Source organism: Kogia breviceps, chromosome 19 (assembly GCF_026419965.1).
Source record: "Kogia breviceps isolate mKogBre1 chromosome 19, mKogBre1 haplotype 1, whole genome shotgun sequence".
NCBI classification, from domain to species: domain Eukaryota; kingdom Metazoa; phylum Chordata; class Mammalia; order Artiodactyla; family Physeteridae; genus Kogia; species Kogia breviceps.
This window is the reverse complement of record NC_081328.1, coordinates 34,221,292-34,343,187: the sequence shown is the minus strand read 5'-3', so window position 1 is coordinate 34,343,187 and position 121,896 is coordinate 34,221,292. Positions and strand designations below refer to the sequence as shown.

Genomic DNA, 121,896 nt, shown 5'->3' with positions numbered 1-121,896 from the left:
ACTTCACTCCTTGGGACTTTTTAAAAATTAATTAATTTTTGGCCACATTGGGTCTTTGTTGCTGCGTGCGGGCTTTCTCTAGTTGTGGCAAGTGGGGGCTACTCTTCGTTACAGTGCACGGGTTTCTCATCACGGTGGCTACTCTCGTTGCGGAGCACAGGCTCTAGGCGCGCAGGCATCAGTAGTTGTAACACGCGGGCTTAGTTGCTCCGCAGCATGTGGGAACCTCCTGGACCAGGGCTCGAATCCGTGTGCCCTGCATTGGCAGTCGGATTCTCAACCACTGTGCCACCAGGGAAGTCCTCCTTGGGACTTCTTGGCCAGGTTGCCTGAGCAGGGCCCAAGTCACCTGTAACTCTGGAGATATGACCTGTGACCTTGTGGTTTGGTGGTTTCTGATCCTGGGATTCAGCCACCTGGATTTGTCTTCTCAGCAGTGTTCCAAGGAAGATCCACGTGTAAGAGAAAATGCCTAGAGAGGCATGGCCACCATCTCCAGGTTGCCAGGTGATTCTTAGGTGGGTGGCAGAACTGGACTGGTTACATACGGCCCTGAGGTGTAGAACTAGGGTTTTTGGAATGAAGCTATGGGAAGCCAGAATTTGGCTTGACATGAAGGAGACTGTGTGACAGAGCCACCCAGAGGGAAGTGGCCACCACAGGAGCTGACTGCCACTGGGAGTTCTGGTGGAGGCCACTCATCTCGGGTTTGTCAGGGACCCACCAAGGTGACTTTGAAGGGCCCTAATGTTGGGACTTCCATTCTTTAGGGCAAAGGGGACTGTGAGAATCCTCTTGGTGGCCGGGCCACTGAACACAAGTGTCTTGTACGTTTTTCTCACACACAGCACACAGCTCCCAGAGCGAGGAGAGGCCCTGCTGCCCCCTGCTCTCATCTCTGCCTGGGATTTCACTAAAGTTTGTCCCTGGAACCCTGGCATCTGGACTCCCAGACCCATTGGTATTAGAACTGGTGAGTTAGCAACCAAACCTGCTGGCACAGAGCAGAGGTCTAGGACGACTTAAGGCCTCTCTGGCTACTGCCAGAGGGAGTCTCTAAAACCCTGGGGACAAAATTGCTCTGACATATCATCTCCCACCCCCAGCTGCACCTCCAGAAAACTAGGGGCTGGGTATCCCCATCAGGTTAGACTTCTCAGGGGAGGGACTCAGGGTTCACCTTACTATATCTAACCCATCCTTTGAATTCCATCAGAGACCTTGAAAAAGAGGAAAGCGATGAGCCTAAGGAAAGCTCTAGAAACCCCAGCCCTGCCCCGAAGGGATGGGGTGGGGGGATGGCAGACGGAGTTTGCGGGAACAAGGGTTCTCAGTATAAAGATCCTCGGGGTCAGAGGTAGCACTAGCAGGAGACCACTGGGCTCAGACTGGCATCTCTGCCCCCCACCCCCTCCTGTGAATCAAGAAACCAGGCAGCAAGGCTCTGGGGGCTGCTTTTATGGGGACGACCTGACAGAGGGCATGGTCCGTACAAAACCGGGAACAATACATACATATATATATTATATACAGAGACGCAGTCCTGTGGAAGGCGGGACAGAGGTGGCCCCGCAGGAGAAACCAGAAGCACCCCCCACGGCCCCGCCCACCCAGCCCCGCCCCCTCCATCTGCTGAGGCCGAGGAGGTGAAGTGCATGGGCCCAGGCACTGAGACAGCCAGCTCCTTCGGGGGTAGGCGCACGTCTGGGGGCAGGAAGTGGGTGCTGAGAAATACTGATCGATGGCATGGTCTATTTACAGGGGACGAGGAAAAGCCAAAATGGATGGTACAAGGGTTGTTTTTTAAAAAAAGAACAAAATCCCAGGCTGAGGCAAGGGCATGAGGAGGAGGCAAAATGAGAGATGTAATCTGAAAGGGGAGGGGACCTGGGGTGGGGGGGGGGTCTCACCTCCCTTGGTCCAAGCCCCAATTTGGGGTTAAAGTGGGGAAACGGAGTCGATTTCACTTAGAAAGCAGGCTGCCAGCAGGGCAGCCCTGGTCTCCAAAAAGATGAAAAGTAGTAAAATTTTGCCCTCCAGTCAAAACATCGGAAAACTGTGGGTGTGGGTGGGGTTAGGCTGAAATCTCTGCAATGTTAGTACAAGGCTTCCAGGTGTGGCCCTGCGTAGGGCAGGACAGGGCCTGGCTCTCCAGTGACAAATGTTCCCCTTGCCTAAAACCAGGCCCCCTAAGCTGACCTCCTCTCCTCCCTCTCATTCCCAGGGTTGGCCAGGAAACCTGGTCCCCAAAGAGGCCGCAGAACAGTTCCAGGAAGAGGTTATGGCTATTTGGCACCTGGGGGAGGAGAGGCACAAAGAGAAATTGAGGGCTGCTGCCCCAAGAAAAGGGGGAGCTGGACATCAGGTGTCCTGGACTCTCCCCTTTTCACGAAGGATACATGAGAAATCAGTGCAGGGCCAGGCCCAGCCTCCAGGCTCTGGGTAGACTCTACCCCTCCTGGGAGGGCAGACAGGGATGGGAGGAGAGGTGTAGAGGCAACCCCTCCCAGCAGGAGGGTCAGAATGCAACAGAACAGCACAATGACAGGGGAGCGGGGAAGGGTCAAGAAGGTAGACTCTCAAGTCAAGAGGCCCAGGGGCCACATAGGAGCCCCGTGAGCAGGGAGCAGCCTCCAGGTGGTGAGATGCTGGGAGAGCCCCCAGCCCCTTTCCAGTCCAGAGACAAAGGCTGGAGGTTGTAAAGTCTGGCAGTTTGGTCTGCAGGTCCTCGTGTCCATCCACCACCCAGGCCAGCCCTTGGCATCCCATGGCCTCTGTGCCTCAGCCCCAAAGGCTAGAAGGAGGCCATCCTTCCAGCCACCTGTCTGCCTGGGCCACCTTAAGGGGGCCTGTAATATGGGCCCTCTGGTCCCTGAAGCTGGGGGAGGTGGGGTGGAGGGGTGGGGGAGTCGGGGCACCTGTCCCCAGGCTGGTAGGGGGCGGGGTGAAGTATTGAGGACAGGGGAGGGAGGACAATGGGAGGGGATTAATTATTGTCCAGTCAAGGAATGATTCCTGTTAAGTAGAATTGGAATTCCTCAGTGTTTGCAAGTTTCCTTCCAGTTCCGAGATCTGAAAAACAAAGGGGAGAGGGAGTCAGGCCTGGGCACTGGGCATGGTCCCTGCCCTTTGAGCCCCCCTGAAGGAGACATGACCCTGAGCTCCCAGCCAGCAGCATGACTCCTCTCTCTCCCTCCAGGATCCACAGGGTGGGTGCCAGAGGGGGGCTGACCTGCTGCTCCTGCCTGCCCCTAGGGCACCCCTGGGCCTACCTTGTCCAGGAGCTTGTCCATCTCTTCCTTCCTTGCCAGCTCTGACTCCTCTAGAACCCGGCGCTGTGCCGTCTCCTTTTTCAGGAACTCAATCTCCCTGGGTACCAGTGGGAGACAGACAGTGGGTAAGGGGTCTGGTCTAGCTTCCATCCAGAGAGTCTCAGGGTCCTCAGCCCCGTCCTTGGCTCCACCTGGGCAGCTTCTGCCTGCTCCTTGGGTCGGAAGGTCCCAGTTCCTCCCAAAGCCTCTGGGGCCTGGCTCGTTGGCTCTGGTGCCCAGTCATTACAAACCCAGGCATCCCCACCACAGGGCCCTCCAACTTCTGTGCTCCTTGCCTCCCTACTTGGCTGGGGTGGGGAGGGAGCACCACCACAGGCCTCTCAGTCCTCCCTAGGCCCGGGAATCCCAGCCCCCAGCCACGTACTTCTGCTGGTAGTCCTTGATGAGGCGCTTAGCCTTGCTGTACTTGCGCTCCAGGGCCTGGTACTGGGCCTGGGTCTCCCGCAGGTGCTCGTCCACAGCCTGGCACAAGCTCTGGGCCTCGCCCCAGTAGCCCTCCAGTTTTTCCATGCGCTCCTTGTTCTCCTCCACACTCTGCTCCAGCTGGGCCTTCTCCAGCCGCCACCTGCCCTTCTCCTGCTCCAGGCTCTGCAGCTGAGAGGAAGAAACAGCCCTGGGTTGGTGGGGGCCAGAGTCTTTGGATGATTCCTGCAGATATGGAGCCCACTGCCCCCCAACTACTGACTCTCCTTGGCTGAGCCTGAAAACCGAAAGCTGGAGAGGGAGGAGGTGGGACCACAACCTCAGCCTTCCCAGCCAGGGGCCCTGACACGTGCCACACTCCTAGAAGGCTGGAGGCCCAAGGTCGTCGCTGATTAGCTCGGTGACTTGGGGTAAGGCCACTTCTGTCTTAAGCCTTAGTCCTCCCATCTGTAAAGCAGGAGTGATTCCTTCCTTGCCAAGCTCACAGAGGCTGCAGTGAGATGGCAGAGGTAAAGGAACAGGGCAGGTGAGGGTCACCATTGCTTTCTATCCCCTCTCTGCAGTCCTGGCTTCTGTGGCTTCCTAAAAAATCCTGGCTCCTCTCCCAGCTCCCTGGCCACCCCAGTGCAGACCTCCCAGCGCCCACAGCCCAGTCCTGGGGACTCTGTTCTCTCTCTACTCACCTCCTTCACCACCTCTGTGTACTGAGCCCCGCATCTCCAGCCCAAATTCACTCCCAGCTCCTCAGAGGCACCCTGCCCCCACCCACACAAGCCTATTCCTCCTTTTCTGACTAGCCCACCTCCATCCAAAGGTGCCATCATCTCACTGCCACCCCAGCGCTCAGCTTCAAGCCCCACTGCCTGCCCCTCAAACCTCGTTGGCTGCAAACACCCCTTGCCCTCTGTGTCCCAGCCACACGGGCCTTCCTGCACATCCTTAGACCTGCCACATTCCCTCTTGCTGCAGGGCCTTTGCCTCGCCGTTCCCTGTGCCTGGAATGCCCACACCTGCCCTCCCACTGCCTCGTCATTCCCCACTAGCTCACCCTTAGGCCCTCTGCTTAGTGCATCACTTCCCAAGAAGTCTCCCGTGATTCCCCTCTGACAGCACAGCCCACACACAGCCCGGCTGCATCAGGCTCTGCCAGCTCTAGGAGCTCAGCGACCCCGTCCTCTCCTCTAGAGCCCGTGTCAGCTTCCATGATACCAGTGTCGGTGCACAGACTCTAAGCCGCACAAGGGCCAGGATCAAATCTGCTTTTGCCCATCACAGGTACTAGATGGTGCTGAGCACTTAGAAGGCACCCAGTAGTTCCTCCCCTTCATGCTCTGCATCTAACCAGGAACATGGCCTGTCACCTCACCCTAGAAAATAATACGCAAATCCACCCTTCCTATCCATTCCCTCTGCCTGTGCCCTGGGCAGCCCTGCTCATCCCTGCCAGGACATCACCCAGGCTTCTAACTGGCTCGCCAGCCTTCAAGTCCTGCTCACCCTCATGCCTCCCACTTTGTCGGCAGTGACCTTCCCCCTCATGGCCAAAGAATCAAGGCTGGAGCCCTTAGCGGGGTGTCAGAACACTGCAAGCGTAGCCCACCCTGGCAGTCCAGCTGTCTCCCACTTCTCCCCAACAGGAACAGCTGCCACAGCCTGTGGGCCTCCTTCCAAAGCCAGCCTCCAAGCTCACGCTGGTCTCCCTGCCAGGAATGCCCTTCCTCTGCCTCGGTCGTCTAAACCCTGCCCTCCACCTGGGGCTCAGCCTCAAACTCTCCTCTCTCCAGGTGTGCTGGTCTAAGCCCACATATGGAAGTGCACGTGTGTACCTGGGTGCACCACGTCTGCACAGTCCCTATGTGCCCCTGCCTCTCTCTGCCACACTGGAAGCCCCAAGGGAACTGGGACTCCTAATGCCCAGGCCCAGCAGGGACCCAGTACAGACTGTGTATCAGAAGTCTGCGTATCTATGCCTGTGAGGGTGTTGGCACCCAGTGTGCTTGTGTGGGTGTCTGTACATAGCACATATGTGTGTTTGTAGATGTCACGTGTGTGCACCATCTGGCAGCATCAGCATCTCTGTGAGAATGCGCACGTCCTGTGACACTCTTCTTGTGTCTCACAGCGGATGGACACAGCAGACACAGAGATATTGCCATGTGAAGCATGGGTCCATTGTCCCCGTGTTATGTCTGAGCAGAGTGGGTGTCTCAGTGTCTGGGTGAGTCTGTGGGTACCATGTGCCTGGGTTCGGGGCTGGTGCACGGTTCTCTGGATGGTTTACGTTTACCGCTGGGGTTGTATGTAGAGGACATGTGCGGGACTGTGTGAACGTGAAGACATCCACGTTCAGCTGTTAGAGTGCTGACGGCTAATAGCGCAACTTTTAATTGAGCACCTATTATGTGTCAGACACTGTACTAAGGACTTTACGCGTATTACTCTATTTTATCCTCACAGTGGTCCTACGGTGTTGGCACTGTTATCAACCCATTTTACAGGTGAGGAGAATGAGACCCAGAGCAGCAAGTGAGTGGTGGAGAGATGGGTCCAGAGCTTGCGCTCTTAACACTACCCTCCCTCACCTCAGAGTGGCTGGTTCTGCACGCACCTGTGGGTGGGGGGCAAGGGCCGGCGTGTGCAGTGTGAGGGTGGAGGGGTCGTTCCCCCAGCACCCCGCCCCCACTCCCCGCCGCTCTTACCTTTCTTTTCAGCTGCTGGATCTCTGCCTCAGTCACAGCATGCTTGATCTGGAGCTGTGGGGGCAGGGGCGCAGACACTCAGGTCGGGCTGGGGTAGGCAGTACTGCAGGGCTGCATACCAGCCTGCCCTTGCCTTTCACCAGCCCAGGGACCCCTCTGCCCACCTCCTTGAACTTGTGCACCAGCTTCTCAGGCTCCATGTCCACAGGGGACAAGGCATCCTCATTCTCTGCCAGCTCGAACACCTCGATGGCCATCTCTCCACCCGGAAATGTGGGGCTCAGCTCCTCATCCTCGTCAGTGGCATATTCTCCTGTCTGCGAAGGGAGACAGGCAGCTGTGCACCCTGCCCACCACAACCTCCCTCAGCCCTGAGGACTGGGGCCTAGGCCAGCAGCAATCTGCCCATGTCAGACTGGGGGCCACCCAGGGGTGTGGTTCACGCCGCCCTCATCAGACTGGGGGCCACCCAGGGGCATGGTTTGTGTCTACCCCCAACAGCCTGGAGAGTCCCCAGAAGACAGGGGTAATTCCCCTGTAAGACTGAGAGCCCTGAAGAAACAGCCTCTGCTTTCCCCCTCACACAGTGGGTCGCCTGAGGTCTGGAACTGTCTCCTTCCTCAGACTAGGTCCCCTCAGAATGGGGGCTCTTAGAGGGAACTACGTTTTTCTTGTAGGACCAGGAAGGCTTTCTGAAGACAGAGGGTGTGACTCTTCCATCAGACTAGAGGTTCTTTAAGGGAAAGGTCTGCATCGCCTCCCTCAGATTGGGGGCTCCCCCAGGATAGGAGCGTTGCTCTGGGGTTCTTCACAAGGCCTGGAAAGTGGCAGAGGCAGAGGACGGCTATAATACTCCATCAAGCCACCAGGGGGCAATGACGCTGCCAGCCAGGCGGAGTCCCTACCTCCTCGTCATCCTCCCCGTACTGGGCGTATCTCTGCTCCATCATCTCCCGCTGCCATCGCTCCTGTTCCAGGGTCTGCTGAATTAGCTGGGCCACCTCACTCTGCTCACCCGGCCGCTCCCGGCCAATCATAAATCTGCAGAGGCACCAGCATCGTTCCCTTTGTCTCTGTCCTTGGCTGGAAGATGCCACCATCCTCCCCACTGGTATTCCCCTCTCCACATCCAGATGCTCCCAGGGAGGTGAAATGAAAGAACTGAGTCCCGAGACTGCAGAGTGTTAATAATGAATGGGGGAGCAGGGGGCCCTTATTGGGTTTCCTTCCCAGGAGAAGCAGAGGCCCACTAGCGCTTCTGGCCAGTTTGTGGGGAGGGGAGATGTCAGCCAAACTTCAGGCTAGGCTGCAGGGGACAGGAGTTCGGGAGGTGCCAGCGTAGGAGCTCTTCCCCCACCACATGGGAGAAAACGAGGCAGGGGATTGGCGAAGCTGACCCTGGGGCTGTAGACGGGTGTCTGGTGTGCACTCCAAGGCCCTGAGCTTCAGGAAGGGGCGGGATGATGGCAACTAGAGATTAGGATGGAGAGGAAATAGTGGAACTTCCAGGCACCAGCCCCTCCTCTCCGTGGCCACCCACATCCTGTTTCTCTACCACCCTTTCCTGGGGGCAGTGCCCCTCTTGGAGGGGGCAGGGAGCAGTCCTTGAATGTTATGCCAGAGAGGAACATAGGGAGCTTCTAACCCAACCCCTTTAATTGACAGACCCAGGGAAGAGAGTCTTCACAGGAATCACCAGGCTAGAGGGGAGGGAGGGATAAACTGCAATTTGGATGGCATTCTCCTTGCATGTCTTGGATCTTCAATGAATGAGTCAGGACAGGCAGGGAGAAAGGAGAATAAGCCCAAGAGGCCAGTTTGGAGGCATGGTGGACAACGGGCCTTGAAGCCTGCGTGCTGGTGGCTAGCAGCAGTCAGGGGCCAGAGATGTGAAGGCAGACAGGGCAGGGGATATGCACACAGCAGTTCCTTCTGGCAGGGAGGTGGTGAAAGCTTCTCTGTAAGTTGGGCCACCCAGAGTCTTAACTAGGCGTGGGCAGCTGGGCAAAGTGGCCAGATGAGGGATGAGCCTCTTGTCTGCTCCTGTTGCCCACTGCCCCCACCCTCCCGGGCCTCACCGCACACGGCCCTTGGTGTTCCGGAGCACGGAGGCTGCAAAGCTCTGGGTCACTCCCACCAGACTTGTTCCATCCACTTCCACCAGGAGATCATTCACCTGGATCCTAAGGGAGGTGACATTGGTTAGGAGGGGGGGTCACGAGGCGAACTGTGGAGCTGGGGTAGACATGGCCCCCCTCCCATCAGCACCTGGAGGCTCAGTCCCCACAGGGACCTGGTACTTTGTCTATCTGCGTAAGATGCATGAGGCCAGAGGACCAGGTATCAGCCAGGCCCATGGGCAGTGAGACCCAGGCAAGCACACCAGACACAGGCATCCAGGACCAGGAATGGTGGCAAGCACACTTGCCATGACAATCACAAGCTATTTCCCCTCCTCCACCACACTCGGCAGACCAGTGTGACATCCACAGAGCTCATCGCGGCCACGCACACCAGCAAGGGCCTGCAGCACACACGTAACACACAGCCCTCTTATACATCCACTTCCATGCAGACCTGAGCCCGCAGATTTCCTCCAAATGCCTGAGACCTGTGTTCACACAGTCCCACAGGGTCACCCCCTGCCCCCATACAGGTGCACAGTCCCCAACACGCTCCAGCTGTGGTGCTGGAAGCCCTTGTTCTCCACACAAGGAGAGAGATGGGGGTGGTCCAGACTGGCCGCCGAGGGGGATGAAAGCGTGGGAGGGACCCTCAGCCACCTCCTTCCTCCACTCCCACCTCCCCCCGGAGTGCCAGGCCTCCTCGCAGGGCTCCCACACAGAAATGGAGGAGACAGCCTACTGTGAACAGCTCACACCAACACGCCCCCTGTGGGGACACTCTCACATGCACACACACTCCCCACCCGGCCAACAAGAGACCATGGGAAAGGCTCTGGAAAGTTCAAACGAGGGGGTAAGTGAAAGAGCAGGGATGGCCTTCCTTCCTTTTCTCTGACCCCCCCAACCCCAGCCCGCCATGCCACCTGGGCTGCAGCAGACAGAAGCTCCCTGAATGAGGCAACCCCACCTCCAGCATCATGACCCCAGTCCTCACATGGACACCCACTCACCTCTGTCACGTGGAGGAGTCTGTGCTTAGAGGTACCACAAGGTACCCCTGATATCAACCTTTAATTTACAATAACCCAGGGGTGCCCTACAGCTGTTCCCACTCCCCCTCTGCAATCCACACACAGTAGGGAGGCTCCAGAGGGGTCACTGGGCTGCCCGTAACTCCAGGGGGTCTTCCTGAGCCCTCTGACCCACAGAACTCACACCCTCCAGCCTCAGAGGCCAAACATAGGCACACAGGCAAGAAGCAGCCTCCTCCCTGGCATGCCCCCACTGGCTCTTCCAACCTCACCACACACCTGACCCCTTATGGTCTCTAGCTCCAGCCATACCTGCCTGCTTCGGGTGCCCTGCCTGGAATGCCTTGCATGCCCCACTCCCTCAGCCTAGCTAACTCTTGCTCATGCTTTGGGTCTCAACTCCAACATCACTTCCTCCAGGAAGACTTCCCTGATACCCACAGAGGTCAAGCCCTCCAGTTTTAGGCTTTAGTGGCACCCTGTATTTTTCTGTTTCACCATTTTCTGTGTATCCACTCTTCATCCATATACCTCACTACACTACATGCTTCCTGAGGGCAAGGCCTCAACACTGACTCCCCAGCGCCTGGCACCAGCCCTACAACAGTGTCAGAGGCTCAGTGTTTGCTAAACAAAAAAAAAAAAGCTCATAGGTACCCGACTAGGACAGAGCCTCCACACCCACACTCTCCTCACCATGGCCCAACACACACTCAAAACCAGGACACACAACACCTACACGCAGCCTCCTAGCGTGCAAGTGCCATGAGGGCGAGCGCTCCGTCTGTTCTGTTCACTGTACCCCCAGGGCCTGGACCAGCACCCGGCACAGTAGTGCTCCACGAACATCTGAGCCCCACACAGGTAGTGGCCTGCCCCCCCGCCCCGCCCAGTGGCCCGCCCCATAGGTGATGGCTGCTCAGGGAAGGGGAGGCGGTACCTGCCGTCCCGATGGGCCGCACCGCCTTCAGTCACAGTCTTAACAAAGATGCCCAGCTTCTCCAGGCCCATGTCTGCCCCGGCCCCCATGCCAATGATGCTGATGCCCAGGCCCTCGGAATCTGTGAAGCAGAGGGTGATGAGAAGCAGGTAGGGGGGTGGGGTGAGGAGCTCCAGCCTGGGGCTTGCAGGGGACAGAGTGAGAGACACCCCATCCCCTACCCTCACACTGAGGTATGGCCTCACCTCAAGAAGCAGTCTCCATGTGGGGAGGTCCCACACCTGGGGAAGGGACATGGTTCTGTCCACCTCTTCTCTGCCAAGCCAACTAGGATGCTCTCGGGTCACTGCCTGCCCTCTGCCCCATCCAAAGAACAGACGGGCAGCAGGGCGTGCTGAGGAGCACTATCTGTATGCAGACGCAGGTGTGTGGTGGCCACAGACCAGTGAGGGAGCCAAGATGGGGATGATCTTCCCCCTGCCTAAGCAGTCTCACCCCTGCTCACAGCCTTTATAATTCAAGACCTCTGGCTTTTGTCTCCCCCTAGACCCACTCCTCTCTCCATAGCTGCCCCCGCCTGTCTAACGGGCTTCTGACATCCAACTCATGATCTTCCCCCACAAACAGGCTTTTCCTGTCTGCCACTCCTTCGTGGGGCCTGGGAGCCACCTGCATTCCTCCCACCCCCTCGTAGCCTCTGTGGAAGCCAAGTAACCACCGAATCTTGCCGATCCCACCTTCCAAGAATCTCTCAAGTATATCCACTTCCTGCATGGCCATCATCTTGTCCACACCACAGTGGCCCCTCTCCATCCACTTATAACCCTTCACCCCACAGCACAGCCTGGTGTGGTCTCTCTAGAATACCTTTCCCAAGTCTTGCAAGACTTCCGGTCCATCTTAGAAAAAACTGGTCTACAAGGCCTTGTTTGCACATCCTTCTTCCCCCACCCTCTGAATCCACCAGGTCTGCCTGGTGGATTCACACGCTCCCCTGATCTCCTCTTCAGAGCTCAACTCAAGCATCACTTCCTTGGGGATCCCCCCAAGTCTGGTCAGGTTTCCTGTTAAATGCTGTTATAGCGGCCCCTCCCTTCTTTGCCCGGACCCCTCACTGTACATAAGAACATAGTTAGATGTGACCATTCCACCCACGCCTGCCCCCCACCTCCACCGTCACTCTCCCATCAAGGCTTGGCCCACACAGCCCAGGACCCAGCCCACAGTGCTCCCGGGGGGCCTGATGACTTCAGGAGCACACAGTGCAGCATGACAGGGGTGGTGGTGGTAGGAGCTTGGGCTGGGCTGAGTCTGTGGGGCTGTGGGGCACTGACAGAGGCCCAGTTAGAGGTAGAAGCCGAACATCTCTGTGGAAGTGCCTAAGGGTCCAGGGCGGAAGCTGGCACAAGGGAGGAGGCCCAGGAGGCCTGGCTCACCCTTCTCCAGCTCCACAGGGAACAGCTCCAACCTCTCTACCCGCTTCTCCAGCTCGTACTCAGCAGAGGCTGCCATGGGATCCACGTCCTCGTTGCGACGATCATAGTCCTCGTTGGAGTAGGTGCTGAACACCTGGGGAGGAAGCCGCCTGTCAGAGGAGCCCACAGGAACGCCAGCGCTAAACTGGTGAGAGGAGGCCCAAAGGGCAGGCTGCGCCACCCACCGCGTTCCCCCCTGCCACAGGCCTCTCCCATCCCCAGACCTCTCCCCCGAGATGAGGCCTCCCCCAGCCCACAATGACCCCTGCTCAGAGTGGGGGCCCTTCTAGTTCTGGAACTGTGGGGCAAGAGAGAAAGGGACACAGCCTTGCCCCATCCACACCATTACTCCCCTGCAGCTCTGACCACATGAGCGTGGCCAACTGGAGTAGGAAAGGAAGGTCAATGCCGGAGAAACGGTCACACTCAGGAACCCAGGTCCCCAGGTCACAGAGAGATCGACAGACAGCCCCTGTCCCAGACAGAGGCGAGGATGGACATGGATGCAGACGGCAGGAGAGAGGACAGAACAGGTTGAGTAGAGAGGGGAAGAGGAGAAAGAGTGAAGGAGATGCTGGAGGATGTCAGATTTGGGAGGGGGCAGGAGTGGAGACGCAGGGAGGGGGAAGGGAGGAGAGAGAGGGGTAGAAAGGGGCAGAGGGGCACCCAGGACCCAGCTGACCTGAACCTGAAGTGGAGGCCAGGGTGGAGGAGGGAGGCAGGAAGGACCACCTCTACCCCCATGGAGAAAGGGCAGGCCAGAGGAGCCCCTGTGGCCTTGCCTGCACAGCCAGGCCTCAGTCTCCCTCTAGAACCTCAGCTCTCTGAGGTACGCTCCTTATCCCCAGGGCACTAGGAGGCCTGGGCCCAGTGCCCTGCAGAAAGCAAGGAGAGCAGGAAGGTGGCAGCCTCTGACACTGTCCACAGCGAACCCGGCCTTATTGTCCCCTGTGCCCCTCTGCTGTCTCTCAGCAGAAAGGGAAATTCTCCAGCCTGACCCTCCTCCAAAGAACAGAGAAGGTAGGACAAGGGCTCTGCAGGAGTACCTAATTCTGGGCCCAGGCAGGGTGCCCCTGGTGGGAGGTTAATGAGCACCATTTGGGGTACCATGACGTGTTCTTGCTTCACTGCCTGCAGCGACAGGCTGGCACCACTTGGAGCCAAGCGGGGGCGACGAAGGGTGGCAGCAGCTCTATCAGATGGCTGGGCCTGAGGCCTGAGCAGCTGGAGTGGGGCACCGTCTCCCCCAAGGCCCCTGCCAGGGCCCCACTCCTCCAGGAGCAGGCTCCACGGGCACCCAGGCCGGCAGCGGCACTCTTGTGTCCCAGCCTTGGTTTGGTGTCACCCCCCCGAAGCCCCACCACTCCCACAAGGGGGCTCCTAGCTGGAGGAGTCTATGTGGTCACTTAACTCACTGCCCTCAACTTCACAGCATCAGAGAAAGTTGAGCGCAAACCCTTAAAAGCTCCTTGTCGATTGTGCAGTAGTTGGACTGCCCCCGACATCTGGCCAGCAGCCCCAATCTCCTGGGAGGGACGGGCTACCTTATCCACACATAGTGCAAGATGCCAGGTCCGCTGCCCAAGGTCATGGGGGTTAGCCTGTGACAGGGCGGGATGAGACTGGCAGGTGGGTCACTGAGACTTTGTCCCCTTTGCACATATGCCCCAGGCCCCGGGACAGGGGCTGGTGTGTGCCTAGACCCGGCAAACTGGCTTTGGTCCCCTTTTGTATCTGAGTGCCTTTGACCCTCACCCTCTACTCCAGCAGAGATGGTCCCTTCATCCCTCAGTCTATGTGGTGGCCTGGGTCAACAAACCCCACCCACCCACATTGTGTAAGCACATGCAATGTCACACACACACACAGTGACCTCCATAACACCCTCAAAGCCTGTCCTGGGCTTTGCCCTCCCCTCTTTTCTCAGCCTATCAAATCCTGCCCCCTGCAGGAAACCCAGGCCTCAGGCTCAGAGGTCCCAGACCACCACTCACCACTGCCCACCACCATATGCCCAGCCTATCTCAGGGCCCTGGACCCAGTCCCCCCTCTCCAGGTGACAATCTGAAATTGAGCTATCTGTCCTCAGCAGAAGCCTCCATAAAGGCAACAATTGGGTCATCCAAGGGGCACAAGACCTGGACTTAGTATCAATGCAGGGGGCGCGGCAAAGAGAGGGAGAAACTGGGTGGGGGGAGGAGGAAATTCCCAGTAAGGTCAAAAGTCAGACACACAAAGGCGGCACCACACACCACAGGCGAGCAACAGTCACCAGGGAGTCAGAGAGCACTGTTCCAAATCATGTGCTATTTTTTACCCAAAAATCAGGGTAAGGTGTCAAATATAGACAGTCAGAGGCCCAGGACTGAAAGACCAAACTCCACCTGAGGGGATCAGACAGCTCAGAGAACTACCGGTGGTGGTGGGGGCGGGGAGGTCCTGACCGCCTCAGAGGTCCCCACCTCTGTTCTCAGTGTCCCAAGAAACACCCCATAACCTTCAATTCTCTCCCTCCAGGATGCCAGCACCTTCAGAAGAGGAGAGGGTAGGGGAAAGGGCTTGTGAGGTCACAGCCTGGGGAAAGGGGCTGCCCCAGGCGGGGAGTAGCACTTTTCAGGCCCCCTGTGGTGGAGGTGGGAGAGGAACAGAGGTTCAGATGCTGGGGCAGGTGAGGGGAAACTTGGGCAGCTTCAGTGTCCAGGAGTAGTTATGGAAACTTCAGTCAAACAGATGAGGGTTTGACTGGTGAGGGGTAAAGGCTGGACTTTCCTTGGCCTGGACACCCCCATGAAGCAGACTTGGAGTTGGGCACAGCTGAGCCTGGCGTGGTGAGAAAGAGCCTTTAGGCTGAATGTGCCAGCCGAGAATGGAGGGTAGTAGGAAAGGCTGTGGTAGTAGGAGAGCTGTGGTTCTTAATTCTCCCAGGGATCTCACCATCCACATTCTCCTGAGGATCTCAGGGCACTGGCACAACCCACAAACCAATCACCAATAGTGGGGGTGTGTGTACGCACAGCTGAGTCCCCAAAAAAGAGGCAGCTCCCATCGCTCTTTCAGGGCACCCAGAGAATGAGGCAAGAGCGCTTGAGTCCTGCCAAGGCCAAGAGCAAAAGCAGGAGGCTGCTGCCAGGCACCTGGGGGTTTCCCAGCCTCACCCCCTCCCTTCTTCTCCGTACCCTTCGGAAAGCCTAGCCTCCTCAAAAAACACCGAAAGTGTCTGCTCCCTGTGGAACCCTGTACCCCCATCTTGGGAGCTGGCCCAGCACAGACCCCAGGGAACAGGGCCCGAGTCACATGGCCCCAGCTCAGCTCAACCTCACAGACCTGCTTCCCTCTTTCAGTTCTGTAAAGTTGGGGTGAGGGCTACAGACATTTTGGAGGAAGGGCTGCAGGCCACTGCACCTTCCTTTTGGGAACTTCCCCAGCTCCTCCACCCCCCCCTATGCAGCTCTGGTGCAGGGGGAAAGCAGGGGTGTTTCTAAGCTCCCCAGGCCCCTCCAGCCCAGAGTGGAGTAAGGACCAAAGTGGGGAGGCTCTCCTGAGGTCAGAGATACACAGGCACACACACATGCACAGACACACCTTCCCACCACCCAAGCCCACGCCTCTGGCAGCCTCTGGAGGACGAAGGTCTGGGAAAGGAAGGGAAAGCAGGTGTCCCAGGACCCGCGCAGGGCAGGGCAGGGCAGGGCAGGTAAGCCCCAGGGCTGGGCGGGGCGGCGGGCACAGGAACCTGAGGGCAGGTCAGAGCTGGCCACCACGGCTCAGGCCTAAAAATCTTCCCCCTCTGACAAACAGCTGGAAATCCCCCACGCCCCCCTTAGGGTGGTAACTTCTGGGAAGGGGGCTGGGTGACTCAGCCTGCCAAACCCGGCTGGCTGGCGAGGCGGGGGCGACTGCGTGCACGTGGCAGGGGCGGCGCGGGGGCGGGAAGCGGGGTTCACTTACTTGGATGGGCGCCGTGCTGAAATGTATCTTCCGGCTCGGGGCCGGGTCCTCTTCTTCCGAAAGCCCCGGGATCTCCACGCACCCCGACTCGGGCTCATAGGGGGGCTCACCCTCCTCCTCGTCTTCTTCGTCGTCCTCCTCCAGGGCACTGCCCCCAGAGTCCTCCCCCAGCCCACTGTAGGCGCTCACGTCCACCAAGTCCGCCTCCGAGAAATCCTCCTTCTTGGACTCGTCCACCTCCTCGGGGGCCACGTCCGGGGCCCGGCCATTGCCCACCCCTCTTTCAGGCGCCGCCACGGTCGCCGCCTCCTCCTCAGGGGCCGCCTGGGCCTTCTGCTCCTCGGGCGCGGGGCTGGCGGTGGTTGCCAAGGCGCTGCCATTCTCCAGGGCCGCGTGGACCGTCACCTCCGCCTGGATCACCTCCGCGGGCGCCGCCTCGGCCTCCGACTCCCCGCTCTCCTCCACCTCCACCGGCTTTATCTTGCGCACCTCCCGAGGCTTGGGGGGCGGCCGGGCGGGGGCCACTCGGTGCTGCGGGGGCTGCTGCCCTCCGGGGCCGCGCTCCTTCTCGGCTGGGGCATCCCCCGACGGGGCGGGCGGCGGCGGGGGCGGCTGAAACACCCGGGATCGCTTGCTGACCAGCTTCGAGTTGACCTGGGGCGCCCCGGCGGCCGCGGCCCTGGGCAGCCCCGGCCCGCGGTGGAGGCCGGTCCTCGAGTCGGCCTTCTCAAAGACGGCGCTGAGCTGACTGACCGTCGGCGACACGGCGTCGGCGTCCAGCTTGTCCAGCGCCTCAGTGCTGCCGTTGAAGCGCACCACGACGTCCAGCTTCCGGTCCTGCAGGCCGGCGCGCTCCTGCCTCAGCAGCCGCCGCGCAGCGGCCTCCTTGTCGCCGCCCGCGGCCGCCGGGACGCTCCGTTCGAACAGCTTCCGCGTCTCCTGCAGCCGGGACGGCGGGTGCGGCGGCGGCGCGGGCTGCGCGGAGGGCGCGGGCTTGGAGTCGAAGCGGCTCACGCGCTCCGACACGCTGGTGCCCAGCTTCAGCAGGGCACTATGGTCCACGTTCTCGTTTAGGCTGCTGGCCCGCGGCAGCGACAGGCGCACGCCGCGCTCGGGCGCCCGCAAGGCCTCAGTGGGGCCCGCGCCGCCGCCCGCCTCGCCCGGCGCGCCTGCCGTCGTGCCCATCTGCAGGAACATACTTTTGATGCGGTGGACGTTGGAGCCATATTTCTTGTGGTGGGCCGCCTTGGGTGCCTCGTCTGGCCCGGGCGCGTCGGGCGGCTTCAAAGCCTGGATGCCCGCCTCGTAGGCGCTGCGGTGCGGGGAAGCGCTCCGGAGGGGACCCCCAGGCCCCCGCGGCTCCGTCTTCATCATAGTGGGGGGAGCCGGGTTCTCATCCCCACGCTTCCCGCTCCCCCCTTCCAACAGGCGGCTGGCCAAGTCGGGACCACCGCCCCCTCCCCCAGAGAAAAGGGATCCCGAAAGGCCTTTTTTAGCCTCCCCCCAAAACCAAGCTGCCCAAAACAGTTAGCCTCGCTTTAAAAAAAAAAAAAAAAAAAGGAAAAAAAATCTCCGAGAGCCCTGTGTGGGTCGCCTCCCCCAATCAAGCTGCCAAAGACAGCCAGACCCTCTACCAAAGACCGAGCGGCCTGGAACGGTCGCCCCCACCCAAATTAGAAAAGCGGCGGCCGGGGCCGCTGGTACTGCGAGCCCTGCCCGCGAAGCAGAAGCGGAGGCGCCGGCTCACATCGTCCGAGGCGGTGTCAGCGGGGCTGGTAGCCCCGGCACCCCCAACCCCGGCCGGGGGCCTTGGCTCTTGGGGGGCCCGGCACCAGGGCGCCCATGGCTGCTCGGCCGGCCCGGGCCGCTCCGCTGCTGCACTACCCTCCCTCCCTCCCTCCCCCCCGCGCCCCGAGCCTCGGTCTTTCTCTGGCTCTGCCCGAGCGGCGGCTGCCGGAGACCAAGCGGCTGCCCTTCTCGCAGCCGCCGCTGGGGACTGGCACCTCTGGGTCCTAAAGAGATCGGATTTCCGGGGCCGGAGCCTGTGAGCCCTCCCCTTCCCCTCCACGCGATTGTATTCCCCTCCTCTGCCCGTGCCTCGCCACAGCCTTCCACTGACCCCAGACGCTGGCTTTTCCACTTCAACCCTTCCCTCCCAACCTCTGACTGTGGCTTTTCACAACCCACATAACCGCACTCCCACTAAATATTGGGAGTTGGCAATCCAACCACTGTGGTCTCAGTGTGGCCCTCCTCTACCCGAGGTGTGGAGGGAGAATAGTGAGGAGGGGCAAAGGATCATTTCCTTCAAGGTCCTTGGAGCTCCCTAGTATAGTTCACTTTGAAAATTTAAAAAATTCAGATTGCCCTGGAATCTGCATTTTAACAATTTCCCATAGGGAACATTTTGCACCCTTTAAGGCGTGAAACCTTGGCCCAGTGTTGCTGGCCTTATGGTGGAGGAGGAAGGGGAAGAGAGAAAGGAGATGGTCCTCATCACCCAGGTGGCAGTCCGAAGCTGGCTTTTGCCTTCTGGAATTCTGAAGAGGGTGTCCTGTCACCTGCCTGCCCTGCACCCAGGCTGGAAAAGAAGGGGTGGTATGCCTGTCTTCATGACCTTACTAGAGCACTCCTGCCTCTCAAACAGGAAGAAGGAGTTTTGGAGGAGGAATTCTGGAGGACTGGGGCCAGAGTTTCACCAGTGAGAGCTCTAGCTTGTATCTCTAACCTAAAGGATTCTGGCCACTGTGTGCAAGTGTGTGTAGGGAGGGAGGGGGAAGGATGGCAGTGACCTATACATTCCCTGTCCTGGCAGCTGTTTTGATGCTCCCCCCAACCCCCACATACACAACAAGGGGCCTGGGGTTACTCTCTACCCTTCCCCAGATGCCAGGGCCTGGGAGTGAAGGTCCGCCCCCTAGACCATGACAGATCCAGATGCACAGCTTCACTCCACAGTTCCCAGAAAATGATGAACATTGTGGACCCTAGGACCCAGAGAACAACTCAGGCACAAAGCCTCCCCCCACTCCCAGCTGCTTCCTGCATCTCAGGCCTTCCTGCAGCCTCTGCCTCCTCCCCCGCCCTCTACCCTTCCATCCTCTTCCTCTTCTCCCCAATCTCCCACTACCCGCTGCCCTTGCCTAGAAGGGCTGTCGAAAGGAATCCTCTCACCTCTCCACTGTTGGGATGTGTGTGGGTTTTGTGGGATATAAACTGGTTAGCACGTGCAAAAGAGCGTGGGGGATGGGGTGTGGGAAGCCGCCTGGGAACCCTGAATATTGGGACAGGGAGGGGCCAGGAACCACAGGACTGGATCTTGAGGCTGGCAATCCTGAGGCTAACGGAGAGGGAAGATTTGGGTTCTGAGCAGGAGCTTTGGGACTTGGGTTTCCAAGCTCAAGTCTGGGACTTGAACCACCCCACCCACAGCGCACCCCCCCCCCCCCCCCGCCCCGGCTCAACCTCACTATGGAAGTTGGGTGAGACAGAACTCTCACCTAGTTGGGGGGTTGGGTGGTGTCCTCAGAAGCTCTTGTGTGGATTGGGGGAGGGCCCAGGCCCCTGGGTGTTCCGCACAGAATCTCCCACACCCTTTGGTGAGTCATTGTAACTGGTCCCAGCCCAAGGGGTCTGTGCCCATGCTTCTGGCCAGGTGGGGAAGCCAGCTTCTAAAGGATGGGAGGAGGAGCTGGGAACCAAGTCAGGCCCAGTGGACGCTCCCCACCCCGACCCCCAACAACATCTCCAGCAGCAGCTTGGAGTGGACTAGAATTGGGATGCTTGCGTCCCCCTTGTCCTGAGACTTCCAAGAGTGAAACCTTTGAGATGCAGGACAGTTGGAGCCAGCCCAGAGCTCAGAGGACTGAGGCTAACGAGTGGGATCATTATTTCCTGGGCGACACCCCCTGCCAGTATTCCCGAGGAAGCTTTTATGGAGCAATGAGTGCTTTAGCATCTCACTTCTTCCCTGGGGTCAGGCGCCAGGCCGGCAGGTCTGTGAGAGGAGTAGGGAATGGCTGTTATCTTCTCCACCTGGTCCCTGCCTGCCGAGGCAGTAATCACACCTGCAGGGAGGGTGAGGAGGGCGGTTACTTTGGGGAGGGTTACGCCCAAACTGAAGGGTTTGAACCTAATTTTCATTCTTCAGGCTGTGATCCTCAGATCCTTACTTATCTCCCCAGGGTAATTTAGCCATTCTTTCTCTCTCCTTTTTCCTTTGTGGAGTTGCCTGATGGTCTTTGAATGGAAGTTCCTTCCTTACCTCTGACCTGGAATAGAGTGGTTCCAAAAGCTGGCGCAGGAGCCAGGCTGCCAGAGTTCAAATCCTAGCTCCACCAATTACTAGCTGTGTGACGCTGGACAAATCCCTTAGCCTCTCTGTGCTCTGAAAGGGTAAACTGAGGTGAAAGTGGATGGAACACAGAAAATAGGGTGTGTGCCTTTCCCAGTTCTTGCTAAAAAGCCTGGAGGCTTCTATAGGGAGAGGTAATCTTTATTCTCCAGATAAAGCCCCTCCCTGTTTTCCCACCTACCCTCAAATCTGATGGGGGCCCTCTGAGACTGTTCTTTGAGGCTTGATAGTTTTAAACACCAGGTGTTAACTGCAAAGACAGGTGATGAAGGTGATGAAGGCAGGGAGAAACCTGATTTGCGATAAATCCCAAGCTCTTAGCACCCTGGGCTCACATCCAGGCTGGGTGCCAAGGGTGCCTTCTCTTCCCAGCCCTGGGGCCTTGAGACTCAGCCTCGGAAAGTGGTGTTTAGACTGGCCTAGACCCCACTCTTTGGTCATTTTGTAATGAGCCAGTGGCCCCTGCCCCAATAACTCTCCTTCATCTGTCCTCCTCTGCCAGGGATTTGAGCTAATCCAAGGATGCTGGAAAGGCTTGCCTATGTGTACATGTTTTATATACTGGAGAGCTCAAATCCAGGATGTCAGTGTTGAAGGGCCTTTAGCGGCCCTTGGCTGACCCCTTCCCAGGGGTAATGAGGAAGGCTGAGACTTGAAGTAGGAAGTGACTTACCAGTTTTGGAGGAAAGAGACCAGGGTTCACAAGGTCAGAACTGAGCCCTAGCTCCACCCATTTGCTGAGTGACCTTGGGCTAGTCGTTTCCACTCCCTAAGCCCCAGTTTCTTCAACTTGCTCAAATTTGAATGTCTGAGTGTGTCTCCTAAGCATAGGCGATCCTGGTTGTTCCCAATTCTGGAACAGAGCAGAACATGGGCTTTGCAGCCAGACCATCTTTGTTAGAATCTCCAACCTGCCACTGCCCAGTTAAGGGACTTCAACAAATTTCTTCACGTGTAAAATGGAGATAATAGACCAACCTCATAGTGTTGTGAGAATTAAATACATTTAGAACAGCTCCTGGCACAAAGTAGGAGCTTGGTGTGTTGGCTGTTATTGATTACATGTATATCTGAACATGTATGGGTGTGTGTGCACACGTGTACATGCGTGAGGAGGTATGACTGAAAGTGGGCATCGGTATTTGCATCTCCACGTGTGTCTTCATTGGACTATAGGGCCTCTTGTTTCCTTTTAAGGTCTATTATATGAAATTCTGAAATATATATATTTTGAAATTCTGAAATTCTGCCTGCAGCTCCTCCAAAGCTTTTGGGATCATCCCTGGAGTGAAGGTGACCTTCCTTCTCTACCTCCCAAAGTGTTTTTCATTCCTGCCTCTTAGCGTCTCAAGTCCCCCAGTGCCCCTTGGGCACAGAAAGAGTGCCCCTTGGGGTCCTCCCACAGCTGGGAGACTGGCTTGCCTGGGTCCCCCTGCTCTGCCCCCCTTTCTTTCATTCACCCTCCATGCTTCATTCTAGTGTCACTTGGAAAGTTCAGATACCTCTTGGAGATTCAGGAAGGAGACCAAGAAGGAAGAGTCAGAGGGGTGTGTGTGTGTGTGTGTGTGTGTGTGTGTGTGTGTGTGTGTGTGTGTGTGTGTGTGTTGGGGGCAGGGAAAGGTTAGGACAGAGGAAAGATTTCTCCAAATCATCAGTTGCTTTAAAAGAAAGCCTATATTTAGCTAGGCTTAGAGGGTTTGTAAATATGTATTTTGCAAAGCAGACAGCCATAGCCGTCGGAGCTCCAGAGATATGCAGGGAGGTCAAAGAAAAAGAAATAACTGGAAAGACTGAGCAATATTATTTTGTCATCAGCAGATTCGAAGAACTCTCTCCTGCCTGCTCCAACTGCTATTATTACACATTCCTGTGTTTTGATGTTGGTTTCTATTTTTCCTCTGCTGTCTGGATCTGCGGTGGATGCCTGGGCAAGAGACTGGCTCTGAGTCACCTTCCCACCAGCCTTTGCCTCACCTGCCCAGGGTCAAAGGAGAGAGAATCCTGGCCCTGCCAGCTCCCCTCCCAACTGGTTCCACCGGGCTCGGCCAGGCTGCATGTGCCTGACCTAGGTACTGTCTGCAAAGCCAGCTTTCAGGCTCCACACTCAATCCTTTGCACTTCAGCTGGCCTTGAGGGTGAGGGTTGGGTGACAAATCTTGCCACTTCAGGGCAGTTCTACTTTAGAGAACTCTTCTTTCTGAGAGGAAAAAAAAAAAAGAAAAAGAATTTACACTTACTTTTAGTTTGAAAAGTTTCTTTAAAAATAAGAAAAGTTCAGGGAATTCCATGGCAGTCCAGTGGTTAGGACTTGGTGTTATCACTGCCATGGGCTCAGGTTCGATCCCTGGTAGGGGCCAAGAAAAAAGAAAAGTTCAGAGAATCACATAACAAAGAGAATTTATAAATGCTATCAGAGACTTCCCTGGTGGTCCAGGGGTTAAGACGCCACACTCCCAATGCAGGGGGCCAGGTTCCATCCCCTTTTTCTTTCTCCCCAGTCCTGTTGCCCAGCCTACCCACTCTCACAAATTTGGAATGCATCCTTTATAGCCCATAATTTTTTAAATGAATTAACTAATTAATTCATTAATATTTTGGCTGCGTTGGGTCTTCGTTGCTGCACGCAGGCTTTCTCTAGTTGTGGAGAGCAGGGGCTACCATTGCGGTGCACGGGCTTCTTATTGCGACACGCAGGCTTCTCATTGCAATGGCTTCTCTTGTTGCAGAGCACCGGCTCTAGGCGTGTGGGCTTCAGTAGTTGCGGCACGCGGGCTTAGTTGCTCCGCGGCATGTGGGATCTTCCCGGACCAGGGCTCAAACCCGTGTGCCCTGCATTGGCAGGTGGATTCTTAACCACTGTGCCTCCAGGGAAGTCCCTAGCCCATAATTCTTAAATTACCATTTTTAATTGTCAGATATACATAACATAAAATTTACTATTTTAACCATTTTAAGTGTACAGTTCATTGGCATTAAGTACACTTGCACTGTTATGCAACCATCACCATTATCCATCTCCAGAACTTTTTCAGCTTTCCAAACTGAAACTCTCTATCCACTAAACAATAACTCCCCAGGCCCCCACCCCTGAACCCCTGGCAACCACCATTCTACTTCCTGCCTCTATGAATTTGACTACTCTAGGTACAGCATATAAATAGAATCATACCGTATTGGTCCGTTTGTGACTGGCTTATTTCGAATAGCATAATGTCCTCAAGATTCACCCACGTTGTAACATATGTCAGAATTTCCTTACCTTTTAAGTCTAGCCCATAATTTCATATTTTCCCTACACATTTAAGTATTCATAAAGCAGCATATGGTAATGCTTTCTGTATTATTAAAAATGTATATAACGACCATCATGCTGTGTGTATCATTTTGTGTCTTTTTTTCACTTGAGGTGTTTTCCACGATGGAGCCACATTAATACATGTGGCTTTGGTTCATTCATATTAACTTCTGTTTACTATTTCATCATATGAATAAGCCACAACTTATTTATCAGTTCCTCTACTGATGGGCCTCTTAGTTGTTTCTATGTTTTACTGTTATAAGTAGGGCTGCGATGAACACCCTTGTGCTTGTCTAACCCATTTCTGGAGTGTACAGCTCGGAGCAGGAAGCCAGGGTTGCAGGCACCCTGTCACCTAGGCTAGTACTGCCAAGCTGCTCTCTAAGCCAGTTTATGCTTTCGCCACCAGCATTTGTACAAGATGTCCTATCTGACCACATCCTTGCCAACATCTGCTCTTGTTAGACTTTCTATTTTTGCCAATCTGATGGGTGTGAAGTGGTATCTCATTTGAATCTGCATTCCCTGCCTCTGAGGTAGAGCATCTTATCATGCTTATTGGCCATCTGGGTTTCCTCCAGGCAAATTGCTTACGTCCACATCCTTTGCTCTCCAGTGCAGCTGTTGATACAAGTTACAGAAAGCCCAACTAGAAGTGGTTTAAGCAAAAAAGGGAATTTTTTAATCTCACATAACAAGGAATCCTAGGTTTGGTTCATTTAGAGACTCAACTATGACATCAAGGAAGAGGTTCTTTCCATCTTTCTATAAGACCCTCCTCATCATGTTGGTTTGCTTCCTAGACTGGCGCCCCTCCATGGTCCATGATGGCTGCCTCAGATCCGGGTGTCTCATGCAGACAACAATGTCCAGAGGCAGAAGAAAGTGGATGCTTTCTTCTCAGTGTCTTTTTCCTAGAGGCCCACAGGAGCTCTTCCTTCTGGTCTCAGGGGACAGAACTGCATACATGCCCACACCTAAACTAATCGTTGACCAGAGGAACTGTATTATCGTGCTCTATTTAGACCAATCACTGTTCACCTGATGGGGTTGGGGAAGGCCCAGCCTCACCCAAAGCCTAGACCCCTGACTTTTGAATCAGGATTCTGTTAGCAAGGAATAAGGGAAAGACTGCCATTTGGGTGGCACTCAAAAGTTCTGTGCTTGCTTTATTGATTTGTAGGAGGTCTTTATATATCCTGGATACTAACTTTTTATCTGCTTTATGTGCTGCCGATATTATCACCTAGGCTGTTGCCTGTCTTTTAACTTTGTTTATAATGTCATTTTCATAGAAGAAAGCTTTTTTTTTTTTTTTTTTTGGTAATGTAATGAAATCAATCTTTTGTGAGTTGTGTCTCTCATCTAAGAAATCTTTTCCTACTCTGAGATCTCCTACATTTTCTTCTAATTATTTTAAAGTTTTGTTTCTCACTTTTAGGTCTTTAATCCATCTGGAATTAATATTTATGGATGAAAAGTCAACCGTCACAACACTTTTTACTGAGTTGCCTATTCTCTCTCATTAAGTTGCAATGCCACTGCCATCATAAATCACATTCCCACATATGCTTGGATCTGTTTCTGGGCACTCTATTTTATTGATCTCTTTGTCTAGCCCAGCACCAGAACCACATTGTTTTAATTACTATCGCTTTCAAATAAGTCTTTGTTTCAGAATTGTCTAGTCTATTCTTGGTCCTCTGCTCTCCCATATGAATTTTAGAATCATTTTGCCTAGCTCTTTGAAAAATCCTGTTGGAATATTCAGCGGACTTGCCTTGAATCGACATATTTTTATGGAGAGAACTGTCTTAGTGACATTGAGGCTTCTCATCCCTAAACTTAATACATCTCTCCATCTCTCAATTTATTCTTTTTTTAGCCTATAGTTTTTATGGTTTTATAGCGTATAGTTTTTCTTCACAAATATCTTCAAATATCTTTTCTAATATTTTTCTGGGCTCTGTACAATTTTAATGTTATTGTGAATGATTTCTTTTTTAAAAGATATTACAGTTTCTAATAAATTATTGCTTGTGTATAGAAACACTGCTGAATTTTGTATTTTATTTGTATTTGGATGTTAAACTTTGTCCAGCAACCTTGCTGATCTCTCTTAATAGCTCTGACAACATGCCTATGGAATCTCTTGGGTTTTCTATATAAATAATCATACCATCTGCAAAAAAAGTCTGAGTCTTTGTTTCTTTCTTTTTTTCCTTTTTTTTGGTCCCAAGGTTTAGAGTGAAAATATTACAGCACAGCAGAGTCAACTGGCTCCATGGTGTTTTGAAATTCATCCCAACTGTGGGCTGAGTGACCTGCAGGTTGGACAGATTGCCAAAGTTCAAGAGCTTCAGCATTTCCTTAGTGTCAGGATCTACTTCAATGATCTCCTGATCCAGGGCTGAGACCTCAGGCACATAATTCTCTCTCCTCTCTCCTCCTGCAGCTTAATGGAGACACCTCTCACTGGGCCTCTCTGAAACTACTTCATCAGATGTGTGACATAGTCTGCTTTCTCCTTGTGAAGCTTCTTGCTGGGAATAATGGCCATCTCCTCGCACACACGCTTGTTGGTGCAGAATTCGTTGCCCAGGAACTTGTATTATTTCTCATTGATGACCCGGGCCGCCTTCTTCAAGGTTTTGGTGCGAACGTGGCCCATGTTGGCAGGTCCTTGGTAAAAGAGTGAGATTTTGTTTCTTTTATTTCCTAATCCTCTATCACTGAGTGGTAGCTTCTAAGTCTGACCTCTCCCAGATCTTGGGCTGTGCCAGTGGGCTTGCCCTGGGCAGCTATTGCCTTGCACTGTCAGTTATAAATAAAAGACCCCTTACTCTCTCCAGAGCTTTACAGTTTACAAAGCACTTTTGCTTCGGATCCATACTGACCCCACTTTACAGAAAGGGAAGGGCTGTAAGCTCCAAGTCCAGCAATCTAGCTGTGTGGAATACTGCACTGTGAAGCCTCAGACAGTCCCTCTCCTTCTGTGTTTCTCCTCTAAGCTAAAAAGTTTGGCCAGGGATGGTCTCTGGCATTCTCAGACTCATGATTGATAGCTTTGGGCGGCCACGAGGCTCAAGGAACCCCTCTGAAGACTTAAGTTCACCGATAAAAGGGGGGTAAGATTCTGGGTACACTTAGGTCCTCAGGCTGGTGCCCCCAAATGTCGTGGGGGTGGGGAAAAATGGAAATGTTTCAAGTCGGAGAAATGATATAAATAATGGGGAGAGTGGGAAACAGGGCACTGTGTCCAGTCCCCTGCCCCCACGCGGGTTCTCCTCCCTGTTTGGAAGAACATCCTCCGGACCCGGAAGGGAAGACGAGGAAGGGCTAGAGGCCGTGCGTCCCCTCTTCCGTCGCCCCCTCTAGCCGCCGAGCTCAGCAAGCACTTCTGACGCGTATCCGTAGCCTGGGGCGGGGCTCTCTGTTGCCATTCCAACGGGCCACCCGGCTCGGGCCCCATATTGCGCAGGCGCAAGTCCGGGCTGGACCCGGCGAATGCGCCCTCTCGTGGCAGACTGTCAGATCGCACGCTTTGTTATAGTGTTGGAGGCGGCGAAGAGGATGCAGGAGAAAGATGTGGGTGGAGTCTGGGAGGCAGATGCGACAGTCAGATCACAATGACGAGAATCCCTTTCCTTTGTCCCTCATGCCAACATCTAACCCTCCGTTTTAGATGCAGATGAAGAAAATATGGCTCTCAGAGATCAAAAAACAGGTTCATAGAGACGGAAGTGGAGTGAGAGAGTTGGGGAGATGATATATTATTCAATCAATCATTCATTTATTCAGCAAACATTCATTGAGATGGGGAGACACAGGGACAAAGGGCCAAAGGGATTAAACTGAGACATTGACGGGCCAAGATGGGACAGAAAGCTGGGGAGACAGGTGCGGAAGGCAAAGCAGCAGGGACAGAGAATCAGCTAGCTGAGGTCAGGGCTGGAGTCGCAGGAGTAAAGCAGAGGCATGGGAACCTGGGCTGGGCTTTTGGAGACAAGGCTGAGAAAAACCCAGATGCAGAACTGACCCTCCAGTTCACCCAGATGGATGCTCCAGCTGGATAGGACAAAATCAGGAGCTCAAGATGGGCTCCTATGACCACCTATGAAGTGGTCTTGCCAAAGAAAGTGGAATCTACACGTGATCAGGACTCTCGATCCAACTACAATTTACAAGAAAAAAACAATGTCCAGGAAATACAATTTATAAGAAGTACAGAGGTCAGAGGAATATTTTAAAGAACACAGTAGAGATGCAATCAGCCAAATCCAGACTGGGAAATTACGCGACAAATGACCTGGTTACCCCAAGGGCACAGAGAGAGAGAGAGAGAGAGAGAGAGAGAGAGAGAGAGAGAGAGAGTTAGTTGGAGGGGGACTCCAAAGACTTAAAGAGATTTCAAAGAGACCTATCAATCAGTTGCAATGTGTGCATCTTATTTGGATCCTGATTCAAACAAATACATGGTTAAAAAAAAAAAAGACATTTATGAGAAATTGGAAATTTGAGCACTATAGATCTGATATTAAGGAATTATTATTAACCTTATGGTAAAATAATGTCATTGGGTAGTTTAATTGTGATTATATTTTTAAAATGTCATTATCTTTCAAAGATTCACACTGAAATATTGACAGAGGAAATTAACTGGGAGGGCTCTAGATGAAATGAGATTGGCCATAAGTTGATCATTGCTGAAGCTGGCTGATTGATACATGGGGGCTCATTATATTATTCTATATACTTTAGTTTTATTTTAAAATTTCCAGAATAGGTTTAAAGACCCTGTGACACCCCACCACCACCACCACCCTTAAGCCTCAAGGAACAGAAGGCACTCAGTGTTATAGCAGCAGATTGCAATCCAGACAGCTCTGAAGTGGGGAGGTCATCTGTGGGGCAGAGGAAACTTTCAAGGGACTTCCAGCTGGTTCCTGGCCCAGTCCCTGGTTCCCTTGATTTGGGGGAGAGAGAGAAGGATCAGTAAGAAAGGCTGGCCTCAGTGGGCCTGGTGGCACTGGGTTCGGGCAATGCCACCTTAAGACAGCTGAGGGTGTGATTGGGTGGCTCTAAAAATAGCAGCAGAGGCAGCAGCCAGGGAGGGAGGGAATCACATGGAGCCACTGAGGGGCTGAGGCCTGGGCAGCTAGCCAGGCTCTGGCACCTCTGCCTGCTCCCCCAGAGCCCTCTGACTTTCCTCTGCCTGCTTTCTTCCTCTTGCCCTCCATCTCTGAGAAGGCAGAGAGGTACCAAGGTGACTCTGGGACATACCCTGCCCTGTCTGAGAGCTTAAGTGGACACTCATTCTGGAATTTGCTGGCTATCCAAGGACAGGTGGGATGGTCATGTGGGGAGAGACAGGAAGGGACAAGGACTGAGTAACATGCCCACCGGTCACCCCAATCTGCAGGCCAACACCCTCTCTCTCAGGCTGACTCAGGGCAGGTCCCAGATGTCCTTGCCTGGGGCATTCACCTATGGGGGTGAGGTGGCAACCCCCTATGTCTCAAGGCCCAGGAAGAATGCTCACACAGGTACCGAGGATTTTGGAACGCTGGCACCCACAGTCCCCTGCCTCCTTCTCAGGGCATCTGGGGAGGGTGCCCCTCTGCTTAGTCTGAGTGGGTAGTCCAGGGAAAGAAGGGCACACTGCTTCCATCACACCTGTACTGAGATCCTTTGGCAGATGCAGGAAGGAAGGGGAAGTGGTACCCCATTGGCAAGGACATTGACGGCATCCTGGACTGAGTCAGGCACCGGGCTGAGGTCTTTACATACATTCAGCTGTCTATAGTGTGGCCCCAGGAAAGTTATACACCCTTTATGCCTCAGTTTTCTCATCTGTAAAATGGGGACAAAGATAATACCTGCTTCATGGAACTGCCGTGGGGATGGGGTGAGTCACTATATGTAAATCTATGTAAAACCTTCAGCATAGTAGCAGGCAGAGGGTAGCTGTCATCGCCTGCTGGCATGAGAGCTCCACATGAGTAGGGGTCGCTCATCTCTGCCCCCCCCCAGTGCCTGGTACATAGCAGGTGCTCTGTAAATATGTGCTGAATTCATGATTTTGTGGATTCCTCACAGGGACACCAAGAGGAGAGCACTGCTCTTGCCACTCTGTAGTTGTGGAAACAGACCCTAGAGAGGGCAGATGACTTTTTCAAGGCCATATTCTCCAGTGAATGGGTCAAGGTGGGATTCATGTGCAGGCCTGTAGGCCTCCTTTACTCCCTGTCTCTACCTGGTTGGTTCTGTCCAAGGCTCTCTCTCTTCCCGGACCTGGGGGGCATGCTGGGGGTGCCTAGTCTGAGGAGAGGGCTGGGTGAATGGGTGCCCTCATGTGCTGTGCATGAAGCTGTCACCTCGCCCCCTACACCTACTAGTTGCCAGGCCCTGTGCCAGGTCCAGGGTTGCAAAGATCATAAGACCCCAGGCCACCCCGCAACACTGTGTGGCTGGCTGTGCCACACGGGAGGGAGGACAGAAAGGCTTCAGAGAGGAGAGGATGCCTGCGCTGCGTCTTGAAAGGTGAGTAGAAGGTAGGATGAAAGGTAGGAGGAGGGCAGGAAGGGAGCTCCAGGCAGAGGGAAGAGCTCGTGCAAAGGGGTGTAGACTCAGGAGAGATGATCAGGTTGTGGGGCAGCAGAGGGGAGCAGGGTGGAAGCCTGGGGTAGCGTGTGTGCGGGGAGGGGTAAGGAGGAAGGCAGGGGCTCCTAGACGGGAGGACCAGGTACAGGCAGGACCTGAAAGCCATCAGCTGCTGCGGAGCTCAGGGCAATGGGAGCCGTTAGGGTTTTAAGGGGAGGCCTCAGGCAGTCAGGTTGGTGGTTTAGAAAGTATACTCTGGCCCCAAGAAGGGGATGATTGGAGGGACCTGATCCTGTGAGGAGGGTGTCCACCCTAGATTTAGTGCCTGCTCTGGGTGGGGAAGGGGAGGGTCCCGCTGGCTGAAGCCGGGCCCAGCTGCTCTGGGACATCTTCCTGTCCCTCCCCGTCCCCCTCCCTCCTCCCCCTCCCTCCTCCCCCTCTCCCTGCTCCTGTCTCTGTCACTCACGGACAGGGCCGGGTTGGGGCAGCCATGGCAGCAGTGCTAATCTGGATTTCTCTCCTTGTGGGTAAGTTGGGGTCTTCTTCAGGGGAGAGGCCCAGGTTGAGGGGGTGAGAAGTTCCTCAGCGGAGGGGTTGGGGGTCAGGGTGAGGCAGGGGCCAGAGGGACTTTGGGGTGTAAATTCCACAGCCGATGGGGCTCTAGGGAACTAGGGCTGGGAGCTGGGATATGGGGGGCTGGCTGGGAACTCTGAGGGGCGAGGTGTCCTAGGCTAGGCTGGGCCTAACTGCACAGGCCCAGAGCGCCATGGGCCCTTTAACGGGCTGGCTTCTTTCTGGGTCCAGGCTAAATTTGGCCCTGAGAGAGTGTGAGGGTCACTGGGGCAGGTCCTCTCCCTGGGGCTCTGGGCTCAGGCTCCCCTTTGCTCAGCTCCTAGTGGCCTCTAGTGTGGGCCTTATCTCCTCTGTATATTAGGGGAGGCGGGTGGGGGCCCCAGAATGGCTACCTGCATCCTCCAAGGGGTCCTTACCTCTCCCTCCCTCCCACAGTCAGCTTGGGGTTCTTTTCCAAGTGCTCTTAAAACACACACACACACACACACTCACACACACAGACACACACTCACACACCCCACAGCCCCTTCAGCCAGACATCAGTCCCTGCCCATTGTGACCCTCAACAGAGGCCTGAAATGAGGAATGAGGTGCTTTCCGTGAATCCAAACCAAACTAAGGTCTGAGTCTTGTCACTGATTAAAGTGTGTGGCACAGCCAGGGCCCCAACCCATCCTTCCTGGGAGCCAGCAAATCCATCCACCTCCTCTCGCACATTTCTCCACTCCCTCAGGGCCACTAGGGGCTGGGTGGAAAGGGGGACCTTATTCCCTCGCCAGGACTGAGGCTGGGCTGTGTGTTTGGGGGTCATGGATCCCCACAGGTCTCCTGGCAGGGCTGGGGTGCACCGAGGCCCAGCAGACCACCCTGCACCCGCTCGTGGGCCGCGTCTTTGTACACACCCTGGACCGCGAAAACTTCCTGCACCTTCCTGAGCTCGTCGTGGGTGAGAGGGGCCTGAGGGGCACTGGAGTGGGCTGGGGTCGCCTGGCCCAGGGCTGGTGAAGGCTCCTGTTGTGTCTCCAATCCCCTCTCCTCCCTTCCACCAGCTGTCCCAGACACCGTCCCTATCACCTACCACGCCCACCTCCAGGGACACCCAGACCTGCCCAGGTGGCTCCGCTACACCCAGCGCAGCCCCCACCAGCCTGGCTTTCTCTACGGCACTGCCACCCCAGCAGATCGCGGACGCCAGGTCATCGAGGTATCAGTAGGGGCCCCAGTGGGCTGTGTCGCAGGCACCAGGGACCCGATGTGCACTCATTTACATGACTCACGTGCCTCTAATTTGGTGGGCTATCTCAGTCTTCTCCCGCCAGGCCCAGCCACACCACGGTTCTTTCCTAACCCCACCTCTCAGCCCTCTACCCCGTCCTCCAGGTCACAGCCTACAATCGGGACAGCTTTGACACCACCCGGCAGAGGCTGGTGCTGTTGATTGGAGACCCAGAAGGTACCGCCAGCCCCGTCCCACCCCTACCCAACCAATGCCAGTCTTGGGGGATCTCCCCTGGAAGGCGGGTGTAGAAGTGAGTAGCGGGGAGCAGGGCACCCTGGAAAGACTCTGGAGTTGTATTCTCGGCTGCTCTGCTGATAGACGGTGGAGCCTTGGGCGAGTAATTGAGGCTGTGGGTGTGGAGGAAGGGCGTTTGAAGCCTGTGATATAGGGGGTATTAGGGAGGAAGGAAGGGAGCTGAGGGGATACGGGGACCAGCTTGGATGGGGGGAGGCTTAGGAAGGATCCACGCAGGGGGGGATGGGTGCAGCCTAAGGTGCCCACCTGGCCCTCCCAGGCCCCCTGCTACCATACCAGGCTGAGTTCCTGGTGCGCAGCCATGACGTAGAGGAGGTGCTGCCCTCGACACCTGCCGGCCGTTTCCTCACAGCCTTGGGGGGGCTCTGGGAGCCAGGGGAACTCCAGCTTCTCAACATCACCTCTGCCTTGGACCGTGGGGGCCGAGTCCCCCTTCCTATCGAGGGCCGCAAGGAAGGGTAGGTATGCAGCCCAGGAGGGCTTCCTGGAGGAGGGGGCAGCTTGCCTTTTGTCTAGGTAGTGGGCATAGAACATGGGTCTCCCTAACTTCCAAGTGGGGCTTTACCACTTGCTCGCTCATCATGCGCATCTTTACCTCCCAGCGTCACATCACTGTCCACTTCCTTCTGGCCACACCCTCATCTCCTCCCTCTTGCCCTTCCTGGGCCCAAACCCTAGTTACGCTGAACTCTGCACTTTCTGGTGCCCATAAGGACATGATAGATCCATCCATCAAAGGACATTCCTGGGGGCCAAGGTCCCCAGAAGACTGGGGTGCTCTGTGTACTCTCACCATAACCCCAGATCTCAGGGTGGCCGTAACCCTCAAATCTCCAGTGCCCAGGGGTACCCCCAATTTTCTGATCGTGGTTTCTATCTGGGCCCAGGGTATACATCAAGGTGGGCTCTGCCTCACCCTTCTCCACCTGCCTCAAGATGGTGGCATCCCCCGACAGCCAAGCTCGCTGTGCCCAGGGCCAGCCTCCATTGCTGTCCTGCTATGACACCTTGGCACCTCACTTCCGAGTTGACTGGTGCAATGTGTCGTTGGTGAGGAGGGACCCTGGTTCTAGGGGTGGGGGCGGGGTATGGCCCCCATCACGGTCTCCTCCATCCCCATCCCATCCCATTTCCCTGTTTCTTCAATTATCTACATGCGCGCGTGCATACACACACACATGTTCTACCTTCTCCCACAAGAGGGCAACAGAGCCCGTAATCCAGACAAGGGATCACCAGCTCCTGGAGCCCCAGCTGTGCCCAACGGAACAGCTAGAACAATCTCTCCCACAGGATGGTTCCAAACGCCCTTCTCCACCTAGGGCCTCTGTGTGACAGGTCTATTTTCCTCTAAGGTGTCACTTAGCAAATTGGCCTAAAATAAGGGACAGATAGCTCTCACCCCCCCCCCCCATGTTATAAACCAAAGATGCTCACTACTGCTCTTTGGGATATTGAGCTGAGGTGTCTAGTGTCCCTAGAGATCTTATTCCCAGGGCTAGGAACCCTTCCTATGACTTGACCGACAGCACAGGCAGGAACTGGTAATCAACATTCTTGAGCACTTGCCATGGGCAATGCACTATGCAATCAACATGTTTTATCCTCACAACCACCCAGGAGACAGGTACCACTATTAGCGTCCCTACTTTACAGATGAGAAAACCGAGGCACCTAGAGGTAAGTCATTGCAGCACAGCACTGGTCTGAAACAGGATTCAAACCCAGGCAGTCAGACTTGAGAGCTGTGCTCTAACCGTCGTATGGTCCCGCCGCTCCTAGAATTTCTTTCCTGGCACCTAGACCAGTGCTTGTCCTGCTTGGTCACATGAGCTGGGGGAGGCCAGGCAGGAGGAATCCCTGCAGTTGCATGGAGCAGGGTGGCCCCAGAACTCCTGCCCTGCGCCCTGAGGTTCTCTGTGTCTAGCCATCCACTCCTGGGTCAGCCCTGGGCTCTCTGAGCAGGTGGACAAGTCAGTGCCAGAGCCTGCAGACGAGGTACCCACTCCAGGTGATGGGATCCTGGAGCACGACCCGTTCTTCTGCCCACCCACTGAGGCCACAGCCCGAGAATTCCTGACCGACGCACTGGTCACCCTCCTGGTGCCCCTACTGGTGGCCCTACTGCTCAGCCTGCTGCTGGCCTATGTCATGTGCTGCCGGCGGGAGGGACGGTGAGTGTGGGGGCGGAGGGCAGGGAGGGCATTGGGGCTGGTGCTCACATTGTGGGATTCCTTGTGGCACTTGTGCCGCATGGGGACCCAGAGCCCTCAGGAAGCGGAGTCCTCAGCCGGGAAAGGAGGAAGGGCCCCTTGCCTGGCCTGGCACCAGGAGGGGTTGCGGATAATAGCTAATCCCCTCCCTTGTTTTCCCACAGGTTGAAGAGAGACCTGGCCACCTCTGAGTGAGTAGGGGAAATCTGGGGGCTGGGTGGGAGGTCTCCTAGACTATCAAGCCGGACCCTCCAACCTCCATGAGCAACGGACAAACCAAATTACTCTGGGATGATGAAGCCACCCTAGGCCTGTGAGCTCCAGCCCTCGGCTGTCTGGGCGCTGGGCCCAACCTATCCTGCCTTGGCTTTCTCATTTTCTGGTCTCCATGGAGGAGTCTAAAGTGGGACAGGAGAGGGGACCTAGCCAGGCTTCAGGGATCTGCTGCCACCCTGGGAGAAAGGGTTTGAGAAGTAACTTTAAAAAGCAACTTAAAAGGCTTCCAGTGCGTGCATGTGCACGCGTGCACGCACACACACACACACACACACAACCACGATTCGCTGTGAGTCAGACACTTGGGTTCTAGGCTGCTTTCTGCCACACAATGGCTGTGACTCTTTCTGGCCTCAGTTTCTTCACCTGCAAGATGATGCGGTTGGATCAGCTAATACCTGGATGCTTTCAATTCCTCCAGCCCTTCCCAAATCTATCTATCTCACTCTTATTTTGCCCAGGTTTTCCCCACCCATGGCCTTACCTTTCCTCTGTGCCCCCAGACCTCTTTCTCTCCCTCTCCCTGAACCCCAGAGATTCCAGGAGGCAGGTGTGAAATAAGTTAGGCTCCTTTTATTCTCACTGCACTGAGCCTGTGGCAGGCCTGACACCCCTCCCTGCTTGTCCAGGCTGCCTGGTTAACTTCAGCAGCATTTGGCTGCCCTGCGAACCCCCTTGGCGAGCCTCTTGTGTCCTTGCTTGGAGCCCATGGGCAACCGGCGCTGCCCAGGCCGGCGCTGCTGCTGCTGTTGCCTTCTCTTTGCCTTGAGCTTGAACTTGGAGGCATGCTTATTGCCCATGAAGATGGGGCCTGTGGCCCCCTTGCCTGTCACCTGCTTGAGCATGCCCTTGTCCACCAGCCCCTTGAGCGCTCGATTGAAGCGCCAGGCGCTGCGGGTCATGTTGTAGCCACTGGTGGCAACGGCGTTCTTCAGGGTAGCCAGGGACACGCGGTTGCGCGCCCCCTTGCTCGCCACGACCCCCAGGATCACCTTGGATATGTTGGGCTTCCGGTGGGCTTTGGAGGAGGCGTGGCACCCAGTCCCTCTCTTGCTCGGGAGTCCGGACGTGCTGGCCTGCTGGACTGCATCCAGGGCAGTGTTTGAGGCCGAGGGCTCAGATGGGGGTGGCAGCGAAGTGTCTTTCTGCATCTCTTCCTGGGGTGGGTGAAGGGAACTGGGTGCGAGGACCTCCAGGATGGTGGCTGGAAGTCTCCCCTGAGTTGCTCCTCAGTGGGGGAGGTGCGTCCCAGTTTCTGGTTCCCCCAGAAGCTTCGTTGTAGGGCTCTGGCCGGAGCCTTGCCCTGGATGGCCAGAAGGAGGGCTAAGGATGATCGTCCACGCTGGCCTCAGCAGAGCTGTGCCTCAGGTGCAGGGCGTGGTAAGGTTATCCCTGTGGTGACCTCAGGGGAACATTGTGAGGCCTCCAGAATCTTGTGAGGGTCACAGTGGCCCCATTGTTCCCCCCTGGGTGGGGCAGATGCCAGGTAGTGTGGACTTCTGACATGCCAGGGAGCCTGGGAAGAAGGGCTGGGGCTGAGTGAGCCAAGCAGGTGGACCCACGCTGTGTGTATGTTCTCGCCAGCTGATTTTAGGGTGCCTTAAACCCACCATTTTGACCCCACCATATAAATCCATTGGGTTAAACAATACAAACATTTTTAGAATCAGAATTATACCAATATTTTTGAATTTTTATGGGGAATAAATGTTCCAGAGTGAACGTCAATGTAATTCCTTGATCTATCTAAGTCGATTTAATTCCTTGATCAACTTTTTATACAAAGCAGTGAAAAAGATTTGCTTTTTTTTTCTGCTTTCATTTTTATTTGATAGAATTTTCCCCCACTGGAATCAGTGATTTTCTATGTAAATTTTACAAGGAGGATTTTATTCCTCAATGTGGGGGCCTGTGCCAAATGTGATGAGTGTCGTCTCCTGCCACTGTGGGTAACGCTTCTGGCCAGTTACTTCCACCAGGTCTGCCTTTCCTGGGTCAACTTTCTAGCTCTGCTGGTGTCAGGAAACTATGCTTCCTCCAACAATTTCGAGTCAATAACCAATTTTACCGTGTGTGTGTGTGTGCCCGATATTAGCCCTTGTTGGTTTGGATTTTGTGTTGATTTATTTCTACAAAATCCTTTTTTTTTTTTCTTTCTGCTTTGTTCAGGTTCATTTTTCAAATTATCCAAAATTGTGATTCTGCTGCCTGGTTTTCACCTATGTCAGACTTTATTGGTCAGAACATCCTCTAGCCCAGCCTCCAGACCAACGACCCTCTCCTGTGATCTGTGTGTCAGAATCAGGGCTCAAGGGGCTGTGTGTGCGTGCGTGCGTGCGTGCGTGCGTGCGTGCGTGTGAGAATGCCTGCCAGTTGGTTCTTCTGCCCAAGTGCTGATGTGGAAGGACCGCGGAGGAGGGCACCGCGGGTCTGACTTCTGCTCCTGTTCTGGAAACATGTCCTCAGAACATTTTTCCACCTGTGTGTGTTACTAGAGTAATGAGACCCAGATGTGGGGCTGGGAGGTGGGGAGGAGGCCCATCAACTAAGGCCTCCCCCACCCGAGGGATCATTACCTGCCTGGCCCCCTCCAGTGCCACACGCTTCCTGCTCCCTTCCCCTCTCAGCCTCCCCTTGCCTGCCAACGGGAAACTTGTGTTTTGGACAACTCTGCTTGCCAAATTCCAGACTCAATAGCTCAACTTGACCCTCCCCTAGCCTTAAGAGGGTGACTCCACCTCCTCCTACTGGCCAGAAAGTACTTGGTCCTACTTCCCTGGGGAGGAGGATGGCACATTCAGTAGGAAGCTAGAAAATCTTTTCTGTAGTCTGATCTCTCAGGCTTCTGGCTGGAGTCTGTGTCCACGACTTGAGACGTGGGCATGGGTGGGGATCATTTCCTCCTCCCGGATTTGATCAGTAAACCAGCAGTAAGTGGGATTGCTTCCACCCTGCCTGGGGCCCCCACCCCTTTAAGAAAACCAGTTCTTATTGTCTGTACTGAAAAGTCCGTGTTGTTTGTCTGACCCAGCAACCAGGTAGTCTGAGAAAAGGTCTCCAGGCTGACCCCCCAAATGTGGGTGGGTTCATGTAAAAGGGCTCGGAAACATCCTTCCACTGGAGGCCAACTTATCAGTGGGGCTGCTATAATAAAACAACACCAATGATAATAATAGCAATGGACGTCTCCCCACAATAATAGCTATATTTTACTGCATGCTGACCAGTAGATGTAAATGTCTTTTCTGCCTCAACTCACTTAATTCATACAACAACTGCATTACAGTCGAGGAAATGGTGACACAGAGAGGTTAAGTAACTTACACAGGGTAACACAGCCAGTAAGCAGTGGAACTCACCCTCAGACCCAAAGCAGGTTCTCATGCTTAACCACTGTGCTACCCTACTTCTCAAAATGAACTAAAGTTGCTCCTGGACAGCAGAAAGCAAGCCCATGAGAATGTCAGATGAGAACGAGGCTCAGTCTTCTTAGGGGAAACTGGAGCTAGAGCTCAGGTAGGACTTACTAAAGGGTGTGGTAGTCAGTGCTTTGGACGCTGCTAGGGCTTCCAGCCAGGTGAGGGTGGGGCCTCATTCCAGCCTCAAGGAGCCTTGGTCCAAAACACAGACAGAAAGTAAGACTCAGTGTCTGGAGGCAATACTGGGGACAGCCTGGGGCAGGGTGGGAGGGGGTCAAGTTACAGAGGGAGTGAAGCCCAAGTCTGAGGGTCCAAAAGATAGGCAGTCAAAGCCCAGCAGGGAAGAACTGGGCAAAAGCTAGGAAAAGGTGGAGGAGGTAGGTTTGCCAGACTAAGATGGGGGTGCTAGGGAGGGGAGGAATGTTCAATGCTGGGAGAGAGTACTAGAAGAGGGAACTGATTGCTAGAAGGGACACAGGGGATCATCAGAATATAAAAACAATATAGAGCCCAGCAAACACTGGCTTTTGGTAATAAATACCATTGTAGGTATCTATTCATGTCTTAGTATCTCAGGAACTCTTACCATGTGCCAGGCACTTTTCTAAACACCCAGCCTGCATTTTCTCATTTAATCTCCATAACAATCCTAGGAAGTAGGTTCTATTATTATCCCCATCTTACAGTTGAGGAAACTGAAGCACAGAGTGGTTAAGCAACTTGCAAAGGACGCACAGCTTTGAATCCAGGATGTCTGCACCCAGACCCCATGCCTCAGTCACTGGGCACTAAGCTGACACCATAGAACTTCCTGTTTGTCCTCCCCCACGCATCCTGTGTGTGTCTCCCCACACACTGTATTGTAGGTGGGGAAGACTGCAGGGTGGCTCAGAGATAGTGCCAGGCTGGACCCCAAAGTGGGTGCTGACCCCCAGAGCTGATGATTCTGCTGGCCCTGTGCCCCCAGTATCCAGATGGTCCACCATTGCACCATCCGCGGGAATACAGAGGAGCTGCGACAGATGGCAGCTAGCCGAGAGGTGCCCCGGCCACTCTCTACCCTGCCCATGTTCAATGTGCGCACAGGCGAGCGGCTGCCCCCGCAAGTGGACAGCACCCGGGTGCCCCTCATCCTGGACCAGCACTGAGGGCCCACACAGGTGGGTCCGGCTGGGCAGTGCCAGCCTCTTTCCTGGGAGTAAGGTGGCCTCCATCTCAAGGCTGGGGCAGGTGAGGGGGGCGGATGGGAAAGGGCACACACACCTGTCTGCCCCTCCGACGCAGTGGTGGGGGGGTGCCCAGCGGTGCCAGGTGTGTGGCCCCCAGCGCCAAGCACTCGGAGTCAGAGGGTCAGGGTGGGGAAGGCAGGAGAACCGGGGCCTGGTCCTCGCAGACCCCCACTCTCTCTTCTCTTTGCTGCTCCAGTTCCAGCCCTGGCCTCATCCTCCCTTCTCTCCCCACTCACAGAGCAGCCACGACCCATGGCCTCATCCTTCCTTCTGACTCCAGCTCCCGTCCCAGTGGACCTCAGGCTGGGAATAAGCAGAGCGATGAGGATGGGATGGGCTGAGGGTGTCTGGGATCAGGAGCCCCAGAATAAAACCTGCTGTTCTGCTCATCTATTGCCGTGCCTTCGTCTCAGCGGCCTCCTTCCCAGCCCTCATTGCCTCTGTTTCCCTTTCTGCCTTGTGGGAGCCCTTAGATGTAGCCAGGAGCTGCCAGCGGCATTTTGCCGTTTCTCCAATTCTCTGAAAGTAAGAGGGAAGGACCTGCATATGCAGCCCTGATAGTAATCCTCACATGAACCTAATAGCGAGGGATAACTGGATCACTGTCCCCATTTTATAGACAAGGACACTGAGTCCGGGAGAGAATGAGTGACTTACCCAAGGTCACAGAGCAGGCAAGTGGCAGAGCTTGGATTCAAACCTGCATGTCCACCTCCACGCTGCCTTCTGGAAGGTTGAGGGGTTCTGGAAGCAGGAGATCCAGGCTCTCACCCATCCAGATGTCCTGGGGCTAGGCCCCTTTGGGACTCATAACCTAGATATGGAGAGGGGGTTGGGGTGCAGGATCCTGAATCAGTGACCCGGATCAGTGACCCATCCCGGTGCTCTCCTCAGGGACAGGGTCGAGGTCCGCAGGACACTGGCCAGCCCTTGTTGAGCTTGGAGTCACCTGCTTAGCTTGGTCCCCACGTGAGCCCTGGAGAGATTGGCTGACCAGGAAGCAGCCACAGCTTGTTCTTCTCAGGTGGCTGCAACCAAAGCAGGCCGGCTCCACCCCTGCCCCTACCATCCAGGGCACATCCAGTCTCACATCTCCCTTGGGAGGACAGGCCAGACACTAAGCCCCAGAGGGGACCCAGTTAAGGAGGGGGAGGGAGAAGAAGGGCCTTTTGGCCCAGGCCCCTGACCCCGGGGGCAGCTCCAAGAGAATACAGACAAGCCCGCCCTGAGGCCTCTCCACCCCTTTCTAAGCCCCTCACACTAGGCCTGGGCCCCACCCACTGTCCTGGAGCTGATGCTTAATCACCTCTTTTCCGTGTGTGTGTGTGTGTGTGTGTGTGTGTGTGTGTGTGTGTGTGTGTGTGTGTGGAGGGGGAAGGTAGGGGGGATGATGGGAGTTTTCTCTCACCTGGAGGCAAGGGCCCAACCTGGGGGCTGAGGGGAGGCTGAAACAGCCAGAGCAGCCCCCAGTCTAATGGTGGTGCCCCCAGAGCCAAGGACCCCAGAGGAGGGCTGAGTTTCTGAACACTGCATCCCGCTCTTCAGAAATGTATAGGCAAGGGGGTTATGAGGACCCCAAGTTGCTCCTGGACCCCCCTCTCCTTTCTCTCGCTTCCCAGAACCCCCACCTTCAAAAAATGTCCTGAAGCCATCCACATCTCACGGCTTCCACAACGACCTTCCCAGGCCAGCTCCAGGATCTCACCCCAACCCCTCACAACAGCCTCCCTGTGGCCTCCCTGCCTCCTCCCTGCCCCTTCAGTCTCGCCTCCAACACCAGTTGGGCCCATCCTTTAACAAGAAAAATCAGGGAGTCCTGCCCCTCTGCTGTCCACTCTCCTCTGCCTTCCCGTGTCACCGAGAGTAAATCCACACTCTTGGCCAGGCGTAGAGACCCCGTCCTCCCCTCTGACCTCATCACCACCCCTCCCCCTGCTTGCGTGCTCCAGCCGCACTGCCTTCTAACACACCCCTGTTTCAGGGCCTTTGACTCCGCTCTTCCCTCTGCCGGGAACCCCCAGCCCCGATGTCCACACAACTTCCCCTTAGTGCAATCATTCTGGCCTCTGCCCAGATGGCAGGTCTTTACAGAGGCCTTTCCCCTGCTCAGAGTGTACCCTCTGCCCAGCCTCCTTGCTCTCGCATAGGATGTGCCCTGCATGAGCGCCTTGTTGGGGTCCACTTTGGCCCTAGAATGTAAGCTCCAGGAGGGCAAGATTCTGTGTGCCCCCAGGGGGTGCAGTGCCTGCACACAGTAGGCACTCAGGAAGGTTGCTCCGAAGGAATGTGAAGGGAAGCCATCAGGTCTGGGCCACCCCGAGCTCTTTTTTTTTTATAAATTTATTTATTTATTTATTGGCTGTGTTGGGTCTTCCTTTCTGTGCGAGGGCTTTCTCCAGTTGCGGCGAGCGGGGCCCATTCTTCATCGCGGTGTGCAGACCTCTCACTGTTGCGGCCTCTCCTGTCGCGGAGCACAGGCTCCAGATGCGCAGGCTCAGTAGTTGTGGCGCACGGGCTTAGCTGCTCCGAGGCATGTGGGATCTTCCCGGACCAGGGCTCCAACCCGCGTCCCCTGCATTGGCAGGCGGATTCTCAACCACTGTGCCACCAGGGAAGCCCCACTCCGAGCTCTTAAGGAGGTTGCTCCTCCTCTCTGGGCAAAGGGGGTGAGGTGAGCAAGGCCATTGCTAAAGCTTCTACCATTATCTTGTGGGTGCCTCCCCCTTCCCTGCTGGCCACCCCACACCCATTAGTAGTTAGTTCATCCCAGAAGCATCTGTGGAGGCAGGAAGAAGCTCCGAGCTCGCACAGCGTATGTGCTCAATAAACGTTTGTTGGCTGAAGAACTCTTTAGGTAACAACCCCCAACACATGGGCTTTCTGACTTCTCATGTGCAATTTCCTCTCCCCGGGGCCCCTCATCTGGCTGAAACCTGGAGCTGCACAGAATCTGCTCGGATGGGAAGCACCACTCAGTCAGCCGGCTGTCTGGGGTGGCTCCTCCCTGATCCCTGCCCCCGACCCCGTGAGGAGGGGACCACCGCCTTCTCCACGTCTCATGTGCTGGCCAGGACGGGAGAGTCCGAGGCCCGCGCCACACTTCCCTTTGCTGCGCGACTTTGCCTTGGGATCTTGGCAGCACCTCCCTCCCAGCTCAGCTACCAGGAGCACACGGGAGCCTGGCTGCTGGCCGGGAGGAAGTGGCCCAGACAGGGGCTGGGGGCATGGCGTGACTGCGGAGGACAGAGAGCTATGCCTGGGCACAGACACACGCATGCCCAGCCACCCTGGCAGCACGCAGGGAGGGCGAGGGGGCAAGAGTCCACCTGGCAGTCACACCCCAGCCCCTCACCACCGAGGACGAATAGCTGTTGTGTTCCCCTCCACCCTGAGACTTGATCCCCTCCAGTGCCACACCCACAATGCCCACAGGACCCAGCGTCTCCACCTGTATCCCAAACACAGCCCTCACGCATGGCCTGACTCTAGATGGTAGCTCACCACCTCTCAGATTGGTGAGAAGGCCCTCTGCCAGATGTGGGGACACAGGGACCCCTACAGCTGGCCTCAGTCCCCACCTGCACACTTCTTCCTTATTCTTGAGATACATGCACACACACACTTAGACCCCATGTTATAGAGAGCTCCCTTGGTGTACCTGCAGGGATTTGGAGCCAGGGAGAGCAGGGTTCCAATCACAGCTCTGACATTTTACTCATAGACATTAATTATAACTGTCTTGAGGCTTTTGTGAGAATTTGGGAGAACTAGGTGAGTGCCTGGCATCTGGCAGCTCCCAAGAACGGAGACTTTATGACATACAAACACTCACATGGTCACCCAAAAACCAGAGGTCTGTGAGATCGCCCTGTCCCCTAAGATCCGGATTAAATGGACTCAATTTCCATTCTATGAAAAGTTCAAGCTCTCCCTGTGAATTAGGGTGGAGCTTGAACCTGCTCATTGGCTCTGACCTGCTGTCCAATCCCACTCTGTCTGGTAAGGCAGCTGCTGGCCACCTGTGGCCACTGAGCATTTGAAATGTGGCTTCTTGGGCTTCCCTGCTGGCGCAGTGGTTGAGAGTCCGCCTGCCGATGCAGGGGACGCGGGTTCGTGCCCCGGTTTGGGAAGGTCCCACATGCCGCGGAGCGGCTGGGCCCGTGAGCCATGGCCGCTGAGCCTGCGCGTCCGGAGCCTGTGCTCCGCAACGGGAGAGGCCACAACAGTGAGAGGCCCGCGTACCAAAAAAAAAAAAAAAAAAAAAAAAAAAGAAATGTGGCTTCCAAACTGAGATGTGCTGCACATGTACTGATGAAATGATAATATTTGGGCTTATATTGGGTTAAATAAAATATCTTATTAAAATTAACATCCCCTGTTTCTTTTTATATTTTTAATATGGCTGCTAGAAAATGAAAAATCACATGTGTGCCTCACTTTGTATTTTTATCGGGCAGTGCTCTTTTTTTAAATTTTTAAATTAAATTAAATTAATTTTTTTATATAGCAGGTTCTTCGTAGTTAATATTTTATACGTATTAGTGTATATATGTCAATCCTAACCTCCCAATTCATCCCACTACCGCAGTGCTGTTTTCATGGTCCTTCCTGTATCTCCACTTCAGATCGACCCAAAGCCAGAACTCAGGCATTTTCCAGAACACCTCCTCACACCAGGCCTCTGCATGTGTCAGAGTTTCCAGAAGGCTTGAGGAGCGGGAGGCGTTTGCCTCACAGTAGTCAAGTCACCTAGCACTTGAATATGTGGCCTCCTTGTTCTAAAATGTGCTCTGGTCCCCACCCCACCCCATCTTCCTTCTCCTCCACTGCCTTATGCAGAGAAAACCCCACTCTCTCCAGCATCCATGTGCACCAAACTCACCTCCCTCCTGGCCTTGCCATGCACATCCTCTGCAAAGCACGGGACCTCTGTGTGTATAAGGGCCTGATTACCCTCTGAGACAAGAGCCATCCTTCTTCCAGGGTCTTGCTTCCTGATCCATGGACGTCTGTCAGCCCTATTTGGTGCCCTCCGGAGCACACACCTGGGAGGAGACACAGAGACACAGCTGCTCATCCGCACTAGAGCCCTGAGGCCCTGGACTTCAGGATGGTGCCCCACCCCTCCAGCCTCTCCTCATTTGCCCCACACTCCTCTCTGCTCTACTGTCCCCCTTTCATCCTCATCACACAGACTCTCCTGTGCCCTCTGTCATGCCTATGTACACACGTCTCAAATGCTCAGGCCCATCCCTCAGGTCGCCATCTGTGTGTGGAAGCAGTCCGCACGTACACAGACCCCTCCCCGTCCCCGCCCCCCGCCACAGGTACAGAGCCCCTTTGGACACTGACGCAGTTTACTCCTAGGTGGGTGGGCGCGTTCTCATCCGCTCAGGGGAGGCCGGGGGAACCCACCTCGCTCTCCCTCCTCCTGTGGGTCTTGGCATTGAGAGCCCCACGTTCAGCCCCACCGGGCCTTGTGTGCCCCTGGCCTGAGGCGCCCACGCTCAGCAGGGAAGCCCCTCTCAACCTCAGCCAGCTCTGTCTAGGAATGTCTTGGAGGCACCCGGGGAGCTGACAGTTAAGGAGCTGGAAAAAGAAGAGGGAAAATCCGCCACGTTTCGGTTGTAGAGAATCCTGCCAGGAGATGGGGTCGAGCCCGAAATGGACCCACGATTCCGAGAGAGAGAGAGAGAGAGAGCAAAAAAGGCAAAAAATCCAAATGAAACCTCCTCTCTTTCTAGAATTTTCGGTCTGGATTTGACTGAAAAATCAGCTGCAGGAGCATGACCCGTTCCCTCACAGAAAAGCAAAGGTGAGCCCACGGAGCAGCAGGGTGGGAAGTCCGCACCGTGCCTCCGTGCAGGCAGCGGGTCTCGGGGAGCGGGTCTGGGCAGCTGTATTTAGGGCAGCTGTGATGTCAGCGGGGAGGAGGGCTCGAGTTGGGAATGTGATACAATGGCCCCTTTGTCCCCCTCCCCTCCTGTCCTGCACACACACTGGAACCACATTCTGGCCCCAAACCACATGACACAGGCGGGGCTGCACAGCGGGGCTCTGCCACCACCACCGCCCTGACACTCGGCGTCACCTGGTGTGCCCTCATACGTGCGTGTGCGCGCATTGCACGTGCACACGCGTACCCACGTGTAGAGTTGTGCATATGTAGTGAGAGGCATAGTCCCTCCTTTACCGTGCTGCCCAATACGGTAGCCATGAGCCACAGGTAGCTTTTAAAATTAATTACAATAAAATTTAAGATGGAGTCCTTCGGTGGCACTGTCCACATGTCACGTGCTCTGCAGCCACGGTGGCTAGTGGCTACCGTACTGGACAGCAGATAATTAGTTTATCATTGCAGCAAGCCGAAGCCTAGAGCCTTCCATCACTGCCTGCTCACACACAGGGCCTGGTCTGTACGTGCTCTTCCTCTCACAGTTGCTCACTCCTGTTCACAGCGATGTCACACTCCACACGCTCACCTAGAAAGGCCCCCTCTTGACCTCATGGTCTCTCTCTTTAGTCTCCCAGGCGTCTACACCCAGACTTGCACCCAGCCCTGCGTCCCAGCCCCTGGCTTCCGGCCTCAGCCAACCCCTCTTGGCTTGGAAAGAATAACAGGGTGAAAACATGACAGCACGACAGTGGCAACAATGTCTGGTCTTAAGGCTGAGATGAATTCCATAGACACGGAGAGCTTTGGAAACGCAAGTCAAACTCAGCCTGGGTTGGGCAGGAGAATGAGGAGACAATGAGACATTTGAAACATAAGAAAGGCCTGGAAGTTGAGAAGCGTGGTGCACCTGCCGGTGCGACAGGTGTGGACAAGGGAGGAGAGAGTGAGAATGAACAGGTGGGTAGTGGCCAGGTAAAGCTTGGATGCCAGGCTTGGCTTGCTTCTGAATCCCCTGTGGGGGCAGATAGGGACAGGACCAAGACAGCCAAGGGCCTCAGGGAGCAGGAGGTCCGGGTGGATGGGAGTGGCCCAGGCTGGTGTCAGGCAGGCATCAGCAGTCCTCCAATGGATTGATCAAAGGATCACAAGGTAACTTGGGGTAATATGCATATTGAATAAACTTTTGTTTACAAGCCACAATTTCTTGCCCTCTTTAGGCTAATTCCAGTACTACACTCTCCTGAATGTGGTAGAAGTGCTAATGATGAATTATTGAAGGCCATAATTGACAGTCATGACTACTGAATGACAGCCAAGGTATTAGCGTTGCAGACAATGGCCTCTGAGGACAGGTCCATCTCTCTGTGGACCTGAGGGAGGGATGAGGGCCTTTCCTGCCCAAAGGTTTAGTTCCTGAGACCTTGGGAGGGGGGCACGAACGGGACAGCTGTCAACTTCTCCCCGTCTCCAGGTCTCTGGGCGCCTGGTCTGCTCCGGAGTTCTGACTCCCTGGATCCTCTACGTGCCCACGGACGGCACACAGCTGTCTCTCTTCCCTGAGGCTGGGGAGCTGACCAGTCACCTTCCTTGTGGGGGCCTCAGGCTCTCAGGTCAGCAGGGAGGAGCAGGCAGAGGGTGAGGGAAAAAGGAAGGGGGGGAGAGAAAGGAGGAAGAGGAAGCAAGAATTTCTAAAAATGAGAAGGAATGGGTATGAGGCAGGGGCTGGGCAAAATGATCTCCCCAGGCCACCACACACCCAGCGGTCATGTTTTGGGGACTTAGAAGACCGAGAGAGATGGTCAGGAAGGCCTGTCACCTTCCGGGTAGCAGCTGGTAAGTACCTGGACTGCAGCTCTCCAAGGCCCTGGAGAGGCTTTCCTGAGGGCTGGTGGTTCCCTCCTTCCCTCCCGGGGTGTGGGGGTGGGGGACCAGAAGAAGAAGCAGGAGGCAATGCTTTCTCCAGCTCTCCTCCGGCCCTCAGGGCGGGCTCGGCGTCCCTGCCTCCTGTGGTGCTGCTGGTTGCTCCCTTGGAGGAGCTCAGGGGGGGCTAGGACGCAGAAGAGGCCAGATGACCCTAGGTATTTGCCCAGGGGGGGTCCCAGACACTCGTCCCTGCCCCGACTCCCTCCCCCAACCACGGGCCTCCCAGCGCCCTGACCACAGCCCCCCAACCCTGCAGGGTGCCTCCCAGCAGTAGTGGGGGGGGAGCAGTGAGAGTTGATGGCATTGATGGGCATGGCATGAGGTTTGGGCAGGGCAGTATCTGCAGGGACGGGTGTGTGTGTGTGTGTGTGTGTGTGTGTGTGTGTGTGTGTGTGTGTGTGTTGGTGCACAAGTGGGTTGCCTGTCTGGCACTGTAAGGGACAAGAGGGTATGGGAAACATGCAAGGAAGATGGCAGGAGAGAGTTAAGAGAAAGGGTAAAGGCATAAGAAAGGCACGAGGGAGGGGGAGGGGCCACCAAGGGTGCTAGAGGAAGAGGGGCAGGGAAGGGGCAGACACTGAAGGAGAGCCCACCCACCACCCAAAGCTCCCTCCCCAGGACTCCCCGCCACCAACTCCAAGGAAGGAAATTAGGAGGCCACTGCAGATAGGTTTGGGTCATTTCCACATGCTTTATTCCAGCAATCAAAATAATTAAAAACATCTCAAATTATTATACACATACAAAATAGGTACAGAGTCTCTTGTTTCCTCCCACCCCTAGGGGGAAAAACTGCTTTGTGCTTTGGGAAATTGTGCTCCGAAACCCAGTGAGAGAGAACGCAGAACAGACTAAGAGAGAGGCCGTGAGGATGGGATGCAGCTGAGGAGAGGGTTTCAGAGGAGGGAGAAGGTCGGGAGAGAGAGGAGAGGCGCCAAGGGGGATGAAAAGAGGGTGGAGAGCAAGTGACCCTGTCTGGAGCCAGCACTCTCTCCCCCACATTAAATAGCACCTTTAGAAAATTCACGAGTCCCCATCCACGAGAAAAAAAAAAAAAAACAAAGAATAAAAAATGACTGAACAAAAAGGAACATTTGCTGGCCTAAGGGGGGGGGTGCGTTTCCACTTCCATAGCACCAGTGATTCCCTCCCCACCCCACCCCATCACAGAGATGTAGCACCTTTGATATAAAATGGGGAGCCCCTTCCACCTTGCCCCCATCCCGCCCCCCATGCAGTTGCCCCGGTGACACACAAAGACCAAAGACGAACGAGGTAGTCTTTCAGCAACACAATTACACAAGGAACAGAGCAGTCTCTCCCACCCAGCCGGGTAGCATGGGGGCGGATTGGTATGTTTCTCAAATCCGACGTTTCTGCTCTGTCTTGGCCCCTCCTGACTTTTCTCCAAACCCGGTGGTGCCCCTGGCATGCTCCCCTCAAAAACAAAGAGGGGTATGTTGCCAGGGCAACAGGGATGCCAGATGGTAAGGCTTCTTTGGCAGTCTGAGAACTCCAGGTCCCCCCAGGGCTTGGGGGTTCTGAGTGAAGGGAGTAGGCTGGGAGTGGGGGGCCACTTGGGTGTTTCAACATTGCCTTTGGTTGCTGGGCAGACAATGCATTGTTTCCTGTGTCTTTTGGGGAGACTTAGATTCAGGGAGCAGTGGAGGGGAGGCCCCAAGAAGGCATGGAGAAAGGAACAGAAAGGGCAGCGTTGGGGTGTCATAAGCCCAACGGGCAGAAAAGGACTTACCCCCACGTGGGTCTTCAAGCAAGTGGACCAAGCTTCCTTTTTTAAAAAGTTATTTATTTATTCTTTTTTTTTTTTTTGGTAAGGTTGAATGCAGTTTTGTTTTTTGGTCATATTCAGTTGGTCAAAGGTAAAAACTAAGTTTGAGAGATGAATGCAAAGGAAAAAAATATTTTCCAAAGTCCATGTGAAATTGTCTCCCATTTTTTTGGCTTTTTGGGGGGTTCAGTTTGGGTTCTTTGTCTGTTTCCAGAGTCAGGGGCAAGTGGGTTGGGTGGGAGGGAGCCAGGTTGGGGTGGAGGGAGTTTACAGGAAGCAGACAGGGCCAACGTCGATGCCGAATTCCTGGTCTGGGGCGCCAACGTCCAAGGGGGCCACATCAATGATGGGCAAGCGGGAGGTCTTGGTGGTTTTGTATTCGATCACTGTCTTGCCCCAGGCTCCGGTGTGACTCTGGGGTGAAAGGGAGACAATGGGAGAGGGGTGTCACCCAGTGGCAGTGAGGGGGGGGGGACTGGGCCTGCCCGGAAAGCCAAAGCCCAGAGCGGGGGCCCTGCTGGACTCACCGTGCAGCCGTCGTAGGTGACGCTGTAGGTGAAGCGGCTGTTGCCCTCGGCCCGGATCTCAATCTCGTTGGAGCCCTGGAGGAGCAGGGCCTTCTTGAGGTTGCCAGTCTGCTGGTCCATATAGGCCACGCTGTTCTTGCAGTGGTAGGTGATGTTCTGGGAGGCCTCAGTGGACATCAGGCGCAGGAAAGTCAGCTGGATGGCCACATCGGCAGGATCGGAGCTCTGGCCGCCGTACTCGAACTGTGGGAGCGGAAGGGCGAGGGGTGAGTGGCTGTGTTGGAGCCTCCAGTCCTGGCCTCCCTCCCTGGAGTCCCCTGAGAGCATCCTAGCGAAGCTTACGTCCAGAGGTGGCACCCCTTGCCCCCAGGCACCCTGTGTTTGACCCCATATCGAGGACCCAGGTCTCCTGCCTCCCAGCCGATCACACTTAGCAGAGGTCTGGTCCACCCAGGACCTACCCTCAGGCCCTTCTGAGCCCTGGGCCAGCCCATCTCCTAAGAGTGGCTACAGGATCGAGCCCACGCACCTGGAATCCGCCGGTCATGCTCTCGCCGTACCAGACGTGCCTCTTGTCCTTGGGGTTCTTGCTGATGTACCAGTTCTTCTGGGCCACGCTGGGCTGAGTGGGATACACGCAGGTCTCACCGGTCTCCATGTTGCAGAACACCTTAATGGCATCCAGGTTGCAGCCTTGGTTGGGGTCAATCCAGTATTCTCCTGCAGTGGGGCAGGGTGAGATGGCGTCAGGGGAGGTACGGGATGTGGGCACCTCAGGGCTCAGCCGCGTCGCGGCAGGAGGAAGAGGTACAGCTGGGCCACCCCTTACCGCTCTTCCAGTCGGAGTGGCACATCTTGAGGTCACGGCAGGTGCGGGCAGGGTTCTTGCGGCTGCCTTCAGGGCTCCGGATGTTCTCGATCTGCTGGCTCAGGCTCTTGAGAGTGGTGTCCACCTCAAGGTCACGGTCACGGACCACATTGGCATCATCGGCCCGGTAGTAGCGGCCACCATCTTGAGCCTTTTCTTGAGGTGGCTGGGGCAGGAAGTTGAAGTCGTAACCGCCGCTGGGAGGACCAGGGGGACCAGGGGGTCCGGGAGGGCCGGGGGGACCCTGCGCAGAGAAGGAGGAGAGGGGGGATTACCGGGGTTCAGTGCTTTCAGGGCTGGAGGGCCATGGGCGGACAAGGTGGGGGAACCACATACAGCAGGACCAGCATCACCAGTGCGACCACGAGGACCAGGGGGACCGATGGGGCCTGGGAGACCGTTGAGTCCATCTTTGCCAGGAGTACCAGCGGAGCCAGGGGGACCCTGCAGGGAGGAAGCTGGTTGGAGAAAGCCTGCCAGAAAGCACGGGCCCACCCCAGCTCTGGCAGAGAAGCCCACCACCCACTCCGCCTGGCTCTGGTTCCTCAGCCTCGTTATGGCTCCCTCCCACAGCTGGGCCAGGAAACTTTGTGGGAGGAAGCAGTGGGGAGGGGGAGGCGAGGGCTGTGTAAGGCTGTCCAGAGCCCCCTTCCCTTCTTTCATCCCCTGCCCGAGACCCCTCTCCAGAGAGGCGAGGGACCCGGGAAGAGCAGGTAAATAGAAGACACAACTCACGCGGGGACCAGCGGGACCAGAAGCTCCGGAGGGACCTTGCTCACCAGGAGAGCCCTGAAGCAGAGATGCGAAGACAGTTTAGGCCGAGCGTAAAGGTCAAGTGTGGCCAGCAACCGCCCCCCTGCCAGCCACCTTGTTATTCTGGAAGTCTAGCCCCAGGTTGTCCATAGGCTGAGACCCCTCCCACGATCCCTCGTTGTGCACACCCCTCACTCTCTCAGAGGCTACTTGGAAATACCCATTAGTCTTCAGACCCCAGTCCCCACTAGGGAGGAGAAGGACGGTCCAGAGAGGGAAACCGAGGCAAAGGGTCCTCCCCCATCACACAGCAGGACTTGGAGAGATGCTAAAAGAAGACAAGATGGCAGCTGGGGGCTGGGGAGGGGCTGGGCATACTCACGGGAGGGCCAGGGGGACCCTGGAGACCAGAGAAGCCACGGTGACCCTTGATGCCTCTGTCGCCCTGTTCGCCTGCCTCACCCTTGTCACCACGGGGGCCTTGGGGTCCCTAGAAGAGAGATGGGGACAGGCTGTCAGGTGGAAGTTCCGTTAGCGCTGAGGGCGTGCAGTCCACATCTGGACAAGGGTTCTGAGGACACAAGGGCCAGAGCAGGGCACTTACAGTGGGGCCGCGGGCACCAACGGGGCCAATGGGGCCAGCAGGACCAGCAGGACCCTGGAGAGAGCAAAGAGGGCATTAGATCCTGGTCAGGGAGAGCCCAGCTGAGGGCTGGCACAGCCTGAGCTGCAGGTGAGACCTCCCCTTGGCCGAATCCCTCTTTCCTCTCATCTTTTCCTGCCATGTCCATTCTCTCCTGACCCCAGGTGAACCTTCCTGTAAATTCAGGCCTCATGTCAGCTGGGGGGAGTACCTGGGAACAAACCCCATTCCTCGGGGGAAACGGGACTGTCTGGAGGAGGGGTCTCGAGGCTGAGCTGTGGCTCAGTGTTTCCAGGGAGGCCAGGGGCCCAGACATCTTGCAAGGCCTCCTCTTCTCCCCTGCTTAGGTGAAGTCAGGGGTCCATCTGCAGACCCCTCGGCAGGCCTGCAGCGTCCCTGGCCTGAGCAGAAACGGTAAGCCAGAGCCCAGCTACTTACAGTCTCACCACGATCGCCGCTCTTGCCAGCGGGGCCGACGGGGCCGGGGGCACCAGGGGCACCAGGAGCACCAGGGGGTCCAGCAGGGCCGGTCTCACCACGGTCGCCCTGAGAGGGGGAGAGGAGGGGAGGAGGGGAATCCGGGTCAGCCCCAGCTGAGAGGGCCAGGTGGAGCGGCAGGTGGGGCTGTGGCCCCAGGGCGCAGCCGTCTTACCTTGGGGCCCGGAGAACCATCTCGTCCAGGGGATCCTTCAGCACCAGGGGCTCCCTGCAGAGAGCGGGGGAAGGTGAGCGTCAGCCAAGGGGAGGGAGGCTCAGGCCAAGGCCAAGATGGCCACACCGAGGGCACTGGCATGGGGCCGGCAACCGCTTACCTCACGTCCAGACTCGCCAGGGGGTCCAGCCAATCCGGGGGGGCCCATGGGACCAGGGGGGCCACGTTCACCACTTGCTCCAGAAGGACCTTGTTTGCCGGGTTCACCCTGAGGGAGAAGAAAGAGTCAGGCCAGGGATGGGCTGGGAGAGGGCCCGAGGACCCGACACCTCTGTCCTCGCTGACCCCAACACCCCCGTCCTGCACCCCCCAAGTCCTGCAACTGTTCTTCTCGGGGTCCTCAAGGTGAGGAGGGGGCACTCACAGAGGGGCCAGGAAGACCAGGGAAGCCTCTTTCTCCTCGCTGACCGGGCAGGCCGACCACGCCACGCTGTCCAGAAATACCCTGAGGTCCGGGAGAGCCGGGAGCGCCCTGTGGAGGACAGGTGGGGGTGAGGTGACTTCCAGTGGCCAGGGACGCTGCCCCCACTCTGGACCCCTCTGGAGTGTAGTGCACTTACAGCAGGTCCATCAGCACCAGGGGCTCCTTTCTCACCAGCGGGGCCAGGGGGACCGGGAGGACCGACTTCACCAACACGCCCAGCAGGGCCAGTCTCACCACGGGGGCCTTTGCTGCCTTCTTTGCCAGCAGGGCCAGCAGGTCCAGGGGGTCCAGCATTTCCCTGGATGGGGAGACTTGGGGCTGTCAGAATCCATCGGATTCTGGAGCATTACGGAAGCCGTAGTCGGGCCCACCGCACTCCTGACAGCCTGTGCCCCATACCCTCCCAGACCGGTGGAGTCTCCACCACAGACACTTACAGAGGGTCCGGGGGGACCGACTCGGCCAGCAGCACCAGGGAAACCAGTAGCACCCTGGAGAAGAGGACAAAGAAGCAATCAGAGGGAGAACAGCCCCTCACCTGGCCCAGCTGCCCCATCTCCAAACGCAGGCTGGGGAGAGCCTCAGCAGAGAATCAGAGTGAGATACTCACAGGGGGACCAGCGCTGCCACGAGCACCTTTGGGTCCGGGAGCACCAACGTTACCCTGTAGGAGAGCACAGAGGCGTCACGGCCGGGCCAGTCCTGGATCCAGCCTGCCAGCAGCTCGGGGCCTAGACGGCGAGATACTCACAATTGGGCCAGGAGGTCCAGTGGGTCCAGCAACGCCGGGGGCGCCAGCATCGCCTTTAGCACCAGCATCACCAGGTTCACCTTTAGCACCAGGTTGGCCATCAGCACCCTGGGGGAGGGGGCAGCGTGGTGAGTGGAGGAGAGGGCTGTGCCAGCCTAGGAAGTCAGCTGAGGAAGGACAGGAACTCCAGGCAGGAAGATGCTTGTATGGGAGACAATCCCCCCTCCACCCTCCTTCTCTGAATCAGGCCAATGCCTCTGTCCTCATCCAGTCACTCAACGCCCCGGGTCCTAGGTGGAGATGGAAGCTGAAAGGGATCTTGGTACTCACAGGGGGGCCAGCGAAGCCAGCAGGGCCGGGGGGACCAGGCTCACCACGGTCTCCCTAGAAGTAAAGGAGGCAAATGGAGAGATGCCCTGATCTGGGGGAAGGTGGGATGGGACGGACTGGAGGGTGGGGAAGGAGGGTCTGAGGAGCACTCCACAGGGACCAGAGCAGGTGGGAGCCAAGGTGGAGGAGGGACAGAAAGAGGGCCAGGGGCAGTATGAAGGGAGAGAAGGGCGGAGTATGGAGCCTTAACTGGGTCTTCCGTACTTACGGGGGCACCACGAGCTCCAGTGGGACCAGCAGGGCCGCTGGGACCAGTTTCACCCTGAGAGGGAGGGACAAGAGGCTCAGGGTCAGGGACCCATGCTGAATACTCCTGGCAAATAACCCAGCAGAGTCCTCCTCCCTCCTGACCCCCCACCTTTGGATCACCAGCTTGGAATGGCAGGAGCTGCCTCCCCTGCGGAGCTGTGCCCAGGCTTGCTGGGCAAGTTGTGTGTTAGGGAAGAAGGAGGGGAGGCAGCCATCTCACCTTGTCACCGGGGGCGCCAGCGGGGCCAGGAGGACCAATGGGACCAGTCAGACCACGGACGCCATCTTTGCCAGGAGCACCATCAGCGCCTTTGGGGCCAGCATCGCCCTAAAGACGTAGGAAAGCCTGAGACTTCCAGTGTGGGGCAAGGGGGTGACCTACAGCATCCTGTTTGTGTCTGCGACCCCTCCCCCGTTTGTGTCTGCCCTGCCCCCACGTGTGCCAAGGACTCGAGATCTTTCAGGGGAAGGGTGTCTGTGTGGGGATTCCGGGGCACTTAGATGAAGAAGCTCCTGCTTTGTGTGGAGGGATTCCTGGTCCAGGAGGCATCCCCCCCCACCAACCACCTCTTGTTGCTATGGTAACACACAGGCAGGGTAGGGCCTGGATTATAGGTAAGGATTTATCAGCCAAGAGGCCAGAGAAGAAGAAGGGAGGATTAAGGAGAAGAGGGAAAGACCCAAGGGAGTAGGGATCTGAAGGAGAGAGAGATGGGAACCACACAGGGTTCGAGGGAGGGGGAGTTCAACTTACTCTGTCACCCTTAGGGCCTGGGAGACCTGCTGCACCTCGTTCACCAGGCATTCCTTGAAGGCCAGGGGCGCCCTGGTTACCAGGGGCTCCAGGGGCACCAGCATCACCCTGTATGACAATCAAGAAGAATGGAGTGAGGCGTGGGGTCTCAGAAGTGGGTCACAGCTTTGAGCCCCCTCTTAATTTCTCCCAGGCTTGGTTCTGAGGCCAAAGACAGGTACCAGCTAAGAGGAAAGGCTCACAGCCCAGAACTTCAGGCTGCACACGGACCCCACCCCAGTCTTGTCCCCACATCCCTCCCCAACATCCAGCTGCCTTTGGTCACAGCCAGGCATCCCCCATCACAGGAGGGGTGAGACCTGGTCCCTGTGCTGCCCTTACCTTAGCACCATCATTGCCAGGGGCACCGTTGGACCCACGGGGACCTGCAGGACCAGTGGGCCCTTGCACACCACGCTCGCCGGGGAAACCTCTCTCGCCCTGGAAGGGAAGGACAGGGCCCATGAGGTGGCTGCAGAGATGGGGCCAAGCACGGGGCATGTTGGTGGAAACAGCAAGAGGCTCTACTTACTCTTGATCCAGAGGGGCCGGGGGCACCGATGTCTCCAGGAGCACCCTGCGTGGGAGGGAGGGACACACAGTGAGCAGAACCCACCTTGGTCCTCCCAACTAGAAAACATTCTTGTCCACCTGGGGGCTAGCCCTTGGGGTCTGTGACTGGAGACCAATCGCTTCTCAGCACTGAAGCGGGATTATCTCTCTACTCCTCCTCGTGAATGTGTCATTGTCCCCAAACTTGGAGTTGAGGGAAAGCCAGAGTATTCCAGCAGCTCTAAAAAGAAGTCATCCAGACCAGCAGCCATGCAGCTCCTTCCAGATCCTATCATGCAGCTCTTTGTTCCCCTCTGTGTAGCACCCTTCATGATGGGAAGTCCTTCCTCGAGTCTAACCTTGATCCCTCTAGCTGATGGTTGTCTGATTAGCTAATGGGGCTGGACTCTCCCTCTGTATTCCCTGCACTCCCCATCTCTTCAGCTGGCTGCTACCTCTTACCTGTTCACCGGGTTTGCCTGATTCACCAGGAGGACCAGCAGGGCCAGGGAGACCCTGTAGGTGGGAAATGGGGGAGGGAAGCGAGGGATTAGGATCTGGACGGGGTGTTCCTCATGCCCCTCTCCCAACACCCTGACAGCCGTGAGGCCTCACCTGGAATCCGGGAGAGCCAGCAGGGCCTTGTTCACCTCTCTCACCAGCAGGGCCCTGCACGGAGGAAATGCTGCGGTCATGGGAAGGCTCAGGAGAAGGGGGACGGGGGCTAGCTCCCCTTTCCTGCCCCACAGCACCCCCTCCCCAGGCCTCCCTGTCAGGGACACTCACAGCAGGTCCGGGAGGTCCCTGAGCTCCAGCTTCTCCATCTTTGCCAGCAGGACCCTATGGGGAGACAGTGAAAAAGGGGTCAGGGTGGTGAGGTGGGTGGGCAGCTGAGGAATAGAGCACAGGTAGGGGGCCTGGGGGCTGGGGGTCCTGATGCCCTGGGGATGGGCTGGAGCCTCCCGCATCCCTCCTGCAGGATGTAGGGATGTGACATGGGCGGAGGCAGGGAGGGGACAGGGACCAAAAGGAGATACTTACAGCAGCGCCGGGGGGTCCAGGAACGCCTCGTTCTCCAGCCTTGCCGGGCTCTCCCTGTGGGGAGAGAGAGTTAGGGTTGAGGGAGCTGAAGTGGGAAACCGGGGCCTCCTGGGTCCCTCCCGTTTACTTTGAGTGGAATTTTTAAGGAGCTTTTTCAATCAGCTCTGGCCCCTGGGGAAGGCCTTTGCTGGCTTCGACTGACTGCTCCATCTCTTGGCCTCTCCCTGAGCCCTCTCCTCCCAGACCATCCGCCCCTTAGGCTCCTCTCTCCACCCTCTTCCCTTTCTTCTCCCCATTGTATGCCTTTGGTGACCTGAGCTGCAAAGGGCTTTCATCTCTTCTGATACCTCCTTTTGAACCTCAAAGAACCCACCAAGATTTGGGGCTATCATGTAAAAGGCCCATCCTATCCCTGTGTGTGTGTGTGTGTGTGTGTGTGTGTGTGTGTGTTTGCGGGCCAACGATACTTATTTCCAGGGATAGAGCAATGGTAGTAAAGCCAGGAGAGGTCTCTCATTTTATGGAATAGGGAGACTGAGGCCCAGAGAGGGGCAATGAGTGGCTTGAGGCCACATAGCAAGTCAGTGGCAGAGCTGGCCCCAGAGCCAGGACTCTTCCCCCCACCCCCACCCTCGCCCCAAGTGCGTCTGTCCCTGTGATACGCCTCACTGAATACTCACAGCAGCACCTTTAGGTCCAGGGAAACCCATCACACCGGCCTGACCGCGGCTACCAGGAGGGCCTGGGGGTCCGGGGCGGCCATCTTGACCAGCAGGACCCTGAGGATGGAAGGTACAAAAGTGGAGGTGAGGACAGAGGGTGAGAGGTCAGGAGACTGATGCGGGCCTGGGGGGGGGTGTGATACTTACAGGGGGGCCAGTTTTGCCATCAGGACCTGGGCTGCCAGGGCTTCCAGTCAGACCCTAGGGGGAGGCAGAGAGGTGTGAGTGGGGTGGGGGATAAGGGTGGTGGAAGAGGGGGAGAAGGAGAGTGGAGGCTGGGGTGGAGGACATTCTAGAAGATGGATCTGTGGTCCTGCTCCAGAACCCTCATAGGATGGGCAGGGTCATGGGCCAAGCTGGGCAGAGGGCTGGGGTCTCACCTTGGCACCAGGCAGACCAGCTTCACCGGGGCGACCAGCTTCACCAGGAGAACCTTTGGGGCCAGCAGGGCCAGGAGCACCACGTTCACCAGCGGGACCCTGGTTGGGGGGAGTCACAAGAACAATTAGGGTCTCTTTATCATGGGCGGGCCTCTTCCTCCTCCTGGGCTGTGGGTGGTGCTTTGAGAGGCATTGGTGCTCGTAGGAAGGTCAAGGTGAGGCTGAGTGTGAAGAGAAAGGTCTGCAGCCCCAGTATGGGCACTAAAGACTGGGTGGTGGGAGTGGGAGGGGGTTGACTACATCTGGGAGAGGAAGGTAATGTCCAGGGAGCAGCAGGGTCAGCCTCGCTCCCATGAAGAGACATTACCTTGGGACCAGCAACGCCATCTGCGCCAGGGAAACCGCGGCTACCAGGTCCACCCTGTGGGAGGAGAGGAGGTCAGTGAGCTCAGATACGTGGGCACCAGGCCGGCACTGGGGCTGAGAAGGGGGCACTTACACGCTCGCCAGGGGGTCCAGGCAGGCCAGCAGGTCCGGGTTCACCTCGGGCTCCTCGCTTTCCTTCTTCCCCAGCAGGGCCAGGGGGACCTTGAATACCAGTGGGGCCCTGGAGAGGGCAGAGAGGAGGGGGGCAGCCTGTGGTGAGGGGCTGTCCTGGTACCAGCTCCAGAGCACGCTTGAGGCTGGATGTCCAGCACCAGGGGCTCCCATTCCTCCTTGGACCTCCCCCCAAGGGGCTGTTGGGGGACTTACAGGCTCTCCCTTGGCGCCAGTGTCTCCTTTGTTGCCAGGAGCGCCAGGTTCGCCCTGAGTGGGAGGAGAAGAAGATGGGTGGAGAGCGGGGATGCTCAGTTGGCCTGGATCTTCATGCTTCCCACGCAAGGGCCACGTGAGCCAGCCAGCTCAGGGGGTGGGGCAGAAGAGAGAGAGTAGTAGTACTTACGCTGTTACCCTTGGGACCAGGGGGGCCACTGGGACCCTGGGGCCCAGAGGGGCCTCGGGCGCCCGGGAAGCCAGGAGCACCAGCAATGCCAGGAGCGCCCTGCGGGAGGCAGAAGAAGGTGAGCCCAGGGCCGGAGGGCACAGGGTGGCCGGGAGGCGGGCGCCAGGGGCGGCTCTGAAACCTGCGCCATACTTACATTGGCACCTTTAGCTCCAGGTTGTCCATCGGTACCAGGGTTTCCCTGTGACACAGAGAGAGGTGGGTGAGGGACAGGCAAGGGCTCTGAGTTAGGGAGAGGCACGGGGGTACTGAGGAGGTGACACTTACGGCAGGGCCAGCGGCACCGGCAGGGCCAGGGGGGCCGGGCTCACCACGCACACCTTGGGGACCTTCAGAGCCTCGGGATCCTTGGGGACCAGCTTCACCCTGGATTGGGAGAGAGAACATGTCAGGAGCCACCCTGGGAGTCCAACCTCATGTCTGGATGGCAGTGGGTGAAGAGCCGTGACAGGAGACCAAGAGTCAGGACTCCAAGATCAGAGAAGGGGACCCTAGGACAAAGGTGTTGGGGACTGGGCTTCTCTCTTGATTCTGGGTCCCTCTGGTTTGGGGAGCAGGGAGATGCCAACCCCTTGGCCTGTGGGAGCTCTGCTCATTGGAGGGTGGGGGGTCTCACCTTAGCACCAACAGCACCAGGGAAACCAGGAGGACCAGCGGGGCCAGTGGAACCCTGTGAATGAAAGGGAGATGGCAGTGAGAAGGAAGATGGCAGCTGCAAGTCACACCCTGGGACGGAAGAGGTCCTGGGGTTCAGTCCTGCCCCTGGTATCAGACCCAAGGGCTGACACTGAGACCCCTCTGCAATCCCAGGCACTGAGGTCTAAGGGCTATACTCACAGGGGGTCCAGCAGCACCAGTAGCACCATCATTTCCGCGAGCACCCTGCCGGAGAGAGGGGAAAGCGCCAGTTACATTCACTGAGCACTGGTCAGCACTGGTCCCTTTAGCTCCTGGGGAACCCCTTCCAGAACCTGGAGTCCCCCAAGGGGCCAGGAGTACTTACAGCAGGGCCAGGGGCTCCAGGGCGACCTCTCTCACCAGGCAGACCACGGGGGCCCTGACAACGAAACCAAGAGAAGCCAAGTGAGACTGGAGACACCCCCCTCTCCCCCAGCCCCCATCTTGCCCCTACATCCTGTTCCCTCTCTTCCTTCTACAACCGGACACACTCACCATCTGACCAGGAGCTCCATTTTCACCAGGGCTACCAGGCTCACCCTACAGAGCAGAGAATCGAGTTAGAAATTCATTCATGGTGGGACTGCAGGGGAGGTGGAGAACCGTGACAGTCACTCAGCCACTTACCTTGGGACCAGCAGGACCGGCATCTCCCTTGGCACCATCCAAACCACTGAAACCCTAAGATAGGAAGGGGGCCAAAGTGAGACCTTGTGGAGACTGGACAACCTTGACAGCCACCCAGACCTGAGGAGGAGCCTCAGGAGGTCATCACAGCTGTCTCCCTGTGTCTGAGCTAGACTAAACCCCAACTGGCCCAAGATCTCACTCCACTCCTTTATCGGGATTTCTCTCCCAATGGAGGGAAGTCCTCTTTGATGTCTACTCTCTATCCCTTGGGACTTATATAGCTGCCACCCACCACAGTGCACATCAGGATCCTTTGGGGAAAGGGCTGGAATGCGACGCTGGGACTTTGGGAACTTAGATGACACAAAGGAGACTCACCCTGTGTCCCTTCATTCCAGGGAGGCCAGCTGTTCCGGGCAATCCCCGAGCACCCTGGAGAGAAAAGAAAAGGACAAAGGCAGGGCTGTTAGAAGACACCACTGTGGACACAGCTCCCAAATGAAGCCCAAATGCAGCAAAGCCTGGAGGCAGCCACACCATCCTGCTCACCTGAGGTCCAGGAGGCCCGCGCTCACCAGGACGGCCAGGCTTTCCAGCTTCACCCTGAGAGAAAGAGAAAAGGCCATCATGCCCGTGCCCCCTGAGGTGGAAAAGTATGGAAGGCCTGGGTCTTCCTGGGGTTGTTGAGGGTCAGGCTTAGGGGCCCAGAATCTTATCTCAGTTTAAATCTACCATGCAACCCTTGCTTGAATTTTGCATCCCTCCAAAGGAATTTCTGTTTATTTCTGTCACCAATACCTTAATCTCACCACGTGGAGTGAGAATCTGAGGGACCCAGAGTGGTTAAGCCTAGAGAAGCCATTCACATCAGGAGATGGGGTTGGGGACTGCTTTAAGGTGACTGGGGTGAGAGGAGAGAGAGCCACCTCTGTTAGGAAGATGGGGAAACATCCCAGGAGGCTCCTTGTTCAAGGGCAGTCCCATGCATCAAGGAGAACATGCTCTCTTTTCTCTGGGTATCACCCCCAAAGGTGGTGGGGGCACTGGGGTAGAGATTACAGGGACCTAACACATGGAGAGGTGGTGGGGGTCCGATGGTATCTCTTTACCAGGGCTACTTACATCATCTCCGTTCTTTCCAGGGGGGCCAGGGGGACCACGGGGACCCATGGGACCCTAGAGGAGACAGGAAGAGAGGATGTTAGAATGGCCAGGATAAGGAAAAAAGAAGGAGAAGGCTAAGGTTGGAAGAAGGAGGTAAGAAAGACCCCACATGGTGGTCCTTCAATAGGAGAATCCATGTATTTGTAGAGGGAGTGTGTATTTGCATAGAGAGTACAAGTTGGGGAGCACTTACTGAGGCTCCAGGCTCGCCAGGCTCACCAGGGGGGCCTTGGAAACCTTGGGGACCCTGGCAGACAGGGAGAGAGGGGTAGGGTTAGAAGAGTAACCTGCCAACCTGTCCCCCATCTCACCAAGAGATCTCTGAGCACCTTCCCTGCCCTCATGCCAATCCTCTTTCCAAAAGCCCAGAGCCCAAAGCAGTGTAGACATCCTGGATACTCACAGGTGCGCCAGGGGGGCCAGGGAGACCACGAGGACCAGAAGGACCCTACAGAAGAAAAAGAAAGGGAGGCCATAATGAAGCCTCTGTAGGAAAGGTTATCTCCCATGGTTCCCGTTCAGACCACCCAGTTGCCTTGCATCCTCTCTGGATTCTGAGGTCCCAAAGGTCTTCTTGAGCTCCTAAGTTATCTATGCCGCCCCATATCCCTTCCCTAGCCTATCTCGTCTGGACCCCTCTGCTCTTCTTCTGTCCTCTACATCCCTCGCTGGTGACTCACCATGGGGCCAGGCACAGAAATTCCTGTTGATTTCTCATCATAGCCGTAAGACAACTGGGGAGCAAAGTTCTAGAAGAGAGAGTGCATGAGAAAGCAGGGTCAGGGCAGTGAGTTGAAAGGCAGAAAATATCACCAGTAATGGGACAAACTGATATCATGTGTCTCCTGATGTGACGTGCTACGCAGGACAACAACATGACCTGTGGCATAGCCCTGCCCAAGACATATCACTGGAATATGTAATCATGAAGACACATCCAACAAACTCAATTTAAGGGATAGTCTACAGAACAGGCCTCTTCAAAAAATTTCAGTGTCATAAAAGACAAAGGAAGTCTGAGGAATGTTCCAGGTGAAAGGAAACTAAAGAGACATGACAATTTAATGCAATTCATGATCCTGGCTTGGATCCTGGAACAGGAAAAAAAAAAAAAAAGCTATAAAGGACATTATTGGGAACACTGGTGAAGTTTGAATAGGGGCTGCATATTAGTTAATAAATAGTACTGTATCAATGTTAAATTTCCAAAATGTAGTCATTGTGCAATGCTCACGTTAAGAGAATGTTCTTGCACTCAGAAAATACATGCTAAAGTATTTAGGAGCAAAGGGACATAATACCAACAACTTACTCTCAAATGGTTCAGAAAAAAAAAAACACCCCAGCTAATTATATTTATACATAGAAACTGACAAAGAAAATGTAACAAATCGTGAAAGATATGTGAAAGTTCTTTGCATTATTTTTGCAACTTTTCTCTCTTTTTTTTCCTGTAAGTTTGAAGTTATTTCATACTATGAAGTATGCCATCTGCCAAAACAAACAAACAAACAAACAAACAAACAAACCCCAACAAACTAAAAACCCCGCGGTGGGGGGATGGGGGTGAGGTGACATAAGGCCTTCCACGAACGCCTCGACTCTCCACTTACTCCTCCAAGGCCAGGGGGTCCGGGAGGTCCTGGGGGTCCGGGGGGTCCGGGAAGTCCAGGTTGTCCAGGAATGCCATCTCGGCCAGGGGGGCCAGCGGGTCCCTGCAGCGGGAGAGGGCGGGCCGGGTGAGCGCAGGCCAGGAGCCACGCCCACCTCCAGCCCCAACAGCCAGGAGAGGGCACCGCTTACCCTTGGGCCTCGGGGGCCAGTGTCTCCTTTGGGTCCCTATGGGGTTGGGGCAGAAGAAACAAGAGAAGCCGGGTTAGAGAAGGAGAACCGTGAAGAGTCCTGGGAGGGGTGGCGAAAGTCGAGGGCAGAGGATTACCTCGACTCCAGTGGTTTCTTGGTCCGTGGGTGACGCTAGGGGGGGAAGAGACGCGGCTTAGAGGCAAGGTTTGCTCTAGGTGCTCCCGGCAACAGACGCCTCCCCTGCGCGGGGCAAAGGGAGAACCCCCGCCCCCGCCCCGGCCCAGGCCCCGAGCTATACCCTCGCCTTCCGGGCAGACGGGGCAGCACTCGCCCGCGGGGACTTTGGCGTTGGGACAGTTCTTGATTTCGTCGCAGATTACGTCATCGCACAACACGTTGCCATTGTCGCAGACACAGATCTGGCAGGGCACGGGTTTCCACACGTCACGGTCATGGTACCTGAGGCCGTTCTGTACGCAGGTGACTGGTGGGACTGGGGCAAGAGGGGGAGATGGGGGCTGTCAGCGGCGCCCTCGGGGCTCCAGGTACCCCAACCCCACCGTCCCTTCCCCTCGGTCTTAGAGGCACATTTAGATTTTCCCTTTCCCGCCTCTCCTCTTTTTGTATTTTTGTTTTTCCTTTCCCCAAATCCTTAAACGCTCATCTGCTCTTCATCAGCGCCAGTGACAGCGCCGAGGCGCCTGGCCAGGGCGGCTGTAACTCTTTCCCGTTCTCAGGAATTTAAACAAAGCTTTAGGCCGGGGTTGCTTCCAACTCCAACCCCAGACCATTTGCGCTGAAGCCAAGTGAAATAAAAAGCCATTGGGTGGGAGAGTGGGGGGTGAATGAGTGGGAAGAGAGGCTCCCCAACCAGAGGGCAGGCTTGTGGGGCGTGGTTTGGGTGGAGACAGGAGGAGGGGGCAGCAGGAGAGACAAGAGGTCTAGCCCGGATCCCGCCCCATTCCCGGGGCAGGTGGGATGGCGTGGGCGGGGCTAGGAGGATGGGGGAGGGGCTGATTGGCGTGGGATCCCGCCCAGAGACTTGAAGCGTACCGTAAACGTAGGATATGCCCTAACCTCCAGCGCCCAGACATCTCAAAAGGCCTCTCTCAGTGACAACCCCCGTTTCCCAAAGCCAGCCAGTGCCTCTGGGTCACTCCTTAACCAAAGAACCAGAAGGTCCGCAAATAGAAAATGAAATTAGGTAACCACGCCCACCGCGGGTCGTCTACCCAGACGGCCACTAGGTGGCGGGCGACACTAAGCAATTTCCCCCGACTGGCTACTTCTTCTAGAGACGGGGCTACCCTATCTCCAACTTTATTTTCCAGGTCTAGAGGTGGGGTCCACACCGGGCAACAATCCCGGTCTTTCCGCTCCGGCTCCTGCGCGGGGAAGCGCTGGATAAGGAGGCGCACTGCCCAGTGAAGATCAGCAGAGGGCGCAAGGACTCTGCCTGGCCAAGTCCGCGCCGAAGAATCTCGTCCTTCAACCCGCCCACGCTCCGCGCCCCCTCCCCCGCTCCGCCCAGCACCTCCGCGGCCCCAGGAACATTGTCTAGCCTGCAGAGAGGGTAAACAATCTTTCCTTATGAATCATCTCATAGCCTCTCTGATCACTCATAGCTGGGGCTCCAAATTCCCAACTCGGCGCCCCCATCCCATCTTCGACGTACTTTCCCCCCACCCGGCGTCCAGGCCCCATTTTCCCCGCAGTACTTCACAGTGCGCGCTCAGAACTCCTCCTGTGCCAACTCGCGCCGTGCAGCATCCTCCCCTCTCACTCCTGGGGGGCATTCATCTACACCCCGACCCAGAGTGCGGTCCCTTCTATCCCAGGGCGCCGAGGACGAGCCCTCACCATCTTCCTTCCATTCCCGAGCCTCCGGAGCATCCCGAGTCTCAGTTTAAGTCGCGGACCCCTGGGACCAAATCTTGCAGGGCAAGATACCAAGCAGCCCTAGACTCCCAAAAGTTTGGGACTTACTGTCTTCTTCTTGGCCTTCTTCTTGGCCCTCCTCTTGGCCGTGCGTCAGGAGGGCGGTGGCCGCTAAGAGGAGCAGGAGCCGGAGGTCCACAAAGCTGAACATGTCTAGACCCTAGACATGTAGACTCTTTGCGGCTGGGGTGGGGGTTAGCGTCCGCTCATGCGTGGCCTCACACTCCGCGTGCCTCCTGCTCCGACCCCGAGGAGAAACTCCCGTCTGCTCCGACCACCGGCCCGGGCCCCTTTTATACCATCCTGATGGAGAGCGGGGAGGAACCCTGCCCCTGGGAGAGGGGGAGCCGGCTGCCCGTCCCCCAGCCAATCAGAGTTGCCTGGCCCGGCCCCCAATTTGGGAGTGAGAACGGAGAGGGGGAGGAGGAGGGAAGGGAAGGGAAGGGAGTCCACCGCACATCTCCCCCCTTCGCAGCTCTGCCTCCCCAGCCCCCCAGCCCAGCCAGGGCCAGAGATGATGCCGCTGGGATGCGGCTAGGTCCTCAGTATAGTGCGGGCTAAAGAGTGGGTAGGGGCGCCTCTTCGGCGTTCTTCCTGGGACCCCCGACCTGGGGGGCGGAACTGGAATTGGGGAGCTGGTTAGGGAACCTTTCAAAGATGGAAGGATTGGGGGTGATTGGGAGAGTCCTGCTGGCCATGCCTCATTCACCCTCCTGACATCGTTGGCAAGAGCTAGGGGATGGGTATGAAGAGGCCAGCTGGGGACCCCTCTAAAGCAGGAGAACTGAAAAATAATGGTGCCTGTTTAGGGGTGTCTTCTGGTGTGGCTGGGGTATGGAACTTAGGAATATTTGGGGAACAAGTTAGAGATTCATTTGTAGACATTAAGGATCAGATACTTGGGAATGGGTGACAGCAAGAGGGTTTTTATTTGAGGATGTCAATTCTTCTGCCATGCCTGAGGCCCCAAGATGAACTAAAATGCTCTCCCCAAACCTCAGCATGATTGAGAGAGATGGGGTGGGGAGGCTGTGTCACTGGCTGAGAAATTTGACTACGCAGTCTCTCCAGAAGGAAGCTTTGGTGTTGAGTGATGGGGCAGCGGGGTGGTGGTGGGAAATTGCTAAAACTCTTCCTCCCAGGGGGGAGTAAGTTTGCATGGGAAGGGCTGTGGTCACTGGCGACTTAGAAAAGGGTCTTGTGTTAGGGTCTGTCATGGCCAGTGGCCAGGCCCTGGTTAGAGACCCTTCTACCCGGCACAGCCAAACTGAAGAGAACTGTGCTGGAGAGCACTTGACCAGAGAGAGGGTTCTCCTTCTGGGGGCTGCATAAAGCTCTGTCTCTGTCTGTACCTGGACTCAGGGTTGGGGGCATAGGGGAGAATTTGGGTGTCTGGAGGAGACTTGCCTTGGGAGTACGAGATGGGAATGCAGGTGAGTGACCTTACTTTAGAGGATGTTTCCCACTGCCTCACCTCTTTTCCGGAAAACCCAGGGCATTGCTCTTTGTCCCTGGAACCAGGAGAGAATCATCTACACCCTGAAAGGCAGTGGAGACCCCAAGAGCAACAGGCTATACTTGGAGGAGTTGCCTCCAGAAGCCAGTGTCCTCCCTTCTCTATGTCCCAGCCTCTTAACAGTGCTCGACCCCAACCCCAATCTATCCAGGCCACTGATCCTGCCAAAATCTGTGGACCCAAGAGAAGGCAATGAGGATCCCTTTGCAGAGCCCCGTCAACTCCAATCCCTCCTGCGCAGCTCCCCACCCCCATCGCTCCAGAGCTGCAAACGTGGAAGTGGGGAGTCCCGCCTCCCCCAAACCATCCAAGATTCCATTGCCTCCCCCTGCCCCTCTCCACGCCCTCCCCCAGCTGCTTTTGTGCAACGAAGGCAAAGGAAAAAAAAGGACCAAGAGAACAGGAGGGGAGGGAGCCACGTCGGCTGGCCGGCTGGCCGTGGGCAGCCAGGATGAGCCGTGCGGGTGGGGCAGCACAGGGAGGCTGCAGGGGCTATAATTAAAGGGAAAATATAGAGTTTCCAGAGAGGCAGGGCTGGACATAGCAATGGAGGGACAGGCCTTCATCAATTATCCCCACCATGTGGCAGCAACTTGTGGCCCAGTATCTGCCCCCATCTGGTGCCAGCTACTGCAGGGCAGGACTGGGGGCTGAGGTGCTGAGATGGCAGTTCCTGCCCCCTCCAGTGTGGGTCAGGGACAAGAAGCACCCCCTCCCTAACAGGGGACACGTGTCCTGCCCCTCAGAGTGGTCACCCCTTTGGAATGGCTGTCTGTGGGGGAGAGTCACAGGCTGGAGGTGAGGCTTCTTGTGACCTGCCCACCTCCCTGCTTGCTGCGTTTTCTCAGCCAGAAGTACTCCCACCTACAGCCCCCTCCCCACATGCTCGCTGTTCAAGCCGTGCTCACTTGACCACCTTAAAGGAGACTAAGACTCAGAGATGAGGACTGGGAGTTGCTACATCATGGGCCTGTGGTTCTGAAGAATGTTTAGGGACCCCTAGGATTGGGGGAGTGGGCTTTGTGCGTATGGTGTGCAATAGCCACCACCCCAATGTCCAGTTTCAAACCTTCATCCCAGGGGTTGTGGGCAGAAGGTTTCCAAGCATCCTTTACACGTGGCATAGAGCTGAGGCCCAGGGCCTCCTCTGCCACTTTTCGACTTGAAACGCTTGGCGGGCACCCAACCCCAAGATGTGTCTTTAATTTCTGCAGCATGACAGTGAGAGGAAGAATGTGCTTGGGGTCTCCTCCCAGCCTGGCTGGGCCTCCTTGGCCAGAACTGAGGGCTTGAGACTTGGGGGTGGGGGTGGGGAGGAAGGAGAGCAGGAGCTGAGGCTGGAGGGGGAGGAGACGCCACCTCATCTTTAGGAAACTCTGAAGCTCTGGCTTCTTGTGGAATGTAAGACTTTGTCTGGCATTTGGAGTGGGGGGAGCAAAAGCCAAAATCTCCTCCCCCCCACCCCCAAGAAATGGTAAAGTCATCAGCACTTAGGGAAAAAAAAATTCCTCAAGAAGAAAAACAGAAGGAAGAAAGTGCTGAGCTCTGAGTTCACTTCTTCTCCAAATTTCCCCAAGTGCCCTCCCTCAATGCGCCTGTGCTTCCCAGTTCCCCCTCCTCCCGGAGCCCCTCAAGTCCCCGTCTGGACTGCACGGTGTGGGGTAAAAGAGAAGAGGCAGCCCAGGTGTTGGTGTACCTGGTGAGCAGTTTGGTCAGCCCTTTCCAGCTCTCTAGTCCCCTGCTGAGGTTCTATTGCCCTCCTTCCCTGATCTGACCCTTCAGAATGCTCTTCTGCCCCAGACCGGTGATGGAGAGAGGGTCCCTGGGAGAGGGGTTGAGGACAGAGAAGGGGAGGGGGTGTAAGAGTGAGGCTGCAGTAAAGAACTTGGTCTCCATGGGTCCCCATCATGGAGCCCGCACGGTTTGGATTGAGGACCCCTGCAGGCAGATCAGGGGACAGACCCCAGGAGTGGGGGGTTCTGTCTTCTTCCTTTGCCTCAGCATTGCACTTTCTGGGTCTTTTGGTCCTTAGATTCCAGGCACAGCTTTCTATGCCTCAGCCTCAACCCAAGTCCTTTGGCCTGAGATTTCCCTTCATCTCTTCATCCTTTCCAGGTTTAGAGGGAAGATGATGAATTAAGTTTGTCCGTGTTGAGTGTTAGGTGCCTGTGAGACACCCAGTCAGACACATACATGGAGGGAACCCTTAGGTATCTGAGTCTGGAGTCCAGAGGAGGACAAATGTGGGACCCCCGCCTCCATAGGTTGATGGTGTGGACGGAGTTATCTCCCAAGAAAGTATAGAGGGAGGAGATATGAAGGGCTAGGACTGAGCCTTGAGGACCCTCAGAGTTTAAGGGTTGGGAAGGGAAGGAGGAGCCTGCCCAGGAGATAGGACAAGAGTGGGAGAAGTAGGAGGGCAAGGAGGAGAGGAGTGAGGATGTCATGTATGCAGGGGGGAGATTTTTCTAGAAGGAGGGAGAGTTATATGTTGCAGAGAGACTTAGTGTGATAGGGAGTAAAATGGTCACTGGATTAAGCAACATGGCAGTGATTGGTGCCCTAAGTGTGAGCTGTTTTGGTGGAGTGATGGACGAGGAATCCGGACTGGAGCCGGCTGAGGAGTGAGTGGGAGGCCAGGAAATGGGGTCAGAGTGCAGACAACTCAGAGGAGGAGTTTAGCTCTGAAGGGGAGGAGAGCTTGTAAGATGCCTCATCCTCCCTCCCTCCTTCCTTCTCTTTTTCTTTCTTTTCTTACATTCCCCCACCCCACTCTTGTCTGTCTTTTTGTCCCTGGCCTCCCTCCTCTTTCTTTCTCATGGGACTCTGCTTCTTTCTCTATCCTTCCTTCTCTGGAGCTCTTTTTCAGGGTGACTTTTTCCGATCTTCCTCTTCTCAAATATCCACATCCAGTCCGTGCCTTCACTTCATTTTCTTCTAGAGCGAACACTCAGTCCATGCTCTTAAAGAGAAAGCTTCATTTCTACTCCTGCAGATCCCGTCACATTCTCCAGGACCCCCCAGGCCAAGAGGGGGAAATTGGGGCAGAGGAGCCAGGGAAGGAGCTGGGACAAGCTGGGAGAGAAGGGATGGGGCATGGTCCTTAGGTGACATTAGGACTCCCCAGGTCCACTCCAGCCCCACCAGGTTGCAACCAGGTCCCAACTGAGAATAATGTGCTGGATGGGGATGTTGTCAAGCTTGGGGGCCACAGTCCTAGTGTCCACTCTTGTGATCACAAGTGAGGGGTCAAAGCCCATCTTTCCTGCTGAAGTGTGAGCTCCCCAGGCAGGGACCTGTCAAGGTCATCATCAGATCACTGGACCCATTTGCAGAGTCTGAAGGCAGAGTCAATTCTTGTTAAAGGCTGAGTGAGTGAACCAATTGAATTGTTATTTTCCCCTTTCTGGCTTGGTTCACTTCTGCCCTTGTTTTATCCCATCCCCTGCTTCTTTTCTTTTTTCTATTCCTTTATCTCCCCCCACCTTTTAACCTTTTTCCTCTTCACATATTTTTCTTCTTTTTCTCAGTTCTTTTCTTTCTCTCCTCTGCCTCTGTCCCATTGGCCCACCCCTCGACCACACACTCATTCTCCCTCCCTCTTTTTTCTCTCATATTCTCTTCTGGCATCTCTGGTGCTCCATTTATTCCTGGGGTGGCGGGGGGTGGCTGTCTCTTGTGTGCATGCACTCCACCAGAGGAGAGAGCTTCAGCAGTCTAGGAGAGGGGGGATCAAGGTGGGGGTAAGGCTTGCATCACCACCGGCTGTCTGGTTGAAGTGTTCAGGGGCTAGATGCAAAGGTTTCTTTGACACTTGGATTTGGAAAAAAAAAAAAAAAAAAGAATGAAGGGGCAGCCTGTGTGAGCCAGAGGCACCTGTCCAAATCCTGATCTTCTTACTTCACCTCCACTCCCATATTCCCACAAGTAATCCTCAGCCACAGATATCTGGTGTCTTTCCTCATCTACATCAGCCACCAGTTCTTCCTCTGGGCAAACCTGGGATTCTGGAGTTTCCTGGATGGGAAGGTGAGCAGGGGTGGATCCCACTCTGCTCAATTGCACCAGCTCTGGGCAGAGCACCCCTTTGGACAGAGTCTGGCTTGGACACAGGAAGGATCTGGAATCATTCATTCAGCATCCTTATATGCCAGGCACTTTGCTAGGCACTGGGCACTCAGTGCCTGTTCTCATGGAGCTTATGTCTAGTAGAGACAGACATGAATGAAGTCATGTAAATAAACATGTAATTGCAACTGTAAAGGTTAGGAAGGAAAGGAACACAGAGCTCTGAGAGGCAGGCATCTCAGGCAGGAGAGAGCATGGCAAGTTCTAGAAGCTAATAAAATCCAGAGAAGGACAGTGTGGCTGGAGCACAGGAAGCAAAGGCCAGGCAGGCCAAAGAAGCCACATCAGGAGTTTTAGTCTTTGTCCTTACAGCTTTGGGCCCCAGTAGAGGGTCTGAAGCAGAGAGGGTCACAGTCAGGTCTGCATTTGTCAGAGGTCACCATGGTCACTCAGGGGAGCAGGTACTGAAAGATGGCTTTGATGGAAAGTGGCTACTGCACGTGTCCAGGTGAGAGCTGATGAGAGTCTGGACCAGGTGGAAGAGGATAAAGATAGAGAAGGGGATGGATTCAAGAGGGGTTTGGGAGGCAGAGTTTATAGGCATTGGGATTAGATTGGATGAGGGAGTGTGGTGGTGAAGAGCAGGGATGACTCCTGTTCTTCTGACCAGAGAGACTGCATGGTATGGTACCCTGGAAGAGAGGAGGCTGGACAGGGACCCTGTTTAGGGAAGAAGATCCTGAGATTGGCGCCTATTGCAGACACTCTAGTCAATTCTATTCAGTGAATGGTTACTGCAGACCTCCTGGGGCCAGCCTTGCATTGGGGAGAGCTCTGGGACAACAGCTTCTGCCCTCAGAGAGTGCAGAGTCAGGAAGGGGAATAAAATAAACCCCAAAATGCCTCTCACCCAAGGCAGCACTGGCTGTGTGATTTTGAGTAAGTTGCCTCATTTCTCTAAACTTCATTTCCCAATCTGTGAAATAGGGTAGTAATAAGGCCTCCTTATCCAGCAAGGTAAATGGAAGCCTCCAGAGACCTGCAAGGGATGATGAGGATGCCAATGGGAGACAAGGGAGGTTTCCTGGAGGAGTGTGTGCTTTTGAGCTGGGCCTGGGAGGGTTTGAAATGCAAGGTTGGAATGGGAGGGAAGGCATCCCCAAACCTGGGAAGGCTGACACACACACACACACACATACAGAGAGAGAGGGAATGCACCTTGGGCAGAGGAGATGTGTAAGAGAAGGCTATAAGAGATAGGCTGGGGCCAACTTCTAGAGGCTTGGAATTCAAGGAGAGAAATTCATAATCAATTTGGTGGTCATAGAGAGCTTTTGAGTAAGGTATGGTAATGAGCCTTTCGCCAAGGACTTGTCCAGAGAATCTACACCTTGGCAGCAGACGAACTCAAGTTAGAAGGCTGGGGCCCGTGGGAGGAGGAGGAGGTGCAAGGTAAGTGAGTGAGATTTATGGATCTCAGGTCAACAAGAAAATATGGCTTGGGCACAGGCAAAGAGGTAGACCAGATGACCCCTCCAAAGTTGGTGTTCAACTTCCACTAGATTCAGAACCTTATAGTTTCAAGGTGGGACTATCATAGAACAATAGATGTTCAGTTGGAAGGAAACTTTGAGCTTATTCTGCCCTGTCCTCCCTTCTTTGCACAGAGGAGAAAACCAAGGCCCAGAGAAGGGAAGTGACCTACTTAAAGTCACACAGCTGAGATTCAGGAATTAGAGGTAAGATCTCTGCTGTACTTCAAGAAGGCGGTGGAGGGGGGGGCGTGGGGGGCAGGAGCTGGAGGGGCCAGGGAAGCAGCTGGGATTGGGGGGTAGGTTAACATGATACAGGGATTCCACCCAGACCTGGGGTAGGGGGGCAGGGCAAGAGAGTTGCTCCCCAACTCTACACTGAGCCATGTGGCTAGAGGGGGAAGGGAGCATGGTGGGCAGGGTGGAACTGCCACATGGAAGATGCTTGATGTGAACCATCTGGCCTGGGCGGAGTGTGGGCTGCAGAGAGGGGAGGAGCAGGAGACGGGAAAGAGGCCATGGTGGGCGGGTGGCCGGCGGGTTGGGTCTGGGAGTGGCCTGGCCCAGAGGCCCCTACCTTCCAGACTGCTGCAGCCCAGATGCCTTCACAGCCACGGCCTGGCCTATCCAACCCGCTGACCTCATTCCCAGCTCCTCTCCCTTGCAGGCCCCCCTCTGCCTGCCACGTAGACTGAAGTCTTTAGCTGCATCTCCTGCTGGGGAGAGGAGGAGCAGGAGAACACAGGCCCCCTGAGCCCAGAACTCTGCCAGGTCAGGCAGACCTGGGGGAGCAGTGGTATTCCCTGTGTCTCCAGACCACTCTGGGCCTCAGTTTCCCCTCCCAAACGAGAGGCCCGTAAATGGAGGGGAGCATGACGGTGAAGCAAGTTGGAGTGGGCAAGAACCAAGGGAGGTCATTGAAGCCATCCCCCTGCTTCCTCAGGACCGGAGATATCATCCTCAGACCCAGGAAGGGGTTGCACAGGACATGTTCTCTTCTCAGACGGTTCTCAGGAAAGGGAGTTTCCTGAAGGTCAGGCAGGGGCATCTTCTGTGCTATGGAGCCTTCATCGCTCCTGCTTGTAGAGAGTGGGATTTATGGCCAGGATGGCAGTGGAGGGGCACATTGTCTCCCCTCCCTCAGGCACCTCTCAGTGACCTTTCCTTCAATCCTGGCTCCAGGCTGCAGCCTCTCCTGGGCTCTGCCTCTTGACCTTCTGCCTTCTCCTCGCCTCCCCGCCCCCCAGGTCCTGGGTCCTCTCCAGCTGCCCCAGCTGAACAGGGGGCTGCCCCGCTGCGGCTGCCTCTCCCCAAGGCGTTCCGGGCCTGTGAGTCATCGGGAGTGCCTGCTCTGGCTGTAGCGTCCTCGCCGTGGACCCTCTTTCCCGTCGTCCTCCCCCAAACTAAGGGCAGAGAGAGCCCCTCCCAGGCAGGGGGCTCTGGAGGAGGGGGAGGGAAGCCCCGTTGCAAGACGGCAGTGAGGCCCTGCTCCGCCAGTGCTGGGCGGAGAGGCTTTAAGGACTCCCAGACAGCCACCCCGCACATCACACACAGATCACGTTTCTTATCCTTTCTCCCACTTCCCAGGTGGGGAAACAGGAGGGGCGGGTAGGGGAAGGCCAGGACTTTGGTGGGCTTAGGCTGCTCCCCTCCTCCGTTTTAGGGCTCAACTTTGCCAATCTGGGAAGCCCCCCAAGCTCTTTCTGGAAGGCCCTCCCCACACTGGAGGCTGGGTCTGGCAAGAGAGCTAGAGAGAGGCCGCTGCCACTGTCGAGGGCCTCAAGGACGACGCAGCCCGGCTGAGCTGGGGAGTCCGTGTCTGCAGGAAAGGAGGGGACCGGTGCCTGGACCCTTCCCACAGGGCGCCCACACCCTGCCAAGCTGCCTCCGGTCCCCTCCTCCCCTCCTTCTTCTCCTGGGCAGCCCTGTCCTGCCTCCTTCTCCAGCCTGAAGAAACAGCTGGGGGTGGAGAGGAGCTGGAGGGGAAGGGCCGGAGTTAGAAAAGTTTCTAATCCTCTCCTTTCAAATGTGTCTGCTGCCCCCCACCTTCCCCCATCTCCCTCTCAGCCCTGGATTCGTTGTCTAGAGACCAGGGTCTAGGACCTGACTTGCCTAGTGACTTTGAGCCTTTTTTCACTTCCCACTGCTGAGCCTCAGTTTTCTCATCTGTAAAATAGGAGTCTGGACCGAAAAAGTCCCTGCTGGTGAGGTTGGTCTACGGTTCTCTTCCCAGTCAGACACTCAGGCACTCACACATGCACTGACCTGTACCCACCAACTCACGTGGCCCTCTCTCACACACACCCATTCACACAGTCAGATATACTCCCCTTTGCACGTGCACATGGCCTCCTGCTTCCTTTGGGCACAGCAGTCCCCTACATCTCTGACAGCTGCTTTCTTCTCTCATTCCCATCACACCGCCCCTGCCTTCCTGCCCCTTTGCAGTCTCTCCTCCTGATGTCACTGGCAGGGCAAGGGCAGGAAGGAACAGTGAGATATGAGACTTGAACCTCAGAGTGTTAGACCTCTGACCCTGCCAAAGACCACTCCCACCACCCCCTCAGGTCCCTTGGCTGTTCTGAGGTTCCGCGGGAGGGGGGATGAGAAGGGCAAGGAGTAGAGAGAGGCTCCTCCTTCTCCCGCCCTGTGCCGCCCGCCCCCCCGCCCCCGCCCCGGAGCTGGGCTTCATAAACATTCCCTTTCCAAAATGTCTGTCCCTCCTGGGGCCTCCGTGGAAGCGTGATTATTTTTGCAGCTTGCACTGGCCATGTTGCCCCAGGTTGCACCCTTCTAGGAACTTCTGCCTGAGGGAGACTGGTCAGAGCTCGGAAAGGACTGTTCCGGGGGATGAGCTATCTGTTGGCCAGGAAAGGCGTGGGAATTGTGCAGCAGAGCACAGCCCTCAGGCCCAGCTCGACTTGGGAATAACAGCAAACGTCTGTACCAGGCTATGCTATCAGCACACATTTGAACTAATGTTCTCCTCACAAAACCCTCTGAGGTGGGTGCTATTATTGTCTCCAATTTCAGGAGAGGAAAGAGAGGCACAGAGACCCTAACTCAGTTGCCTGAAGTCACAAAGCTAGGATGTGGCTGAGCTGGGATTCAGACTCAGGCAGCCTGGCTCCAGAGCTCACAGGCTTGACCACTATTCTCGACAGGTCCAGGAGACCCAGGATGGATGCCAAGGGGCCCTCCCCACGGTGTGAAGAAGTGGCTATTTGCACAAACACATATACTTCATCTGTGTGCATGTAGGCTAAAAATCACAGCATCGCATGGCTGGAAATGGACCACAGGCACCAGCTGGAAAGTACTCTAGCGGTGCCATCTCCCTCCCTGTGCCGAGGAACTATTGTGAGTCGACAGCACCACACACGTCATCGCATCTAATCCCCACAACAGCTCTGGGAGGTCAGTCTTAATACCTCTATTAAGATGGAGGGCCTGAGACCCAGAAGGGTCCAGGCATTGCCCCCAACCCCCTTCCTAAAGCTCAGAGGGACCCACGTGCTCCAACAGCCCGATCAGTCTTCTTTTTGTCACCTCCCGTGTCCCTTACTTGCAAATCAACACGGCCACTAGACCACACACAACACCGGGAAGAATTACAGTCCTCAATCGTGTCTCAAGTGGCACTTTGCTCCTCCTCACTGACAACCCCCCAAGGAAGGTTTTATACCCATCCTGTAGGGGAGGGGAAGCCCCTTGCTGGGGACACCCCCCCCCCCCGCCAGCGAGGAAGTGGGGAAGCTGTGACTCTGGCCACAGAGTTAGCCCTCTTCGCGTCGCACTACACTACCCACCTCCCACACTGTCACCCAGTCCAGAAGCAACCCCCCCAAACACATCGCATCCCCACCGAGCACACACACATGCATGTAATAGACACAGAAAAATGCTACTCATGGTGCACCCCCATGATACAGGCTAAGAGTTACTTGGCACTTTCTATATGCCAGATAGTAGCTCACTGAATGGCTCCAACAATCCTATGATGTAGGTTCTGTTAACATCCTTATCCTCATTTACAGATGAGGAAACTGAGGCTCAGAGAGGTCAAGTAACTTGCTCAGGGTCACACAGGTAGGCAGTTGCAGAAGAGATTTGAATCCAGGCTCTCAGCACTATGCTATAGCCCATCTTCTATACTGACTGGGTACTACCCATTCAGTCAGTCAGCAGCCACTACTGAGAGGCCTGTTGGGCCCAGCACTGTGCCAGGTCCTAGGCACACAGAGGTGAACAACGTCCAGGTCCCCCCTGCCTCACCCACTTGCTCCTGCCAGTACCACCCGGTAGATGGGGGCTATGTCCACTCTCGCTCTCCTTCCTTCCCAGACAGCGTCCTCCCCAGTGACCTAGGACATGTGAATCTTGGTTCTGGTTTGCATCTGACACCTAGTGAGGTGGTCTCAAAGCCTGGATGGGAGCTCAGAGGCAGGAAGATGGAAATGGAGTAGGCCAGCTTAGGCCTACTCCAGCGGGGCGCCGGGGCTTGGCGGGGGGTCGGGCAGGGCCGAGCGTAGGAACGTCTCTGCTTCTGCCTTCATTTTGGTCTTCTGCTTCTATCTATCCTGTATCTCTCTAGCTCAGATCTTCTCCTGGCATCTCTGGCTGATTCTCTCCATATCCGTCTCTCTGTGTGTATTTTTCTGTCTCCTGTCTTTCCCTGTCCCTTCACTGCTTGTCAGCTGCTATTAGCCGCTGTGGAGACAATGGATTAGGGACTTGGGCACCCATCATCAGAGAGGACATCCATGTCTGAGCGGTGCCCACTTCCAGGGCACCCAGCAGCCCTGTCCCAGGACCCTTCCTAGTGGTCTTCTCTCTGCAAAGGACCACAGGTCCTCTTTTCCTCAAGCCTTCCAGGCTCTTTCTGTCCATTGTCCGAAGACCAGTCTTGATATCACCAGTCTGCATGTCTGAGATGCGACCTGCCTCCCTCTTCGCACTGGGGGAGAAAGCAGTATCCCTCCCATTAAAGGTAGGAGTACGTCTCCTTGTTCAGACTTAGGGCTCCCTGAGGACAGGGACTGTGTTTCTCCCACAAGATTGGGGTTCCTTGAGGATACAACCTGTGTTTTCCCCATCAGTGGTCCATAGGTGTTGGTGGTTTCCAAGGAAGAAAGGATGGAATTATTTTACTCATAAATTTGAATTGCAAAATTAAGATTTTCACTGCAATCCCATTATGTTCTTAGTAACTGTCACATTCTTCAACCTTGTACACAATACAAGGTTTGAATTTGGTTGATCAATCTTGGCAGTCTGTCTCAGGCAATATGGTTTTAATACCCTTTATGGGTTTTGGGTTATGAATTTGTGATGTGTAGTGTCCTCAACTCAAATAAGTTAGCGGTTCAAAAGTGGCTTATTAAAGCTGCAGATAGGTGATGAAAATAGTAACCCAAATACTACAACTGAGAACAGTGTTACAAAAGTAAATAGTGAAGATTCTGGTTCCCCCAAAAAATGTAAATCTCTAAGAACTCAGACATGTATGATGATTTCACACAAGCAACTGAGAAAGAAAAGTGTAAATAGTATGATGTCGAATACCAGCACTGGACTTCATCAGACTGGCTCTCCGTCCCGTCGTAATCCCCAGCGCGTTGTGTATTATGAAACTTTGTCAAATAGTGGCATAAAGCCACGAAGGCTTTCACATCATTTTCAAACAAAGCACAGTGACCTTTCTGGTAAACCATTAGAGCCTTTTTTTTTTTTTTTTTTTTTTCTGGAGCAAAAGTAAAATAAGCTTTCCAGGACAAAACTGATGGATTTTTTTTTCCCCACTAAAGGCAGGAAGAAAAACAAAACTACGTAGGCAGCATTTAACATTGCATTCCTCTTAGTAAGACACAGGTACAAGTAACACTATCTGAGAAGCTTGTAAAACAGCTGTGTTATTAATGACACACATTTTTCTCAGAGATCATGCAGAACCAGCTTTTGGCAAATTTCCTTCATCAAATGACGGTGCTGGGCATCACATAGTATCAATGGCGTGCATTATGAGAGAATAGTTTGGTTTTAATAAATCCTTCTATCTTTTTTAAAAATAAATTTATTCATTTACTTTATTATTTATTTTTGGCTGCATTGGGTCTTTGTTGCTGCACGCGGCTTTCTCTAGTTGTGGTGAGCAGGGGCTACTCTTCATTGCAGTGCGCGGGCTTCTCATTGTGGCTTCCCTAGTTGCGGATCTCTAGGCGTGTGGGCTTCAGTAGTTGTGGCTCACGGGCTCTAGAGCGCAGACTGAGTAGTTATGGTGCACCGGCTTAGTTGCTCTGTGGCATGCGGGATCTTCCCGGACCAGGACTCGAACCCGCTTCCCCTGCATCAGCAGGTGGATTCTTAACCACTGTGCCACCAGGGAAGCCCAATCCTTCTACCTTATACTCTTCAATAAAATCGTAAATTTTTGCTCTCCTAAGTTTAGGTTTGGACTATCACAGGTAGTGGACATATTGGCATCTGAACAAGCTGCCTGAGATCTTAGAACTGGTCTCAAGTGGAATAACCAATGACTTGGAGAAATAGTTTTATCTCATCTCTCTTTTCAAACGAGAGTGACCCATGTGTGTGAAGTTGGTTAAAATCAATGATGTGCAGAGTCCAAACACTCTTAGCTTATGTGTGGTTCAGATATCAGAGAAAAGCATTTGATAACTTTTAGCTTTATCACTTAAAGCTCGTGCTTCAGGAAAAAAAGATTCCTTGCTTAAGTGATCATTTTGTGAAGCATGATATGCATTGAAAGGATTGTTTGGCAAAATCACCGCTGAGGGAGCATCAGGAAAGGCACTCCTCCAAGGATGAAAGAAGTTGTTCTTGAAAGCCAATTCCTATCTGTTTCCTGAACTTTCACCAGCATTTTGGCAATGCCAGCTATTTCCCCCCAATATCCCTTTCCCCTTCTCTCTGACAGTAATTGTATTTCCAATTTTTAGCTGGATACATGACCCCTCAGAATAAAAACTACATTTCCCATCCTTTCTTTCAGCTAGATGTGGTCACGCAACAATGTCTGGCACCAAAGGGATGTGAGCTGAAGTATGACTTTCAGGTCCTTATAGGGACATGCCTTTCCACCCACTTTCCTCCAACTACTGCCTGGAACCTCATGTCTTGGTGAGCCAGCTTGGAGCATGCAGATGAGCGCAAGTCTTAAGGGTGGCAGAACAGCAAGACAGAAGGAGCCTGGGTTTCTGGACAAGCTAATAACAGAAGAACCACCTTCCTAGCACTGGACTACTAGTCTCTGGCCTTTTATTTATTTATTATTATTATTATTATTTTGTGGTACGCGGGCCTCTCACTGTTGTGGCCTCTCCCGTTGCAGAGCACAGGCTCCGGACGCGCAGGCTCAGCGTCCATGGCTCACGGGCCTAGCTGCTCCGCGGCATGTGGGATCTTCCCGGACCGGGGCACGAACCCGTGTCTCCTGCATCGGCAGGCGGACCCTCAACCACTGCGCCACCAGGGAAGCCCGTCTCTGGACTTTTAGATGGAAAATAAATAAATTGCTGTCTTGTTTAAATTACTATTATTCTGGATCTCTGTCCTACCCAATATAGAGTTGAGGGAAATAGTAAAAATTGTGACTATGATCCAATCTCGTTCACTGAGAATACTTCTCAGCATCCTATGCGAAGACAAGGACGGCAAGTTCAAGAGCTCACTTTTCCACCCTAAGGTAGTCTAGCTGTGGAAGGAAAACGTTCCCACGAGGAGTTTTGAAACGAATGATGAGATAAAGCCATTTTTCATGGCAATGATAATGCCACTCAAGACCACTTCTAAGATCTTATATGTCCTGCTCAGATGGCAGTATGTTCAACATCTGTAATGCCCAGAAATCACCAAATTATTACATTTACTGATGAGTATCAAGTTAACAGAATTTCTTAAAAACAAACTGCATTGTGACTGCTCCATTATGAGAGTCTCGTTCTTTCCTAACACTTGGTGATTTTTGTTTCTGAGCAGGAGAAAGGAATCAGTGACATATTATTAAGAGTATTTAAAAACCACATCCAAATATTACATCAGAATTTAAAGAATTCTTTCCAGAGTCAAATTCAACCGAAGAGAGGATTATGGCTCTGTTTGTCAACCTCTCTCTTTCTCAAGATGATATAGTCTTGTCTTCTAAACTTTTGGAAACTTCGTACCTGTTGACCTAGTGTCCAGGAGAGTGGAAAACAATCTTCAGGGAGAAACAGCTCTGTGATTTACGGATTCTTGTTTGGTTTGAATCCACAATCATCTGACAGCCACCAAACATTTGCTGCCATTTCTAATACCTATAATTGTGGTTTAGGATTTTCTAATTTAGTACAAATAAAGAGTAAGAAAAGAAATTGACAGGATGTGAGAACTCATGGCTCCTTATTGCCACACAGAGCATAGATACACTGGTGGAAATTTTCAGACAGTGTCCTCTCTCACTGATAAGAAACATTTTATCCTTCATATTACTTTTTTTTTTTTTTTTTTTTTTTTTTATGGTACGTGGGCCTCCCACTGTTGGGGCCTCTCCTGTTGCGGAGCACAGGCTCCGGACGCACAGGCTCCGTGGCCATGGCTCACGGGCCCAGCCGCTCCGCGGCATGTGGGATCCTCCCGGACCGGGGCACGAACCCGTGTCCCCTGCATCGGCAGGTGGACTCTCAACCACTGCGCCACCAGGGAAGCCCCATATTACTTTTTAAAACAATAAATTTATTTATTTATTTAATTTTGGCTGCATTGGGTCTTCGCTGCTGCGCACGGGCTTTTCTCTAGTTATGGCGAGCAGGGGGTACTCATCGTTGCAGTGTGCGGGCTTCTCATTGCGGTGGCTTCTCTTTGCTGCGGAGCACGGGGTCTAGGCGCGCGGGCTTCAGTAGTTGTGACACAGGGGCTCTAGAGCACAGGCCCAGTAGTTGTGGCTCACGGGCTTAGTTGCTTGGCGGCAGGTGGGATCTTCCCGGCTCGAACCTGTGTCCCCTGCATTGGCAGGCGGATTCTTAACCACTGAGCCACCAGGGAAGTCCTATCCTTCATGTTACTTTTGCAAAGTTACATTTTGTATTATTTTAGAAATACACTGCCCTTTTAAAATTTGCTTTAACTTGGAGGTTGGTGTGTGAGTGCAAGACCCATTAAAGGACGGCTGATACTAAGAGTGTGAGAAACATTTTTCCCTGTGGCCTAACATGGCTGCATTCCACAGCAGATAAAGAAATCCCTACAGGGAATCCATGGTGGGGGCAGGGGCTAAGATCTGGCAGCCCTGCCTGTCCAACGGAAGCGCATGTGCCAGCTGGACTGACCCTCCAGCGCAGCCTCTCCCAGTGGGTCACAGCTCCTGCTCACACACTGTCCCATGTGCTCTACCCCAAGTCCGGTGTGGGAGTTCCTAGTGTTCCCATAATAGGAACAGGACCTAGAAGCCCAGGGAACTTCTCTCCAAAGCCACCCAGCTTGTGAGGGAGGGTCTAGGACCAGAACCCAAGATTTTTTATGCCCCTCCGAAAGGCTCTTTCCTCCACAATTAAATGTTTGCAAAACAGCCTAAACTACAGAATAATAACGGCTACAGTTTACTTGGGACTTACTGAATACCAGGCCCCAGCGCTCACATTGCCTCAGTCTTTACGACAGCCCTGTGAAATATACCATATGAGCTATATCATTAGCTCCACTTTACAGATGAGAAAACTGAGATTCAGAGAGGTTAAGGAACTTGCCCTCTGTCTCATCGCTAGAGAGTGGCAGCATCTGCCTCAAACTAAAATCCGACAGCCAGGGGGCTTTTAACCCCCACCACAAACGGCCATCGCACTGGGCTCGGAGTTCTCCCCCCTCTAAAATCTCTCCATCCACGTCTCGGATTCGAGCCGCCTGCTCTTTGCCTGCCTCGCCACCTCTGAGGAGCCCTGCAGCAGCCTCCCTACTCCTCTCCCTGCCCACGTCCACCGCTTTTCCAAAAGGCCAGAGTGGCCTTCCGAGCTCGTGCAGGCTCCTTCCACCCCGCTCTGCCCCAGGCGCAGTGTGGCACCCTCGCCTGGGCAGGACCCGAGCCGCCTTCCTGGGCCCCGGGCCGAGTGCGTTGAGCTCCGTGCGAGTCCAGCCCCATCAGCCCCCGGCCAACTCTTCCAGGGTGTGACTTTCCCACGTGGACATCTCCCGCGTAGACGACTCCCGTCACTCAGGCACGCACACCTCCGCCACGTGCGCCCCTCCCCGGCTGGTCACTATCCTCAGTCACTTACCCAGACTCGTTTTCCTCGGAGTCTAAAATCCCGGGCTTTTCCTGCCTGACCCCAGGGCCCCTTTCTTTGGCGTACAGTTCTGAAATGGGCGCCCGCCGCCCTCCAGGCCGGCCCTCCGGCAAGCTGCCTGCACCCACCCCGGGGGGGCAGGAGCCCTTTAACTCTGATGCCCTTACAGGGCTTCGGAGGCGCTGACGTGCTTGGAGGCCTTGGTGTTGGCCAATCCTTCTCTGCCTGGAGCATCCTCCCCTCCACCTACTGTCTCACTCCTACTCTCCCTTATGTGTCTCGGACTCCTCATCCTGCCCAGACTCACCTTGGGTAGCTGCCCCCATCAGGGCTCTCCCACAGGACCCACACTTCCCCTACCAGAGCCCAAGCCCAGCCTGGCTGGTTGCTCTCCCCCATCCCACCCTGCAACGGAGCCCTGGCCTGTCATCTTCATTCTGGCTCCCAGCACAGGGTCTGGCCCAGAGTGGGTGCTCAGTGAATATGCTAGAAGTAAGTGGAGCTCTTGAGAGTTTGGGCTCTGGGCTCCAACTTCCAGTTCAAATCCCAACCCCTCCTTTTCCCAGCTGTGTGACTCTGGCCAACTTACTTTCCTTCTATGTGCTTCAGTTTCCTCAGTTCTAAAACGGGGCTAATAATACATCTTTTTCGTGGTTTTCGTGAGAACTTAAAGCAGTACCGGCATAAGTAAGTAATTATTAGGTACTATATAGTTACTATTAACGGTATTTGCGTTGTTAGTTGACTGTTTGCTATGTATGTCTCTTCCACTAAACAGCACAGTCCTTGGGTGTGGGGGGAGTCCTCACTTCCTGACTCTCCAGAGATCTGCCCAAAGCATGACGTCAGGCTGCCCCTTGGATCCTCCCTGGGAATTGAATATCTTCTGTGAAGCTCCCCTACCCTACCCCAACCAACATCTTGACCCCTGACAGTACTCTCATCCTACTCCCCTCTCCTGAGGGTTCACGTGCCGCTGAAAGCCTGGCCCCCTCCTCATTCACTCAAGGGCAGTCCCAAAATCCAAAGGGAGAGATTCTGTCTTCCACCACACCTCCCATCCCTCAGCCCCTTCTCAGAAATTTCAGAGCTCAGAGAGCTCTGAACTTGGAGAGAGGAACCCTGTCCCCTAGTCTTGGCTCTGCCACTGAACAGCTGTGTGACTTTGGGGCAGGTTGCTTTACCTTTCTGAGCCTTACTCTCCACACCTGTGAAATGGGATCAATACCAGTCCTGCCAACCTCATAGAGCTGTCCTGGTGCTCAACTGCACACACTGGAGAGAGAGTGCTTTGTAAACAGAGGCGGAGTGAAGCAATGCAAGTCACAGTTACCGTGGCGTTGGAAGTGGGGATCAGGACCAGGCCAGCAGGCGCCTCTGCTTAGGGCTGTGCCAAGGGTGTGACCACTGGGCTCTGAGTTGGGAGCAAGCTCCCAACTTGTGTTACGAGGTGGGGTTGGTTGGGGACAAGCCTAGTGACTACTGCTTGGTCATTGTGTCCCTGCTACCTGCTCTCACCACTTTTTCAAAAGCACCTTCAAGTACCCCTGAGAGCCCCAAGATTCCTAGTGAATCCTGACGCCCAGAGGCGCCGCCATGTCTGTCAGCCACTACTCTCCCCCTCCCCCTCCCCACAGACTCCAGTCCAGCTGAATTAGGGATTTCCTAACATTAGTCCTCAATCTTTCAGTTGCAAGTGCCAACAGCCTAACTCAAAGTGGCTTATGCAGAAGGTTAAATACATTTGGGTTATTTAACCAAAAAAACCAAAGTACAGCTGGATCTGTGGGCTAAAATGATGTCAGAAGGACTCAGCTTCTCTGTCTCTCACTTTTGCTTTTCTTTGAAATGGCTTTTTTTCCCCCTGGACAGTCTGGTTCCATGTGGTGGTCTCAGGCAGTTCCAGGTTTATTTTCTAAAAGCTAAGCAACCCCAGGAGAAAAACAGAACCTCTTGCACAATAGTTTTAGAAAAAAATTATCCCAGTGTTAATCTATATTAAGCTAACTTGAGCCCTTCCCTAAACCAACGACTGTGGCTAAAATGATGAAATGTGCTGGTTGACCTGGGCACATGCCCACACCAGTGACACATAAACCAAGAGCTGGGGAGGGGCAGTTCCCCCAAATAAAATCTGAATGCTGTTTCTGGAGGAAGGAGGAATGAATGCTAGGGAAGGCAGAAACAATGGATGTCCAAAACATTCCACCCCTTGGCTGGTAGCATATAGACACGCACATACTTTTTCCATACGCATAATATTTATAAGCTTTTTGTCATCATTTTTTCTTCTTACTTGCAAATCATTTCAAATTTACAGAAAATTTCCAAGAATAGCGCCAACAACTTTTTTTCCTGAAGCATTTGAGGGTAAATTGCTGACATGATTTCCCACCATTCATGAATACTTCAGTATAAATCCTGCAAACAATGACATTCTACTAAATAACCACAATGCAACCATAAAAATTATAGATGTATTACTATAATTTATTCATGTTTCACCATTTGTCCTAATAAAATTCATTGTCGCAAAAAGACCCAATTTAGTGTCATGCATTGCATTTAGTTTCCATGCCTCTTTCGTTTCTTTCAGTGTGGAAGGAGACCATATTAAAAGTAGTCTTTCCCTGACGATCATGACTTTGTAAATTTTGAGGATTATAGGCCAGTGATTTCGTAAAGTATCCCTCAGTTTGGGTTTGTCTGATGTTTCCTCACGATTAGATTCCAGTTATGCATTTGGGGCAGAAATATCACGGAAGTGATGCTATGATCTCACTGCATCTTATAGGTAATGCATGATTTCAATTTGTCCCATTACTGATGGTGTTAATTTTGATCTTTTGATTAAGATAGTTGTCTACCACATTTATCTACTTAAAGTTACTTCTTTTTCCCATTGTAATCAGTGTTTTTTGATGGGAGGTACTTTGTAAAGTACTGTATAAAGTTCCATTCCTCATCCAACTTGGACCCATTAATTTTAGCATCCATTGATATTTCTTGGTTGAAATATTTTTTATTATGATAGTTGCCAAATGTTGATGATCTAATTCCATCATTCCTTTTGTCATTCTACTCAATGGAAAAACTTTTTCTTTCTTTCTTTATTTATAATCAGTATTAAGATTATTATTTATTTTGATGCTCAAATCGTCTATATTCTGCCAGTGGGAGCCTCTTCAAACTGACATCTGTCTTTTTTATTTGTCTCTGATATGGGCTGAATCATGTCCCCTCCAAATTCATTTTGAAGTCCTAACCCCTAATGTGACTGTATATGGAGATAGGGCCCTTAAAGAGGTAATTAAGGTTAAATGAGGTCATGAAGTTGGGACCATACCCCAGTAGGACTGGCGTTTTTAAAAGAGGAGGAAGAGGCACCAGGGTGGACAGAAGAAAGACCTTGTGAGGACACAGGCAGAAGGCGGCCATGTGCAAGCCAAGTAAAGAGGCCTCAGGAGAAACCAAACCTGCCAACACCTTGATCTTAGACTTCTAACTTCCAGAACCATGAGAAAATTAATTTCTGCTGTTTAAGCTGCCCAGTCTGTGTTACATTGTTGTGGAAGCCCTAGCAAACTAATATAGTCCCTATCATTATTTCCCTATCATTCTTTGAGCAATTCCTTACTTTCTGGCATAAGATGTTCCAGGCTCATTTTGTATTTTACCTGCTCCAGCTCTGGAGCAAGTCATTTCTCCAGAGAGTTCTAATTCCTTTTAGTGAAAAGTGGTACTTAGAAACCAAAATGTGGGTGCTACTATTTACAATTACCAGGACATGTAAGCAACGTAAATGTCCATGGACAGATGAATGGATAAAGAAGATGTAGCACACATATACAATGGAATATTATTCAGCCATGAAAAGGAACGGAATTCAGTTATTTATAGTGGGGTGGATGGACCTAGAGTTTGTCATACAGAGTGAAGTAAGTCAGAAAGAGAAAAACAAATATCGTATGCTAACGCACATATATGGAATCTAAAAAAACGGTACTGATGAACCTAGTGGCAGGGCAGGAATAAAGATGCAGACATAGAGAATGGACTTGAGGACACAGAGGGGGAAGGGGAAGCTGGGACAAAATGAGAGAGTAGCACTGACATATATACACTACCAAATGTAAAATGAATGGCTAGTGGGAAGCAGCCGCATAGCACAGGGAGATCAGCTCGATGTTTTGTGATGACCTAGAGGGGTGGGATAGGGAGGATGGGAGGGAGGCTTAAGAGGGAGGGGATATGGGGATATATGTATACTTATAACTGATTCACTTTGTTGTACAGCAGAAAATAAAACAACATTAAAGCAATTATAGTCTAATAAGGATAGGGCTTCCCTGGTGGTGCAGTGGTTGAGAGTCCGCCTGCCGATGCAGGGAACACGGGTTCGTGCCCTGGTCCGGGAGGATCCCACATGCCGCGGAGCGGCTGGGCCCGTGAGCCATGGCTGCTGAATCTGCACGTCCGGAGCCTGTGCTCCGCAACGGGAGAGGCCACAGCAGTGAGAGGCCCGCGTACCGCAAAAAAAAAAAAAAAAAAAAAAAAAAAAAAAATTAAAAAAAATAAAGATAAAACATAAACAAACCAAAATGTGGGTGCTAGGTGCTCATTGCTATTGCAAGGTCAGTGCTCCCAAGACTTCTTAAGGGACAGAACTAGAGAATGCATACACCTATACATATTCATGTCTACATTATTTATCTGTATATGTTGAAAATTATGGGTTCATACAGATACCTCCAATTTCAACCCAACATGATAGGATTCATTCTAGTTTTCTCCCTTTCCCTGCTTGTAATGTCCTTCTCCAACAGCAAGAAACCTGACTTCCATTATCCTTAATAAATTTATTTATTTGTTCAGTTCTCCTGTTTAAAACCAATTTCCATCTCCGCTACCACTTCCTCCTTGGGTAGATTCTGTTCACTCTCTGCTTGGGCTCTGTGATCCCATTACAGGCCACCCCTCTGTATGGATGCCTTCCCATGCCACTCAGCCTGACTCCTCACATTGGGCCACCCTTTCTCTTCTCAGGCTGACGCCCCACACCTGGCCACCCTATATACGTGGAACCCTTCTTAACCACACTGTGGTTCTGACTTCCCATGCCAGGTCATCTCCATGCAGGGACACTCTCCTCAACCAGGCTCTAATAAACTGCGTGGAACCATTCCACTGCATGGATGCCCTCACCCCCATTAGTCTGACTGACCATACCAGCTGCCCCATCCCCCAGGGGGGAATGCCCTTATCACCCAACTCTGGCTCTGATTCCTTGCTCTGGACCACTGTGGCTCCCACCATCACCACCATGGGCACCTACCTTGCTCTGGCCTACCTAATGGCTTTAGGGCTGAATTGTTCAGGTATGGAAGGAAAGGAAAAGAAGGAAAGGAAAAGACAGGAAAGGAAAGGGAAAGGAAGGAAAGAGGGAAGGGGAAAGAGAGAGGAAGAGGAATTTTTTAAATTGAGGTATAGCATTAAGGTGCACAAATCCTAAGTGCACACCTCCATAAACTTTTACAAAGCAAAACATTACCAGTATCTTAGAAGTTTCTCTCATACCCCATACAATTATTGTCCTCCCTAAGATAAACCAACTTCTGTCACTATGGAATAACGTTGCTTATTTTTTAACTTTATGTAAATGGATACATATAGTATACTCTTTTGTTTGTGACTGGCTTCATTTACTCAATGTTATGTTTGTGAGATCCATCCCTGTTGTTGAAAGTAGAAATAGTTTGTTCTTTGGCATTGCTGTATAGTATTCCAGTGAACGAATATACCACCATTTAGCTACCCATTCTATTACTGACAGTCATTTGGATTCTTTCTAGTTTCTAGTAATGTGTGTACTAACAAACTGGCAATGCCCTTTGGTGCATATATATGTGCACTTCTTTTGGCTCTGTACTCAAGAGTGGAACAGCTGTATAACAGGGAATGCATATGTTTAGCTTTAGTAGTTATTGCCAGTTTTTTTCTAAAGTGATTGTACAAATTTACACTCCTCCCAGCAATATGAGAGTTCCAGTGGCCACATCACTGTCAACACTTAGTATTGTCAGTCTTTTAAATTTTAGACATTCTGGTAAATGTGTAGTGGTATCTCATTGTGGTATTTTTTATTTTATTTTATTTATTATTTTTGGCTGCATTGGGTCTTTGTTGCTGTGCTCGGGCTTTCTCTAATTGCAGTGAGCAGGGGCTACTCTTCATTGTGGTGCACGGGCTTCTCATTTTGGTGGCTTCTCTTGTTGTGGAGCACAGGCTCTAGAGTGCATGGGCTTCAGTAGTTGCGGTGCGTGGACTCAGTAGTTGTGGTGTGCGGGCTCTAGGGTGCACAGGCTTCAGTAGTCGTGGCACAAAGGCTTGGTAGTTGTGGCTCACGGGCTCTAGAGCATGGGCTCAGTAGTTGTGGCACATGGGCTTAGTTGCTCTGTGGCACGTGGAACCTTCCTGGACCAGGGATCAAACCCGTGTCCCCTGCATTGGCAGGCAGATTTTCAACCACCAGGGAAGTCCCTCATTGTGGTATTAATTTAAATTTCTCTGACTATGTTGAATATCTTTTCATGCATTTATTAAATATTTGGATATTTTCTTTTATGAAAAGCCTGTGAAGTCTTTATCCACTTTTAAAAAATTGGATTGTCTGTCCCTTTTTCTTATTTTGTAGGATAATTTTAATATAGTCTGGATATAAGACCTCTGTCAGGTACATATATTGAAGATATCTTTCACTCTGTCGCTTGCCTTTTCACTCAGTGGTGTCTCTTGCTAAATAGAAGTCTTTAATTTTACTGAAATACAGTTATTAATATTTTCCTTATGTCTAGCTGTGTGAGTGTGTTGTTTAAGGATTCTTTGCCTAATTTCAAGGTGGTGAACTTATTTTCTTTCATTACTCTCCACTGTTTTCTTCTGGAAGCTTTCTTTTTCTTTTGCTGTTTACATTTAGTTTTTTAGATGAAGTTTTAAGTTTTAACAAAGTTGTTTGTGTACATGGTTTAAGAAGCAAAGAATTTACAGGGCACGTAAAGTAAAGCAGCAGTCCTGTACCTCTTCATACTTAATTTCCTGCTCTCCAGAGCCAGTGATTTTCAACTCAGTTGGCTGATATTTTTGAGAGAGATTCTCCATATCTCTAAATAACAAGCTTTGTTGCCAATTCTTGATTTTTCAGTTTTGGACATTCTCTTTTGACTTCCCTGTGTGGAAGATAAGGATTTAATTCTTTCCAACTCCTCACCTCTACTACTGTCAGTCACACTTCCAGTCCCACTAATTTCCCAGTAAGGTTACATGTTAATTTTGGCTCAGTGTTTACCCTATTATGATTATCTAATTGTTATTTGTGTCTGAGCTGTGTAATGTACTATGGTCTCTTCTTCTTTTCATTCTCCTGGAGTTAACCTTGTTTTGTTGTTGCTGAGGTTCATTTAATTTTCTATGTAATGACCACTGATTCAACCCCAGTTGTCCAAATTCCCTGTCAAGACATTCAGGCACATCAGGTCTTCTGTCAGTTCCCTCTTCATGAAGCAATCTCTTCTGCAGACTTTTAATCCACCCTAAACCTGACTAATTGCTCTCTAGCCCCAGTGAACAGCTCTCATGCTGGAATCTCCTTTCACCATCCTCCTTAGGATTCCCTTTGCCTCTTTCCTACGTCTGATTTCTTCATTTCCTAAAGCCCATGTCTTCCTTCTTGTTTTATTCTCTTGTTTCTTGGAGCATATCCTCCAATAAGTTCTTGAGAAGGTGTGCAAAAGAGATAATTTCTGAAACTTTGAACATTGAAAATATCTTTAATTTACCCTCATACCTGATTGATAATTTTGCTGGGTATAGAATTCTAGGTGACAAATGATTTTCCTTTAGGATTTTGAAGGCATATTTCTATTGTCCTTTATATATTTTTATTTTTATTATTATTATTATTATTTTGCGGTATGCAGGCCTCTCACTGTTGTGGCCCCTCTCGGTGTGGAGCACAGGCTCCGGACGCACAGGCTCAGTGGCCATGGCTCACGGGCCTAGCCGCTCCACGGCATGTGGAATCTTCCCGGACCAGGGCACAAACCCATGTTCCCTGCATCATCAGGCGGACTCTCAACCACTGTGCCACCAGGGAAGCCCAGGAATGTTTTTTTAAAAAAATAATAGAGTTAAGATTTAATTCACATACCATACAAATCACCCATTTAAATAAGTGTATAATTCAATGGACTTCAGTATATTCACAGAGTTGTGTAACCATCACCACAATCAATTTTAGAACATTTTCATCACCCTCCAAGTAAAACCCCATGCCCATTAGCAGTCACTCCTCTCCCCAACCCCCACTCCCAACCCTTGGAAATCATTAATTCTATTTTCTGTCTTTATAGACTTGACTATTCTGATACTTCACATAATGGGTGGTCTTTTGTGACTTGCTTCTTTCATTTAGTATAATGTTTGCAAAGTTCATCCATGTTGTTGCATGTATCAGTACTTCATTCTGTTTTATGGATGAATGATATTTCTTTATATGGATGAACCCATTTTATTTATCCATTTATGAGTTGATGGTTATCGGGTTATTTCAATATTTGGGCTGTCATGAATAATGCCACTGTGAACATTCATGTGCAAGTTTTTGTGTGGACATGGTTTCATTTCCCTTGGGTATATACCTAATATTAGAATTGCTGGGTCACATGGTAACATTACATTTATCCATTGGAGGAACTGCCAAACTATTTTCCAAAGAGGCTGCACCATTTTACTTTCCCACCAGCAGTGTATGAGGTTTTATTGAGGTTGAATTGAATGTATAGATAAAATGTGGAAAGAACCAATTACTTTATGGTATTGTTACAACTGATCTATCAATACAGTGTATTTCTATTTTTTGTCTTCTTTTTTTTTTTTTCGGTACACGGGCCTTTCACTGTTGTGGCCTCTCCCGTTGCGGAGCACAGGCTCCGGACATGCAGGCTCAGCGGCTATGGCTCACGGGCCTAGCCGCTCCATGGCACGTGGGATCTTCCTGCACCAGGGCACGAACCCGTGTCCCCTCCATCGGCAGGCGGACTCTCAACCACTGTGCCACCAGGGAAGCCCTTGTCTTCTTTTCCTCTCAGTAATTCTCTGTAGTTTTATGTGTAGAGTCATGACTATACTTTGTCAGATTTATTTCCATTTTTTTATTTTTAAAAAATATATTGTTGATGAATTTTTTTCATTTTTAACTGCTTACTGTCAGCTTATAGAAATACAATTGATTTTTGTATATTGACCTTGTTTCCAGTAACCTTGCTAAATTTATTTATTCTTATAGCATATCTGTAGATTATTTTCAGTTTCTAACATACATAATCATGCTATTGGTGAATAGCCACAGGTTTTTTTAAAAAATAAATTTATTTATTTTGTTTAATTTTTGGCTGCATTGGGTCTTTGTTACTGGGCACGGGCTTTCTCTAGTTGCAGCGAGTGGGGACTACTCTTCGTTTTGGTGCGTGGGCTTCTCATTGCGGTGGCTTCTCTTGTTGCGGAGTATAGGCCATAGGCATGTGGGCTCAGTAGCTGTGGCTTGCGGGCTCTAGAATGCAGGCTCAGTAGTTGTGGCACATGGGCTTAGTTGCTCCACGGCATGTGGGATCTTCCGGGACCAGGGCTCAAACACCTGTTCCCTGCATTGGTAGGCGAATTCTTAACCACTGCACCACCAGGGAAGTCCCCTAGCCACAGGGTTTTTTTGTTTTGTTTTCCCTTATTCAGCCTTACATCTTTTATTTTTTCTTGCCTTATTGTACTGGCTAGGACTTCCCATACAATATTAAATAGAAGTGGTGATGGTAGATATCCTCAATTTGTTCCAATTTCAAGGAGATATTTTTCAATACTTGATCATTAAGTGTGAAATTTGCTGTAGAGTTTTCTGTTTGATATTATTAGATTAAGAAAATTCCCTTTATTCTTAGTTTGGTAAAAAATTTATCATGAATAAATGTTGAATTTTTATCAAATGCTTTTTTCACATTTATTGAAATATGACTTTACTCTTCTATACTTTTAATGTGATGAATTACATAATTGATTTTCAAATGTGAAGCCAACCTTGCATTCCTGGAATAAATTCAAATTTGCCATGATGTATTATTACTATTTGATCACTATTATATTGTTCAGCATTTTTATAGAATTTGTTCTGTAACTATGCTTTCTTGTCATGTCCTAGTTTGGTCTTAATATCAAGTTTATGCTGCCCTCATCCAAAAAGTTAGGAAGTGTTTTTAGGTTGTTGTTTTTTTTTTCACTTATTCTCTGGAAGAGTTTGTGTAAAACTTGGATTATATCTTTCTTTAATGTTTTAGCAAATGCAAAATATCTTGTATCCACCATTAAAGCATCCTACAGAATAATTCAACTGCCCCCCCCCCCAAATGTCATGTTCCACTTCCCTTTCTCCCCTTGGGAACCACTGATCTTTTTGCTGATTCAATAGTTTTGCCTTTTCCAGGATATTGTATAGTTGGAATCAGTACGTAGCTTTTTCAGACTGACGTTTTTCACTTAATAATATGTATTTAAGGTCCCTGAATGTTCTTTCATGGCTCAATAGCTAATTTCTTTTTAGCAGTGAGTAACAGATAAACTGTGGTACATTATTCAGATGTACCACAATTTTTCTATTTATCTACTGAAGGACATCTTGGTTCCTTCCAAGTTTTGGCAATTATGAACAAAGGTGCTATAAACATTCATTTTCAAGCTTTTGTGTAGACATAAGTTTTCAATCATTTGGGTAAATACCAAGGAGCACAATTGCTGGGTCATATGGTAAGACTATGTTTAGATTTGGAAGAAACCACCAAATTGTCTTTTATATTAGCTATACCATTTTCCATTCCTACTAACAACGAATGTTCTTGTTTTCCACATCCTCACTGGTGTTGTCAGTGTTTTGGATTTTGGCCATTCTAATAGGTGTGTAGTGGTAGCTCATCATTGTTCTAATTTGCAAGCCCTTAATGACATATGATGTTGAGCATCTTTTCATATGCTTCTTTGCCATCTGTATATCTTCTTTGGTGAGATGTCTGTTCAGATCTTTGGTCCATCTTAAAGTTAGATTGTTCATTTTCTTATTGTTGAGTTTTAAGCTTCATATATTTTGAGTAATAGTCCTTTATCAAATATGTCTTTTGTAAATATTTTCTCCCAGTCTGTGGCTAGCCTTCTCACTCTCTTGACAGTATCTTTTGCAGAGCAGAAATTTTTAATTTGTTGAAGTCCAGCTTATCAAGTCTTTCTTTCATGGATCATGCCTTTGGTATACCTAAAAAGTCAACAGCATACCCAAGGTAAATAGTTATGTTCTCTTCTAGGAGTTTTAGAGTTTTGCACCTTATATTTAAGTCTATGATTAACTTTTAGTTAATTTTTGTGAAAGGTGTTAGGTCTGTGTGTAGAAACACTATTTCATGTGGATGTCCAATTGTTCCAGCGCCATTTGTTAAAAAGATTATCTTTGCTCCATTATGTTGCCTTTATTCTTTTGTTAAAGATCAGTTGACCACATATATGTGGATCTATTTCTGGGCTCTCTGGTCTGTTTTGTTGGTCTATTTGTCTATGCTTTCACTGATGTAACACTGTCTTCATTACTATAACTTTATAGTCAGTCTTCAAGTTGGGTAGTGTTAATCCTCTATGTTCTTCTCCTTCAATATTGTGTTGCCATCTCTGGATCTTCTGCCTTTCCATCTAAACTTTACAATTAGGTCATTGATGTCCCCCAAATAACTTGCTGAGATTTTGATTGGAATTGCTTTGAATCTATAGGTCAAGTTGGGAAGAACTGATCTCATCAATATTGAGTCTTTCTATCCATGAACATGGAATAGCACTCAACTTATTTAGTTCTTCTTTGATTTCTTTCATCAGAGTTTTGTCTTTTTCCTCATATAGATTTTGTATGTATTTTGTTAGATTTATACATAAGTATTTAGTTTTTATGGGTGCTAATATAAATGATACTGTGTTTTTAAAATTTCAAATCCACTTGTTCATTGCTGGTATATAGGAAAGCAATTAACTTTTGTTTAGTAATATTGTATACTGCAACCTTGCCATAATCTCTTATTAGTTTCAGGAGGTTTTTTTTTGGTTGATTATTTCAGATTTCCTACATGGACAATCATGTCATCTGTGAACAAAATTTCATTTCTTTCTTCCCAATCAGTATATATTTTACTTCCTTTTCTTGTCTTATTGCATTGGCTCAGATGTCCTATGCCAAGCTGAAGAAGAGTGGTGAGAGGGGACATCCTTGCCTTGTTCCTGATCTTAGCAGTAAAGCTTCAAGTTTCTTACCATTAAGTATATGTTAGCTGTAGGTTTTTTGTTGATGTGCTTTATCAAGAGGAGAAAGTTCCCCTCTATTCCTAATTTGCTGATAATATTTATCATGGATTGATGTTGTATTTAGTCAAATGCTTTTTCTATATATATTGATATGATCATGTGATTTTTGTTCGTTAGCCTTTTGATGTGTTGGATTACATTAATTTGATTTCAAATATTGAACCAGCTTTGCATACCTGGAATAAATCCCACTTGGTCATGGTGTATAATTCTTTTTATACTTTGTTAGATTATATTTGCTAATATTTCACTGAGGATTTTTGCATCTATGTTTATGAGAGATATTGATCTGTAGTTTTCTTGTAATGTTTTTGTCTGGTTTTGCTATTAGGGTAATGTTGGTCTTATACAATGAGATAGAAAGTATTCCTGCTTCTATCTTTGGGAAGAGATTATAAAAAATGGATATAATTTCTGCCTTAAATTCTTGGTAGAATTCACTAGTGAACCCATCTGGCCCTGGTGCTTTCTGTTTGGGAAGGTTATTAATTATTGACTCAATTTTTTAAATAGATATAGGCTAATTCAAATAGTCTATTTTTCCCTGTGTGAATTTTGGCAGATTGTGTCTTTCAAGGAATTGGTCCATTTCATCAAAGTTATCAAATTTGTTGGCATAGAGTTGTCCATCATATTTCTTTATTACCATTTTAATGTACATGGAGTTTGTAGAGATGTCCTCTTTCATTTCTTATATTAGTAATCTGTGTATATCTCTCTTTTTTCTTAGTTAACCTGGCTAGAAGCTGATTGATTTTATTGATCTTTTCAAAGAACCAGCCTTTTGGTTTGGTGAATTTCTCTATTGACTTCTGTATGATGTATTGATGTATGTTCGATGTGACCTTGAGAAGAATGTGCATTCTGCTGCTATGAGGTGCAGTAGTCAATAGATATCACTTATATCTAGTTGATTGATGGTGCTGTTGAGCTCAACTATGTCCTTACTGAGTTTCTTCCTGCTGGATCTGTCCATTTCTAATAGAGGGACGTTGAAGCCTCCAACTATAATAGTAGTTCATCTATTTCTTCTTACAGTTCTATCAGTCTTCATCACATGAATTTTGATGCTCTGTTGTTAGGTGCATACACATTAAGAATTGTTATGTGTTCTTGGAGAATTGACTGTGTTATCATTATGTAATGCCCTTCTTTATCCCTGATAACTTTCATTGTTCTGAAGTCTGCTTTCTGAAAATAATATAGCTACTCCTACTTTCTTTTAATTAGCATTAACATGATATATCTTTCTCCATCTATTTACTTTTAATCTATATGTGTTTTTATATTTAAAGTAGGTTTCTGGTAGACAGCATATAGTTGTATCTTGTTTTTTGATCCACCCTGATAATCTCTGTCTTTTAATAAGTGTATTTAGATTATTGATGTTTAAAATGATTATTGATATAGTTGGATTAATATCTACCATACTTTCTGTTTTATATTCACTGCCCTTGTTCTTTGTTCCTATTTTTGTCTTCCACAATTTTTCTGCCCTTTCTACTTTTTTATTTTTTAATTTTTTAAAATTAATTTATTATTTTATTTTTGGCTGCACTGGGTCTTGGTTGCTGCATGCGGGCTTTCTCTAGTTGCAGCGAGCAGGGTCTACTCTTCGTTGTAGTGCATGGGTTTCTCATTGCAGTGGCTTCTCTTGTTGCGGAGCACAGGCTTCAGTAATTGAAGCACACGGGCTCAGTAGTTGTGGGTCACGAGCTCTAGAGCACAGGCTCACTAGTTGTGGCACGTGGGCTTAGTTGCTCCACAGCATGTGAGATCTTCCCAGGTGAGGAATCAAACCTGTGTCCCCTGCATTGGCAGGCGGATTCTTAACCACTGCGCCACCAGGGAAGTCCCTGTACTTTCTGTAATTTAAAAAGATTTAAAAAAATTTTTGTACTTAAAAAAAAGTTTTATTGGAGTATAGTTGACTTCCAGTGATGTGTTAATTGCAGGTGTACAGCATAGTGATTCAGTTATACATATACATGTATTCATTCTTTTTCAGTTTCTTTTCCCATGTAGGTTATTACAAAATATTGAGTAGAGTTCCCTGTGCGATACAGTATGTCCTTGTTGGTTACCTGTTTTATATATAGCCTTTTGTACTTTTAACTGAACATTTTACATGGTTCCATTTTTCTTTCCTTTCTTAGAATATTAATAATACTTTTTAAAAAAGTGGTTGCCTTAGTGTTTGCAACATACATTTATAGCTAATCCAAGTCCACTTTCTCTTTTTTTAATTATGTGCTAGACATTATTCTAAGTACTTTATTTATTTATTTGGCTGCATTGGGTCCCAGTTGTGGCACACAGGATCTTTCATTGTGGCATGCGGGCTTCTTCGTTGCAGCACATGGGGTTGTCTCTAGTTGCCGTGCGTGGGCTCTCTAGTTGTGGCGTGTGGGTCCAGTAGTTGCAGCTCACTGGCTCTCTAGTTGTAGTGTATGGGCTCCAGAGCACACAGGCTCAGTAGTTGTGGTGCACAGGCTCTCTAGTTGTGGTGCATAGACTCCAGAGCACATGGGCTCGGTAGTTGTTGCACACAGACTTTCTAGTTGTGACACGTGGGCTCTAGAGCATAAAGGCTTGGTTGCCCCATGGCCTGTGGGATCTTAGTTCTCTGACCAGGGATTGAACTTGCATCCTCTGCATTGGAAGGCAGACTCTTAACCACTGGACCACCAGGGAAGTCCCAAATCCACTTTCAAATAACAGTATACAGCTTCACAAGTAGTGTGAGTACCTTATAATAACAAAATAATCCTAAATCTTCCCTTATGTCCCTTGTATTATTGCTGTCATTCATTTCACTTACACATAAACATTTATATAAGGTATATATATATATGCACATAGGTATATATAATCAAATATATTGTTACTATTATTATTTTTAACAAACTGCTATATGTTAGATTAATTAATAATAAGAAAAATAAGGGACCTTCCTGGTGGTCCTGTGGTTAAGACTCTGTGCTCCCAAGGCAGGGGGCATGGGTTCAATCCCTGGTTGGAGAACTAAGATCCTGCATGCTGCATGGTGCAGTCAAAAAAAAAAAAAAGAAAGAAAAATAAAAGTTTTTATTTTACCATCACTTATTCTTTCTCCAATGCTCTGACCTATATTATTTTCATTTTCTCTGAAGAATTTTTAACATTTCTTGCAAGGCAGATCTACTGGCAATAAATTCCTTCATTTTTCTAAAGAAAGTATTTCTTCTGTGCTTTTGTGGTACGCGGGCCTCTCACTGCTGTGGCCTCTCCCGTTGCGGAGCACAGGCTCCGGACGCACAGGCACAGCGGCCATGGCTCACGGGCCCAGCCGCTCCGCGGCACGTGGGATCCTCCCGGACTGGGGCACGAACCCGCATCCCCTGCATCGGCAGGCGGATTCTCAACCACTGCGCCACCAGGGAAGCCCTCTTCTGTGCTTTTGAATAATAATTTCTCAAGGTACAGAATTCTAGACTGGTGAGTTTTTTTCTCAACACTTTAAATATTTCACCCCACTCTCTTCTTGCATGTGTGGTTTCTGAGAAGTCAGATGTAATTCTTATCTTTGCTCCTCTATAGGTAAAGTGCTCTTTTCCTCTGATTTCTTTCAAGATTTTCTCTTTGTCTTTGATTTTCCATAGGTTGAATATGGTATGACTAGGTATATATTTTTTTCTGGCACTTATTCTGCTTGTTTTTCTCTGAGCTTCCTGTATCTGAGTTTGGTGCCTCACATTAACTTAGGGAAATTCTCAGTTATTATTACTTCAAATATTTCTTCTGTTCCTTTCTCTTTTCTTACCCTTCTAGTATTCCCATTATGAGTATGTTACACCCTTTGTCGTTGTCCTATAGTTCTTGGATATTCTATTCTGGGGTTCTTTTCCAGGTTTTTTTTTCTCTTTGCTTTTTCATTTTGGAAGTTTCTATTGACATCTTCAAGCTTAGAGATTCGTTCCTCAGCCATGTCCAGCCTACTAATAAGCCTATCAAAGGCATTCTTCATTCCTGTTACAGTGTTTTTGGTTCCTAATATTTCTCTTTTATTCTTTCTCAGAATTCCTCTACTTAAATTGTTCATCAGTTATTGCATGCTATCTACTTTAACCATTAGAACCCTTAGCATAAGTATAGTCAGAGTTCTGTGAAAAAAACAGAACCAATATGATAGATAGATAGATGGATAAATAGATAGATAGATAGATAGGTAGAGATATAGATACAGATATATGAGGAAACATTATAGGAATTGGTTCACATGGTTATGGAAGCTGAGTACCCCTACAATCTACTGTCTGTAATCTGGAGAACCAGGAGAGCCAATGGTATAATTCAGTCTGAGTCCAAAGTCTGAGAATCAGGGGAACCAATGGTGTAACTCCCAGCCTGAGGCTGAAAGCCTGACAACTGGGGCGCCACAGGTGAAAGTCCTGGAGTCCAAAGGCCTGAGAACCAGGAGCTACAGTGTCCAAGGAGAGGAGAAGATGGACATCCCAACTCAGCAAGAGAGAGACAGAATTTGTCCTTCCTTCTTCCTTGTTCTATTCATGCCCTCAACAGATTGGATAATGCCTGCCTACTCTGGTGAGAGCAAATGTTCTTTATTCAGTCTACTGAATCGAATGCTAATCTCTTCCAGAAATACCCTCAGACACACCCCAAAATAATGTTTTACAAACTATGTAGTCATCCCTTAGCCCAATCTAACTGACACATAAAATTAACCAGCACAGCATATTAATCATAGTTGTTTAACTTCCTATTCTGATAATTCCAATAGCTCTGCCATATCTGAGTCTGATGTTTGGTCTGTCTCTTCAAACTGTGTTTTCTGCCTTTTAGTATGCCTTGGAATTTTTTCTTGATAACCAGATGTGATGTGCTGGGTAAAAGGAGCTGCAGTAAATAGGCCTTTAGTATGGTGGTGAGGTGTGGGGGGAGGGGAAATATCTATAGTCCTATGAGTAGGTCTCTTGGAATTCATCAACTACAATTTAGGTTTTCCTACCTTGGCCCTGGTTCCTGCAGAGGTTTCTGCTAGGTAAGTTGTGATTTTCTGTACCTGCCTGTCTGCTGTCCAGTTTGGGAGGGAGTAGTCTGCTCCGTGATGGATCCAAGGATTGATTTTTTGGTTTGTTTAGCTTTTTCATTGTCATTAGTATGCAGTTATGACTTCCAAGCTCTTTAGATTTTGGACCAGAATCATCTTCAGTTTTTAAGGATACTGTCAGAGCTTCCCTGGTGGCACAGTGGTTAGGAATCCGCCTGCCAGTGCAGGGGACACAGGTTCGAGTCCTGGTCCGGGAAGATCCCACATGCTGCGGAGCAATTAAGCCCATGCGCCACAACTACTGAGCTTGTGCTCTAGAGCCCGTGAGCCACAACTACTGAGCCCAAGTGCCACAAGTACTGAAGCCCGCACGCTTAGAGCCCATGCTCTGCAATAAGAGAAGCCACCCAATGAGAAGCCTGCGCACTGCAACATAGAGTAGCCCCCACTCGCAGCAACTAAAGAAATGCCCGCCTGCAGCAACAAAGACCCAATGCAGCCAAAAATAAAAATAAATAAAATAAATATGTTTATAAAGGATATTTTCACTTTTTTGCCAGTTTGCCAGTTATTTTACAGTACTTCACATATGTCATTTCATTCTCTTCTAGTTTACATCATTTCTGTGGAAATATAGAATGTCAGTCTTAAAGATAGCATATAGTTGGGTCTTCCGTTTGTTTTTTTTAATCCAGTCTGATAATCTCTGTCTTGGAGTATTTAGATCATTTACATTTGATGTAATTATTAGTATGGGTGGGTCTAAATCTACCATTTTTCTATTTGTTTTCTATTAGTTCCATGTATTCTTCATTTCCTTTTTCCTCTTTTCCTGCTTTCTTTTTAATTAACTGTCTGTTTAAAAACATTCCTTTTATCTCCCCTAAAGTCTTAATACTTATACTACTTTCACATATTTTTAGTGGTTGCTTTAGGGCAGGGGTCAGCATATGGTCCATGGCCTGTTTTATTTCATTATTATTATTTTTTTTGTGGTACGTGGGCCTCTCACTGTTGTGGCCTCTCCCGTTGCGGAGCACAGGCTCCGGATGCGCAGGCTCAGCGGCCATGGCTCACGGGCCCAGCTGCTCCGCGGCATGAGGGATCCTCCTGGACCCAGGCACGAACCCGTGTACCGTGATAGGCAGGCGGACTCTCAACCACTGCGCCACCAGGGAAGCCCCATGGCCTGTTTTTTATGACCCTTGAAGTAACAATTTTTTAAATAACAAATGTTATTTCTTAGAATACTTTTAGATTTACAGAATATTGTACAGAGTACAATTTTCCATATATCCTGTGCCCAACTTCCCCTATTACTAGCATCTTGTATTAATAATATGGTTCATTTGTTAATATTAATGAATAATTAACAATACATTATTAATTATTATTAATAAATATTATTATATATAATAAATATTATTATTAATAATAAAGCATTAACTAAAGTTCATGCTTTATTATGATTTCTTTAATTTTTAACAATTGTGGTAAAATACACATAACACAAAATTTACCATCTTAACCATTTTGTTTTTAATTTTTAAAAACATTTTAATTTATTTTTGGCTGCATTGGGTCTTTGTTGCTGGGCGTGGGCTTTCTCTCGTTGTGGTGAGCAGGGCCTACTCTTTGTTGTGGGGCATGGGCTCTAGGGTGCACAGGCTTCAGCAGTTGTGGCACACGGGTTCTAGAGCAGCTCAGTAGCTGTGGTTCACGGGCTTAGTTGCTCCACGGCATGTGGGATCTTCCTGGACCAGGGATGGAACCTGTGTCCCCTGCATTGGCAGGCGGATTCTTAACCACTGGGCCACCAGGGAAGTCCCCATCTTAACCATTATAAATTGTTCAGTTCAGTAGTGTTAAGTATATTCACATCATTATGCAACCCATCTCCAGAACTCTTCATCTTGCAAAACTGAAACTCTCTACCCATTAAACAATTCCCCAGTTCCCCCTGCCCCCAGCCCCTGTCAACCACCATTTTTCTTTCTGTTTCAATGAACTTGACTACTCTAGACATCTCATATGAATGGAATAATAAAGTATTTGCCTTTTGTGACCTGTTTGTTTCACTTAGCATAATGCCCTCAAGGTTCATCCATGTTGCAGCATGTGTCAGAATTTCTTTCCTTTTTAAGGCTGAATAATATTCCATTGCATGGATATACCACATTTTGTTTATCCATTCATCTGTCAATGGACACTTTTGTTTATCTATTCATCTGTCACCTACATTTTACCTAATGTCCTTTTTCTGTTCCAGGATCCAATCCAGGATACCACATTGCATGTAATCATCATGTTTTCTCAGGCTCCTCTTAGTGATTACTCTTTCTCAGACTTTTTCTTTTTTTTACTGATCTTGACAGTTTTGAGTAGTACCAGTCAGATATTTTGTATAATATCCCTCTATTAGGATTTTTCTGATGTTTTTCTCACGCTTTGACTAGGGTTATAGGTTTTCTGAAGGAAGACCACAGAGGTAAAGTGCCATTTTTATCACATCATATAAAGGGTGCACACAGTCAACATAAGTTATCACTGTTGATATTGACCTTGATCACCTGCTTGGGGCAGTGTTTGTCAGGTTTCTCTAAAATTACCCTCTCATCCCTTTCCATACTGGACTGTTTGGACGGAAGTCACTATGCCCAGTCCGCATTTAAGGAGTAAGAAGTTATGTCCACCTCCTTCAGAGGTATCTACGTAAATTATTGGGGGTTCTTTTGCCTGGGAGGTTTGTTAAGAATGGTTTTTACATTTTTTACAGGTTGAAAAAATTCAAAAGAAGATTTTGTGATATAAGAAAATAGTTTGAAACTCGGATTTCAGAATCTACAAGTAAAATTTTATAGGAACACAGTCGTGTTCACTCATTTACATATTGTCCAAAGCTACTTTCATGCTACAACAGCAGTTATCAGTTGCAACACAGACTGTGTGGCCTTCAACATCTAAAATATTTACTATCTGTACCTTTACAGAAAAATTTTGCTGCCCTATGCTCTAAGGTTTACAATAGGCATCTTTAACCTATCAGTTTTCCTTCACTTAATAACATTATATCACTTTATATAAAAGTTAGAAACGTAAAATATTGGGTTGGCTAGAAAGTTCGTCCAGGTTTTTCCATAAGATGTTACAGAAAAACTTGAATGAACTTTCTGGCCAACCTGATAGTGTAGTCCCATTCCCCTTCTAATTCTTTGTGTCCTTGTTGTTATACATTTTATTTCTACATGTGTTATAAACCCCACAGTACATTGTTATCCTTTTTGCTTTAGTCAATTATGTTTAAACAATTTTTAAATGAGAAAAATATATTTTTTATTTATCTACATATTTTTCATTTCTAGTTCTATTCAATCCTTTGTGTAGATCCAAATTTTCATCTAGTATGTTCTTTCTGCCTGAAAAACTTTCTTTAATATTTTTTATTGTGTAGGTTGACTGATGATGAATTCTCTCACATTTTTGTGTGAAAAATTTCACTTTCATTTTAAGGATATTTTCACTGAGTTTAGAGACCTGTTGATAGTCCCTTTACCCCCACAACTTTAACAATTGTATTCTCCTGTCTTCTGGCTTGTATAGTCTCTCACAATAAGTCTATGATAATTTTATCTTTGTGCCTCAGTATGTAATGTCCCTTTTACCATCTGGCTTTTTAAAAGATTTTCTCATTGTCACAGATTTTCAGCAATTTGATTACAATGGACCTCACTGTCTGTTTTGTGTCTTTATGGGAGGTGTTGTTTTTCTTGGATCTTTGGGTTTCTAGCTTTTGTCAAATTTGGAAAAATTTTAGTCACTATTATTCTGTTTTCCCCTCTATTTCTGGACTTCAACTACAAGTATGTTAGAGCACTTGATAACCTCCCATAGGTAACTGTGGTTCTCTTACATTTTCAGTGTGCTTCTTTTATTTCTCTCTGTGCTTCCTTTCAGAAATGTTCTGCTGATATGTCTTTATATATCTTCAAGTTTACTGATCTTTTCTTCTACAATGTCTAATCTACTGTTAGTCTCATCCATTCAAAATACATTCAAAACACACTAAGATTTTATACTTTTCATCTCTAGGACTTCAATTTGTCAGTCTTATGGATGTTTCTTTGAAGTAATGTGCCTTTATTCTCTTGGTGTTTTTAAGATTTTTTTCTTTTAAAAATCTCCCTTTAAAATGTTTTAAGGTTTAAAATTTTTCAGCAGTTTAACTACAATGTGCGTAACTATAATTTTTTTGTAATTACCCTGTTCAGGTTGGTTCTTCTGTCACTTAATAGAAAAAATTTGTCCAGTAATATTGATCCTGCCCCATTTTCTCTTTCCTCTCCTTTTTGGATTCCGGGAATATATATGTTAGATCTTTTCATTGTGTCACATATAACATTAATGCTATTTTCTGTGTTCTCCATCTTTTGTTTCTGTCTGTTCTTCAATATAGGTATATTCTACTGACCTGTTTTCCAATTCACTCATCTTCTCTCCTGCTCCATCTAATCCACCTTTAGATCTATGTAATAAATTCTTAATTTCAGTTATTGTATTTTTTCCATTCTAGGATTCCACTGGATTCTTTCCTCTTTATTTATTCCAATTCTCTCATGAAAGTGTCAGCTTTTTGTCTGTTTTATAATACAGAGTAATCACAGTATTTTAAAACTGATAACTTCAATATCTGGATCTCCTGTGAAGCTGTATTTTCTAAGATCTGCTTTTATCTTAGGTTTCAGGCATTCATTAGTCAAGTTTTTTCACATACATAATCACAGACTTATAGAAAGATTACAAATATAGTACAAAGAACCTTTTTCCTGACTCATCTGAGAGTAAGTTGCCATTACCTCCCAAACACTTCAATGTGTAATTCTTATGAACAAGGACATCCTCCTAGATAACCACAATACCACCATCAAAATCAGGAAATTAACATTAGCACACTCCCATCCTCCAATCCACAGACTCCATTCAACTTTCACCAGTGGTCCCAGTGATATCTTTATAGCAAAAGGATCTAGTACAGAATCACATGTTACATTTGGTTCTCAGGTATGTCCAGTCTCTTTCAATGTGGACCAGTTCTTCCATCCTTTCTTCACTTTTGCAGGTTATAGGCCAGTTGCTTTGTAGACTATCTTAATTTGGGCTTGTCCAAAGTTTCCTCATGGTTAGATTCAGGTTATGTGTTTGTGCAGGAATATCACAGAAGTGATGCTGTGTCTCTCCTTTCATCCTATCAGGTGATGCATGATTTTAATTTGTCTCATTACTGTTTAACTTCCCTTTGATCACTTGATTAAATTGGTGTCTGCCAGGCTTCTCCACTGTACCACTATAAAGTTACTCTTTTTTTCCCCTTATAATTATTTTGTGGCGACATGCTTTGAAAATATGTAAATATCCCATTCCTCCACAAACTTTCTGTGTATTTATTTTTTTATGTCAGTATGGAGTCTTGAATTCCTATTTTATTCAATCAGTGATAATCCATTAATATAATTTACTTTAATGCTCAAATTATCCATATCCAGCCAATGGAAGCCCCTTCCAGCTGGCTTCTGTATTCTTTTGAAAAGTCTCCATCATCCTTTGAGTAATAAAGACAGCTTTACTGAGGCATAATTTACATACCATATAATTCACTCATTTTAAGTGTAAAATTTAATGAGTTTTATATTCACAGATATGTTACACCACCACCACAGTCAATTTTAAAACATTTTCATCATCTCAAAAGTAAACCTCATAACCTCTAGCTATCATCCCCGTATCCTCCCATCCCCACTTCAGCCCTTGGCAACCATTAATTAATCGACTTTGTGTCTCTGTACATTTGCCTCTTCTGGATTTTCATATGAATGCAATCATACAATATGTGGTCTCTGTGACTGGCTTCTTTTACTTAGCATAATGTTTTAGAGGCTCATCCAAGTTGTAGCATGTATAATTACTTCATTCCTTTTCATGGCTGACTAATACCCCATTGTATGGATATACCACATTTTGTTGAACTGTTCGTCAGTTGATGGGCATTGGGTTGTTTCCACCTTTTGGCTATTGTGAATACTATTGCTATTAATATTCAGGTACAAGTTTTCGTGTGGACCTATGTTTTCATTTCTCTTGGGTATACTTCCTCATGGAATTGCTGGGTCATATGGTAACTCTGTTTAATCATTTCTGAGTACTTTACTTTCTGGCACAAGATGATCCAGACTTATCTTGTATTTTCCCTGCTCCAGTTCTGTAATCAGCCGATTCTCCAAGGAGCCCCGGTTCCTTTTAGTGGACAGTGGCAGTTAGAAATTAAGAGGTGGGGACTTCCCTGGTGGCACAGTGGATAAGACTCCATGCTACCAATGCAGGGGCCACAGTTCAATCCCTGGTCAGAGAACTAGATCCCTCCTGCATGCCACAACTAAAGGAGCCGGCGAGCCACAACTAAGAGCTGGTGCAATTAAATAAATAAATAAATAGTTTTTAAAATTCAGACATGGGTGCTACTTATATGCTCATTATTATTAAGATGTAACTGTTTCAGGCCCTCTCAGTGAATGAAGCTGAGAAATATATGTATGTATTCAATAGAAACATAAGTGTACATGCATTGACACATACACGCACAATATAAACATCTACATGCACACAGAGCAACATTTATTTCTGTATCTATTTATTTTGCAAATCTAAGTGCTCACTGCTACCTCCAATTCCAATCCACAGGGTTCATCCTAGTTTTTCCTCTTCCATGTTTACAACAGTTTTCACCAACAGTGAGAAACCTAGTCCATTCTCTCAACAAATTCCCTTATTGGGTCAGTCCTACTGTGGGTAACCCCTATTCTGTTGCCACCGCTCGCCACCTCACACAGACCCCCGCTCAGCCCTCCTGGACTCTGACACCCTGCCGCAGGCCACCACACCACCCCTTCCTCTGACATGGATGCGCTTTTCACCCCACCAAGCTCTGACACCCTCCCAAGCTCCCCTGTGGACACCCTGCCCCAGCCTTCTAGGGATGCCCTTCTCACTCCATGACTCCACTTCCCGGTGCTTGGCCACCCTGGTCAGACGCCCTCTTCACCCCCTTAGCGTCTGCAGTCTGCCTTACTGAGCTCTACCCTACATGGACATCCTCCTTATCTTGACCAGGCTGCCATCCTGGTTAGATGCTCTTGTTTCTCTGCTGCAGCTCTGACACTGGGCCAGCCTATCTGCCCACATGACTGAGCCTTGACTGATTCTCTCTGTCTCTTGTCTCTCTCTGTCTGCTCCGACTCTCCTCCATTGGAGACACCCTCCTTACTTCACCTGAGCTCCCAAACCATGTGCTGGGCCACTGCATCCCTCCCCACACCCCACCCCGGGGACGCCAACCTTGCTTGGTCCATCTAAAGGCCTCTGCACTGAACTGTTCTTGAAGGGAAGGGAACGAAAGGGAAGAGAAAATAAAAAGAACGAGTCGGGGGCTTCCCTGGTGGCACAGTGGTTGAGAGTCCGCCTGCCGATGCAGGGGACGCGGGTTCGTGCCCCGGTCCGGGAAGATCCCACATGCCGCTCGCCCGTGAGCCATGGCCGCTGAGCCTGCACCTCCGGAGCCTTTGCTCCACAACGGGAGAGGCCACAACAGTGAGAGGCCTGCGTACCACAAAAAACAAAAACAAAAAAAAAACCCAAGAGTCAGGGAGGTGGGGGAGGAAGAAGAAGAGTAGGAGGAAGAGGAAGAGAGCTGCCTGGCAATATTTTGTTGAAAGGTGGACCTTGTATGTGACAGGCTGTAGAGGTTCTCGTGGACATTGTCTCTTCCTCAGAGAATTTCATTTCCTTCTGGCAGCCAGCCAAAGTACAGGTAAATCGTGTCGATGCAATGAAGCTGGTCTAGTTTGCCCTTATTTCTGGGTGTGGCCCTCTCCAGGGTCTCAGTTGGAAGCCAGTTTGAGCAGGCTGAGGGACAGATGGAAGCTCTTCCAAGAAGTGCAGCTGGGAAGAGGAGGAGAGAGTCAAGGTGACTGGGGTTTCAGGAGTGGAAGAGGGGGAGAGACACTAGGGTGCATTTGCCAGCAGATGGGAAGGAGGCGGCCAAGTGGAAGGTGAGGGCAGCACCAGGAGGACAAGGGGTGGAGTGGCAGGAGGGTGGGCCCTTGGCTTGGGGACGGTGGGCTTTGGACTCGAGGGGACACTGCCAGGTGCCCGCCAGGTGTACGGGAGGCCAGGTGGGACACGACCTGCATCTCTGCGGGGCTGCGGTTTCCTGGAGTAGCTGGAGATGAGGTCACTACAGAGGGGGCAGCCGTGGTGGGGAGAGGCGTGGAGAAGGAATGGGACGCAGTGCGGGGACTGCGACCCAGTGAGGGGAGGGAGTTTAGTGGGGAGGAGGCTCAGTGAGGGGGAGGGGAGCTTGCTGGGTGGAGGGAGCTCAATGAGAGGGAGGGGCTGGGTAGCGAGGGGGGCTTTTTAAGCAGGAGGGACCCAGAGGTCTCATTTCTTTGTCCAGATGGGGAGCACCTGAGAGCGGGGACTCTGTCCCTTCCCTTCTGACATTGCCCCCCCCCCCCAGCGTGGGGAAGTGACAAGGTGGCCTCTCTGCTCTTTCTTTTCCAGGGCTGGGGTGGACAGCCACAGACTGTCTGCCTCATAGTGGGTGTGGGGAAGCGAGGGTCCTCCCCTTCCCTTCCTAGCTAAACCTTTTGCCCCTGGGGTCCTAGAGCAGGTCGGTGTCCTGGGTGGAGGGCGGCTGTGGGCATAGGAAGGAGCTGGGGGCTTGCTCTCCCCTTTCCTCCACGCACCACGCGGGCAGGCAGGGGGACGGCAGCCCCGGGCTGGCTTTGTTTCTTATTTTGCTCTTGGCTCTTCTGGTGGAAAAACCGAAGCGCTCCCCTTGGTACAGCTGAGGTGGAGACGGTGAGCCTGGCTGGGTGGCTGCCCTGGCAGGGAAGTTGAGGGACAGGAGGGGCCTGGCTGGGGACAGACTGCCCACCCTTCAACCTCCTCTGCTTCTACGTGGCTCTCCAGGCCCAGGGCTAAGTCTTGAGTCTGAGGTGTAGGGGGTTGGGGCCTGTGAGGAAACAAGCACTGGGCTTGGGCTTAGCCTCAGGCCCAGAGCACCCTCTCTCCCAAGGCTGTTCCCAGAACGATCTCCAAAGGGGGATTTAAAGTCCCCCTGGAGTCCTAGAGGGAACCACTGGGAAGCTGCAGCAGGAGGGATTTGAGTCAGACTGGGACAGCCTTTCTCCCCTCACAGGGCTTTTTCCTAAGGTAGAGGCAAGCTGCATGCTCAGAGCATTTCCTGAACACCTGAGGATGTGGCGGCGGCCTTTCTGTACATTATCCATGTCACCTTCACCCCAAGGTCAGCATTAGCTGTCCCCATTTTACAAGTGAGGAACCTGAGGCTCCAAGAAGTCAACAGTTTGCAGAGTCTCGAAGTGGCCAAGGCAGGACTGGAACCCAAGTGTTTGGCTCATTGGATGATGCTCTTTCCCCAACACTGGGAACACTGGAGAGCCTTCTTCACCGGGGCCTGGAGCCCCCGAGCTGCTCCTTGGTGGGCTGCCCAGTCAGAGAAAGAGCTCGAGGATGCTGGCATCTCTGAGGTGCTTTGGGCCATGCCTCCATCTCAGCACAGCCTATGGTCTCTCCTACTGTCCCCAGCCCCTCATTTGGCTGTGAGATGCCTGGGGGGATCTCCCCACATCCGTCCTCTTGTAGAGCTAGCACCACCCCCACTCCATTTTTCCTGCCGCCCCAGTCCCTGGCCCCGGCCTCCTCTCTCCAGCCTGATGGAAAGGGGAGCCCAGAGAGGAGCCCAACCACTTTCCCTCTGGAATCTGCTGCCTCGGCTCTCAGATGGAGAAACCATCTGGAGTATATTATGGGCAGTGGAGAAAGCTGAGAGCAGGAAAATGTGAGTTGGCCCCAGCAGCGGCTCCTGTCTGCAGGAAGAGGGGGCTCAGTGCTCTTCAGGGGATGGGCCAGCAGCTGCCCCCGCCTCCCCAGTCCCTGGAAGAGGCAGATAAGAGACGTGCAGGAGAGGGTGGTCTGGGAAAGGCAGGGCCCAGGCCTCCAGACACCTCTGTAGAGCCCAGTTTGAAACTGCTGATCTTATCCACTTCCCATTTCACAGATGAGACCGAGGTCCAGAGAGGGATAGTGACTTCCCCAGGGTCACACAGCAAGTCATGAGGGAAAAGATTGGAATTAGAACACTTCCACATATATGCACACACCAGTGGACATCAGAAGTCCCCGGAGTCAGGGTGGAGGACAAAAGTGGGAGCGAGGATGCAGGATCTAGGCTGGATGATCGGTCTCTTCCTCAGCTTCAAATGAGTGAAGCAAAGGAGCAACGGCCAATGAGAAGAGGAAGCTATATCCTTCATCCTTTTGGGGTCTTCATTGCCTTCCCACTCCTGCCCCATATGCCGCCTGGTCCTGGGGTCTGGACTTCTAGGCTCTTCCTCTGGCTCCCAGGAGCCCCCTCCCCCAAGCGGGGCCCCAGCTCCAGACGTGGCAGGGCGAGCAGGAGTGAGGTTTCTCTGCTCCCTTCCAAGTGCTGTGCTGGCGGCTCCCGAAATAAAAATCAAATGTGGGCTTGGCAGAGAGCGCGGGGTGGGATAAACAGCAGCAAACAGCACTGGGCCTTCATTCTTTCCATTGTAACTTCACCTCCTAACCTCTGGCATTTTAATTATTCTCCTACCCACTTGCTCTCCCTGGGCCAGAGGGTGAGCTCACCCTTTCCTCTAGCCTGAGAGGGGGTAGCTGCTGCCTGGACCCCCAGGCTGCTCCCGGGAAGCTTGGTGGGGCCAGGCTTGCTGCCCTCTCCTGCTTCTGCAGTCCCTGAAGGGGCGGCCAGCCTGGCACCTAAGGTTCCATGTGTGAATCATTAAGTCTTCACACCCACTGCTCCATTTAATGGTGGCCACTGTCTTAAGCTGAGGCATCACCGGCTCAGCACACACAGCCATGCTCAGTGTGTATAGAGCAGGGCCTAGGACCTGGGCTGGTGGCTCCTGGTCCTGCACTCTTTCCAAACCCAGGAAAAGGGCAAGAACAGCTCAGGCTTGATCATTTGCCTCATCTCCCAGAGTGTCCAAATTTTCCCCAATGGTAAGTGATTTAAAGCATTATTTTGATATTAACACATACAAGGGGGACTTCCCTGGTGGCACAGCGGTTAAGAATCCACCTGCCAATGCAGGGGACATGGGTTCGATTCCCTGGTCTGGGAAGATCCCACATGCCACAGAGCAGCTAAGCCCGTGCGCCACAACTACTGAGCCTGCGCTCTAGCGCCCATGAGCCACAACTACTGAGCCCGTGCGCTACAGCTACTGAAGCCTGCATGCCTAGAGCCTGTGCTCCATGACGAGAGAAGCCACCACAGTGAGAAGCCTGTGCACCACAATGAAGAGTAGCCCCTGCTCGCCGCAACTAGAGAAAGCCCGCACACACCAACGATGACCCAACACAGCCAAAAATAAATAAATTAATTAATTTTTAAAAAACATACAAGAACATAGTATGGGGTAAGAAGTAAAATGTCTATGAATTTTTAAGGTAGAAAACAAGTTCTCAAAGATCTCCACTCGAAGCTGTGTGTAGACACCAGGCAGCAGCATCTTCTCCCTGGGCCTGGCCATGAACTGGGGTGAGATGCTGGTCATATCTATTAGCGGCATTTGTTTGGACCCCAGGCTGCCACTGAAGATGCTGGTGGGTGCTGGTAGGCAGCCTGGGCCCACCCGGGGAGGCAGAGGCCTTCTCCTACCTCCAGGCCCAGAGCTGGAGCTCTCTGCTGATTCTGTGCGTCTCCTGAGCAGGCCAACTTCCACAAGGCAAGCTGCACAGGTTGGGGACAGCCTCAACTCTGACCCCAGAGCCAGCACCCCAGCAACCTTAACCAAGGCCTCCTGCTCCATCCCCAAGTCCTGGAACCTCTCCCACCTCATGGCCTTCAGAGGCCCAGCCCGGTGTGGGGGTGGGGGGAGCACGGGTGCAGGGAGGCAACCCTCCGTCTCCTTCCTTCTTGCCCTGTAAGTCCCCCCTGAATGAATATTCCATCTATGGAACTATGCCTGCGCAAGGCCCTGTGGGCAATTACAGTCTCCGCTCTAGTGGAGCTTCCAGAAGTAGAGTGATGCGCTATTCAATGCGATGAGTTCTTTGATGGGGGAAAGTAAGGCTCTGGCAGCCCCCGGAAGGGGATTTCTGACCAAGCTCAGGAGAAGGGCATCGGGGGAGACTTCCCAGAGTCCGGTGACGACCCGGATGGGAGGGAAGTTGTAACCAGAAGTTTCGAGCAGAGGGAACGGCACCTGCAAAGGGGCCAGTCGAGAGAGCAAGCCGAGTGCAGGGCCCACAGGCGTGTAGACGCCACGATGAGTCAGGTCATGGATGGGGAACTGCCGGAGTGCTCGGAGTGAAGAGGGGGGAGGATGACATGACCAAACTTGCGGTTTAGGAAGATTCCCAGACGAAGTGTGGAGGATTGGTTGGAAAGTGATCAGACTGGAGGTGGGGTGGCGAAGAAGAGGCCGCCACAGAGGTCCAGGTGGGAAGTGACAGTGGCCAGTGGCAGTGGCATGGAAAGAGATGGCTGGACTGACCAATTGGAGATCAGGAGTCACAGGCCATGGCGACCAGCTGGCAGAAGGGTAAGAGCTGGTTCGCACATCTGGCTGAGTGGTTTACTCTTGAACATAGTGACCGTGAGATAACTATTGGGATCCAAGGGGAACGCCCACTAGGGCCCCTGGAGAAAGCGTGCAGAGAAGAGGCCAGGCCCAGACCCGAGGGGAGATGCAGAAGACAGAGCCTACAAAGGAGCTGGAGAAGGAGTAACCAGAGAGGTAGGAGGGAAATCAGGAGAGTAAGGTGTCGCCAAAGCCCCCAAGGGGCTTCCTAAAGGAAGATGGCCAACCACTGGCCATCTCAGTGGTCACAGAGATGAGACCTGAGAAGGGACATGTGGTCTAGGGACCAAGAGGCTTTTGGTCCCTCACCCATCTCTGTCCTGTCTCCCCTCTCTCTGTCCCATAGCCTCCCCTGTCTCTGATCACCAGCCTCCCCCAGCCTCAGTGCCCCCTCAACCCTTCCCCACATGCCTTCCTTTACCTCACTCTTTCTCTCTGACCAGAAGAAGGCCCAACACCCTTCTGAGGGAAACTTCATGTCACCCCAACCCCCCTTGGGTCTTCGTTGTCCTTCCTGGCTCCAGAAATCACTCCCCACCGCCAAGAACAAAAACCATCACATATCCTTTTCTCACCAGAAAATCTCCCAGAGCTCTTAGAAGCTGGGGCAGAGAGGAGCACACACCTCCATCTGGCCACTGGGGCAGCTCACTGCCTCTTCTGATTGAGCGCCCATGGGGTGCCAGGTTCCAGAACGGCTCCAGGCAAGCCTGACCCCCAGGCCTTATGGTCTAAAGCAGAGAGAAGCAATGGCCCTGGCCAACATATGCAGTGACAGGATAGGTACAGAGAATAAGCTATGTGAAATCCAGCGGAGAGATCCAAGCGGGTTTCATGGAGGAGGTGACTCTGGGTAGGGCCCTGATAGACTAGCAGGATTTGGCCAAGTGGCACAACAGGAGCCAAAGGGGTTTGCAGGAGGAGGGAATGTAAGGGGTGCCCGACATCCGGGTGGCAGCCAATAGCTCAGGGCGGCTGGTGGCCCCAAACAGTAGGCCCAGAGGGGGCAGGAGGCTGTAAGGTGAGGTGAAGGGGCCCAGAATGCCCCTTCTGGGAAGGGGAAAGACCTCACGCTGTCCACTGCTGCCTCTTGATCCAGGACTTTCCGATCAGACACAGTTTCCCTGTTCATTCATTCATTCATTTGGGAAATATTTACTGAGCTCCTACTCTGTGCTAAGCAAGTGCTGAAGATACTCTGAGGGACAGGATAAAGTCCCTGCCGTCACAGAGCTTAAGTACCAGGAAGAAACACAGACTATAAAGTTGTAAACAAATAGAGGTTGAAAAGAAAACAATGACTGGTGACTCTGAAAGGAGAGCCTGTGTCCTGCCTCCCCTCAGACTGAGGGCTCCCGAGGGCAGAGCCTGTTTCTTCGCCATCACACTGGGAGCCCAGCACTCTGGGGAAGGACAGAGAATGGAGCATCTGGGAACAAGAGATGATGTGGCTCAGAAACCTCTCGGGAATGGCTGTGTCCCCAGCCCAAGGACCCTCCAGCAAGGACCTGCCATCATCACTTCCCTCAACCATCAGCTGCTTCTGGTGCCTGGTGGTGTGAGGAGGGCTGGGGCCCATGACCTGGAGCCCCAGGCCTTGGAGGAGACTGCAAACCACCGCCTGCTGCTGCCGGACGAGGCGGGTACAGAGGGGTGAGGGCCTCCGCGGGGGACCCAGGGAGAGAGGGCAGGGGGTTCTCAGAAAGGACCCTCTTCCCAGGCAGGCCCAAGTGGGAGGGCTTCCCTCTCCTCCTCCTCGTCCAACCCCCACCCCATTAAACCCTTAAATTAACCTCAGCCCCACCCGGAGCTGGAAAGAGTGCCCCAAAATAAATCCTAAATTACATGCTGGCTGGGGGCAACCACAACTCTTCTTCCTCCCTCTCCAGCAAACAGACCCACCCTACCCGATGCTGGGGGGCCTCCCCCCCAATGGGCTATTTATACAGCTCCCCACTTTGCTATCTGGCCTCCTTGTCCTTGGGTGAGGCCCAAGCAGGCTACACTGCTCTCCCGGGAGGTGGAAGCCAGTAGGGAGGCTGTGAGATTCTCCAGGCCTGACAGGACCATGGGGATATAATTTGTAGCCCAAATCAGGGTGCTTTGGGGCGCTGCTAAGAAATACACCTAAGCAACGACTTAGATTTGTCCTGTCCTGTGTACACCGGGCATCCGGTCACCCAGAAATGCAGCCCAGGCTCCAGCCTCCTAGAGCACTGCCTTCCCAGGGATGAGAGAGAGAGAGAGAGAGGGAGGGTGAGAGAGTGATTAAGAGAGAGAGAGAGAGAGAGAGAGAGAGAGAGAGAGAGAGAGAGAGAGAGAGCAAGCACTGCCTTTACCCACTGGTTGCCTAGGGGAGCAGTTCTAAATACAGGGCACACCCCCATACACACCACTTGATAAGGGCAAGAGTGGTTCCGGTTCCGAGGACCCTGGACATAAAGGGGGTCTGGGGGAGGGCCTGGGCCAAGAAAGGGGGGAGCTGGACATGGCTCTTTGGAGACCATGGGCTTAGGACAAGGGCTTCCCTGGACAAAGCCACCATCCACACTGGGAACCTGGCTCCAGACACTGGGGCTGCTCCCCTCAAGGAGTAGAGATGGGACGGGAGGGAAGAGGCCAGAGAGAAGAGAGTGGGAGAGAGAGACATGCGCACCGAGATGGATAATGACAGAGGGAGGGAGGGAGGGGAGCTTCCGGAGCCCCGTCTCTACTGCGTGGCACCCGTGGGCCTGCACATCTACCCACTGGCCACTGTCCCCGGCTCCTCGGCCCCTCCCCTGTGCTCTCCAGGGGGATGGGTGAAGGGCCTGCCGCCTGCCTCAGGAGGGGGGACTCTTGTCCTGCTCCTCCACGCCCCCCGCGTGTCCCCCCTCCTCTGTCCCTGGGAGCCTGCTCCACTCCCCCAGAGACCCAGCCTTTACCGGCCCCTCAGGGAGGCATTGCTGGGGCCGAGGCTCCTCCTCTCGCCTCAGTTGCCCTGTGGATGTGGGGAGCGGTGAGTCCAGAGAGAGGGCAGAGGAATAAGTGTGCCCTTCTCACTTGGACTCAGCCCCAGAGGAGGTGGGGGGACAGGGGCTGAGAGGAAGGAGGTAGGGAAGGGGGGAGGAAATGGAGAAGCTGGGAGAGCCTGGAAAGGAGCTGGCTTCAGGCCTGCGTCTCAGGAGGAGGGAGCATGATTGCCCAGGGCTTGAGCGGAGTGGTCTTGCTGTCTGGAGGACGGTGGACACATCCAAGTTCACGTCTCATGCGGGTGATTTAGGGGATAGGGTTCACCCTCTCCGGGCTTCACCGACAGGTTGTGAAGAGGGAACGGGACAGCACACGATGAGCTGACTGAGCCCCAGTCACCGCCGAGGGGATATTTTCGTTCACAAGGAAAGTGGGTGCCGACAACCTGGGGGGGCAGCGGGCTGGGGTTGCTGCCTGAGGGGGGTGAGGACCTGGGGGGTCCAGAGGTGCCCAGGCATACCTGACCGGACCGGGGCTCCAACAGCCCTCCTTAGAGGTGGCAACTTGTCTCCCTATTAAACTTGATTATCCGTCTGTGCGCCAGGTCCCCATGACCCCCGCCTGCCCAGAAAACACTGTTTACGGGGCCTGAGGCTCAGACCTGTCATTTAGCTGGAGGAGGCAACCCAAGCAAGCCACAGTGAGCCTTATGTGGAGAAGCATTGCCCAACTCGCGCCGGCACCAGCCCAGACACTTAGTGCCCTGTTTACCCTGGCATGGGCAGCTGGCACAGGTGGGGCTCTCCAGGGAGCTCCAGAGGACCAGCCAGCAGACCTTCCTGGCCAAAGAGGAGGCCAGGACAGCAGCTCTGTGCAGCTGAGGGAGGGGTGCACGGAGAGACACCTAGCCCAGCTGCACACCTGGTCCTTGCGCTGCAGCCGGCAAGGCGCCAGCCACCCCCCACCCCCCCAATCCCAAGCTCAGTGGCCTCTCAGCTTCCCTGCAAGAGGAGAAGAGGAGATCACACGGGCCAGGCCCAGTAGGAGAAACCGCTGTTCTGAGGGTTCTGGAAACTCCCAAAAAGCGCCCCCAGGAAGTGGGGGAGGCTGGAAGAGGTGAAGGAAGCCCCAGGACTCTGGAGCCCTGGTCGAGTGTGCCTGACACTTCTTGACTCCCCAGGTCCCAGGGACCCACCCTCAGCACTGAAAGGCACACATGGCTTCACTCAAGTGTACACCATCACACACCCCCGCTCTGCGTCCCCCTCCACCCCGCCCATACTACACAGATGCTGTCTCCACATTCTTTCTCTATCAGACAGACCACAGGGACCATGTCCCCACAGCCTGCCACGCCCAGCAGGCGCATAACCTTCTAATACCCAGCTCATAACACAGCTTATAGGAGTCAGACACAAGATGCTCAACCCACGATACCCCTCCCCATGTGTAACCCACACTCCCGAAATGAGGATAAACACACACACAGACGCGTCCTCTGTACCCTCCTTCCAGCTCCACACACCCACACCAAGCGAAACGGTGTTCTAATGCTTCAGTCCTGAGCTTCTCCCTGCCCGCATCTCCATCCCCCCGACCCCCTCAGCCTGCCCCCCTCCACGCTTGCTGCCCCCCACCTTCAGCTTCTCTCTCTCCAGGCGATGGGCGACCCCCTAGCTGGGCCCCTTGCTCTGAGGCCTCATCTTTCCTCTCGCCCTCTGGAAATGAGGGCTACGCATCTGGGCGGCTCCCGGCAGCTACCTCTCCACCGGCCCGCAGGCTTCAGGGGGCTGGGGGCTCCAGAAGAAGGGGAGCAGCAGCTGGCAGTTGCTCGGGGGGCCCCCCTTCCTCTGCTCACCACCCCCACAGTGGGTCGCCTACCCTCCCTGCTCCAGGCTGAGTCATCCCTACATCTGGAGCCTCAGCACATCTGGAAGAGCTACAGGCTGTGCAGGCAGCTCCACGTGGACACCCCTCCCCCATATTGCAACTCATCCCCCACCCCTCCTAGCAGCTGGGTTCCGGCCCCTCAACCCCACCTGGGCCAGGTGACTGGTCACCCAGCAGGCAGGCGGGCACACCAGCGCCAGCCTCTGAGATGGACATCCAGCAACCTCAGGGTCTCTCCCTGGTAGCAGTAACCACAGCTACTCGGTGCCCATCCCCTGAGCGGCCCGGGCAGCACTGGCCTTGGGGGAGGCCAGGCCCTGGTCCGAGGGAGGCAGGCGAACCGAGCGCTGAGCAGGCAGACGGAGTGTATCCTGGCACGCAGCCCTGAAGCCAAACATCCTCTGCTAACCTCGCAGACACATCAAAGCTGGCCAGGAAGGGGCCCTTCAGTAGAGGAAACCTGCAGTCCTGGCAGCCCAACAGCCTGGCTCTGGCCACTGGACCACCCTGCCCCACTCGGCAGCCCAGGCTCAGGTTGGGCACAGCAGCCCTGGAGGGGGGGTGGCAGAAAGGGATCCTTCTACCCCATCCCTCTCTGCTACCAACCCGCCTCCCCACCTCAGCGCTGCAGAGAGGGTGGTGATTTGCCCTGGGGAGGGTGGCACCGCTGGCACCAGGACTTAGCTCTGGTCCCTAGAACAGGGTTCCCTCTCCAACTTGCCCCCTCCCACCCTCTAGGCAGGAGATGCTGACAGAGGGGCTCACTCTTTCTGTGCTTCAGCCTGGAGGAGGAGTGTGTGCTGAATTGTAGGGACACCAACTTCACCCCCCAGCCTGGCTTGTTCAGGAAAGGACCTCTCCAGGTAGATGAGGGAGGATGGAGAGGGTAGGGGGCTTAGGGGTTAGGAGAAGAACGAAGCTTCAGAAAATAGAAGCTGAAGCGGAGTTGGAAGAGGAGAACTGGGCTGCAAGCCACGGGCCTCTCTCCAGGGACAGCAGGGGCCGAGGAGGAAGAGGGGCTGTGAGGTGCTAACAAGGGAGGAAGGAAGTGCTAACAGGGCCACTGGGGTGAGGGGACCCTGGAGGCAGCCCACTAAAGGCTGGCCTGGGGATAAGGAAGCTGGGGGGTGCTGAGAGAGGGCTGCCACATCCTCACAGCAAGCTGGGTGGCGTGCATACACGTATGTACACACATGCAGACACACACTGCATGCGCCCACCCACGCGTGCATGCACACGACTCTAGCCAAGTCCGTCCTCGGCTGGGGGCCAGATGATGTGGCTGCTTAGAGGAGCTATGATCTGCGGGAGAATGTGATCTCTGCCCACCTCGCTTCTCCGCCCCTCTGCTCACTCTCATTCTTTGCCTAACTCCCAGGTCCCTAATTGGTGAACAGTTTCAGGGATGTCCCAAGCTGTGCTTTCTCTGCATTTTAGTCTGAGTCCCCAGACCCTTTAGAAGCCCTCCCTTCAATATGCCCAGCCCACAGAGAGGCTACCCTTTCCAATGGCAGCCCTGAACCCCCAGCTTGTTTGGGGCTGGGAAGTTCTTCTGAAGTCTAACCACAGTCCCCTGTAACATTTGGATCTGAACAGAGGCACCCACAAGCAGGGTGCAGAAGAGCCCTCTTTCAAGGGGCCAACAAGAGCAGAGCTACAAAGTGGGGGCACTAGGGGTTCCTCAACCCCTTTCTTCTCTGTAACTACAGGGTCCTATCTCTAAGAGTCAACATCGAGGGTGGGGGTGGGAGAGAGGCTGTAGGGGGCAGGGGGCAGGGAAGACTTGGGGAAAAGGAGCCCCAGAAGCAGGGGACCAGGGCTTGGGGACTCTGAAGACCCTTAACCTGAGTGAAGCCCCTCCCATCTGCCACCCCAGACAGCCAAAGCTCCTTAGCTCAGCCTTCTCCCTGACTCCCCACCACCTACCTCCTGGAGGTGTTTCCCCTCCCACCCCTGGCTGTGCCCCGGAAACCTACACTTTGGAAGGATAATGGCTCCCAAATGCCGTTTTTGTCTCTGCTAAGACTCCGGGAAGGTGAGCATTAGTTGAGCTCCTCCAACCCACTCATTAGGATAATAAGCTCCCTGCACCGTTAATTGTCAGGTGGCATGCCCCCCCCACCATCCTCCTGGCTCATGGGTTTGGGGCTCAGCCGGGGGGGGGTCAGTTCAAGACATTATCTCCCCACACTCACACCCATCACCTCGAGAATGAGTGACAGGCCGGTGGGCTTCAGTTTTCAAAGAGATGCTGGGAAGGAGACTCAGACCCTGGTCTCAGGGCCAGGAATTCCTACTGGCAACCTAGCATGCATCTGCCTCTCTTGGAAGGTGAACAGTGGGCCAAGCATTCCTTGCAGCATGCCCCCTAGGAGTTGCTCAGTCCCTGGGGTGCCATCTCACCCACATGGGGGGGTATGTGTACACTTGGGGAGGAAACAGAAAGCAGAAGAGGTGGATTCCCCAAACCACACAGCCCGTGGAAATGGGGAGCCCGTTCAAGTCAGGAACAACCCCCCTAACCGAGAGCCCCCCACCAATGACTCTGAGAATTAATTCCTCATCCCCTGGGAGAAATCTGGCCCCTGAGCAGCCAGTGTTTACTTGGAACAAAGCACCATGGGAAATGAAAGCTGAATCAGAACTGGGCGGGCCCCTGCAGGCCGGTGGGAACATTAGGGCATGTACACACATCTTCGAGCGAGAATGGCCAAGGGCATCGGAGAGGCCCAGAGAAAAGGCTTGGGTGGGGGTGAGCAGGGAGGGGACCATCACTTTTTGCAGGAGAATCCAAGTCCAGGAAGCCTTTCTGGAGGAGGTGGTATTTGAGCTGAGCCTTGAAGGATGGATCAGAATTTGTTAGGTTGCAGGGAGGGCGTGGGGCACGTGTGCAAGGTGCAGAGGAAAGGAGGGAAGCAGAAAGGGCTGGGCGTGTGGCTGGACCCAAGGTCCCATCTCAGGTGAAGGTCTCCCTGAGATGGAACTTTATTCAGGTAGAAGTGGGGAGCCTCTGGAAGTTAGGGAATAAGAGGGTGACATGCCCCCACAGGGGCAAGGAGGAGACCGGGCTGGAGGCCTTGAGGACAGCCCTGACGGCCCTGGGGAGCCACAGTGGATGGGGGACAACTGTGATGAGCACGTCACGCCCCCATGAGGGCGAGCGGGGCAGCCACTGTGAGGCCAGCCCAGGCAGTGCTCAGCAGGCAGTTGGGGAGCAGAAGTGGGGGACAAGCCAGGAAGAGAGGGAAATGCTCAAATCTCTGGACCCAGCACCACTGCCATATCCGGTCCCCTGGGGCCCTCTAGGAGTAGTCCACACAAGGTCATCCTCTGAGGTTGGTCACCCATCCTACTGCCTCTGACCTGGCCCTTGGGTGGGGACCAAAGCACTTAATGGACAGCAGAGGGGGCTGGCGAGCAGGGCATTTGGGGGAAGTTGGAGCTGGACTTTGGGTGGCCCATCCAGAAGGGCTGAGAGCAATTCTCAGAGGGAAGTGAGGTCATTAATCCTTGGCACCTCATTCTCTGCCTCCATGTGAAATAAGGAGAAAAAGCTTTGGGCCCCTTTCCTCTGCCAGGACTGAAACATTTATTGCTTATTATTATTTTCTGTGGTTTTTTTTAAATGGAAGTATAGCTAATTTACAATTTTCTGTTAGTTTCAAGTGTACAGCAAAGTGATTCATATATATTCTTTTTCAGATTCTTTTCCATTATAGGTTATTACAAGATATTGAGTAGTTACCTGTGCTATACAGTAGGTCCTTGTTGTTTGCCTATTTTATATATAGTAGCATGTATGTGTTAATCCCAAACTCCTATTTATCTCTCCCCTCCACCCCCACTATTCCCTTTGGTAACCATGTTTGTTTTCTATGTCTGTGAGGCTATTTCTGTTTTGTAAATGAGTTCATTTGTATCAATTTTTTAGATTCCACATATAAGTGATATCATATGATATTTATATTTCTCTGTCTGACTAATTTAATACGATAACATCTAGGTCCATCCATGTTGCTGCAATTGGCATTAGTTCATTCTTTTTTATGGCTGAGTAATATTCCACTGTGTGTGTGTGTGTGTGTGTGTGTGTGTGTGTGTGTGTGTGTACACAACTTCTTCATCCATTCATCTGTTGGTGGACATTTAGGTTACTTCCATGTCTTGGCTATTGTAGCTTATTATTATTAAGGTAATATTTATTTACCATTACTGTATGCCAGACACTGAGCTGCTTATTTCATCTTCACAATGACCCTAAGTGACAAAGGAGGTACTGTTATCCACCCCCGCACCCCCTTCACAGATCAGTTTAGAAAGGCACAAAGAAGTTTGGTTTCTTGACTAAGATCACCCAGCACACCATAGCA

At 52.3% G+C, this 121,896-nt stretch overlaps 4 protein-coding genes across 7 annotated transcripts; 1 reads left to right on the top strand and 3 right to left on the bottom strand.

Moving 5' to 3' along the window:
- Positions 1-1,443: 1,443 nt before the first annotated feature.
- PPP1R9B (protein phosphatase 1 regulatory subunit 9B) lies at positions 1,444-17,446 on the bottom strand. Its single transcript, XM_059046566.2, has 10 exons — positions 15,975-17,446; positions 11,988-12,120; positions 10,552-10,672; positions 8,533-8,637; positions 7,360-7,495; positions 6,619-6,771; positions 6,455-6,508; positions 3,697-3,926; positions 3,273-3,369; positions 1,444-3,072 (listed from the first exon to the last, which is right to left on the bottom strand). The coding sequence occupies exons 1-10, from the start codon at positions 17,346-17,348 to the stop codon at positions 3,019-3,021; spliced, it is 2,457 nt and encodes an 818-aa protein (XP_058902549.1). The 5' UTR covers positions 17,349-17,446; the 3' UTR covers positions 1,444-3,018.
- Positions 17,447-21,980: 4,534 nt separating this feature from the next.
- On the bottom strand, positions 21,981-45,364 carry LOC131746180 (histone H1.9-like). 3 transcript variants are annotated; one of them, XR_010838396.1, is made up of 4 exons: positions 44,889-45,364; positions 44,356-44,518; positions 40,131-40,287; positions 21,981-22,525 (listed from the first exon to the last, which is right to left on the bottom strand). XR_010838396.1 is itself a non-coding variant. In XM_067022293.1 (4 exons), the coding sequence occupies exon 4, from the start codon at positions 35,974-35,976 to the stop codon at positions 35,470-35,472; it is 507 nt and encodes a 168-aa protein (XP_066878394.1). In that variant the 5' UTR covers positions 35,977-36,341; positions 40,131-40,287; positions 44,356-44,518; positions 44,889-45,351; the 3' UTR covers positions 35,379-35,469. The 3 variants fall into 3 exon arrangements, 2 of the variants coding, with proteins under 2 accessions (XP_066878394.1, XP_066878395.1); XM_067022293.1 differs by lacking the exon at positions 21,981-22,525 and adding an exon at positions 35,379-36,341 and having other exon boundaries at positions 44,889-45,351; XM_067022294.1 differs by lacking the exon at positions 21,981-22,525 and adding an exon at positions 35,380-36,128 and having other exon boundaries at positions 44,889-45,351.
- Positions 30,088-39,862, top strand: SGCA (sarcoglycan alpha). Of its 2 annotated transcripts, none has more exons than XM_067022291.1 (11): positions 30,088-30,169; positions 30,702-30,756; positions 31,626-31,748; positions 31,852-32,006; positions 32,183-32,255; positions 32,596-32,794; positions 33,224-33,386; positions 34,302-34,510; positions 34,714-34,740; positions 39,212-39,404; positions 39,712-39,862. In XM_067022291.1, the coding sequence occupies exons 2-10, from the start codon at positions 30,720-30,722 to the stop codon at positions 39,390-39,392; spliced, it is 1,167 nt and encodes a 388-aa protein (XP_066878392.1). In that variant the 5' UTR covers positions 30,088-30,169; positions 30,702-30,719; the 3' UTR covers positions 39,393-39,404; positions 39,712-39,862. The 2 variants fall into 2 exon arrangements, with proteins under 2 accessions (XP_066878392.1, XP_066878393.1); XM_067022292.1 differs by having other exon boundaries at positions 30,092-30,169; positions 39,670-39,862.
- Positions 45,365-47,963: 2,599 nt separating the features above from the next.
- On the bottom strand, positions 47,964-65,465 carry COL1A1 (collagen type I alpha 1 chain). The gene is made up of 51 exons (XM_059046623.2): positions 65,151-65,465; positions 63,463-63,657; positions 63,301-63,335; positions 63,165-63,200; positions 62,975-63,076; positions 62,042-62,110; positions 61,765-61,809; positions 61,555-61,608; positions 61,320-61,373; positions 60,747-60,800; positions 60,576-60,629; positions 60,195-60,248; positions 60,063-60,107; positions 59,893-59,946; positions 59,727-59,771; positions 59,506-59,559; positions 59,157-59,255; positions 59,026-59,070; positions 58,830-58,928; positions 58,640-58,693; positions 58,386-58,493; positions 58,254-58,307; positions 57,887-57,985; positions 57,654-57,707; positions 57,465-57,563; positions 56,785-56,838; positions 56,530-56,583; positions 56,359-56,412; positions 56,206-56,259; positions 55,724-55,768; positions 55,534-55,632; positions 55,153-55,260; positions 54,619-54,726; positions 54,358-54,411; positions 54,090-54,143; positions 53,760-53,867; positions 53,619-53,672; positions 53,446-53,499; positions 53,145-53,306; positions 52,949-53,056; positions 52,685-52,792; positions 52,525-52,578; positions 52,311-52,418; positions 51,834-51,887; positions 51,612-51,719; positions 51,212-51,265; positions 50,813-50,920; positions 50,438-50,720; positions 50,138-50,328; positions 49,609-49,851; positions 47,964-49,495 (listed from the first exon to the last, which is right to left on the bottom strand). Exons 1-51 carry the CDS (start codon positions 65,251-65,253, stop codon positions 49,349-49,351), a joined length of 4,392 nt encoding a protein of 1,463 aa, XP_058902606.1. The 5' UTR covers positions 65,254-65,465; the 3' UTR covers positions 47,964-49,348.
- Between the last annotated feature and the right edge of the window lie 56,431 nt (positions 65,466-121,896).

Bases quoted from the DNA above. Each gene is read 5' to 3' on its own strand.
- LOC131746180 (XM_067022293.1), bottom strand. From the start codon at position 35,976: ATGCAGAAAGACACTTCGCTGCCACCCCCATCTGAGCCCTCGGCCTCA.
- COL1A1 (XM_059046623.2), bottom strand. From the start codon at position 65,253: ATGTTCAGCTTTGTGGACCTCCGGCTCCTGCTCCTCTTAGCGGCCACC. The intron at 62,111-62,974 runs GTAAGTGGAGAG...TCTCTCTTCTAG, and splicing joins GACCCCCTGGCCTTGGAGGA to AACTTTGCTCCCCAGTTGTC. The intron at 52,579-52,684 runs GTAAGCGGTTGC...CGCTCTCTGCAG, and splicing joins CTGGCGAGTCTGGACGTGAG to GGAGCCCCTGGTGCTGAAGG.
- SGCA (XM_067022291.1), top strand. From the start codon at position 30,720: ATGGCAGCAGTGCTAATCTGGATTTCTCTCCTTGTGG. The intron at 30,757-31,625 runs GTAAGTTGGGGT...GGATCCCCACAG, and splicing joins CTGGATTTCTCTCCTTGTGG to GTCTCCTGGCAGGGCTGGGG. The intron at 32,007-32,182 runs GTATCAGTAGGG...CCCGTCCTCCAG, and splicing joins GCGGACGCCAGGTCATCGAG to GTCACAGCCTACAATCGGGA.
- PPP1R9B (XM_059046566.2), bottom strand. From the start codon at position 17,348: ATGATGAAGACGGAGCCGCGGGGGCCTGGGGGTCCCCTCCGGAGCGCT. The intron at 8,638-10,551 runs GTACCGCCTCCC...CACCTCCCTTAG, and splicing joins GCGGCCCATCGGGACGGCAG to GATCCAGGTGAATGATCTCC. The intron at 6,772-7,359 runs GTAGGGACTCCG...CTCCCTTCGCAG, and splicing joins ACGGGGAGGATGACGAGGAG to ACAGGAGAATATGCCACTGA.